We start from the raw sequence: 144,179 nt of genomic DNA, 5'->3' as shown, positions 1-144,179 counted from the left end.
CATTTCCACCGTTCTCGTTGTGATCAAACCTGTCGCCACAGGGGAATCTCTGGACGTCCAAAATCCACAGCCTTCTGGATCTGCGCAGGCAGTACTATAACAAGTGTCGGGTCACTGGGGAGCCGTGCCTAAAGTTCGTTCTCCCCATTCTTGGACCTCTGGGTTTTCCCGTGGGTGATAAATTGAGCAAACTATTTACGGGAAACAAAAATTCTTCTCTTACATCATGTCTACCTCCTGCCCTATTTGCGTCAAAAAAGTCTTTGATACCGAGGAAGGCGTCAGCTGCGATGGCCCCTGTCAACGATGGTGTCACAGGTCTTGCATTGCTATGAGCAAAACAGAGTACCAGCGGATTTCTGGAAATACCAACGCAAAATGGCACTGCACCAGAACAGATTGTGTGAACATTTCCAACCAACCACTCGCATTACTCACCTCCCAAATGTCCTCGGTACTGGGCAAACTTGATACTCTACTAGACAAAGTAAATAAAATTGATACCATTTCAAATGATGTAGCTGATATAAAGAACGAAGTTGCTACCATTCGTACTGGACTGTCAGCACTAGAACCTAGAGTGGATCAAATCGAGGTCAGGGTAGCCCTGCTTGAATCAAAAGACAAAAATGCACAATTCCCCTCCACAGATCTGGAAACTACCATAGCAGAGCTAAACGAGCGCACCTGCCGCGCTAAAAACTTAATGATCTACAATCTGGAAGAATCATCTGTGGGTGATGTTGATGCCAGGAAAAAACATGATCTGGAATTGGCCATTTCCTTTTTATCAACCCTCATTCCTAATTTCTCTAACAATGGGATCAAAACTTTCCGTGTTGGTGGTAAAAAACCTGACAAACCTCGGCCTCTTAAAGTTGTGCTTGGCAGCAATTCCGATGTGATCACTGCAATGAAGAATTTTGCCAGCTCTGGGACCATTTTGAATCCACGATTTTCTTCCTTCAAGCTATCCAGAGACAGAACTCCCCGTGAAGCCACCCACCTTCAAAACCTCAATGCCGAATTAAAGGAACGCACCACCCGTGGCGAAAAGGATCTCACCATAAGGTTCCTAAACAACATCCCCCAGATTGTAAAAAATTCAAAAAACTAATAATTCTCAACGGTTACAAACAAAGTTAGCGGAAGTTTTAAAAGTAGACGAGGAACACGTCTCTATCTTCAGTGTTCAGCAAGTTCTCGCGCACCCTCCTCTAACGGACGTCCGGTTCGCCGTTACTAACTTGAAGCGTGAAGTGGTAGACGGGCTGGTTATGCTGCATACAACTTGGTTAGTAGCTTATGCTCCCTCACATCCTCCTGATTTCACTGAAGGCATTTCTCTTGCTGAAAGTAGATGCAAAATTGGTTTTGTTGTTTAGAATTGGCCTAAACTTAGGAAGAACATTAATTACCTTTTTTACTTTGATATCTCAACTTCTGTAAAAGTACCGATGCGATTTTATTATAATCATAGTCAAAATTAAAGTGTAACAAAAACCTAATTTTTTCATATACAGTACTGTAATAGTAGAACACTAAGACAATATTATAATAATATACCAATGATGTTGTAATGAGGTCAGTACTAAAGCAAATTTAGATAATCCTATTGTTCTAAGTTTTTAAGAAATTACTTTCTGTTATAACTAAACAAAACAAAAAAAAATGTTTTGTTAAAACCTTTTTGCGGTAACAGTATTCATTTAACAAAAATTAACGTGAAATCCTTTTTTTCAATGCCGTCTTTTTACTCACATTTTGCATGAAAGTTATGATATAGCTTAGTCAAAACAAATAATTGTGTAGTAGTTAAACAAAATGACTGCAAACACGCTTTAATAAATTATACAAAATAACAAACGAAATTCAAGTGATTTCTCTAAAAAGTTTATGGCTCAAGCAAAACTGAAACCACGTAATTTATTTCATAAATAGCCTAAACAATATCTCTGTATCCTGCAGTTAATTAATATTATAATTACATTAAACTATAAAAGATAATTACGAGTGTTTTTTTGTGAAGATTGGAAATAAAAAGGTCAATTCTTTCACCCAACGTAAAATGGCGCTTGGCAATTAAACTATGCTTGGAAGAGTAGATTCAAGAGGGTTATAAATCCGCTCAGATGTAAACAAAGTGAGCAGAACTAGGTCAGAACGATTGCAGGTTGTAAATAAAACATCCACTCAGTCGCAAGCGGGAGCACCGCAGGGAAATTCTATTGTAAAGGTGAACAATTATGGAAATGTTCATTCTATACAAACCGATGTGACAATGGTGGAGGTTACAGAAATGAAAAGGAACATTCGAACAATCTTTTAAACGATCAATATTGTACTTATAACATTACAAGTTGTTATTTACCTACAATCTAAAACATTTTCATAATTTTTTTTTATTTTTCATGTTATTATTTCTTACCTTTTATTTTCCCATATCGGGAATAAGCCATTACCGTTTCTTATTAAGGCCTACGCCCGGCACCTATGATTCTTTTTTCATTTGGATTTCTTCAGAGACCAAAACACCAATATTTAATTTATATCTTTCCCCCTTTATTCTGTTCCTAAATGGAAAACCTTTAGCTGCACACAGTCTGAAAAGTAGTAACGTTTAGTATATAAAAACATTTAAGAGTAAGCTATATATCTATTATTGTAGTTTGGTAAATGGTGAATATTAAATCCCTAGGTACAGGGGTTTTTAAAAGCAACCTAAACTACAGATCTGATTTTCTCAGAATCGTACATATCAATAGTTGATTTATTAGGTACTGGAATCAAAACTGGATTATTAAATTCAATTCATTATTTTTTTGAAAAATTATTGATTTTATTTTAACCCATTTTTCATAGCTATCGAGCCTGGGGAGTCACCAAGTTGAGATTTACAATAACATTAATAAATAAATCACAATAACACTGAACCTCATAGATAACTATGCAGCTACGCATATCAAAGATCGGTATGAAAGAAAGAAAACAGGGATTATAACAAACTCATTATGGTTTTATCGTTGAAATTTGTCTCTCAGTATTATTAATTTAGGCTACTTTAAAAATCCCTGTATTAAGGCTTTTCGTTTATATTAAAGGTAAACTTTATTCAAGTTTAGAATACTGTATAAAATCTCTACTTTACATTACTTTCAAGGAGTTTACTCTAAACCAAGATTAGTTTTTTTATGGTTAATTTTACTAAATGAGAGGCAAAAAAACCGTTCAGCACATACGTGTGTTGTATAACGCTAAGAACTCACAAGAAAGTCATTTATTAATTAATGCAATGGAAAATGTAAATTTTTATAAAACAGTTTTTTTTTTATAAGATTCAATTAGAAGTATGTGTTATCTATGTAAGTATTCTAGTGGTGTCAGGACAGAATTCAGTTCAAACTATGTAACAAAACTCCTGGATAAATCTGTTAGTTTTAAGATATATGAAACATAAAACCTGTAGTATACTGTTGAGATATCACTGTGAATATAACTATTATACTGTAGCAAATGCATCAATTGCTTATCAACAGTTCATGGATAAAATACCCGGACAAAAGGATAATAACCAACAATAGAGTTGGACGCTAAATGCCAGGTTAGTTCTCGTAGCTTTTATACACTAATGATTCCCCCGTGGTCTTTTCATCGACTGTGCGCTGTTCTGTTTTCTTTTATACTGCAATACTAAGAGCTACGTTGTTTCTTTTCATTCAGTCTTCAAAACACATTAAATGTATCTGAGTTTTCAAAATTTATGTTCATGATGATCGATACAAACACGTTCAGTGGTAGAAAAAGAAGTAATATGTGCTATGGATTTTTCTTGCCGCCGTCAAGCTTCACAGGACTATAACTTCCACGTTAAAGTTTTTAGATTTTATTTATGTTTATTATATTATTAGGTTTTATGAACAACCTGAAATATAACTTTTAAAATAAAAAATTAAAGAAGCTAAGCTTGAACAGGTAACGCTGAGAACTTAGATTCATGAATATAATTTAATTCTATATACAAATTTACAAACTATAAGCCATTTAAAATATTTGATAGAAGATTTCAACAAAGGATTGTGTTCTAAATTAAATTAACTTTGAAAATAATTCATAGTTTAAAATTTTGGATAATAACATTCACTTGAGAGCAAGAAGTTTAATATTGTAGAATGGAATAATAAGATGACTTAAATATGAAGTAAGACGCATACTACGCATCACCGATACCGTTAGCAAACCACTAAACACATTAACTAACTGTGTTCTAATGGGCCATTCAAAGTTACAGAAATTACATTAGCGGTTAGGCAACGATCTCCTAGCTTCATACTGAATAGCGTGTAACTTCAGGTGATCTACATAGTTTTAGTTGTGTATACGACAAAGTGCTCACACCCGACGGTAAGTTTACATCGCTAGATGAGACTTTTTGTGATCGGCAAAATCCACTAAGACGTTAACAGTGGACGACAGTCCTGTGTATGTAAAAAAAACTACTGGGACAATCAGCATGAGCTGGGCTAGGACAGACTCACTCTCAGGCTGCGAACCTCTTCGCTACCATAATGTCTATGGTGCTGCTGTTTGGTAGGTCATAGTATGAACCATATATTAGGTATACACCAGACAACAATACTGCTGTGCGTATTCAGACAACTCCTGAGCAACCAGTGTGAGCTAGCCTAAGAAAGACACAGTCGCGGACTTTGAATAGAGGACTTCGCTATCGTACTAATTTATCTACTGGTGAAGCTGCTAGGTAGGTCAAACCAGGTAATTTATAGAACAAAAGACAGTAATACCACTGCGTGTGTTGAGACAATGACTGGTACGACTAGTGTGAGTTTGCATTGAACATACATGAAATTGTTGTCAAAGTTTCACTTTCAATTCGTGTGGTATACAACATACATGGAGTACGCGGTGAACGGTGGGAAATTGAGTGTGACGTCAGAGAACATAATAAAGTGCAATGACTAGGGCGGAGGAGCAGACGACAAGATGGCCATGACACTGACAATGTCTGTGGATGGTAACATGGCTTTTCATACTCTGGAGGAGGACCAGGCTAGCCTACGTAAATAATTGATGCAGTGTTGGATTTTCATGACGAACAGTGCAAATTCTGTTTCGAATAACCAATATTGATTTTAAAACACTGCTATAGTAATCCAAATACTTCTTTATAGATCTGTATTCAGGAAATATAATGGGATGTAAAATTTGTGTATTATAACTTGATGCTTGATGTTAATCAGAAGGATGAATGGTTTAGAAGTTGAAGGTCGATTCAATAGTTTCATTTCTGAATATCATTGATATAACGACTTGTTATTCACGTTCCTCTTCAATCTATCACAAATCCATTCGCACGTGAAACTTAAACTGGGCGTGGTTTTAAAATTACCAAGTCATCGATCGAGAGTTATTTGTTTGTTTTGCCTAAACCATAGAAGAATAGTTAATTCTCCTCACCTTCACATCTGAGGACGCTAGGTTCTAGTCCGGAACTATTTTACACATTACTTCAGGCTAGTACAGAGGGTTACGGTATTATCACATGGATAAAATCCATTAGTGATTTTCAGGTCATGAACCCGGGAGCTCAGACTCCGAAGCTTTACGCTGTACCACTAGACCAGTTCACTCCCCAAATCAAAGGATTGGAACTTTGTCAATATTTTAGTCATTGAATAAAAAGGATGTTTACAGGTTCAGTTATTAATATTGCCAGTTATAAAGTTTTACTTACTTTTCATATTTTCGGCTTTTCTTTGGATTTTTATACATTATAAGAAATCTTGGTACATTCAATTATTTTTAGTATTCACGATCCAGTTCACTACATTATTATAATTCATTAATACAAATTTAAAAATTTTAAGGTTTGTTACAGTTTAGGGTATTTTTTATTTGTTTGCAATTCATTTAGGTATTACTGTTAAAGCTGTTTTACATGTAGTGAAAAAAGTACAGAAGGTGAATATGTCTAAAACTGCATTATTCTATATCGAGCACCGTTTGAAGCCCCCCTAACCATTTGAGTTGTGACAAGTTATATTACAGGCCTAGTGAAAATTTAATAGTGAAAAAAACCAAGATGGCAGACTTAAAGTGTTACTTGTGATATGACTCCGCTTAACTTTTGATTTTCTTGTCACCTACCTTATTTTGGCTGCTCGGCTCCGCTGGAGTTTTGCACAACAAACTGCAGTGAGTTTAAATGTTGATGGGACTCGTCAAGTAATTAACAATCTGCCCTGCAATAACCATCTAAACATCAACCCTATCGTCAAACCTAGGCCCATCTTTCGTTCCATTTCCACCGTTCTCGTTGTGATCAAACCTGTCGCCACAGGGGAATCTCTGGACGTCCAAAATCCACAGCCTTCTGGATCTGCGCAGGCAGTACTATAACAAGTGTCGGGTCACTGGGGAGCCGTGCCTAAAGTTCGTTCTCCCCATTCTTGGACCTCAGGGTTTTCCCGTGGGTGATAAATTGAGCAAACTATTTACGGGAACAAAAATTCTTTTCTTACATCATGTCTACCTCCTGCCCTATTTGCGTCAAAAAAGTCTTTGATACCGAGGAAGGCGTCAGCTGCGATAACCCCTGTCAACGATGGTGTCACAGGTCTTGCATTGCTATGAGCAAAACAGAGTACCAGCGAATTTCTGGAAATACCAACGCAACATGGCACTGCACCAGAACAGATTGTGTGAACACTTCCAACCAACCACTCGCATTACTCACCTCCCAAATGTCCTCGGTACTGGGCAAACTTGATACTCTACTAGACAAAGTAAATAAAATTGATACCATTTCAAATGATGTAGCTGATATAAAGAACGAAGTTGCTACCATTCGTACTGGACTGTCAGCACTAGAACCTAGAGTGGATCAAATCGAGGTCAGGGTAGCCCTGCTTGAATCAAAAGACAAAAATGCATCCCCCTCCACAGATCTGGAAACTACCATAGCAGAGCTAAACGAGCGCACCCGCCGCGCTAAAAACTTAATGATCTACAATCTGGAAGAATCATCTGTGGGTGATGTTGATGCCAGGAAAAAACATGATCTGGAATTGGCCATTTCCTTTTTCTCAACCCTCATTCCTAATTTCTCTAACAATGGGATCAAAACTTTCCGTGTTGGTGGTAAAAAACCTGACAAACCTCGGCCTCTTAAAGTTGTGCTTGGCAGCAATTCCGATGTGATCACTGCAATGAAGAATTTTGCCAGCTCTGGGACCATTTTGAATCCACGATTTTCTTCCGTCAAGCTATCCAGAGACAGAACTCCCCGTGAACCCGCCCACCTTCAAAACCTCAATACCGAATTAAAGGAACGCACCACCCGTGGCGAAAAGGATCTCACCATAAGGTTCCTAAACAACATCCCCCAGATTGTAAAAAAATCAAAAAACGAATAATTCCCAACGGTTACAAACAAAGTTAGCGGAAGTTTTAAAAGTAGACGAGGAACACGTCTCTATCTTCAGTGTTCAGCAAGTTCTCGCACACCCCCCTCTAACGGACGTCCGGTTCGCCGTTACTAACTTGAAGCGTGAAGTGGTAGACGGGCTGGTTATGCTGCATACAAACTTGGTTAGTAACTTATGCTCCCTCACATCCTCCTGATTTCACAGAAGGCATTTCTCTTGCTGAAAGTAGATGCAAAATTGGTTTTGTTGTTTAGAATTGGCCTAAACTTAGGAAGAACATTAATTAAAAACAGTGTTAGGGATAAGATGCAATTAGTAGTATGTTTTATCTATGTAAGTATTCTAGTGATGTCGGGACAGAATTCAGTTTAAATTATGTTACAAAACTCCTGAGGAAATCTGTTCTGTTAGTTTTAAAATATGTGAAACACTATAACTGCAGTAAACTGTTGAGATACAACTGTGAATATAACATTTATACTGTACCAACTGCATCAATTGCTTATCAACAATTCAAGGATAAAAGTACCCGGACAAAAGGATAAAAACCAACAATTGAGTTAGACGCTAAATGCCAGGTTAGTTCTCGTAGCTTTTATACACTAATAATTCCCCCGTGGTCTTTTCATCGACTGTGCGCTGTTCTGTTTTCTTTTATACTGCAATACTAAGAGCTACGTTCTTTCTTTTCACCCAGTCTTCAAACCACATTCAATGTATCTGAGTTTCAAACTTTCTATTCATGATGATCGATACAAACACGTTCAGTGGTAGAAAAAGAAGTAATATGTGCTATGGATTTTTCTTGCCGCCGTCAAGCTTCACAGGACTATAACTTCCACGTTAAAGTTTTTAGATTTTATTTATATTTATTATATTATTAGGTTTTATGAACAACCTGAAATATAACTTTTAAAATAAAAAAATAAAGAAGCTAAGCTTGAACAGGTAACGCTGAGAACTTAGATTCATGAATATAATTTAATTCTATATACAAATTTACAAACTATAAGCCATTTAAAATATTTGATAGAAGATTTCAACAAAGGATTGTGTATCTAAATTAAATTAACTTTGAAAATAATTCATAGTTTAAAATTTTGGATAATAACATTCACTTGTGAGCAAGAAGTTTAATATTGTAGAATGGAATAATAAGATGACTTAAATATGAAGTAAGACGCATACTACGCATCACCGATACCGTTAGCAAACCACTAAACACATTAACTAACTGTGTTCTAATGGGCCATTCAAAGTTACAGAAATTACATTAGCGGTTAGGCAACGATCTCCTAGCTTCATACTGAATAGCGTGTAACTTCAGGTGACCTACATAGTCTCAGTTGTGGATACGACAAAGTGCTCACACCCGACGGTAAGTTTACATCGCTAGATGAGACTTTTTGTGATCGGCAAAATCCGCTAAGACGTTAACAGTGGACGACAGTCCTGTGTATGTAAAAAAAAACTACTGGGACAATCAGCATGAGCTGGGCTAGGACAGACTCACTCTCAGGCTGCGAACCTCTTCGCTTCCATAATTTCTATGGTGCTGCTGTTTGGTAGGTCATAGTATGAACCATATATTAGGTATACACCAGACAACAATACTGCTGTGCGTATTCAGACAACTCCTGAGCAACCAGTGTGAGCTAGCCTAAGAAAGACACAGTCGCGGACTTTGAATAGAGGACTTCGCTATCGTACTAATTTATCTACTGGTGAAGCTGCTAGGTAGGTCAAACCAGGTAATTTATAGAACAAAAGACAGTAATACCACTGCGTGTGTTGAGACAATGACTGGTACGACTAGTGTGAGTTTGCATTGAACATACATGAAATTGTTGTCAAAGTTTCACTTTCAATTCGTGTGGTATACAACATACATGGAGTACACGGTGAACGGTGGGAAATTGAGTGTGACGTCAGAGAACATTATAAAGTGCAATGACTAGGGCGGAGGAGCAGACGACAAGATGGCCATGACACTGACAATGTCTGTGGATGGTAACATGGCTTTTCATACTCTGGAGGAGGACCAGGCTAGCCTACGTAAATAATTGATGCAGTGTTGGATTTTCATGACGAACAGTGCAAATTCTGTTTCGAATAACCAATATTGATTTTAAAACACTGCTATAGTAATCCAAATACTTCTTTATAGATCTGTATTCAGGAAATATAATGGGATGTAAAATTTGTGTATTATAACTTGATGCTTGATGTTAATCAAAAGGATGAATGGTTTAGAAGTTGAAGGTCGATTCAATAGTTTCATTTCTGAATATCATTGATATAACGACTTGTTATTCACGTTCCTCTTCAATCTATCACAAATCCATTCGCACGTGAAACTTAAACTGGGCGTGGTTTTAAAATTACCAAGTCATCGATCGAGAGTTATTTGTTTGTTTTGACTAAACCACAGAATACTGTAGTTTGTTATTCCTCTTCTTCACTTCCTAGGACGCTAGGTTCTATTTCGGAATTATTTTACACATGCGGCATTATCACATGTATAAAATCCATTGGTGATTTTCAGGATATGAACTCGGGAACTCAGACTCCAAAGCCCCACGCTGTACTACCAGACCAGTGTACTTCTCAAATCACAGAATAGGAGCTTTGTCAATATTTTATTCATCGAATAAAAAGGATGTTCACAGGCTCAGTTATGAATATTACCAGTTATAAGGTTTTACTTACTTTTCATATTTTCAGCTTTTTTGTGGCATTTTTATACATTATAAGAAATATTGGTACATTCAATTAATTTTAGCATTTACGATGCAGTTTACTACACTATTGTAATTCATTACTAAAAATTTAAAAAAAATAAGGTTTGTTACGGTTTAGGGTAGTTTGTTATTTGTTTGCACTTCATTTAAGTATAACTGTTTAAGTTTATTTTTACATGTAGGGGGAAAAGTACAGAAGGTGACTATCTCTAACACAGTATTATTATAATTGAGTGCTGTTTGAAGGCCCCTATCGATATGAATAGTAACAAGTTATATAGGCCTGATCAAAAATATTTAAATATCATAAATACGGCATGATTATCATTTTTTTAATATTTGAATGAACAAATTTTGTATTAATGTATCTTTTAAAACCTTTGTATGCAGAACTGACCAAAACATATGTTTGAATAGTGAAAATAAAATAACCGCATTTTTTGGGTGTGATAATAGTTGAAAATAATATGATATTTAAATTAATCTGGTAAAATCATACACACTTTCCCGTAAATGTCATTCTAACGCAGGGTGGAAGGGTCACTTAGTAAAAATTAATATAGAGCATAAAACTGTTTAACAACTTTAGAGGCCAAAGGAAAAGTTAGCGATAGGCCTACGTCTTTTTTTCACAAAAAAACATTACTTTACTGTAGTACACATATGGATATAAACTTTTTTTATTCAGTAAACAAACATATTATATTGACTTACTTTGATATTTGTACAAACTTATCGTGTTTCCATTATAGCCATGGAAATCTGAAAACTATGCTCCTGCATTTCTTTTCAATCTATATATGCATCCTATTATTTACCACGTCCCATAAGTTAATTTCATGGAAAAATGCATCCGAACGTTTTGTGGCCATACGTTTACAATACACTATTGTTCTTTCATCAGACGTTGATTTAAATACAGTTCCTCCACAACCTACACGTAAAATGCTGAAACAACACAAAGGTCCAAACCACACAATACCCTTGTTTGGTGTTTTAATATATTCCATTGTAACTGGACCGTCGTAGATTAGTATTCCAAACACTACCTGTATTTGAACAATCAAAGTCTGGCTCCAGCGAGAGGAAAAAACACTACATTGTTTAAAGCATTATTTGGGGGTGGATTTAAAATAGGTTATTTTAGAGTTTTAGTTTTGTTTTAAAAACTATCCTCCAATAATAGTGAACATATACTGTTTTTTTATGTTTAAGTTTCCAGTATACAATTTAAAAATACTTTTTATAAAGGTACAAAAAAGATTTTAAATAACAAAAATGAAATAATCTTAGTTCAATGTAAACTTAAAGGGGACCGATGAAATTACTAGTTTATTTATTCTTTTTTTAAATAATGTTCACTCACTTTGGATTATTGAAACTTTATTACGCTTAGAGCTATAAGAATATAAAATACAATTCCTTAGATTTTATGTAAGTAGATTTAGAATTCACTTAGATTTCAAACAATCAATTATTAGTTTATAGTTACGTTTGCAATTAATTTATCCTATGAATTGGCAAAAGATGTGCAAAGAAATTGCACCGAGTCACCCATATAAATTAAAATGCCTTTATTATTGAGTGATTTACAGCAAAAAAAAAATTGTTCATAGTACTACTAGTTTCAAACAATAATTACTAAAACTAAATACAGTAAATATACAAAGCAACAATCGAAATACTAAACAAACTATGCAGTATGTTTGGTAGTCAGTGTCGAACATTAAAGTCAGTGACTGCATACATGGAAACTCAACGGTTTTTTTCAGTTTTTGCTAACAATCACGCAAAGTTCAACTGATAATTCGCATTTTTTACCCATAACGCAATACCAAATTTGTAACTTTGTTTATTTCTTGCAAGGGCTATACTGTTCAATTTTTGGCAGGAATAATAATTCACAATAGAAAGTCGTGCGTTATAGGATGGACAGTTGCTGCTGTTTCTTTGTAAGATACAACTTTGTCACGTCTTAAGGTCATTTGTCACATTTGAACATTGACAATTCCCAGCAACACACAGACATCACTACGGAAAAATGTAGTGATGCTTCATGACTTAAAGTAAGAAGTAGCTTTATTTGTTTTTGAATATATATGATTAGGTCTACCCAAGAAATTAGTTACAGTCAAATAGTTACAAACAAAATTAACACAATGGGAAAACGCATATAGCAACAAAAGGAGGTATATTTTAAGGGTTTTTTAGATGCAGAAGTTCTACTAATAAGCATATGAATTCACTTTCTTTTACCTTAATATTTTTTTAAATTTGTATTTTTAAATAATCTGGATGTTTTATTATCTAAGTTTGGTTACTTTCAAATAACAATGTATTCTGAATGCTTTAATTAATTGGGTATAAGCTTGATATTTCCTTGCCTAATTCATTTTTAAATAAACATTTGTTTCCGGAATAAAAACTTTCGGCACAAAGTACGTTCCTTACGTTACATTTAAAAGTTTGAGAGTGACTTTTGATTTATCTTTTGAAATATTTACGATCTTATAATTAGTTTTAGTTTAAGTTTAGCTGTTGGCAACCATACAAAACACTTCAAATTAAAACAGATCGTAAAATATGAATATGCAAATTGACATTTTAACATGTATTGTAGTATAAATATGGATATCTGCGGTAAAACACAATTCGAGTTCCACCAACGATAAGCTATTTTAATGTAAATAATTATTGACATAACCAAATGACTCACCTACTTGGCCACTGAAACCCAAGAAGGTTTTTGGCCACACCAACGTTTATTGTTGGAAAAAATCAAATAAACAACTTATATAAAAAAAATAAAAAATGTTAATAAACATCATACAGTAAATATGGGAATATAATTATTCATTGCATTTAACATTTGGGCATCCAATAGAGAAAAATATTCCCTATAATCTTCTTTGTATTCTCTTTCGCCGTCATTAAATAAATGGAAACAATCAATATTTTATTTATTTCTAGATCCTTAAAACAACGGTACAACTACATTTTCCTTCCGAGTAGTGAAATGGATTTGTATTGCCTATCCATCGCCTCTTTTTAAAGCATTAAATCTATTGTGAGTACAATGGTAGTCCTTTACCTTCGCTTTATTGCAAATGGGGAACTTCTTTCTCGCAGTTTTACAATCCGTAACTCAAAAAAAATTCACGATTATTAAATTAAACGATGAATAATATTAGTTATATACTATAAGATACACGGATACATAAAAATACTATAAAAACGTAAATAAGGCATGAGACTACTATGAAAACATTACATATTATAAAGCTGTTATTAAGTTTTCTATAACTTATAAAACAATAGTTGAGCTTCGTTAATTAAATTTAAAACACCACACAGTACTCTCATAGTTTGTTGTTTCACCTCAACACTTTCACCTAAAACAATGTATACATACAACCAACCTAAAAGTCATTTGCATCTAAGATCATTTTATTCAAAAACTATCCTACGCATTACACTCACAAATTATAACATGATTCACATTTTTAAAATCACATAACCTAACCTAAAATAATACAAAATAAAATACGTTATTTATAAATATGTATGATAAATGTATTTTATTCTAAAAAAGATCAGAAATGTCAAGAGTGCCTTGTTAAAAGTCCTGATTGAGCGAGATAAGTAGTGTTGGCGTAATCAATGTTGTTACTTCAACAAAAGAAGCGGAACGGTGGAAGCAAACTCTCTATGTTACAAACAAAGTTAGCGGAAGTTTTGAAAGTAGACGAGGAACACGTCTCTATCTTCAGTGTTCAGCAAGTTCTCGCACACCCTCCTCTAACGGAAGTCCGGTTCGCAGTTACTAACTTGAAGCGTGAAGTGGTAGACGGGGTGGTTATGCTGTATACAAACTTGGTTATACTCTCTCACAGCCTAATTTCAATGAAGGCATTTCTCTTGCAGTAGATACAAAAGTGATTTTGTTGTTTATAATTGGCCTAAACGTAGGGAGAACATAAATAGCTTTTTTTTCTTTGATATCTTCACTTATATTCCGTAAAAGTACGGATGCGATTTTATCATAATCAAAGTCAAAATTATAGTAGTTATTACATAACAAAAACCTTGTTAATATTTTATAAACAACAAAACTATTGTTCATATACTGTATAAGTAGAACGTTAAGACAATATTATATGAATAGTTCTATATGTATCCTCGGAACTGTAGCTTCATGTGTGTGCAATTTGAGCCCAATAGGTTCGGTAGTTTTTGAGATTAGCTCATACAAACACACACACACACACACACACAGACACCACCTCTTCTTTATAATAGTATAGATATACCAATGATGTTATAATAAGGTCAGTTCTAAAGACAATTTTGATAGAAACGATATTGTTCTGAGTTTGTAAGAAATTAAGTTACATTTTGTTATAATTGAACAAAACCAAAAAACTGTTTTGTAAAAGCTTTTTGCGGTAACAGTATTCATTTAACAAAAATTAAAGTGCAATCCCTTTTTTCAATGCCGTCTTTTTACTCACATTTTGCATGAAAGTTATGAGATGGCTTAGTCAAAACAAATAATTGTGTAGTAGTTAAACAAAATAACTGAAAATGCACTTTTATAAATGGGACAAAATAACAAACAAAATTCAAGTGATGTGACTAAAAAGTTTGTGGCTCAAGTAAAACTGAAACCACGTAATTTAGTTCATAAATGGCCTAAACAATGTCTCGGTAACCTGCAGTTCATTAGTATTATAATTGCATTAAACTGTAAAAGATAATTACGAGTGTTTTATGGAAAGATTGGAAATGAAAAGGTGGATTTTTTCACCTAACGTAAATTGCGCTTGGCAATTAAGTTATGCTTGGAAGAGTAGATTCAAGAGGGTTATAAATCTGCTCAGGTGTAAACAAAGTGAGCAGAACTAGGTCAGAACGATTGCAGGTTGTAAATAAAACATCCACTCAGTCGCAAGCGGGAGCACCGCAGGGGAAATTCTATTGTAAAGGTAAACAATTATGAAAATGCTCGTTCCATACAACTAGATGTGACAATGGTGAAGGTTACAGAAATGAAAAGGAAGATTGGAACAATCCTTTACTATGAATATTTTTTTTTTTATAAAATTACAAGTTGTTATTTACAGTGTAAAATATTTTCATCGGAATTTTTTGCTTTTTGAAATTTTTCCATTTTATTACCTTTTATTTAGCGATTTTCTCTTACAGGAAATAAGCCATTACTATTTGTTTCTTTTTAATGCCTACACCCGGCACCGATTTACTTTTTCATTTGGATTTCCCCAGGGTCCAAAACACCATTGTTTAATTTTTATCTTTTCCCCTTTATTCTGTACCTGAACAGCAAAACATTTAGCTGCCCACATCTTGAAAAGGGTGAGGTTCATTTGTCCGAGTTTTCAACTGTCCGAGTTTGTTAAAAATTACAAAATATTTGAAAAATCAGCCGTCCGAGTTTTCATTTGTCCGAGTTTTGATAAATAAATAATAATAATTAGATAAATCAACTGTCCGAGTTTCCATTTGTCCGAGTTTCCATTTGTCCGAGTTTCCATTTGTCCGAGTTTATTAAATTATTTAAAAAAATATCGAAATATCAAGTGTCCGAGTTTTCAACTGTTCGAGTATGGTTTAAATAATGATAATATTTGGTTGAATCAACTGTCCGAGTTTTCATTTGTCCGAGTTTTTAAATTATTAAAAAAATATCGAAATATCAACTGTCCGAGTTTTCAACTGTCCGAGTAGGGTCAATATCAAATGTGACCTTGCGCGCCGAGACTAGCATGTCTAAGGCGCCAGGTCAGAAGTCGATGTAAACCTCTTCTGCGAAGGAGTCAGGCATTGTGCGAGCCGCGAGAGCCCCTCTCACGTCGGCTTAAGAAAAAATATATATTTTTTATAAGACTAATTTAAAAATGTTTAATCATAAAATTAAACTGTCATCACCTAACACAACCAACCAAACTTACTGATAATATAAATAACCCCCGCCGCAGCAAACCTGCAGACGAAGTGAATTTAAACTTGGCTGATTACATATTTACTAAAATATTACCATAAATAAGCGAGTGCTAAGGTTTGCTGCTACGGGGAAGGTAAACAGTGTTAGGGATAAGATGCAATTAGTAGTATGTTTTATCTATGTAAGTATTCTAGTGATGTCGGGACAGAATTCAGTTTAAATTATGTTACAAAACTCCTGAGGAAATCTGTTCTGTTAGTTTTAAAATATGTGAAACACTATAACTGCAGTAAAATGTTGAGACACAACTGTGAATATAACTACTATACTGTACCAACTGCATCAATTGCTTATCAACAATTCAAGGATAAAAGTACCCGGACAAAAGGATAAAAACCAACAATAGAGTTAGACGCTAAATGCCAGGTTAGTTCCCGTAGCTTTTATACACTAATGATTCCCCCGTGGTCTTTTCATCGACTGTGCGCTGTTCTGTTTTCTTTTATACTCCAATACTAAGAGCTACGTTGTTTCTTTTCACCCAGTCTTCAAACCACATTCAATGTATCTGAGTTTCAAACTTTCTATTCATGATGATCGATACAAACACGTTCAGTAGTAGAAAAAGAAGTTATATGCTATATGCTATGGATTTTTATTGCCACCTTCAAGCCTCACGGGACTATAAGTTTCACGTGAAAGTTTTTAGATTTTGTTTATATTCATTATATTATTAGGTTTTATGATCAACCTGAAATATAACTTTTAAACTCAATAAAAGAAGCTAAGCTTGAACAGGTAACGCTGCAAACTAGAAGTTAATATTGTATAATGGAATAATAAGATGACTTAAATATGAAGTAAGACGCATACTACGCATCACCGATACCGTTAGCAAACCACTTAACACATTAGTTAACTGACTTCTAATGGGCCATTCAAAGTTACAGAAATTACATTAGCGGTTAGGCAACGATCTCCTAGCTTCATACTGAGTAGCGTGTAACTTCAGGTGATCTACATAGTGTCAGTTGTGGATACGACAAAGTTCGCACACACGACGATAAGTTTACATCGCTAGACGAGACCTTTGGTGATCGGCAAAATCCACTAAGCGGTTAACAGAGGACGATACCCGTGTTTCTAAACATACTGCAGTACCGGGTGATCAACATGAGCTGGCCTATTACAGACTCACTCACAAACTGCTAATGAGGATATTTGCTACCGTACTCTGGGTTGGTGCTGCTCTTAGGTAGGTCATAGTATGAACCATACAACTATACAGCAGAGAACAGTACTGCTGTGTGTATTCAGACAACTCCTGAGCAACCAGTGTAAGCTAGCCTAAGAGAGACACAGTCTCAGACTGGAAATGGGAAACTTTCCCTGGAGTACTAATTTTAATACTGGCGGTGATGATAGGTAGGTCAACCCGGGTAATTTGTAGACAAAAGACAGTAATACCGCTTGGTGTGTCGGGAAAACGACTGGTACGACTAGTGTGAGTTTGTACAAAACATGCATGACATTTTTGTCAAAGTTTCACTTTCAATGCGTGTGGTATACAACATACGTGGAGTACACAGATACCGGTAGGAAATTGAGTGTGACGTCAGAGAAAATATAAAGAAAACGACGAGGGTGGAGGAGCAAACGACATGACGGCCATGAAACTGACAATGTCTGCAGGTGGTGACGTGTTTTACCATACTCTGGTTGAGGACCGAGTTACCTAAGCAAATAATTGACGTAGTGTGGGATTTTTCATGACGAACAGTGCAAATTCTGTTTCGAATAACCAATATTGATTTTAAAACACTGCTATATTAATCCAAATACTTCTTTATAGAATTATTCAGGAAATATGATGAGATGTAAAATTTATGTATAATAACTTGATGTTAATCAGAAGGATGAATGATTAAGAAGTCGAAGGTTGATTCACTAATTTCATTTCTGAATATCATTGATATAACGACTTGTTATTCGCGTTACTCTTCAATCTATCACATATCCATTTGATCGTGAAACTTAAACTGGGCGTGGTTTTAAAATTACCAAGTCATCGATCGAGAGTTATTTGTTTGTTTTGCCTAAACCATAGAAGAATAGTTAATTCTCCTCACCTTCACATCTGAGGACGCTAGGTTCTAGTCCGGAACTATTTTACACATTACTTCAGGCTAGTACAGAGGGTTACGGTATTATCACATGGATAAAATCCATTAGTGATTTTCAGGTCATGAACCCGGGAACTCAGACTCCGAAGCTTTACGCTGTACTACCAGACCAGTGTACTCCTCAAATCAAAAGATTGGAACTTTGTCAATATTTTATTCATTGAATAAAAAGGATGTTCACAGGTTCAGTTATGAATATTGCCGGGAACGGGACGATTGGCACACATTTTTGGATCTTCTGGCCATGGCAGTATTGGCACACTCATTTGAGCGGAATAAGTAGGGTCAACTCGTCTGCTTGGAAAAGGCACGATTGGCACAACCGCTCGACCAGGTAGACGCCATCGAACGAGGGAAAACGGGAAGTTAAAAATTCCCCGTCAACTCTGCTACTACAGTCATTTGCCGGTAATATCGCGTATTTTCAAAGGTTAAGTTAGGTTAGTTAAGTTAGGTTAGGTTAGGTAAAGTTAGGTTAGGTTAGGTTAGTGTAGTTTTATTTGGATCCAGCTAGCGCAGTGACCGTAGCTGCAGATTTGTCGTGCAAACTTACACCTTCCTTACTCCAATAAGCACCACAGCGGGAAATTTGTGGAGACAAAACAATATTCGTTTTCCCGCATTCTGGCTACCTGACTGCTACTTCCTTACCGGTCTGTTGTGCCAATCGTGCCTTTCCGAACCTTACAGGTTGACCCTTCTTAATCCCCTTTAATGATTGTGCCAGTCGTGCTATTCCAAATCGGCTAAAAATGTGTGCCAATCGTTCTACGGCCATATTGCCAGTTATAAGGTTTTACTTACTTTTCATATTTTCAGCTTTTTTGTGGCATTTTTATACATTATAAGAAATATTGGTACATTCAATTAATTTTAGCATTTACGATGCAGTTTACTACACTATCGTAATTCATTACTAAAAATAAAAAAATAAAAAATAAGGTTTGTTACGGTTTAGGGTAGTTTGTTATTTGTTTGCACTTCATTTAAGTATAACTGTTTAAGTTTATTTTTACATGAAGGGGGAAAAGTACAGAAGGTGACTATCTCTAACACAGTATTATTATAATTGAGTGCTGTTTGAAGGCCCCTATCGATATGAATAGTAACAAGTTATATAGGCCTGATCAAAAATATTTAAATATCATAAATACGGCATGATTATCAATTTTTTAATATTTGAATGAACAAATTTTGTATTAATGTATCTTTTAAAACCTTTGTATGCAGAACTGACCAAAACATATGTTTGAATAGTGAAAATAAAATAACCGCATTTTTTGGGTGTGATAATAGTTGAAAATAATATGATATTTAAATTAATCTGGTAAAATCATACACACTTTCCCGTAAATGTCATTCTAACGCAGGGTGGAAGGGTCACTTAGTAAAAATTAATATAGAGCATAAAACTGTTTAACAACTTTAGAGGCCAAAGGAAAAGTTAGCGATAGGCCTACGTCTTTTTTTCACAAAAAAACATTACTTTACTGTAGTACACATATGGATATAAACTTTTTTTATTCAGTAAACACACATATTATATTGACTTACTTTGATATTTGTACAAACTTATCGTGTTTCCATTATAGCCATGGAAATCTGAAAACTATGCTCCTGCATTTCTTTTCAATCTATATATGCATCCTATTATTTACCACGTCCCAAAAGTTAATTTCATGGAAAAATGCATCCGAACGTTTTGTGGCCATACGTTTACAATACACTATTGTTCTTTCATCAGACGTTGATTTAAATACAGTTCCTCCACAACCTACACGTAAAATGCTGAAACAACAAAAAGGTCCAAACCACACAATACCCTTGTTTGGTGGTTTAATATATTCCATTGTAACTGGACCGTCGTGGATTAGTATTCCAAACACTACCTGTATGTGAACAATCAAAGTCTGGCTCCAGCGAGAGGAAAAAACACTACATTGTTTAAAGCATTATTTGGGGGTGGATTTAAAATAGGTTATTTTAGAGTTTTAGTTTTGTTTTAAAAACTATCCTCCAATAATAGTGAACATATACTGTTTTTTTTTATTTAAGTTTCCAGTATACAATTTAAAAATACTTTTTATAAAGGTACAACAAAGATTTTATATAACAAAAATGAAATAATCTTAGTTCAATGTAAACTTAAAGGGGACCGATGAAATTACTAGTTTATTTATTCTTTTTTTTAAATAATGTTCACTCAATTTGGATTATTGAAACTTTATTACGCTTAGAGCTATAAGAATATCAAATACAATTCCTTAGATTTTATGTAAGTAGATTTAGAATTCACTTAGATTTCAAACAATCAATTATTAGTTTATAGTTACGTTTGCAATTAATTTATCCTATGAATTGGCAAAAGATGTGTAAAGAAATTGCACCGAGTCACCCATATAAATTAATATGCCTTTATTATTGAGCGATTTACAGCACAAAAAAATTGTTCGTAGTACTACTAGTGTCAAACAATAATTACTAAAACTAAATACAGTAAATATACAAAGCAACAATCGAAATACTAAACAAACTATGCAGTATGTTTGGTAGTCAGTGTCGAACATTAAAGTCAGTGACTGCATACATGGAAACTCAACGGTTTTTTTCAGTTTTTTTTGACAATCATGCAAAGTTTAACTGATAATTCGCATTTTCTTTTACCCATAACGCAATACCAAATTCGTAACTGTGTTTATTTCTTGCAAGGGCTATACTGTTTAATTTTTGGCAGGAATAATATTTCACAATAGAAAATCGTTCGTTATCGGTTGGACAGTTGTTGCTGTTTCTTTGTTAGATACAACTTTGTCACGTCTTGAGGCCGTTTGTCACATTTGAACATTGATCGTTCTCAGCAACACACAGACATCACTACGGAAAAATTTTGTGACGCTTCATGACTCAACGTTAGAAGTAAGATTATTTTGTTTTGGAATATATATGATTAGGTCTACCCAAGAAATTAGTTACAGTCAAATAGTTACAAAAAAAAACACAATGGAAAAATGTATATAACATCTATAATAGGTATATTTAAAGGGTTTTAAAATAGCAGAAGCGGTTGAATTCACTTTCTTTTACCTTAATTGTTAAAATTTGTATTTTTTTTATAATCTGGATGCTGTATCTAAGTTTGGTTACATTCAAATAACACTGAATGCTGAATGCTTCATTTAATTGGGTATAAGCTAGATTTTTCAAGCCAATTTAATTTTCAAATAAACATATTTGTTTTCGGAATACAATTTTTTTGGTACAATGTATGTTTGTTATGTTACATTTAAGAGTTAAGTGACTTTTGATTTATCTTTTGGAATATTTACGATCTTATAATTAGTTTTAGTTTAAGTTTAGCTGTTTACAACCATGCACAACACTTCAAATTAAAACAGATCATAAAATATGAATATGCAAATTGACATTTTAACATGTATTGTAGTATAAATATGGATATCTGCGGTAAAACACAATTCGTGTTCCACCAACGATAAGATATTTGAATGTAAATAATTATTGACAAACCCGAATTACTCATCCTCCCAGGCCACTGAAGCCCAAGAAGGTTTTTGGCCACACCAAAGGAGCTATCTTGTTTATTATTGAAAAAAATCAAATAAACAACTTATATGAAAAAATAATAAATGTTAATAAACCTCATACAGAAAATATGGGAATATATGTATTCATTGCATTTAACATTTAGGTATTCAATAGACAAAAATATTCCCTATAATCTTCCTTTTATTCTCTTCCACCGTCATTATATAAAAGGAAACAATCAATTTATCATTTAACAATCCAACATAATTTATTTTTAGATGCTTAAAATAACGTTACAATTACATTTTCCTTCTGAGTAGTGTAATGGATTTGTATTGCCTATCCATCGTCTTTTTTAAGCATTAAATCTATTGTGAGTACAATGGTAGTCCTTTACCTTCGCTTTACTGAAAATGGGGAACTTGTTTCTCGCAGTTTTACAATCCGTAACTCAAAAAAATTTCACTATTATTGAATTAAACGATGAATAATATTAGTTATATACTATAAGATACACGGATAAAATAAAAATACTATAAAATGTAAGTAAGGCATGAGACTACTATGAAAATATTACATATTATAAAGCTGTTATTACATTTTCTATAACTTATAAAACAATAGTTGAGCTTCGTTAATTAAATTTAAAACACCATACAGTACTCTCATATTTTGTTGTTTCACCTTAACACTTTCACCTGAAACAATGTATATGTTACACTCAATCTCCGAATTCGGACAATGTCCGAAATTTCTACCCACTCCGCGATGTGGATAATGCAAAATACCCATGTCGCGGAGTGAGCATTTTATTTCGGACATTGGCCGAAACGAAATGCCCAGACCGCGTTGTGGGTAAACTGATTTACTCAAACGCCGAAGTCAAAACCTTCTTCGGCGATTGAGCAAATTCAAAATACCCACAACGCGATGTGAGCAAAAGTGATTGCCCACGTCGGGTTGTGGGTATTTCTAGTTTGCGCAAACGCCAACTAGTAGTTTATAAACTACCGTATACCCAAAACCTACATGAAATCCACAATCACTAGGTAAAATCAATAAAATTCATGTTTGTGGTTATAATTATTCAATGTATAAATATAATTTTAGAAAATAAAAGAAAACAGCAAATTACCGATTAGGAAAAAATATAAGTCTCATTGCTCTCTATATACGTATTCATTATGGATGTTCAGGCCACATTCAAAAAAGTTGCTTCCTTTGTCGCAATCATTGTCACATTGTGAAATTATTTCGATTGACGTAGATTCTTGTTCTCCATGTTTGTTTTTGTTTACAATCGTTGGTCAGACTTCTGGTGTAGTCATCCATAGGAGTTCCCTTTTCGTTCTCTACTTCAGTCAAACTGCATTCTAGCTTAGAGAGCTCATATTAAAGTTCTTCTTCGGTTGTTATTATCTTCACGACGTATGATGTCAAAGGAGAATCTATTAGTTCATTTCTCTGAGGTGCGCTGAACGGGTTTCTCTTAATAGCACTGTGTTAACTGTTGTTCTGAGTATTTTGTATGATCTTGAGGCCATTTGCCCAGCCAGAGGAGTTGTTGTCAGCAATTCAAGCAACAAGACTATCCCTTACGTCTTGATTAACTCGTTCAACAGACCAAAACAATATCTCACAAGAGGTAATCACTGAACATATTATATTAACTTGATCACGTGCGTATCACTACAGGATAGCAACAGTAAAGAAAACACAATACAGGTACAGGTCCGTCCATCCTAATCGCAGATAGTGGAAATGGTGGGGGTGACATGTCTAAACTTAAATTCGGCGTTTGCACAAACTAGAAATACCCACAACCCGACGTGGGCAATCCCTCTTGCTCACATCACGTTGTGGGTATTTTGGATTTGCTCAATCGCCGAACAACGTTATGACTTCGGCATTTGAGTAAATCAATTTACCCACAACGCGGTCTGGGCATTTCACTTCGGCCAATGTCCGAATAAAATGCTCACTCCGCGACGTGGGTATTACACGCCGTCCACATCGCGAAGTGGGTAGAAATTTCGGACATTGTCCGAATTCGGAGGTTGAGTGTAACATATACATACAACCAACCTAAAAGTCATTTGCATCTAAGATAATTTTATTCAAAAACTATCCTACGCATTACACTCACAAATTATAATATGATGCAAACTATGCACATTTTTACAATCACATATCCTAACCTAAAATAATACAAAATAAAATACTTTTTTTATAAATATGTATGATAAATGTATTTTATTCTAAAAAGTATCAGAAATGTCAAGAGTGCCTTGTTAAAAGTCCTGATTGAGCGAGATAAGTAGTGTTGGCGTAATCAATGTTGTTACTTCAACAGAAGAAGCGGAACGGTGGAAACACACTCTCTATGTTATAAACAAAGTTAGCGGAAGTTTTGAAAGTAGACGAGGAACACGTCTCTATCTTCAGTGTTCAGCAAGTTCTCGCACACCCTCCTCTAACGGACGTCCGGTTCGCCGTTACTAACTTGAAGCGTGAAGTGGTAGACGGGCTGGTTAAAAAAATTAACGTGATATCCTTTTTTTACACTGTCGTTTTTTTAACACATTTTGCATAACATTAATTAAATGGCTAATTGTTAAAACAAATAACTGTGTAGTAGTTAAAAATTAATGCAAACACACTTTAATAAATGGGACAAAATAACAAACGCAATTTAAGGGATATCTCTAAAAAGTTTGTGACTCAAGCAAAACTGAAGCCACACAGTTTATTTCGTAAATGACCGAAGCAATGTCTTAGTATCCTGCAGTTCATTAGTATTATAACTACTTGAAACCATAAAAGATAATTACGAGTGTTTTTGTGAAGATTGGAAATAAAAAGGTAAATTCTTTCACCCAACGTAAAATGGCGCTTGGCAATTAAATTATGCTTGGAAGAGTAGATTCAAGAGGTTTATAAATCTCTCAGGTGTAAACAAAGTGAGCAGAACTAGGTCAGAACGATTGCAGGTTGTAAATAAAACATCCACTCAGTCGCAAGCGGGAGCACCGCAGGGAAATTCTATTGTAAATGTAAACAATTATGTAAATGATCGTTCTATACAACTTGATGTGACGGTTGTGGTAGCTGGAATAAATACGACTGTTTAAACAACTTATAATCTAAATTTATTTATGCAGTTTAAATGTATACGAAAGCTTCAAAATATTCATCACTCTTTTTATCTTTTAGAAATTTCCTCTCAACTATTACATTTTGTTAGGGATATTAGTTTATGAAATAATACATTAGTGCATAAGTTTCTTTTTGGATCATTAGAAACGATTAAATTTAGAATCCAAGTTGAACAATTTTGCCAATTTGCTCAAGTGGCATCAGCTATCAAAACTACGGTCTAGGCACGAGTTTAACTTAGCTTACTAATTTTACTTTATATTGGTCAACAGTATTTTTCAAGTGGAAATAAATGGTAGCCGGAATTGTACTCCCCTGGCATTATACTTCTTACTGATCTTCGACGTCATTTTGACGTTACACTTAGAGGGGGTCGATTCCCCCCCCCTACACTTGGATTATTACGGAATCTAATTTATTTAATGTAAGCAAATGATCTGTGAACCGAATACTTAAAAAAGAAAAATTAAAGCTTTGTTTTTCTGGTTGCAGCTAAAATTGCAAACGTCAGATAGCTGATCAGTTTGCCTAAAATTATTGATTTTGTGTATTTCATAATTTCCTACTTCCTGAAAGCTATTGCCATTGAAAACCTATAAACAACAGGTATTAGTTTAATCCGGTAAAAAAATGCCTACTATAAAATTTTTTTATTTATTTATTTTTATTTTTTATTAGATACAATATTAAAAAAAAGACTACTATGTTATAGGTTGCCATCTACAATGGTTAAGACAAATTAACATCCTTTAGAAGTACTCATGAAAATGCAAATTAACAGATTATGGAAAGTGACATTTGCTGCAAAGTTATTTGCTGCATATACTTTGATAAGAAATAACTTCTGGAACACTTAAGAAGTTAGCTGAATAACAATAGTTCTTATAGCAGTTCTGTACAAAGTGTATTAAGTCCCTACATATAAGCACTCATTGATACGAAAACGTAAAGTTTTTTTTTTAATTATCTAACACTATCACATATAGCTTCAGTCTTGATGATACGAGAGATACATTTCATTTGATTTTAAGAAAGTTGAACATATACTTTTCGATATTGTAGTTTATAAACGTGTTCTTTACATTCAACGATTCAACACACTTTACGCTTCAAGTGTTTCTTACAGCGATGATTTAAATCCTTCTACTGAATAAATATCTAGATTATGGTTTTATAAGACAATTGTGAGATACATTAAATTAATTGTACAACAGTACTCCGGACTGAATTGCTGTACTGTTAAACACCTAAAACACAATGAGTTCCAACCTGCGTTATACGTCCATTCAATTGTTTATCAACAATTCAAAGATGGAATTCTCTAGCGAAAGGGGTCGAAACTAACAATAGAGTCACACATCAAATGTCAAGTTGGTCCCTGCAGCATTTATACACTAATGATTTCCCCGTGCTATTTTCATCTTCTCGGTACTATCTGTGTTTTCTTCTCTAAATAAACTACGATGTTCCTTTTCATCCAGACTCCAGAAATATATTAAATTCATCAGAGTTTTCAAACAGTCAATCAATAACAATATATATCAATATAAACATTATTTTATTCATCATCATGAAGACGTGTAGTAGTGGATCAAAAAATTGTATGCACTTTACTATATCAAATGTTTAGGGTCATATGTAAATATAAAGATGATTTGAAAACAAATACAACTAAGTAAGGATTAAAGTAAAGAGTAGTTGAAATAAATTTTGATCGTACATGTTGCCCTGCAAACTATTTTGTGAATAGATTTTTTTTCAATATCAAAATACATAAACTATGATAATTTGAATTAATTTACAGATATTGTAAAATTAGTGATAGTATATTACTAGTGAATTATATTTTGCATAACTTATGGTTCTAAAGCTCAGTGAAAATAAACAGTAGCTTGAATATTGTAAAAAGGAAGTATTTGAAGTCTTGGGTGTAGGCTGAGACACCAATTACGCATCGCCAATGCCATTAGAAAACCACTTAACACATTATCCAACTGTTATGTGTTCTAATGGACCATTAAAAGTTTGAAGAACTTTGAAGGATTTGTTTCAGCGTAAAAGGATGCAAAATTATTTGTTTTTAAGCAACATACTTTGGAAAACAAACAAATCGCGAAATTTGATCCTTGTAGGGTCAAAAATTGGAAACACTATGGTATACTTCATAAGTCCTCCCTCTAGAAACTTATTCCCATAGTCCGATCAAAAACTGGTTCAAAAATGCCTCAGAGATGACACAAAAAAGATATCGATAATTATTCCCGGTTCTAGGCATTACCATGAGACATACGGTAATAGCGTATTCCATATACTAACAGTATACAGTTGAACCTCGTTTGTACGAACCTTGATAAAACGAATTCCTCGATAAGAAGAATTTTTTTTAATCCCCTCGACACTTTCATATAGGTCAATGCTAAAAACACCTCTATACAACGTAGTAATTAAGTTGAAAACCTCCATAAGACGAATTTGTTTGTGACATGGGCTAGGACTGATTATCCTCTATACAAAGAATATTCTTAGCACAAAACCTCTACAAGACGAACGTGACCTCTATAAGACGAATTTATCATAATCTTAACCTCCATAGTACGTAGTTTTCAAAACAAACAGAAGCTTGTCTCAACATGAAACCCCCACCTATCCCTCCTTCTTCCTCAGTCATTGTTTGGAGAAACCTTGGAGCGAGGAGAAACCTCTATAAGAAGAATAACAGCAGCATTAAACCTCGATAAAACGACCCTCTTTATTAAGAATACCTCTATAGTACGAATTTTTCCCGTACCCCTTGAAATTCGTCTTATAGAGGTTCATCTGTATCACTAAAATCAACTCAACGGGGAACAACACAATACTCTTTTTTGGTGTTTTATTACTAAACCCAAGATACTGGACCATCGTAGATTAGTATTCCAAACACTACCTACATGTTAACAATGAAAGTCTTGCTCCAGAGAGGTAATACAACCAAAACTCTTTTTTTTGTGATCTTATTATTTAGTGATCTTTGAATGAAAATTCAAACCGTTTTGATACAAAAGATATAATTTTAATTGTAAGTTCTTTTTAACATTATATTCTTAAAGATTTGCTTGATAATGTAGGCTTGGTTTTAATTTAGTTTAGTCTGTGAAATAAAACATTTTACAGTAGCTTTTTAAATGATGATTAAAATTTGTTTTTTCAAAAGATCTCTATACTAAAACTAAGGGCTATAAATTTCAAATATAAAGTTAAAGGTGTGTTAAAAATACGGTTACTTTGTAATTTTAACATTACTAACACTGTCTTTTTTATCAAACTTGGATGATTTTTTTTTATTTTAATGGTTGTGCTGCAGTTTGAAAATAACCAAATGTACCTAATGAAACAGTCCTGTTTTTGGGGGTGTAACGTGTAAACAGGTTTCAATACATCTATTTTTAATCCTGTCCCATAATATATTTTGAAAATTATATTTTGGTAAATAGATTGACAATTATATCATAAGTAAATAACACGGGCTAAAGACATTGATGTATTATATCATGAAAAATTTTGTTTGAGGTTTTAAATTTTAAAAATATGTATAGTTTAAAACAAATTTTCCTAATGTTTTTGCTTAGTTAGTGATAGCTTTGTCTTAAAAAAAGAACTTAAAAGAAAAAAAACTCCTCCGTGTTCATGGTCCTGCAAATAAAAGCTATATGGGTATGAATTTCCCACCCAGAAAAGGTGTAAATATGAAGACTACAGGCACGACTAAAAAGATATCGGTATTAGTAAACAAGGTTGTTATAACTTACTAGTTTAAAACAGTGGTATTTTTAATCAGTTTGTAAAGTCTTAATTACTGTATGTGTTCCTAACAATTCAGATAAAAAACTGCCAACGAGAAAATATTGGAGAATGTTTATTTAAGTGAGTAATGAGAGTTTTACCCGTTTTTCTTGGTATTTTTCACTTAGTTAAGCTAGTGTTTAAGTTTCTCTCAACTTAGCTGATTCGATTTATCTTTACTTCTAAGAGAAAGGTTTTGTACTTTATAAATTCGAGCTTTTAAACTTATATACGCGTATATATACCTAAGTATTTGCCTAAAGCCACGTCATTAATATTAGTAATTAACAGAAAAAGATTAAAATACTTAGAATTATTTAAATCGTAACTATAGGTTTACTTAGATGCCATTAACATGCCATTACATTACATCTCAAATACAGGGGTTTAAGTTTGTCTGACTTCAAGTCTTCATTTTAAATTGTAGTGTCGTAAATATTATTTATGAAAAATTCTACTTCACTTTTTCAGATTAAATATACAGAAGTTCCATAGACTAAATGTGACTAGTACAAGGTTAAAAATAAAAGTTGTTACTAAATTTTCCGAAACAACTTCTTTCTGCTTATGACCCCTTGAATAATCATTATGAATTTACAGTATTTAAAAGAGTTGAAGCAAATACTTAAAAAAACCAGAAAATAAGCCCGACTTTACTTCCTTGACAAATATTTTACTCTCTTCTATATAATTCTAGATCATTTATTTAATTTTATAATTCCACAAAAAAATCCAAAAACTTTGTAACACTTTATTACGGTATCTGTAAATTACGTTTATCCATATTCATGATTTTTTTTATTAATTTTATTGTACATAAAAAATTATACAGGATCCAAGTAGGATAACCTAAAAAGCTGTTAATTTAAAAACAATTTAATGGAAATCATGTTTCATAAAGCTTATAAAATTTTCAAAAAAAAAATTCAAAATAATTAAAACCTTTTTACAGAAACTTTATGGCCCCTGAACACAGACATGTTTTTTTTAGCTACAGTACAATACAATTCGTTCTTTTATTTTTGACATTTGGTAATTTTTAAATCAGCACAGGTATTCAAAATCCATGTTAGTTTAATGAAATTTTTTTTTATTAGAAAAAATCTTTTGAAATTTTTTATCATCATTGTTAGCCCTTTGTGGGCTGTAATAGTATGTGTACGTATTAACTTCTGTTTGATAAGATTAGGTACGGAGTATGAGCTTTACCAATCTTGTAAACACTCGTATAGTACTAATACTGACCTAAACTTGATTAATACTGTGTGATATCTTGTCAGTAATGGAGCTGTATAGTTATTGGACTTGCAAAACGGATTTATTGGGCAGTGCGTCAAGTCTAATGTGTTCCATTAGATAGGGCAGACGTTTGGATGTGTCTTGTTTGATTAAATTTGGGATCGACAGTATGATACATGCAAGTAGGCGGAAATAGTATGTCTGTACCCAAACATTTCTATATACAAGAAAAAACATGTTTGAAAATCTGTTGTAGGTCAACTAACCACTTTATTTTAATAATAAACAGATTATTACTAAAGAAACACATATATTATTCTGCCTCAATTGACATGATTGGATAGTGCTAGTTTGTAGTAGACACTGCATAGTTCGAGACTGACAAATTGTACAAGTTAGAAACTTGCGATAGACCGATTACTGACTCACAACTATGCGGTTGTGATCCAAACTGTTTATGGCTTTAAACACGAACTACCATTCCATTGCTTCTTCTCACTTGAGTTGCTGTTTTAACAACTTATGAATACACCCCGTAGCTTTAACAGTTATAAATCCCGTGATGCTTTGTTAGCTTTTCTAACTAACTATAACAATGAAAACCTTTTGATCACTATCTTATAGCAGAATTATTTTTAAGCAGAGCTCAGCTAGTTATTCAAATAGAGTCGAATATATTTTACACAGATTTCCCCATGAGTACCCAGGCTAAGAGTTATTAACAAGTAAAATATTGTATGAGTAAATTTATATACTCTCATCTTACTCATGAAGGGTATGTTGTGTGCTGTAACTAGTTTTATCGTTATAGAGAGGTAAAGTAGCAACTCTTGAAAACCTTTAAAAATTAATTTGCTTCAGCTTAAGAAATACTTGTACATTACTAGTAACATGAGTTATTTTACCTTATAGTTTGTCGTGTAACAATTATGCGTGTATCTAATTCAATGGTGAGTTTTAAATTAAAATTAAGTTGTGATATAACAAATAAATAGTGCGTCATACGGGAACCAATAGATTTACCTGTTCCAAATGCAAACAGTTTAGTTGACTAGTAAACGTGAAGTTTGATACTCAATTAATAGCGTTTTAAAGGTAGTAGCCTTAGCACTATGACAATTTACTTAAGATTAGTGTGAAATTCAAAAGTTTGCTACGCTGTTATACAAAGTAATAATTCAAAGCAAAACCAACAGGCCAAACCAACATAACAGCTTTGTTCACGCATTTAATCCAATCCTTTGTCTCTATATTCCAGGGATTAGTATTCAAACCTTATCCATATGCAAATAAGGGGGTAAACTTTTAAACTATGAAACGATAATACCTAATATACATAATATAATATGCATTACTCTTAAGTGTTGTAGATACCTTATTGAACGGTAACATTTTGAGTTGTACGGAAGTCATAAGTTTTATTTTCAACCCTCATTACATCAATTACTTTACATAAACCCCATAATAGGGAGGGTGCTATACCACTACCATAGTATACGGATAAAGTATTGTTTTCTTCAAAATTTCGAGTTTGATTTTTGGGTACAAAGCTACAGACCACATATGTCGTCCGATTTTGATCAAATTTGGTATATAGGTAAATGCATAGTATCTCCAGGCATATTTTTATTCATAAATTTTGATTTTCAATGAGTTTTTCATAAAAACCCATAAACTAACCGAAAATCGGAATTTCTAAAAAAAAACCGACACGATTTCGCAGTATGTTATGGCCCCTTTACATATTTATCAACATTTTATAACTCACATTGCTCAAAAAATTACGGGTTAAAAATTATTGTCACTTATTCTATTTTCCCATAAAAAAATATCTGATAAATGCATTTGATAAATAACAACACGGTTTTGATAAAAGATTACTATGTTATAGTCCTTATAATTCTAAACAAAATACTGCAACTTTCCATTGCTGTAAAATATTACGGTTCATAAGTTATTGCAGCCTTTTTGATTTCCCTAATAAAATGACATAGTTAATCCCACCGTTTACCCATGATAAAGGTTATTGACGAGGTTGTGGGAGAAAGTATGTGTCCGATTTGTGGTACCGGTTTTTATTGATCTGTAGTGTGGGAAAACTGAGCATAAGGCTAAGGGTAACAAATTATTCCATTTTAAGATTAGAAATGCTAGACCCCTATCGACAGTTATAGTTTCATTTGTGTTATAATAAAAAAAGTCTTATCACATAAAAAATATTACAGTATTGAAATAATTGTACTACTCGTATTTAAAATACACGTTGTTTCCTAAGTAAACTAATACCCAATCTTGCAGTGACAAATGTGCAAAGTGGAATATGTTTATAGTTGGGTTTACTAGTGTTCATCTCAATTAAACTATTAAAATATTTTTTTATTGTAACAACTAAAGGAAAATTAAAACATATATGAACCAGAGTATAATACATACTCAAATATACAGACCTCTTCATATTCTGCAGTGTTTGAGTTGACTAACAACCTAGAACGACAGCATAAACAACCAAGACGTTAAGTTTGCTTAATCAACAGTCACTGATTGCTTGGGTAGATGTTGTGTAACACGGTATATTCTAGACAGTACAATAATGACAGCTGAAATTTTAATTTTTCCCTCTAAATCATTAATCTTTATTACGTCTTGTCAGTGCAGATGTATGTTTCAAGTATCAGTGTGTAGCTAGGAACTATCAATGTTAAAGTATTGAACAATAACCTTGGTGATGTAAGGTGACAGCTGTACAGCTTATTACGAGTTCTAGTGTAAAGTAAGATTGCAGCCAAAACATTGATTACAAATAAATTAATGAATATTAAGTATTTTTTTCATTGACCAATCCTTTATCAGTATAAAGAATCTATGGCTTACTACATATTTTGTTATGTAATGCACTTTGTATCAACACAATTCCATGTGAATTTTTTAACACATTACATTCCAATCTAAGAAAGTATACTCTAACAATTTTTTTTTAAGCCACAATAACCTACAACAAATAAAAGGATTTATGTTTTCTCATCCCTGTTCTTTAAATCTGATTATTACACTATTTATATTGAAAGAAAATTCATAATGCTATGTGAATTCCCATTCAAGATTTAGAGAATAATCGATAAAATCGTTGTAATTTCCAATAATTGTAAGAAAGTTATAAGGAACAAGGATTGTAAATCATTCACGTGAATTTAAACTTTAAATATTCTAAAACTATATTATTTAGATTAGGTAAACAATAATGACAGGAAGTAAAAAAAAGAAAATAAAGTTGAAAATATTATTTAAATTCTCATTGTTATTTTGCTCCTTGTGTCTTCTGAACTGTTTTAAAGTTTTTTGACTGCAGTTCATTATTTTAATTAGGTTAGAGATATTGCAGGAACTACTATGAAAAAATATGAGTATGCTTTCCTTGCTTTTCCAGGTTTTTGTGGGCCTTTGATATGCTCAATCAAAAACCACAGTAAAAGCTGGGGTGATTGAAAATGGGTACGAACAATACTATCTGTTAGGTGGAAAAACTGCCAAGGGAAACCAATGGCACCATCTCTTGGTTTCACAGTTCACCACACTGTCCAAACCACCGACTCCCTATTATGTAACATGTTAAATTTATTATTATTTTACGTCGTTTAAAAAAAAAATTAACATTACACTAAAGAAAACTTACTTTGCTTTGGTATTTAGTGCTACCGCATTACCTCTGTGTTCAAAAAACTTGTAAAATAAACCCCAAATAATGTTTTACACAATGTAGTGTTTTTTCCTCTCGCTGGAGCCAGACTTTGATTGTTCACATGCAGGTAGTGTTTGGAATACTAATCTACGACGGTCCAGTTACAATGGAATACAGTATATTACAACACCAAACAAGGGTATTGTGTGATTTGGACCTTTGTGTTGTTTCAGCATTTTACGTGCAGGTTGTGGAGGAACTGTATTTAAATTAACGTCTGATGAAAGAACAATAGTGTATTGTAAACGTCTGGCCACAAAACGTTTGGATGAATTTTTCCATGAAATAAACTTTTAGTATGTTGTAAATAATACGATGCATATATAAATTGATAACAAATGAAGGAGCATGTTTTTTTACTGTAATTCAGTCATAAAAGCAAACGTAATTTTAGCCTATTTATTTCCGGTTTGAGAAAGATTGAAAATGAAAAATAGCTAGTTTATTAAATTTAGAAGACAATAAGTATCATCAATTAATCATAACAAATTGGTGTTAAACGTAAACTTTGAGCCAGATCAGCAAATTTACACAATAATATTTTATCAATAATATAAATAGGAATATTTCCATGTTTGATATTTTCGAAGAAACCTTAACTAACTTAATTAACTGGGGTTCTAAGAAATGTCTTGTTGGGGCTTAAGAAAACAAGTACTGTATTTTCAATATACACAAAATATTCCCATTTAAGAAGCAGAAGCCGGAGCAAGATTTTCTTATCGTTCAAGATCACAATTTTAAGGTCGTGAAGCATATTTAATTTAGTAAACTATATTTTATACCCGTTTTATTTATTGTAAAAGATATTGATCAAGCCACAAAACGGGTAGTATGGGGAAACGTACCGATGATGCTGGTTGCCGATTAAATCGTAATTTTCAACGACACGCCCCCTTTAGATTCCACACAACCAAATGGATTTGAAATTTATTACAGATCCAATCACAGTGGTCATTCCATGAAGTCATTGCAGCAACGGTATTCGGAACGAAAATAATAGATTATTCAACTAAAAATTCTGTCCTTCAGCTTCATTTAGTATTCTTTTAGATGGATGTTACTTTATTATACATATTTTAATCGCTATTTTACATTCATACAGTGCAACTATCGGAGCACCGCTGTGAATCTACTTATGTAATAAAAACATATAGAAAAACATATAAAGATAAAAGCTTGATATTTAAAAGCTATATCATACAAAAACACTGATAGTAAATATTCAATAACAAACACTGATAGTTTTCCGTATATTTACTATTCAAATGATTATGTTTATATCAAAGTTTAACTAAATAAATATATATGTACTAAATGAACAGTTATTTTAATCAGCGGTAGAACCATTTAAAGAATAAGACATATATCATGCATATTTATGAGTTCTAAAGAGATTTTGTACGATTTGAACGAAATGGATTTTTTGTGGCAAAATGAATAGTTTTTAAGAATACAGGGTCATAAACTTTGTAATTTACACCCCCTTTAATTTTAATTATTCTTTAGGTACAAGGAGAATTTGAACGGTCTGAAGTTTCGTCAATATCTCACGCTTGAGTAGTCTCATAATCCGAAGGCAAACGCCAATTGGTTCAAGATAAACTGATTTAGCTTAGATTTCTGTCAAGGAATTAAGTGCTAAAACGTGCTACGTCTTTATAACAATATCTTTACGAAATTAATTTTAATTAAATTTATCTTTCCACATTTATGGCAGAGACCACAGAAATAACATTAATCAATAAAAGTATTGCAATTGAATTACGCAAATTAGGATTTTGGATGCATTTATTTTTACGTGTATTCTAAGATTAAACTAAATACTTGAATACATGTACTATAAAGGATTAAAAACCAGTAATGGCACAGCAGCTATTACTGGTATAGAAAAGTCCGACTTTTAATTCTATTGAAGTGGCTGTTAGGTAACTTATTTTTATTAAGGTATTATTTGATAGATTGACAATTAATATTCTTCCTTGATAGCTGTCATTGCTAAGCAAAATTTGTTGTTTCACGGTGTTCGAACAATTTGAGACAAACATTTTCTTAAAAGTAGCTCATTTGCAGATATATAATGAAAGAAATATTTTACAATTTTCGTATGCTAAAATAGTTTTATATTATCTATTCCTTAAAACCTTAGAGAAGTAAGTAGACATTTTAGTGAGCAAATGAATCCTGTTTCTTCTTGTATTCAGATTAGGCCTTATTAAGTATTTTATATTACAATAGTCAGGCAGAAAATTTGTGATCGTCCTCATGGAAACATTTTAAATCACTGTTTAAGTGCTCGAAAGTATCCTATAACACTACTAGAGGCTTAATAATTTATTGCAAATTGCATATTTGCCTTAAAACTTATATAAACAGTTTACAAGATTTTACTGTTTATATTGTCCATTATATATTTTAAATTTTGTAGCTGGTAGTACTATAAAAATTAAAAACAATGTATTTAAAAAGCAACTTAGTGCCTATTTACCAAAAATATTAATTTTTAACATTCATACCTTAACAACATGCACAGGTGCTATATGAGCTAAACCGAGTGTAAAGTCGAACCACGTACGACATCGGATACGCTGACATGAGTGAGACGCTAGTATATAGAGTAAATCTTACACACAACGTTCTATTTAGGTATAAACGTGTTTTGGTTTGTTTTGTTTGATTTGTTTATATTTGTATTAAATATAATATTTCATTTCTAAAAATGCGTAATAAACAACATTTTAACCCAAAGAGAGTATAATTAGGTATTCGGGTTTTTATATTAAAAGTTGACAATGCATGAAAACATAACCTGATCGTTTAGCATCCTCAGAGAACGAAACTGTGTTGTTACACAAGTAATACTAATCTCGTAAAGAAATGGCCAACTAAAAGCTTAAGATATATTCCCTAAATATTATATGTAATTCGAAAGACATAGAAAGATTCCGTTGATAGATCGATAAATTCACAGTTTATTTAAGTTCCGAACTGATATTACTGAAAAACAAGTTCTCATTACTATAGTTAATTTAAAGAAATATTTTACCAGGAAATTTGGTAAAAGAGCTTAAGCTGCTGCTAGCAGATTGCTAGATTAATTTGACGTACTTGAGAAATGAGAGTTGATTATGAATCTAAACCTGTGTTTAGAGGGAAACTAATCTGGGTTGATTTATCGTCTTTTATTAAATACTAAACGTTTTGCACTTTATGATTTTTTTTTACTTAAATAACAATCAATCAAATTTTTTTTTGCAGTATTATAAGGAATGGATAGTGTAGTGTTGGCATAATGACGGTTAGAAGCCAGTTAACTTGAAAGAATAGGAAAGTAGAATATAAAAATAAAGAGTGAATTTAAATTAAGCTCACACATTCTAATACAGTGAAATAAACCCTTTTTTGTTCGGTTGGTGAAGTAGAAGATTCTTTATACGTTTCGGCAGCCTTACTTTAGGAAAACAATATCAGGCTGTATTCGTGAGTCCATTTGTTACCCTCGATGTTTAATTATCGTCCATCAATACTTTTCCCTCTTTTCTTCTGTAATTTGTTGAATGTACATTAGCAATACAATGCCTTTGGGTATGATGAAAAAAGTGTTGTTTCCCAATAACTTTTGTTTGTAAATTCGTTTTCATTTTTGGTTCATAAACTCGTTGGATATCCAACTATGAAGTTAAAAGAAAAAGCGATTTTACCTTAAAGAAAAAATAATTATAGCTAAGATCAATTAAGAAAGTACGATCACAATGCTTTACCTCTTTAAAAATTGTATAAATACATTTCTTAAAACTATTTACTTATGGTTGATAGTTATCAACACGCTCACGCGGTAAATGACATACCCAGAAAAGTTAAAATGCATGATTAGAAATATGAAATTTTTATTATAGCCTTAAAATGTTATAAAATAATCTTTTTTCTTCGTAAATTTAATAAAAAACAAATTTTGGATTCAAGTATGCTATTTAACCTTAATGCCTAGAATGACTTTTGTTAGTTAAGCATTATGTAAGCTTTTTTCAGAGGTTTTATATTATTTTCATTCACCTATAAGTATTACCACTTAATTCACCTACACAATAAAACACTGGCAAAATACTGAATATCAATAATTTGACTATATTTAGTTATTGTTGGCAGCATTTTTACAACCTAAAAACTACATCCAAAGAGATAGTGTAATCCTATAATTCGTAGACAATGCACTTACCTAATACTACCCCCCCCCCCCCGCATCCAGTAACACCTTTACTCACATACGTCATGGTCTCTATTTGATTTTAGTGTTACATGATTCTTTTCCAGTCTACTTTTACATACACGGCCTGCTGAAAATACAGGGAGTTCCTTATTCAATTTGTGTTACGTGGGCCTCTACTTCATACTGAAATATTAAGGAATTTAAAATAAATTACTACATCATATTGTTTTGATGGTTTTTTATAGACACATGTCTATGACGTCAATCTAAAAGTTGCCTAAAACTCTTTTCGCAATTCTTAAAGATATTTTATAAATCGATTAAGATTTAGTAAGTTTTTCTCACGTTTAAATTTATGAAAATGAGGCTGCAAAATATCAAGCAATATTTGTAGCGGATAATGTTATTTATCATTGGTATATTCGTTTATTGTCCATTGTTAATGGTTTTCAAACATCAAATAATACATTAATAGTATTATGTTATGTATATTTTATAGTATTAGTATGTTTAAATAAAAAGACAAGCAATCGGCTGTAAGTTTCAATTGAGATTATTATATATAACACTATATTTTAGTCAATAACTAAAATTGCAAGTTACATCATGACCATACACTCTCAATACTCTTAAAAAATTCCATAATTCAAATTCTTAATTAAAAAATGTAATTTTAAGTGTAAAAGTAAACTACAGTATTGAGTGAGTTGTAAACATAAGTAAGTATAAATGTTCTTTTACGAAAAGAGGTTTTCTTAATGGTGATAAATAATACTGCTAAATACTACTCATATGTTGCAATGTTTGTTTCGTTTATTTATAAATAATATGTTATTTTCCTGTAAATTTAATTAAATTAATAAATGTATTGATTTATAATTAATAAAGAGGTTATGAATAGTTCTAAAATGAATGATAATAATTCTACATTGTACTAAATGTGTTTTAAGATTAGTTTGTCTACGCGATGTCAATAAATGAGTCATACCTCATGCAATATATTTTTCTAGCCACTCATGCGGACTTTATAAGCTTAACTCTTAATTAACGAAAAGTCTTCGGCTTTAATCCTAGGTACCTAAAAACTATATTGAATTCCATGGTCAATTTATTTAAAACAGTCACACTATTCTTTGTAAGAGTAAAACAAATTAATAAATGGTTATACTGGTATACAGCTAAATACCTTATCAAAAATCTGGGATAAGAATTATTTTTAACTACAGTATCAGGTTGCTAATGTCTCATTAGAATATTACGATAGGCTTGTTATGAAAAGTGATTAGTTCGTAATAGCCACGAGTTTATCCTTTTCAGAACAATTTAATGAGGTAAAAGATCCATTTCTATGAAACACTTTGTAAAACTGATAACACAATTTCGTAACATTTCATGTTTTAAAATATAATTTCTAACGTTTCATAGCTCAATTAAGTGTATGAAGATAATTGGAATCAAAAAAACTTAAGCATTTTAAAATTATCCAAGCGAATTCATAATTATTGGGAATTATAATTACTAACGTAAACATATTAAAAGTATCTGTATTTGTATCAGAAATTAAAAATGTGTGATATATAACATTTAACATATTAACCCAGGTTCTAATCTTTTAACGATATCATTTCCTATTGATATTCTATTTTATTTTAACTGACTAAGATTAAAGTTAGTAATTTTACAATAACTCTTACATAAAAAAAATTTCACTTTTTAAACTTTGCAAATGTAAGATTCATACGTGATTTGATTTCAATATATAAACATTTTTAAATATATATAGCTTATATAGGGTTAGTGAACACCTAACTTTTACGTAGAGGGTTTTTTTATTTTACCATAATACCTTTTTTCGTTTTTTGTTTATTAAACTAGGAGATGTTATATACTCATTGTGTGACGTAGTGTTTTCGTGGTAGTTGTTCACTGATTATAACGACAATTTTGTGTGGTATACCTCTTTGCTACGCAGTAATACAAACTAATAATTTAAAGCACGAAGGGCCAAACCAACATAATAGCTTTGTTCATACATTTGATCCCAACCATTGTCTCCTCATCCCAGGGATTAGCATTCAAATTCTATCCGTATGTATATAAAGGGGTAAATATTTTAAATGCGAAACTTAACATATGCGATATTTAAAACCTTATCAGACAATATATTGCAATATAATAGCGGTGTTTATATTTATTTGTATAATAGTAGCATACTTTATCAAAAATATACTGTACTATGATAACAATAGAGTAGTTAATGTGCATTTCAAATATACTATAGAATTATAGTATTATAGGGTATTGATACTGCTTTCTAAAATGTATCAAGCAAAACGATACTTGATTGTAGAACATAAACTGTAGCCTACTGACTACAGACTTCTGTACAATTCAACACCATAACAGTTTCAGTTTTTTAGGTATTTGGAAGTAATGGTATTGACTATTTGGTATACAGTTTAGTCAATGGTATTAGGGAACTATAATATCTTGTCTAGATTTTGCAGCTAGTGAAGCTACTTACTTGCCCTTAGTCCTATACTAATAAGTATACAGTTTTGAATTTAATGAAAATTTAATTTCAAAAAGTAAAATGTTCAAAAATATGTTTTTGTCTAATTAAATTTAAAAATCAGCTAACATCACATCTTTGTTGAAAAAGTTTTATTTTGTTCACTTAACTGACCCCAGATGATGTTTTATAAAAAAAGGTGTTTTGGTCGAACTCTCGCTGTAGCCAGAGTTTGATTGTTCACATGCAGGTAGTGTTTGGAATACTAATCTACGACGGTCCAGTTACAATGGAATATATTAAAACGCCAAACAAGGGTATTGAGTGGTTTGGACCTTTGTGTTATTTGAAAATCAACCATAGTGCATGGTTATATATGCATTCAAAAGAACGCCTGGTATAAAATATTTTATTTTAATTAGTGTTATGTCACAATTCTAAGATTAAGACGGCAGTTTACCAGCTGTGATAAGAATTAATTCAATTTTATCACTTGTTTTTTAAGGGAAAAATATTGGTCAAGCACCTTGGGTTTGGGAATAACAAACAAATAATTCTAGATTGACGATCAATCGTTATTTTCAAAGACCACGCCCAATTGAGGTTCCATGAGCAAATGGTTTTGACATTTATTACAGAACGAAAACATGAATTATGTTGTTGTAAGAACGATATTTGGACTACGATAATAGACTACGATAATAGACAGATTTTTTAACATTAAGATTTCATTCCTGTTAAATATACTTGGTATTTTGTATTTAATTTTTCCAGACATTTTATTTACATTTAATATCTAAAGTTTTGGCTCTAAAGTATTTATTTGCTATAATCAAAATTATAATGTAAGAGATAGCCAACTAAAGTGCTACTATGTTTTTTTCACTTAGTCAGTACATGTAATAGTGCTGTAAAGTCTGTTTGCAGATTTCGAACTGCAAAACTTTGGTAATTCCTTACGTTCTATCCGTCAAGTAGTATTACTGTATATATATTGCAATGTAAAATGTTTAAAATGGATCATGCCGTGTAATAAACACCTAAATAAAATGGTGAGCCGCCACATTACATGAATTGATCTGTACTGACAAAATGTAGGGGCAAAGACCAGAATCAAAACCCACGAAAAAAATCACTGCCATGGATCTTAAGCCCATCGTGCTACCAACTGAGCCACCAACCCACCAATTATTATACATTATTTTATATCATTTTCTCCGTATTATGTATCATTATACTTATGATGACTTATGGTTATGGTGTTTGAAATTTGTTTAGTAGCAGGACAAAAATGTTTAGGAATAAGTGTGTGTAATGTATAACATTGTTAACACATAATGTTTACACATGTGTGTTTAAGCAAACTTAGATAGCATTGCTGTAATTTTGCTAAGAGATAAACAAATAATAGAAGCAAAGTCGTATAATCTACTCAACGTTATCTTTTCTTTAGTATAATAATATTTTTTAACTTTTTTGACAGGAGTAGTGGTTTTTTTTTATACAGGTTCTACAAATTCATCATTCAAACCTCTTTTAATCTTAGGACGGAGTAATGAAGGGAAACTTGGACTAAAGTTTCATCAATATTTAATGCTCAATTAGTTTGATAATCTGGAGGCAAAAGCCTGCTATTCCGTATTTTAGTGAAGTTAGACTAATTTGGCATAGCTTTCTGTTCAGGAATTAGTACTAAAACGTGAAATGTTTAATAATATTGTATGGGTCTAATCTTAAGTAGGCCTAATTTTTAAACTAACGATTGGAATTGGAAATAGTAGGAGTGTACGCTACAAAATGGAACCTTTTTAATTTAATAAAAAGAGACGGAAATAGATTGTTTATTACATGTAACCTGTAGTATATATGTATATACACATACATTTACATGTAAGTATATATTTATAGTAAAGTACTAATAAGTGTGGGGGAGCGGTCAGAGTGCGGGACTTCGGTTCAAATCCTGCCAAATCACCAATGGATTTTATCTATGTGATAATGCCGCAACCCATAAGTCTAGCCTGAAGTAATGTGAAAAACAATAATCCTATTCTCTGTATACACTAACTTGGCGTCTGGGCCCTTGACTACCTGCGACCGGGCCGGGACCGTCCCTCGCTCGCTCACTTCTTGAGCAGCTGTTTCCATTATTAGTCACCTAGTCACACCCCCAATGCACTTATTAACTTTTTTGTGCGGGGCGGAATTTTACATTTTTATCTGTACGAGCAAAAAGTCCATGAATAAATAAGTAAAATGATACCAAACTTGACCATATTCTTATTACGTTTGTAGAACCTACAGGCATAAGTACAGTAGCTACTGAGGAATAGAAACTTTATTAGGGATAGAAATAAAACTGTAATATCGTTATGTATGAATTATTTTTAATTAAATCAGACGTGTACCGCGAATCTGCAAACACAAAAAAGGAATGGTGATGTATATATTTAAATTTCCTAATATTGTTAGGGGAATAAAGTTTAAGAAGTAAAACATGTAAAACGTGTTGAGGTGATGTAGTTTGTCACAACCTAATTCATATGTTTCTTTGAGTAGATCTGACCAATCACATTTAAGACTATTGTAAACGGGAAACACTTTTAAACCGTACGTTTAATTAAGTACGGTATACGTAATGTTATGTGTTAAAAGGTAAAAAAAATTAATCGTAAATGCGAGCCAAAGTAGCATTTGGCATGAAAAGTCATAATTTCGTCATTTTGTACGGGCCAAATGAAACTTAAAATAATCATACAATCATCATGTTTCTAATGATATGGCAGTTGTCGATAAAAAATTACAGAATTATGTGTATGTGTTGAGTAAATGTTTTTAAGCTAATTAAATTTCTGTATAAAGCGTAGGCCTACGACGGGCCTACCGTAGTTTTTTGGCAGATTATACATATTTCATCAATAGCATTTCAATACGCGATTAATCTAATGACGATACCCCAACGTCAGAATCGTCAGAGGTCTTAGGACGTGAATCACTCATTTCCCGGAAAACATGGGGGTTGGTTTAAAGATATAAATAGCGATATCAACGGTATGCATTATATGAATATTTTACCCCTCCCCCCACCCACTTGACATATTTTTAATATGAATATCATTGTTAGGTATTTTGGTAAATTAAATTTAAATACAATTATATCAACCATCAACCAGATAAAAATAATTTAAACGTAAGCTTAACTTAACGATATGGTCGAATATGGTCAAGTTTAGTATCATTTTTCTTAAAATTTTATGAACTTTTTGCTTGTGCAGAAAAAAAATTAAAATTCCGTCCCGCACAAAAAAGTTCATAATTGCAGTGGAGGTGCTACTAGGTGACTAATTATGGAAACAGCTGCTCAACAGTGGGCGAGAAAGGTTTCGGCCCCGGTCCGTCCGCAGGTAGACTAGGGTTCAGACGCCAAGTTAGTGTATACAGAGAATAGGCTCGTACCTAGCGTCCTAGGAAAAAAATTTCTAAGTGTATAATGATATAATAATAATGTACAAAAATTAGTCCTGAATAATTAAATACACTGAATAATTAAATACAAGAGGGTACTAAGGTAAAAACCCCCACCTAGAGGGGGTACTAAAGGGTAATAAGAGGGTAGTGGGGAGAGGTAGGGGGTAAGGGGGTAGGAGGGTAAGGGGTTCGGTGATAAAGGCTTTCCCAAATGTTTAATTATAGTCCAATTCTTTTTTTTATTGAAGTTTACTTTGCCTCTCATGAAAAAAGTATGTTTCCTTTAAATTTGTGTTTATTAAATTTATTTTACTCGTGATTTGCAGATATGGTATGTATTTATTTGAAACTTAAAACCTACATAAGTATCAAATACTTATTTTGTAATCCCCTTATTTATTCAATTAAGCCAAGCATTATCGAAGAAAACTCTGTATGCCGTGTGAAAACTAAATAATATTTTCATACGGGTTATTTTAGTATCCAACTCCTTCTGGGGAAAACACCTGACAAAAATAAGTGCTAATTTAAATTAGTTATATTTATTTCGATAGGAGAGAGTTTTTTACAAAAAAATATTTCTCTACCCCTTTGGATAATTGGCAACAATATAATTTACCTTTTCTACTCGTAGAGTATCCTTTTCGGTGTTGAATGTTTACAAGGCACTAAGAATAATGTCTTGCTCATTAGTAAAAATGAAAAAAATGTAAATAAGCTATGATTATGGTGATAATATATTATTTAGAAATTTACAATTAGCATGATTCAAAATTTACCTGCGGTCAAAACGTTTACCTTCAGTAAAAAGATACATCTATAGTGTATTTTTAAGCATTTACTCGAAGGCCTTTTTCGAAAAGCGAACGTGTATACTTAGAAATAGAATTATTACCTATTATCGAAGTATAATCAGAGTGCTAAATAATACCAAAGCACAGCACACTAGATATAGGGGTGAGACAACATACAACAGGAATATATTGTCCCAGTAGACTATAGAGGGCGACGCTATTCAGACACAACAATGAAGAGATATGCTTGGTTTGTTGGATTTTATGATTTTAAAGATGTTTCTTCATATTGTCAATAAAAATTAACTTAAACATACATAAATAATGTTCTAAACTCCCCATCATTCACTCTATTGCATTTATTTAAAGGAAACTACATTTGAGGTTGATTTACATAGTTCTAATACTATTTACCAAATAATATAAAATTTTAATGTACTATTATTATGCATATTTTTTACTAAAAAATTATGACGAACTCAAATTGAAACTTTAGGTACTGACTTTCAACCAAAAGCTTGATTTGTTATACAACTTATGGATTTAAATTAATGTTGCATAGTCATATTAAGAAAGCTTTGGTTAAGCAAATTGTTTTAAGCAATTATTTTGTAGATGGAATTTTTGAATCTTACTTAAGGGTGATAAAATATTTTAAATTACAGTATCAGGTAAAGTGTCTCATTATAATATTACGAAAGACTTGTTATGAAAAGCGATACGTTTGTAATAGCAACAATTTTACACTTTCAGAATTACGTAATGAGATCAGAGCTTTACTTCCATGAAATATTGTTCAGTACTACAAACTCAGCTTTTAACATTAATCAACGACATAAGGAAACTATACTTGAAATCTGTTATTCATTTCGGTTTTGTATTGAAAATGATCAATTCTAATTATTCTCATAGTTTAACTAAATGAATATGATTGCTATGGAAAAAGAGTAGATCTTAAAAAAATAATCAAAGTGAAGAATAATATAAGATTAATCAATAATTGTAACTATTTAAATAAAAACAAAACTAGACTTAAAATTATCTTAGCTATAATCGACAATTAAACATGTGAATGAGATAAACATTTCCAAATAACACCATTGTTTTTATCATCTTATGTTGCTTAAATTATTTTGCTTTCTTTAAATTTTTAAGTACAGCTGTTTGTTAGTACTCTTTAATTGTAAGCCTTTAAAAATTGATTTATATAATATAAAATGACATAAAAAATTGATCTACTATACTATTATGCAAATTCTTAATCACTTCTTAATCTTATTTCTTATTTATTAAAGTATTATGTGCAAACTATTATACTTCAATAAAACAATCTAACCTTTATTTATTATTTTATCCAAGTAACAACCCTGTAAAGACAGTCTATTAATTTACAATATTTACAATATTACAGTTCTATTTACAATATTTACAAAAAGTGCAAGATCAATAGACACGTCGTGGACATTCTTTTAGTTTAAAAAGCTTACAACGATATAGTTGTAAAGTAATTCGTTTAACAAAAAAAAAAACAGTTATACTTACAACAAAAGTCTGAAGAGGTCGAATAAATTTTGAATGCCACCAGCAGATGTTGGTTATGAAACTAGTACTAGCCAGTGGAATTATAAATTACGATTACTTTAAATTCCAGCTGAAGTGATTGTTCTGTTGCTGTAAAATGTTTAAGAATTTTACCAAACAGTCTCATAAATTAAGTATGAAAGTTAATCACGCACTATTATAAACTGTTCATGCAGTTAGGAAGAAGCCATATTAATACGTCATCGTGCTCTAAAGGGTTTTAAGCAAGCATAAAGGAGCTGCTCACCCGAAATGACCTCCTTTCACCTTCCCTCCTCTAACTTTGACTCAAATTAAGACGTAATAGGAGGTGATGACATCCTTTCAAGTTAAAACTAAATGGTTACAATTCATTATGCCTTTAACATGTATATAATATGTAAACAAGTCATAATAGTTAGCTTAAAACATAGTAAATTATGTGAAAATTGAAGACCAAATAATAAGAATAGTATTTCAGAGAACGTAAAGACGACCACCAAGTAACTTATGTTCCCTTAGACATTAAACTATTATTGTCTATTTTCTTTAAAGGATTGGTGTAATTACTCTAAATTTAATCACAATATTAATATTTGCTTCAGTCCAACTACTCAATATACATTTGAGTAGGTTACAAATAACTTTTTGTTAACCATTTGAACATTAAGGATTACTAAGTGCTCCTAAGGAAAGGATACAACTTGTTAATATTTGTATAGTATATTATAATTATATCTCAAGGCCAAAAATTAGGGGTTTACGGAAAAAGCGTGATACTGTAATCATGCTCTATTTCATGGTAAACTTTTTCAAGATTAAAGGAAAAACTTGAGAATGTACATCGACGGATTCAATTATATCTTTAATAATATCTAGTACCATTTAGCCAAGAATATATTCAGTTTTCCTCATCTTTATAATTAAGAACTTGTGAAGTATGATTTTATGTGTTGCATGCACTCTGCATCCAATTACTGTGAAACATATAGTTGCTCAGGATACTCCTAAAGTGTTCTGAAACATCAGAAGTTATTACTTTTCAAACTATGTGCTGCTAATAATTTTGCTTCAAGTGCTAGAATTAAAGATGCATGATCTTATATTAAAATTTTTACCTGCATGGATACAAGTATTTGGGTACTTACGTATTATACGGAGGCCACTTATTTTACAGCGCGCTGCGGTGGTTAGGCTAGGTTGGTCTATTATAAATATGTTTGTAGGACTTTTCTACTTTCGTTATGAATCGAACCAGACAAGTCATAACAGCTTCATGATGACCAAACCTAACCGCCGCAGCGCGTTGTATAAGGGTGGCCTCCGTATAATACGTAAGTACCAGTATTTGCTTTAAGATATACGGTGAATTAGGTATCCCTTACTGATTTCATAAAAAAAACTTTTGGTCCCACAACGATTAAATAATACCCCCGCCGCAGCAAACCTGCAGACTAAGCGAATTTCCATATGTCTGATTGGATTTACACTAAAATGTCTACTTAAAAATTTAACATTTATTTCCTATTTAAATAGAATTATTTTAACAGGTACTTAGGTTTGCTGCATCAGGGAGGGTAAAACTTTTTTTGTAAAATGTTAATAGTTAGTAAGAAATAAAAACATTTTCCAAATTTGATCAAAATATGTTCATAAACAAGCAAACTACAACAGTTTACTCATTCTCCATAAGAATAACATGGGAATTTAAAATTTACATTTTTTTGGAATTTTCTCCGTAACCATTAGGCGCATAGTAACACTTCAATATACTAAATTATTTGTTTTTTTTAAGCTCTACAAAATGGTTTGAAAAGATTTTGCGAAATTTTATTTTTTTTTGGGTAAAAAATGGGAAAAACCTATTTTTACCCCATAAAACCCCCCGTAAACCCCCGTTCCCATAGTCCGATCATGCTGGTTCGCGAACTCGTTTGAGTTTATCCCGCCTTACACCTTCAAACCAAATTTTATCAAAATCGGACAAAAATTACTCAAGTTATCGTGCGGATGGACACATATATATATATATATATATATATATATAAATTTGAACGAATGGTGTTTTTAGCCTCTGGGGACATCAAAATGAAAAAGTAAATCGGTCCCGGGCCTAGGTCTTACCATGAGACCTACGGTAATAGCTACTTCCCTATAGGGAAATTCGCTAAAAGCGTGTCACTCTTAACCAACCCCAAAGAATTACTTGAAAATATAAGTTTTTTTTTTTGTACAGAAACATCTTCAACCGTCACATCAAGCTGTATGGAACGAGCATTTCCATAATTGTTTACCTTTACAATAGAATTTCACCTGCGGTGCTCCCGCTTGCGACTGAGTGCATGTTTTATTTACAACCTCCAATCGTTCTGACCTACTAGTTCTGCTCACTTTGTTTACACCTAAGAGATTTATAAACCTCTTGCATTTACACTTCTAAGCGTAATTTAATTGCTGTGTTAGCTAGTTTTTTTTTTCGTGTTTCATTCAACCATGTCTTTTATCAATCGCATTTCTCTTATAAAATCTGTGATTAGGTTTTTTTTGTAAATCTAAAAAAAAATTAATTTGATAAAAACAATTTCAATAAAAAAAAACATCCAAAGACACCATTGATCCCTAAGAGATTTGTTTATGAATCATTTGCAGACAAACCCCTATTAAAGATAAGTAAACAGTACGAAAAAACAAGTCGCTTCAGATTATTTTGTTTAAAAGATTGAATAAGCTTCGTAAGCCGTTAGGCCTCATAGTTTAGAGATTAAACATTAAATATATTATCATCACATGTCCAATAAAATTTAATTGGATATTTAACCCTTTGTAATAGACTTCCATGATCGAACCCGGTGGTGGGCTTAGATCCTGGTCTTCGGTGATATCAGAATAGTTGCCAACATTTTGGACGCGACGCTGTAGTCAATTCCCAAGTTACCAACAGAAACACTAATTCGCCCAAGAGATAGTACCTTGGGATGGGCTGCTGCATGGTGTCCGAAACGATGGCAGCTATTTGACCAACTTTTCATCCACGTGCCCGTCACCTGAAACTTATGACCTTTACGTATAAATCTAATGAATAAATATGTATTTATAGCCAATGGTTATTTTTATTAAGACAAATCAAATTTATTTTCAAAAGTAATCTTTCTCGTGGAACCATAATCTAAGCACAAAATATTGTATCAAATTAAGTGTTGCGGTTGAATTTTGTTTCCAGAATCGGTGTTAGATGTGTGGTTGATTTGCAAAGCACGGGTACAGCAACTTGTATTTGCATAAGATTCCAAATCCGAAAATGACCTATTTGAAATATCACGATTTTACCCAATTAGTTAAAACTTTAAGTTTGAAGTTTTGGGTTACGGAAAGGTACTTTACTGCGAAAATAAGAAGTTTTAGTAATATTTTGAATTCCAATTCTTAGTGTTTGTTTATGATACATACGCGGCTCAAACTTCTTTGTAACACTCACTTTGTGGGAACCACATAACGTAAAGAAAAAAACCAATACACTAGCATCTTATTTCTTTTTCTTCTCGTCTTGCAGTTTAAATAAGCAAATACATTAAAGATTTACTTTTAATATATTTAGATCGTTCAAAGGTTTTGCTGCAACGATTCACATTTATAGTAGCCTAAGGTTTGGTAAAAATTATGTTACCTCTTTTTTCTGCTCCAGCGTTTTAGTTTATAAAGGTAAACCAAATGCTTTTAAAGGGGTAGCGATCCAAATTTTTCAAACGTTTAGGGACATACCGAGGATCCTACTTTCCAGCTCTTTTAAAGGTGTTATACACGAATCGTCTAGGAATAGTCTATAGTGTATTACTACTAACACTTTTGATTGGTATATTACTCATGTCATTAAAAACAAAATAATCTTCCCAGGCACTGTAATTGTAGTAGAACAATGAGGTAATGTTAAAGTTTAATACAGATTTTTTACAAATTAGACGTGTAACACCACCCCTACGTACACTTGAGACTTTAACTACTATTCTTATTTTTCTTGAAGTGCAACACTGAAGGAAACCTTGAAAGGCCCAAAGTTTCGTCAATATTTAACGCTCAATTAGTTTGAAAATCTGGAGGAAAAAGCCGAGTGGTTCGTATTTCTGTCAAGTTAAGCTGATTTGGCTCAGCTTTCTGTTGAGGAATTAAATGATAAAACGAACAGCTTTGTAAAGAGGCTATACATTGCTATACATATAATATACATATAATTGCTCTAACAAGTGGAGGACGGTGAAATTTTACACTTTATCATAAGCATATAGTTATTTAATGTAGTAACGGGGGCAAACTAGCTTTTTAAAGTAAATATATTTTGTTTTGCCTGTCAACTATTTATACATATTTTACTCGATGAAATGTAACATAAAGATCAAATCTAACTTAAACTACAAGATAAGCTCATTACTATATCAAGACAAACTATTTGTAACAAACACAAGATTAATGTTTTGCATACTGTTTAATTGGAAATATTGTTGACGCAATTTGTTGAATCCTTTGAGGCATTTTAGTTTTAAACTAACTTTTGAAAATATTCAAAGCATATTTATTTAATTATGGAAACATATATTTGATAAATGTGTGTTATAAAATGTTAAAAGATTACGTTATCCATTACAAAATAGGGAAAAATACCACAAACCATTGTACTAAAATGTAACTTTAATAACATTTTAATAAATACACTGTACATAACCATATTTGACCACCTATATTTAAGTTAAACTGTTTACAGAGACTAAAGTCAGCTGTTATAAAATCAGCTGACTACAATAATATTAATTACAATTAAATGACATCTGTAAACCATTTTATTGCTCAGTAACTAAAGAAATAAAATTTATAATAAAATACATTTTACAGTTTTACAAGTATCAGCAAATTTAAAATTATCATGTTTTTGGTATAGTTTATAATTACAGTCAGTTGTCTGTTAATAATTTATTATTGTTGTTTACACAACTACAATCAGCCTTAGTTCTTGGACCCCCATCACTTATCACCTAAAACAAACAACACAAAGCTAAAAAGGCATCAAGTGCTCTAGCAGGTAACAAATACATTTAAATAATTTGTTAAGTAAGAAAGGGTGTTAACAGGGCTTAAACTAATTAAAGTAACCTGATTAATATATGGTAAATGCGTTGTAAATGATTTGTAAATAACAAAATACTCCAAACAATATCGTAAGGCAATCCCCTAGGAAAATTTGAGAGTACTAAGAATTTGTATAACTAAGAATTTTAAGACTACTAAACAATTAAATCTTAAGTGTAGGGGCCATTGGAAACACTGAAAATATTCTTTGAAAAATATCTGTTATAACAACCTATTAGTCTTGAGTGGGGATAGCATGAAGACGGTATCTCATTTGAGGGATTCTTGTAATATTAGTTCCAAAACGTCAATTTATTGTTGCAATATTGACTTCTCCTAAAAATGGCTTATCAAAATCTTTATTAAATAAGAAAAGTTTATAATTTTGAGTCCTAATGATGTTGTTCTTATTTTATTACCTTTTAATATACATTTGATCAGTTAGGTGAATTATCTCAGGATCACCTGTTTATTCTTTTGACTATTTGAAGTTTTTAAGTCATCCTCACCTATTGACAATGAGGATAGTGAACTTTTGATACTTCCACCTCCCTCAAAAGTGTAAATGTGAACTTCGTCTTTGCAGGGGGAGAACATGGTTAACTCTTCTGTTCGATTTGGCCGACTTTTTCTCGTCAGATCTATAAACGAAGTCTCTGAAACTGGTAAATATTACATTTTTAATTTGGATAATTTATTACAGAGGTTTATAATGCATTTATGATGCTAAAACTGTGTTCTACACCGTCATATTACTATTCGTTGGATTGTATTCGTACGTGAACAATAATAGAAATTTATAAATATAATAAAAATAGTTGACAATGTCGAATTTGTTATGACAAGTATTGAATAGTTAATTCAACTATGCTATGTTGTATGATAGGTTTAAAACTAAACCCTATTTCTTAGTGATGTAAATAATGCTTTAGCTAAAATATCTGTAATGCTCTGACTTTGCCAGTTGTATTAAAATTGCAATGTTTACATGCTATTATTGTAACAGTATCCGTATAATTTATTATATTAGGATTTAATTTTTAATCATAGCATAAAATATTGGTATCAGCAAAATAATTCTCTGTCGTAAAAAAAACACACAGAAGTAATTTTAGATCGTCAAGTCACCCGTAATTTTGATACCACGCCCAATTTGAGTGCCTAGAGGAAATGGAACTGGCATTGATTGCGGAGCAAATAACATGAAAACAAGTCGTTTGAGCAAATGTATTCAGAACAGCAATAATATATTGATATTACCTTTTTAAGACCCCTCGTATGGGTTAGGATTTTTCCTTTTTTTAATCTTCTCGTCTTAAATACTTTTGTAAGTTCTTAAAATAAAACTATTGTTCAATATAAATTAACTTTTTTAAATCAGACGATACATGATTATTTACAGTTTGGTTGGTAGGTTACCTGTATCCTCCACCAGAGTATGACAGGACACGTCGCCACCTGCAGACATTGTCAGTGTCATGGCCGTCATGTCGTCTGCTCCTCCACCCTCATCGTTGTACTTTATAATGTTCTCTCTGACGTCACATTCAATGTCCTTCTTGTCTCCGTGTACTCTACGTCTGTTGTACACCACAAGCATCAGAAGGACGACTGTAACATAAGCACATGGTCCTTCAGTAATTCAAAAATAGAAGACGCGAAAATACGAGTTTCAAGCCAATAATTTATTCATAACTATGGCGTAAATTTAAAAGTTTGAACCTACGTTAGAGCAATAAACCAATTGTAGCTTTTGTGTACAAAAAATAACATTATGAGGTCAAAGTGCTACTTGAAATATCCCATGTCTTACAAGTGATCCTATTAGTTTCTTTTGATCTAAAACGTTTATGTATTAGACACATATATAGATGGACAGGTGTCTATATATAAATAATTCTAATATGGTTGGACATATATCAAAATTTATTGTATTGCCATTTATCAGACAAGAACAAACTCTATGGGTGGTTCAATTAAACTATTTGGATTTTAACTGAAAACTGGTTACAGATTTAACATAGGGATGGAACTTTTATTCCACCAATAGTCAATGACTAGACGTTACGCCATTGCTATTGGATGTAATCATCAGACCCTAAACGGTACTAAAGAAGCTCGCTAATCTGAAAAAATGGTTCTGGGCCAGCTTAATCTGATCGCTCCAGTTGTTTGTCTGGACACACACAGCGGTATTGTTGTCTGTTGTATACCTACTACATCGTTCACACTATGACCTACCTAACAGCAGCACCAGTATACAGCTCAGTACGGTGGCGAAGGCTCCTATTCCCAGCCTGAGAGTGTGTCTGTCCTGGGCCAGCTCACACTGGTCTCCCCAGTAGCTGTCTGGACACACACAATGGTACTGTTGTCCTATGTAACCTACTACATGGTTCACACTACGACTTACCTAACAGCAGCACCAGTATACAGCTCAGTACGGTAGCGAATGCTCCTATTCCCAGCCTGAGAGTGTGTCTGTCCTGGGCCAGCTCACACTGGTCTCCCCAGTAGCTGTCTGGACACACACAATGGTACTGTTGTCCTATGTAACCTACTACATGGTTCACACTACGACTTACCTAACAGCAGCACCAGTATACAGCTCAGTACGGTAGCGAATGCTCCTATTCCCAGTCTGAGAGTGTGTCTGTCCTGGGCCAGCTCACACTGGTCTCCCCAGTAGCTGTCTGGACACACACAATGGTACTGTTGTCCTATGTAACCTACTACATGGTTCACACTACGACTTACCTAACAGCAACACCAGTATACAGCTCAGTACGGTAGCGAATGCTCCTATTCCCAGCCTGAGAGTGTGTCTGTCCTGGGCCAGCTCACACTGGTCTCCCCAGTAGTTGTCTGGACACACACAGCGGTATTGTTGTCTGTTGTCTACCTCCTGGCAGACTCCACTGTTCAAACAGGGTTTCACCCAGCAGTCGTTGCTTGGGACGCAAAGTTTACCGTCGGGCGTGAGCACGTTGCCTTCTCCACAACTGAAACAGTAAATCACCTGAAGTTAAACTTTATTCATTTAAAAGTTATACTATGGGAATAAATTGCATATTTTAACACACTACTATTTCTGTTACTTTGGAAGGCCCATAAGAAGACAGTTGCATTGAGTAATTTGCTAATGGTGTCAGTGACCTGACATTAGATGACAGGGTGTGAAAGGTGAAATATTCTACTGAGAAAGTATTTTAAGGTCAACGATATAACTCTTGCATATTTATATTGGACAAAAACACCAAATAAATCCTGCATGAATATGAATAATAACTCACAAGCAGCGGTTGGTGTTCCAGGGGTCGTTGGGAGTGCAGTGGGCGGCCCCGCGGCACATCGCCGTGGAGCACAGCTTGTCCGTGGGACAGCCCAGGGCGGTGTTCTGGGCGACCAGGGCGGCGGCCCACACCGTGCTGTTAGACACGGGCGGCAGTGGGAGTGGGCGACCGTTCAGCCGCACATCGTCAATACAACCTGGAGTTAAACAACAAACAACACTCAATCAGTGTAACTATCTAGCTTGAAAGAACACATATACATATGCTGCTGCATAGTTAATGAAATTGGTCGTTTCCAAAATGATGGCGAACTATTAGCTGCCCTTTGTGTAGTGTAAGCTGAAAAAATCTTTTATAATCAATGAAATCTACTTACAAATTTTGAATACATTAGTTAATCAATCAATGAGTAGTTACGGTACAGAAGTGTGCTCCCTGAATATAGGCCTACGATTAGAATGCATTCGGCGTAAATTTCATTTATCTGAAAAAAGGCATCACATAAAATTTTTTACTATAATCTCAGCCACCAAAACCTTGTTGAACCCATCTCAAACTGCCATTATTGGGGTATTTTTTGGGGAGGTAGTGTTTTTTTTTATTTAATGAAGTTACCTCCATATTAAAAAATAAAACAAATAATGCATGGCTTACGAATAGTTTTGTATGATTAATATGTTTCTAAAAATTTGAACCATGGATACAGTTGAATAAATTGATTGTGTTTTATGAAGTGTGAATATAAAAAAATATACATGTTCTCAGTATTAATGTATGAGAGAAAAAAATCAATAAAAGGTGCACGGGGAATCATTAGAGTTTAAGTGCTACAGAAACCAACCCGGCATTTGGCAATTCAGTCTATTGTTGGTTTTGTTCTCTTTGTCCTCAGCAATGTATTTTTAAATTGTTTATAAACAATGGAGGAACGTATAGCGCATTAGAAAAAAGAACAGTGAAACCTTACTCTAAATCATCTAATTCAATCCTATCTCAAGAATATCATAACATATCCTAAAAGGTTATTTTTGGAATTCGTGAATATGTTTTTTAAAGATAAAAAACTGCATAGTGAATTTAGTTTCACACAATGATTATTATTCGTATCTATTGCTCAATACTAGACATGTGAAAAATAAGAATTCATGACTTTGTTCTGATATACACAATTCATTTTCAAAGACAACCACAATGATCCTTGGGGTATACACGGGTAATTTAATTTTAATGTTTCATCATTGCATTATTTCGATGTAAAACCCTCTGGGTATGCGTACTTTAAAATCACATTGTCCTAAATTATATCATACTTTTAGTAGTTGTATTAAAACTATGATAAGATTTGTATACACATTTACAAGAGGAACCAATATAAGCATTGCTTGAGCTTAAAAACTAAATAGTTTTTTTTTATTTCATAAATAATTAAACTGGTTTTTCACCATATTAGTTGACAAGTAGATACCTAAATATTAAATTTACCACTCAGGTTTCATCTATAGAGCAGAAGCAAGTCAGTTAACTTTTCCAAACAATATTTCCAGCATGAAAAAAAATAAGCCACAATAGTGTTTTCTGAGTTCACATTTCGTTATTGACACCCTTTATTAGAGATATTAACATACTGTATTATCAAACTGTATATTCCCATAAAACTGTTTGTAGCTTCTTAGTAGTTTGGGTGGCGAGCTGGTCTAATGGTAGAACTCGGGACTTCGGAGCCCGAGATCTCGGGTTCAAACCCCTCCAATCACCATTGCATTTTATCCATGTTATAATGCTACGACCCATTTTCCCTAGTCAGAAGTAATGTGTAAAACAGTTCCGGGCTGAACCCTAGCGTCTTAGGATGTGAAGGTGGGACATAAAAAATTATCTTTACTAAACTATTTACACTCGCTACTTGCCTTCCTGGTAGTCGTGCTCCACAGCGATGATCCCAATCTCCGTATACTCAGGTCTACCTCCAAGGTACACGCCCTCCTCAGTATCCACCACCAGCTGTAGTCGAGAGTCCCAGTCTGTCGTTCTGTTACCCCTCCTCCCTTCACCACCGTCTAGCTCCAAGCTGACTGATGCTCCCACTCGAATAACCTGGACCACACTTCACGCACTTTATTAATTGAATTTGTCTAGCTATATGTAGATAGAAATTAGTAATTAGCTTCTTATAGGCCAATCCAAACAATTCCGTAGAGCATGTTTAGTGCCTGGATTAACAAGGTTGTTTTACCTTTTATTTGGGGGTAGAGGTACATTTTTAAAGTTCTAAGTTACGATTTGTCTTGAGCTTTGAAATAACATAATTTTTGTTTTTGATCATCATATTGTAATTTTCTCAATGTTCTGATGCAATGTGACTTTAAGACTTGTATGTGTTAACTGTGTTTCCAATCCCATAAAAACACAATGTTGCTCATAAAACGTCCTAGTGTTCTGGGGTATCAGACTATTATTACCTTTTCAAACTATTTGCAGCTAATAATAGTTTTGCTTCGGTAGGACTTCAAAGAATAGCTTTTTATCTCGGTTTATTGTTTCTCTCTCCTTCTTGTTTGTTTTAGCGAATTTCCCATATAGGGAATAAGCTATTACCGTAGTACTCATGGTAAGACCTGGACGCGGGACCGATTTTTTTTTTTGTTTTGAGGTCCCTAGAGGCCAAAAACACCATCCGTTCAAATTCATATATATATATATATTTATATATTTATATATTTATATATATATATATATATGTGTCCGTCAGCACGATAACTCGAGCAAAAATGATCCGATTTTGATGAAATTTGGTACAAACGTGTAAACCTACGTTAATTCGAACGAGTTCGCGATCCAGCATGATCGGACCATGGGAACGGGGGTTTACGGGGGGTTTTATGGGGTAAAAATAGGTTTTTCCCATTTTTGACCCAAAAAACATAAAATTTAGCAATTTCTTTCCAAACCATTTTGTAGAGCTTAAAAAAACAAATAATTTAGTATACTGAAGCGTTATTATGCGCCTAATGGTTATGGAGAAAATTCCAAAAAATAGTAAATTTAAAATTCCCATGTTATTCTTATGGAGAATAAGTAAACTGTTGTAGTTTGCTTGTTTATGAACATATTTTGATCAAATTTGGAAAATGTTTTTATTTCTTACTAACTATTAAAATTTTACAAAAAAAAAAAAACAGTTTTACCCTCCCTGATGCAGCAAACCTAAGTACAAACCTAAGTACTTGTTAAAATAATTATATTTAAATAGGGAATAAATGTTATATTTTTAAGTAGACATTTCAGTGTAAATCCATCAGTCAAATGGAAATTCGCTTAGTCTGCAGGTTTGCTGCGGCGGAGGTATTTCTTTTGTTTCTCTGTGTTTTATTTGTAAATGCATTATAGGTAATGTATGTATTTGCACGAATACTTCTTAGGGCCCTAATGTGTGTTTGTGCTATTAAAATTAAGTTCTGCAATTTCATGGATATTATTCAAATTTCTAAGTTTAAAATAAAGTTTTTTGTTCATGCTTGGTTCCAAAATAGTTCTCAAAATGCAAAGCTCCAAAAAAATTTAGTGCTCTTTGTAAAGTTGGTAAAAAAATTAATTACTGTACATAAACAGTTTATTCTCTATATAGCAAGTAAACAAATGATAACTATATAATTAATTTCAATTTTTATATAATATTCTCTCGTATCTATACGAGTAGTATCTATAGCTAAGTAAACCTATTTACTTAACTAGTTTAATACAAAAAACCTTCATTCCTGTAAAAATAATATGAAAAACATTGAAATGGGATGGCTACCTTCACGTTATGCCATTGGCCGTCGTTTATCCTTAGAGCAGAGATCCGTAGATCAGCTTTAGAAGAGTCACTCAGCTTGTAGCGAAATTTTAGCCGGCTTTCGACGATCTAAAAGCAGAATAATAATTTTATAATCGATATATTCCTAGAAAAAAATATTATGCTAATGATAGTTTTAAATCAATTGTGTTCTATTTGAAATGCATACAAGTGAAAAAAATAATCACATACGTAAGGAAAGTATAGAATAAAACCCAGAAGAAAACCCACCTTCTGTTAAATGGTAGTAAACATGTTTGAAAATGTTTTAAGAAAAATACTGAACGCCATGCCCACCTCTAATACCGCATATTGGTCAGCTCGCTGGTCCCCCAGACGGAACAACTCTCCAGACTCCTCTCTGGTGCGGAACCTGAGCTGGACCTCCGTCACATGCAGGTCAGGTTCGTAGTTGAGGGAGTACTTGATGTAGCTGTGGGGCTCCAGAGTGACAGGCTGGGTGGGGGTGGTGCAGTGGGGGCCTTGGTAGCCGGGGGAGCAATTGCAGCGGGGCTCTCTCGCACTGCCCCCACAATCTCCGTGGACTTCACACTCGGGGGAACAGAGACCGGGACAGCCAGCCTCGCTACCCTGGGTCAGTCCGCTGCCCGCCAAGTCGTACAGCTGAAACCGAAAAACTAAAAATCATATATGTTGTCTTTATGAGAAATCAAGTGAAAAATAATACATTTATGTAAATAAAAGTAAGTATTTTTTATTTGTGCCGAATACTTGGTGTTTAACAATAACAGTGAAAAACTAAGCAGTTGGGTTATCTTGATTACCTTGGTTATCTTTGGTTACCTTGATTGAATCAGCTGTTAGCAATAAAAATGGAAATTTGTGAGATTGTTTTGATCTGTTGTTTCATCTCTATGTAATTGAGTTAGCTCGAACTAGAGTCACTGTAAATGTTTTTGGGTGTTTCCTCATCCAACGTATTACTTAAAACGAAAAAAAACTGAGGATATCCTTCTTGTCGTACCTGCAAACTTTGTGGAGGGAAGTCTTGCTAAACAGTCACAACTGCTCTAGTTTTAGTAGTATATGATACCCAGCACACCATTTTAAGTTGCTAATTAACAAATCCGTCATGGATAATCAAGTATCTAAGACTAAACATAACCGTATCGACAATGAACTTGTGAACATTACGTTACCCTTCTTCATTTGTGTTGTTCAAAAAATACAGACAATACACTAGTGTAGTTTTACCCTATTCTTTTTCAAACATCCTATATATACGTACATAGTTTTCTTCTTGAACAAATTTCAAATAGGGAAAGGTGTTTTACTTAGCTTCATCAATAGGTTTAGCTAAAAAAGTTGACAGCTTATATGGACTCAAAAAACGATAAAAATCAACTGACGGAAAGGTAAATAAGTCTTACCTTACTATTACACATGAGGTTTCTGATGCAGCCATCAAAAAATTTCCCATAAGGCACATGGTTCCAGCGGTACGACGAAGGTGTCAGTGCGTCAGCGATGTGGCGTCCTCCAAGCTGCAGAGGCGTCTGGAGGTTGAGCAACTCACTGAAGGGAGGCATCGCACCCTTTACACGACAACTGCTGGCCTCCCTTAGACCTGCTACCCCTAGACATCGGTCCACCACCAGCTCTACCGTCTACAAAAGATAGGGAACATTCAACATTAGCAGAACTCTTGCTTCAAAAGTAGTAAAAAAATCTTGGAAATTGTATCTGTAAGTGATAGACATTCTTATAGAATTTAAGTATCTTAGAAAAGGTTCCTTGCTTTTACTAAATGTTTTGGATTGCGCAAAGCTTTAGTTATTATTGAGGGCGAGATTAGATGGGTAGCCTTAGCTAGCTTTAGAAAGTTGTTAATGAGCACAATTTTAATTCAATAATAGAGGACTGTTATGGTTTCAATTCCATTATAAGCTTTAGGTCTCTTAGTTTTCATTGGCTATCTAGGCTATTAATTAATAGTCCTGTCTAAGGAACATGTCGGCCTTAGTCAGTAACAAGAGTACAAAATCGCGCCACTCTTCCTACACTCATTTCCATTCATACCTGGGTTAAACCTTTACAGAATAATTTCCCTTTATTTATCTTTTTTTATATGAAAATTAGACTATGACAAAACGTTACTGAAATAATATTTGAAAAACTATGACTTTAGTCTGTGCTTTAACTAAGACATAAATATAAAGAGAAGTTGATTGGATAGATATTTTTTCCCCGCCACCTCTTCCTTCACCGCACATTACATTGTGTAGAATGAGCATTACCATAATTGTTTACCTTTACAATAGAATTTCCCCTGCGGTGCTCCCGCTTGCGACTGAGTGCATGTTTTATTTACAACCTCCAATCGTTCTGACCCAATTTCGCTAACTTTGTTTCAATATGAGTGTATTTATAAACCTCTTGAATCATATAATTCAAGTGTAGTTTAATTGCTAAGTTAGCATAGTTGTTTCCCAATTCCATTTAGTTTTACTGTGTTTTTTATTTATAATTTTCTTTAAAAATGAAACTAAACAATAATCCAAAAATAACAATCATTAATAAAGAAACTGTTAAGCAATAAAACACAGTAAAGTCACTTTTAATAAATCGTAAGCTAAACGAAAAAAATTAGGTTTTATCAAAGTAAACCCTGCAATGTATCTGTATATTCTAAATTTGAATGATAAAACTTAAAAAACAATTAGGTATTGACCTATAACATTTTCTAAATAATATTCTATCTACATCGTGTGATCTCATATAAAATTATATGAAGCAATTTGATGTATCTTTGAAATAGGATTCTACAGTCAATTCCTATAGAAGCCGCGCATGAAGCAGGCGAGAAAATAGTGTTTAATGTGTTTGTGAGTCGGTGGCTCAGTCGGTAGCGTCGCGGACTTCGGGCCCAAGGCAGTAGTGTCGTGAGTTCGGATCCTGGTCACTCCCACTAACTTTTATCAGTACAGTTCACCTTTGTACTGTACCGGCTCACCCCTTGCTTTGCTGGATACGTTCCACGCACAGATTTGTAGTCTATGTGGACGGGCAAATGCAAGGTTAAATAAGGCCGCCAACCTCAAAAAAAAAAAAAATAAATAAATATGGAAGCGAAACTGCAGTCCACTCTCAAGGGACTATTACTGGAGTGTTGGTGTTAGGGCCTTAAAAATGAACTGCTGCATAGAGACCGGAAAATAGTCAAATATCACCACATCGTTTTATCTACGCGACCGTAACCCAAAGACCATGACTCACAGAACTAGAAACATATAAATTTTTAATAGAACTTTTTGAGTTTTATGATCTTTAAATATAAAACTAATGTGTAGGCCTATGTTAGTAGAATTATTTAGTTTCTTTAGAAGGAGTATTTTTTTTAATTTAAAACCCCTCTAAAACTATACAGTTTTAAATATCATTATCTGGTTGGACATTGACTCGAGAAAAATGCTCCATCATTTATGTTTCAATTTTTCAGGGTAAAGTATGAGTTTTGGTTGATTCTATCCATTTGATCATTATTATGATTCCTCATCTAATTCCTCTACCAACCTCTGACGTCCATCGAACGTCCAGTCGATGCCAGGTGGTGTCGTTCAGTCTTGTTTCTGTTGTCAGGTTGAGCTCTAGAGTCCCTGAACCGTAGTCCATCAGCAACCGCGGATACCCGTCTACCAACTCCACTGATAGGAAATCTGTAGAAAAAAACTACATGATAATTGTATGTATCAAGTGGGGACACTTCATAAAAAAAAAACAATGATCAAAGACGAATTTTTACAGACTATTACCATCAAAGAGGTTTTAAGGAATCGTAACATTGAACATACGACAACTTTATTTCAAATTTCTTATTTTGACCATGTTTAGTTACATAAAATAATTGACAAGATAAGTTTTTAAGCGTGATTATGCTGTTGACAATTACGATTAAGATGTAAATACCTTTAAAACTATTTTTTGCTATAACAAAAAATATATAAACTTTTAGCCCCCTGAAGTATTGTTTTATACATCCACCCCACAAAATATTTCCAGTAAAATTTAGGTATATTATGTATTCCCCTTGAACGATAATGTATTGATAAACCTTTGAGCATTAATGAGTTGAACAATAAGTAAAGAGACCTTTAGGAAATACTAATTTAGATTAGTTAAACCAAAATGTGAATCTAGGGATGATAAATATTAATATATAAAAACCACACATTACAAGAGTACCTGAGTTCGTAGCTCCTCCAGGCTTAGGAGGCCCTACTGGACCGTTGTAGATCAACTGACCATCTGCCTTTCTAGCCAAGAATTCAAAGGAGAGGTGGGAGTTTTCACAGACACTCAAGGGAGGATACCAAGCCCAGCCTGCACCGTGGAATGTGCGAGACGTCTTCTGACATCTGGGTCCTTTGAAACCGCTAGGACACGAACAACTGTAATAAAATAAAAAAAATTAGTATCAATATGTAAGTATATGATATTTGTAAAGAAATAATACATTCTTTGAATACTACATATTATATAGGAGGGATATAAATCCCTTAGGATCCTTTATTGGGTCTGCACAATTAAGGTATCTGGTGACTTCACTAAAATAGTTCGAATTCTTTCTCCTGCACTATCTAGTGCCTTTGGTATTCCACCGATATGAAAGCTCTTGTTCTCCTTCTATGCTTTATTGGAGGTTAAGGAACACTAGAAAATTTCTAATTTGTACCTGATTCCATATCGGCCTTCTATACAGCGACCACCGTTGAAACATGGACGAGATCTGCATGTCTCAGGGCGACTATAGTCCAATGCTCCACAGAGGCACTCGGCCACCGCTACAACTCTCACCCCAGCCAGCACTGTGGTGTTGGCGTTGACTAGAGATGATCCCCCCACCTCCAGTCGTGACGTGCAACTACCCTCGCAATGACGCCGCTCATCAACACACTCGTCCACTCCCACCATAGTGATGTTCAGCTTCACTGCTTCTTCTATCTGAATGGTGTTTATGAAATTAGACGGCTTTTATGGTTTTATAATGAAAATATTATTCAGTAGATAGCAATTATGTTTGATTCGTAGATTTGAGTGGGAAAAGAAGGAAAAACAACCCATCAGAAAAGGTTGGAATTCACTGCAGGACTAACTAGGGAGGAAAATGATAACTAGGATTATTCTTAAGGTTTATTAAAAGTTGGTAAACATAGTACTTTAGAAATACACAGATTCGCTGTGATGGATATTCTTAAGAACATAGCACTAATAATGGTTTTAACCATAATTATAACTCTACAAACCTGAAACTACACACATCCTAACAGTCCTAACATACACACATGTAAAAGAAATACCCCTGAGTATCAGTTATTTCAAACACATTAGGACAAAATGGCTGGATAAAAAGAAGGTTTACCTTTCAAATATGATTGCTAATTTTTAAGTTTTATGTTTTTTCCGCCATTTTGTTCGGATCAGTCAGAATTAATTGAGACTCGGGGCAACACCTTTACATGTGACTTAAAATTCCCGACTGTAGAATTTCAAGTCTGTAGCGCGCTCCATACGACTGTCATATCAACTTCAAAAATAGGGACCTCTTCATTGGATACCCGGTATATGCACACTATTTCAAAATATACAAAATTATTAAGAAAGTTTGGTAATTCTAATGAGTGATAGGAGCAAAAGTAATTTTATGTTACCGCTAATGTCAAACTGAGGTACAAGCTAAATAATTTCTTTCTTCTCACAAAGTATAAGAGAATCAAAGTTTGAAACTAACTCATGAAAGTTTTACCAAGTTAACGGCAAACATAACTAACTTTTACATTATATTTCAAAATAAAACTCCCGTTAGTCTAAAAGGGACGTGAGAGAGCATAAGTTACTAACCAAGTTTGTATGCAGCATAACCAGCCCGTCTACCACTTCACGCTTCAAGTTAGTAACGGCGAACCGGACGTCCGTTAGAGGAGGGTGTGCGAGAACTTGCTGAACACTGAAGATAGAGACGTGTCCCTCGTCTACTTTCAAAACTTCCGCTAACTTTGTTTGTAACATAGAGAGTTTGCTTCCACCGTTCCGCTTCTTCTGTTGAAGTAACAACATTGATTACGCCAACACTACTTATCTCGCTCAATCAGGACTTTTAACAAGGCACTCTTGACATTTATTACTTTGTTTAGGTTGTTATTCATGGTAGATCTTTTAAATGAATAATTATTTGTTTTCCTTTTTAATTCTCGTATTAATTGAGAGGAGACTGCATCAGTACCTTAAAGTCAAATTATAGTTTAAAGATAGTTAAAAGAAGTTAAAAGATACATAAAAAATATAATAACTCTACTGATATGATAAATCTTTAATGTAATTTAGAGTCTAACATAGCATTTAGTTTTTTTTTTACAAAAAATAAGTGTGACCAAGTAACATTACGCAAAGTAACTGTTATGTCCCACAAACCATAAAGTGATATCTAAAAACGAACTTAGCTGTTTATACTCTCTTTTTAATTCAAATTACAAGGTGTTTATGGTTATTTATGACTTTTTACACCAGTTTGATTCATTATAATAACTGTTTTCAAATTATTCAAATTATTTTAGGCCACGCAAAAAATTGTTTACTTCTACATTACTCTAACAAAATTGCATAATAACTGTTTAACCCACGTTTAAATAAAAAAGTTTCTTCAACTTACCACCAGATCCACAGCCGATATCCCACTCAATCTCAAAGACCCAGAGTTTGTGATTGAGTTATACGACAAGTCCCTAACTCTGACTCTGACATGGGCCTTTACGTTATTCTGGTTGTGTTTTCTGTCCTGAACTTTAAAGTGTAGGCTGTAAAGACCTCTGTGAGTCCCAGACCTCATTGTCAACTCTCCTGTTTCTTCGTTTAGCTTGAACCTGTGGCTTTCTTTCAAATCCCATCGAAACTTCTTATCAGGCAGATCCCAGTCGTCAAGATCTTCTACGAAGACTCTCCCAATTGGAATGTCCATGTTTTGTACCTATTGAATAGAGAAACATTAAGATTAGCTGCAAATTGCTAAATTAGGGTTTTAATTTCGATTCAATGTCTTATATGATTTTCAAAAGATATTGTTAAAAGAGTACTGACAATTATACTACAATTTTCTTTTACAACAAAGTGTTACTAGAGTAGCTTACCCTGTACACGTATGCCTGCACCTCCATGGAGCCTGGATACATCGGGTTATCGTTGATATCCCCCACTACCACAGTCAGAGTGTTGGTGCTGCTTTTTACAGGTTGTCCAGAGTCGCAAATCACAATCGGAACAAAATATTGCTTCTGCTTCTCTCTGTCAAATGTAACTAACGACACGACTTTGGCCATATCTTCATATCCTGTAGGTTAAATTTGTGATAAACACAAATGTATTTTAAACTTATGATAGGGTTTAAAATGAAGAAATACATTAACTATATGTCATCCAAAACAACTAATAATTGAATATTATGGAAAATATTGGTTTAGTAGAATTTTTTTATGTTTAATGAACTACTCAATATGAATTCCTCAATCACCTTGTTTGTATCCACTTTACAGGAAGGACTATAAACAGTAGGTAATATTAAATAAAAGGTAGCACAAAATACGATGATTAAAAAATAAATACCGTTGTTCACAGTTATATAACTTTACAGTTTTAAATTAAACACAAAAATATAAACTAGTGATAATACCAATGTTTAGTTTCTAGAAATGTGGAATTGTTTAATATCAATAATTATTAATCGGCTAAAAACTTTTGTGTAAACTGTTTCTCAAATAAAAAAAATAAGTTCCATTTTCAGTAAGTTTATTTTAGAAGACCATTGTTTGATTCAAATAAAGCCTTTGATTCTTTGTAGAAGATAGAAATTACCTTTCTCTTGTACCACTCTGAAGGAAGATTTGATCGTCTCGTTAGCTCGAGGATCCAGAAAGAAAGTGAACGGTGGACCGTTTCCTTTTATTGGATCATCTGGATCGATGGCGAACACCTTGAGTATCTCTCTCGGCTTGTCGTTCTCGGCTACCACGGGTCTGTACTCCTCCATGAATCTTGGAGCGTTGTCGTTGACATCCTCCACTAACACAGTGACTGTGACGGACCCTGTCTGTGGTGGGTAGCCATCGTCCACCGCGAGTACCTTTATCTAAATATAAACGTGTTGAATTAAATGTAAAATATTATTTTCTAGATACAACATTTAATTCATATTGCATGCATACTCTAAACATTGTAAATTTATTGGACGTACCTGGAACTTGCAACGTCTAGTCTACCAGGAAATGATTGATATAATATTTTTTAAACATGCACACTTCTATTGAAGGGATTTGAGATTCATTTATACCGTAGCCCTATAATGTTTTGCGTTTCTTGCAATAGTTTTTTGTACAAACAGAAATATATTAACTGGGAACAAGACACCACTTTTGGTTTCCTTAGGCTGGGAGTGTTCTTATGTACAGGAAGGGGTGTTTAATAATTGGTAGATTACTCCTTTCAAATGGTAGGTATGTTACTGAAATTTATGACTAACAGAAAAAGTTAGCTAAGTTATCTTACCCTAAACGTATTGTTGTTAACATAAAACAATTCTTCAATCATTAAGTTCACATAATTTAACTAACAAAGGTAGAATGTTTGATGATAGAAAGGCAGAGTTGAATAACTTGGCTTCTTATATGACGATACAATTTTCAATGTTTGAAATAAATCTTTGAATTGGTTACACGTTTCTCAGATATTTGTCAGGTACCTGATGAATGGAATTTGTCTCCCTGTCCAACGATCTATGCACGCTTAGCCTCCCATCCTGGCTAACGTGAAACTGCCTGTTCCGGTCGGAAGAACGGTCAATTACGAACCGGATGTTGCTTCTTCCACTGTGGTCCACATCCTTAGCCCTCAGCTGATCTAGGACAGTTCCTGTGGGGATATCCTCGTACACGGTCAATGTTGGGTGAGGGTTGTCGAACTGTGGTGCGTTGTCATTGACATCCACTAGCTTGACAACCACCCACGACAACGCTGTGTGGCTGGAACCTGGAGGCGAGTGGTCGTCCTGGAGAAAAAAGGAACGTTGTTATCCATAAAAAAAAATCCATTATCTGTAAGAGGTTTTTTTTTTAAGAGGTTGGCGGCCTCTTTCAACCTTGCATTTGCCCGTCCACATAGACTAAGCGCCCGTGCGTGGATCGTTTATTAGCATTTATTAGCGTTTATTAGTTATTAGCAATGGCTTATAGTTTAATTTTGTTATTCGTGGTTATATTTTTGTTTTGTTTTGTATATTTGTGTGGTTTAAAAATGAGTCTGTGTCGTTAAAAATATCAAATAAAGTCCTTAAATTGTTTATAATAATAGTATTTTACTGTTTCAATATTTTTTAAATTCATTTAATATTCAAATTTCATATTTATAATTTATTTAAAGATTTGACTTGCTATTGACGATAAGCCATGATCATTTTTTCATACTATACCCGAAAGTTCGATTCTCTTAGTTTAGGTTAACTTTGAATCTTGACTAATATATCGTCTCGGTTTTGTCTTAAAGCATTTTTGAAATTTAAATACGTTTGCAGAGTTGTTATCTGTTTGGACCTGTTACTTGTGGTCCTGAGACTAAAAAACATTTACAAAATATCAAAACCATAGCATTAAGCATAATAACTCGAAATATAATAAATAATATTATTAACACCAAAACATATAAGACATAGGTGATATACAAAGATGTTTTCTATTTACTCTATGATTTGGTGGCGCACACACATAAATAAATAAGTTATAGGAGGATAAAGAAGTTACACGATTAAAATGTTTTATACGATTCAAATTCTGAATATGAAGTAGTATACTGCAAATAAAAAGTGGCTAACCCGTTTAATACAAACAAAACATTAGACATTGACAAAGTTCTAAATATGGTAACTATAATCATGCTTCGAAAATGAAGTGAGATCATTAATATTATGATTCTAACCAAATAATTTAAACTCCAGACATTCAATTGGCGTACACGTTGTTAACAGGCCGCAAGAAGTTTTGGGTCTACAGGAAGGTAAATACTTCACTGCGAGTTCAAGAGTTTATACTAAAGTTTTGAATTCCAACTCTTGCTGTCTATGTTTAGTAGATAAGCACTTCAAACTTACCTAGAACTCCCAAATGGTAAATCATCATTATAGCATGGAAGCTAAATAAGAAGGCTGTGATTTGATTTAAACAAATTTTGATTGCTATTCTTTTTGCCTTGAGATTGCAACAAATACATGAAAGTTTCGCTTAGAATAGGTCTAAGTCCTTAAAGGCGTCCATATTTTCCCAATTTTCCCTAAAATCATGCTTTGGGAATACAAACTAAATTGCTATACCACTATTTAAAATTACACAATTTACGATAAAACTTTGGTTTTAAATTCAATCAAAGATTACCTCATCCACTACTTGTATCTGGAACCTGAAGCCATTCCGCTGCAGAGGGTCCTCATAGTCCAAAGGCTGCACAACTACGAGTGAGCCTGTACCGTCTACGTTTCCTATCATGGAGAACTTCTCCGCGCCGTACCCGCTCTTATCCACCACCTGTGAGTACAACATAGTACAAAGTATTTCCAGAACTTCTTAGTCCAAGTGTGCCATGAACCTTTTAGCACAGTACCCACTCTTCTCCACCACCTGTGAGTACAACATTGTACAAAGTATTTTCAGAACTTCTTAGTCCAAGGGTGCCATGAACATTTTAGCACAGTACCCACTCTTCTCCACCACCTGTGAGTACAACATTGTACAAAGTATTTTCAGAACTTCTTAGTCCAAGGGTGCCATGAACATTTTAGCGCCGTACCCGCTCTTCTCCACCACCTGTGGGTACACCATAGACCAAAGTATTTCCAGAACTTCTTAGTCCAAGGGAGCCACAAACATTTTAGCGCCGTACCCAGTCTTCTCCATCACCTGTACACCATAGTACAAAGTATTTCCAAAATTTCTTAGTCCACGGACTACTAAGCGCCGTACCCGCTCCTCTCCACCACCTGTACAACATAGTACAAAGTATTTCCAGAGCTTCTTACTCCATGTGCGCCACTTACTCTTCCTTGGCAAGTTTTATTGGCTCCGGACACTACTGTAAAGCTATACACTTATCAGAGGCACTAGTTACCTTGTATACAAAGCGGTTATTCTCGTCACCGTCACGCACGGCCACTGTTAACACTGGTGTGACGTTGTCTGGCTTAACGTCACCCACTGTCTCCTCTACCTCCGTCACCCACTCATCCTTGGTGAACACAGGCACTGAGTCGTTGATATCCAGTACTCTGATAGTAACGGTACCTGTTCCTGTAACATCATTTCGACTAGCTCAACGCTTATAATAACTTGACTACTGATTTTCGTTCCAAAGATTTCCCAGATATTTCTTTAAAAAACAAGATTTCGATTCAAATAGTGTATATAACACTAAAAAATGGTCACATAAGGGCTACCTAATAAATATTTTCTGTTAGATTTTTGCTGCGTCAGTTTTTTATTATTTTTTTAAGAGTCGAAATTCTTTTAAAGTGATAGCGATTCGAAAGTTTCAAATGTTTGTAGACATGCCAGGGGTCCTACTCTCTGCCCTATAATTGGAGTCCGCCTCTCTGCTAGTGCCGTTTAACAGTTTTATCCACGATTTTTCGGGGAAGAATGTATAGGCTTCAACTTTCAATTAGTACATGTAAGTGAATATGTAAATGAAACAGTGTATTACTATTGACACGTGTAATTGATATACTGTATTACTCCTTTTCAAATGGAAAAAAAAGTTTCCAGGCAATTTAATAACAATAGATCAATGTGGACATGTTTAAGTGTTTTAAAAAACTTTAAGACTGGGATACTTAATATTTAATATTTTAATTTTCCCTCGTGCGGAGTAATGAAGGAATCTTGAAAGGCCCAAAGTTCCGTCAATATTTAACGCTCAATTAGTTTGATAATCCGGAGGCAAAAGCCAAGTGGTTCGTATTTCAGTCAAGTTAAGCTGATTTGGCTCAGCTTTCTGTTCAGGAATTAGAAGATAAAACGTGCAGCTTTTTACGAGGTTATACATAATTAAGTTTAGGTAAATGTTCAACTGAATATTTACAAAAAAGTGAAGGACAGTGTAAGATTTCACTTAATCATAAGTATACAATTCATTATATGTATTAAAGGGTGCAAATTGGGAGTTAAAATCAATATATTTATTCTGTTAACTATTTATACATATTTTACACGAAAATATGTAACTTAAAGATAACATGTAACTGAATGCCTTAGTTACAAACCTTTCAAACCAGCCCCATCGGTTGCTATTACTTGTATTGAATAGTCAGACGTTTTCTCTCTATCGAGGCAGCAGATAAGTGTCTTTATTTCGCCAGTGTTCGGTTGGATTTCAAAGATTGGCAGCCCGGTTCCTTCTTCAATGGCGTTCTTTTCAATAGAATATTTTATCTTTGCGTTACCATTTTCGAATGGATCGTCGCTGTCTTCTGCATCGATTTTGATGACCAATACTCCTATAGATATAAATAAGATAAATATACATATTTGTACAAAAATGTAAGATTTATTTACTTCAAATGTCATACTATCTTGCTTGGTAGAACCACAAACATATTAAAACTTGTACCAATTGTGTCATTATAGCTGCAGACCATTAAGAATACAAGTATTTACATTTACAAACGAAGTTAAATATTAAGTATATATATTTTTAACATACACACAGTTTGGGAACTCTGTAGTCTTTGAAATATCTCAAAGTAAATATCTTCGTATATCATTAAAGAGAATCGTTACGTAATTTAGTAAGTTTTAATCCATTGGATATTAAATGCCTCATAATACATTACTTTTTTTAAATAGACAGTGATTTATTAGATATTCTTCTATTGTTATAGTAAATTAGTTGATTGGTATAAAACAAAATTTTATCAACAAAAATCATCAAAACTGCAAAGATATTTACCCTTAGGACTGTTCTCCGTGACGTTTCCAATGTACTCGGACTGTGAGAAATGAGGAGCGTTATCGTTGATATCCTGAAGATTGACCTGGACATCTGCGAACCCAACGAGTCCTTTGCCTTCTTCGTCCTGAGCAAACACTGTGAACCTCCACTGGGGCCGGCCTAGAGGAGGATCACGGTCTAGCGGCTAAAGGAAAACATATATTGTTTATAAAAAATTCACATGTCATTTCTACTCGGAATTACCATAACATTCCAAAGACCACAACAATGCATAGGGTCACAACGCATGACAATGAAAACTGTTTCACGCTCTAAAGCTTTCTAACTATTTTTTTTTTATAAACACGTTCAGTAGAAATAATAACGTACCTACCTTTAAGACGAATATCTCCCCACTACCCTTGTCAATGGCAAAGTTGCCGGTTGCAGGGTCGTCAGAGTCTATACCCTGGCCTGCCAGGAAATAGACAATGTTGGTCGGTTGAAACGTGTCACCATCCACCGCCTCTACCTGACATCAGTTATACATTACACGCTTAAACCAACTGAAACATACTTACTCAGTGTGAACTATTATTGCCTGTTAAGTGAGGCCAATTTTGTATATTTTGACAACAGAAAATCTGGCCTTCCCCTAACTAATTTTTACAATTGATCATCTTCGTTATCATTTCTTTCTCTTCTTCCAATCTTATTATTTCAAAAGCCCATTAAACTCTTACTATAATGACGTGCATTTTCATCTTCCAAAAAAGATTTCTGGAAATTATATTTTCTTTCAGAACATGGAGCAACTTAGTGTTTTTTTTTTATGTATATATATTTTTATTCTAATACAAGATTTTCTTAGTTGTTAAAAGTATTTTATGTATTTATACACATGAATACTAAAATGATGTGTTTCACATTTTCTTGAAATTATATTGTCTTTTAACACATGAAGTTACTCAGTGCCTTTTATGGATATTTTTTAGATTGTAAAACAATATTTTCTTTGTTGCAAACAGCGTTTCCTGTATTTTATGCACATAAATATGCAACGTACTCTATATTTTGAATATTTATAGAGAGTTTAAAATGCATGTCATAAATATATATAAAACAAACTAATAATCATCATCATATGAAAATAACAAATAATTGCGTAACTGCTCAAGTGCAGCACCAGGTTGAAAGAAACTCTCAATATTTTCGTTTTTGTTTTAGTTAAGTAGGCTAAATATAAATACAATATAATAATTGCTGAAAACTACATGTTACTTCATGCGATTTTTTTTATATTCCCTATTTACATTTTTATATATTTTCTGTCAGTACACGCCATAAATATATTTCAATAATTTGATATTCGAGTTCCTAGTTACTTATCGTGTTGGCACTCTGGAAGTAAATTCCTTCTTGAGAATTGAGCATGCCTTTTGAGATATCGAGACATATATTACAGAATGTAAAGTCGAACCACGTACGACATCGGATACGCTGACATGACTGAGACGACAGTATACGAAGTAAATCATACACACATTGTTGTATTTAGGTTCTTCACGTGTCCTGAATAAATCTGCTACATGGAAACTGAATATTTATTTTGACAATATAAATAACAATAATGAATGTTAACGAATTGAACATAAGTTTATAAAATAGTTATGTGATACTAAGAGTTAAAGGTAATATCATACCAATTATTTACAATTAAGGAAATTTTGTTTCGTGTGTTATAGAATCACCTCGATCATTCATGTTAATATAGCTTGTTATATTTTATCATCGTGATTATTTAAATTGGTTAAGCTTTATTGGGGTTTTTCAAAATTTTTTCATTGGTATTATCAATTATTAATAATTGAGATGGGGGACAACACCTAGATGCGTATTTTAACCCAAATATGAGTGAAGGATCAGTGTAGAATGGTGGGTGATGACCTGTGTAGCTTTGTTACCGACTAAGATCAGCTGTTTCATTAGTCAGGATCATTCATTTAAAGCCCAATGATCAGGAACAGCTGGGCCCAGTTTCGAATTATCAAAAAGCTACTGACTTTTCTCAGGATCGAACCGGCGACATAATATTATTTATTATGATATTTACTAACATTTTATGTTAATTTTATACATTTACGTTTGTAGCGACTGGTAAGCTTACCTGTAGTATTTTTCTGGGAAGGTTTCTCCCATCCTCTTCAGTGATATCCGCAGTATAAACGGATTTTTCGAAGACCGGAGGATTGTCGTTGACGTCTTTCACATAAATTATCACAGTTGTAAAACTCGTCGTCTGCTTTGCTGTTGCAGAATATATTAATTCGTACTGAAAACACAAGAAGATTTTTGACACCACAAACTTAAGGATAGGATTGAAATTGTTACATAAGATAAGTTCTTAAGAATTCATCATATTACATCCATATGTAGGGTTTTTCCTTGTCATATGGAAGGTAATGAAGAACAATTAATTTTATGTTTTAATAACTTTCTTTAAAATAAATAGCTTCTTATACTTGAATTTTCCTTGCCGAATAATGAACAAATATGACAGTAGATATTTGATGTATTAAAAAAAATAGGGGTGTCAATAATGAAAAGACTTTTAAATTTGTTTTTAAGTTACTGCTTACCTTTTGCCTTGTTTCATAGTCAAGAGCTTCTTCAACATATATATTGCCATTGTTGGATTCCACCCCAAACACGGATCCAATGTTCCCACTTGAAATCTCGTACTTGATGTCAGGAACTAGAATTGTAGTTTTGGTTATACCAGTTTCAAGGGTTAACTTTAATTATATTACTTTTTTTGTCTTGAGCAAGAAGATATTTTGACACCTACACACACTATTTATCAGCTTGTGTGGTAGCTTGAAGAATCTGCTTAAGCTATCGCATCACTTACATTATTGTCTACAACTATTTGAATACATCACAGCAAAGACTCCCATAAAATCAAGCATAATAAAACTTTATTTTCTATGTTTTTATATGAGTTGTGTGATTTTTTTTTGTGATTTAGAGCCAAATATAACATTAATGTAACCATTTTGTATTATTGGTAATGGTTTTAATAACTATATTTATTTAAATAAATCTAGTTAAACTGTTCAAGGTTAAAGGTGTAAAGTCCTCTAATAACAATCATAGGTAATTCAAATCAGCAGAAGAAAAAAATAGTGTACTCCTGAAATCAATGGCAAATTCTAATTCAGAAATAGAAGTCAAATTACCACAATTAACAATTAGTTGCGTTAGATAAATCATTTTACAATTAATTTAATAAATCTAAAACGGTTATAGCTTAGAGACAGTCAAATCCGTATAATGAATCCAAAGGAAATATTTTATCAGAAAATTAGGAACAATAAGAACTCGAGCTCCTACTGGCGGATTGCCAGAATAATTAGATTTACTTGAGAAATGAGAGTTGATTATAAATCTGCTCCGGTGCTTAGGGAGAAATTAATCTGGGACCCAGATCTTGCCTTTTATCGGTGAGTTGTATAAACCAAAGCGTTCTAAACTGTTTGCTTGGTTCACATGACGACTGATACACTTTTTATTTATTTATTATTAAGGTTTGGTCCAGTTTTGTTCAAGATACCGCCTATACCTTGAACCACATGCTATGCGCAATTGAAACGTTTTGTCGGAAGTGCAACATTAGTCATTAGTAACCATCATCCGTTACTAAAAGATTACATAAAATCAATTACTTATTACTTTTGCTTCTGAAGCATTGATTTGTCTACGTTATATAAATAAACACAGCATTTAAATAAAAATGAATAAAGTAACTAACGGATGCATGCACGAATATACGAATATAACAAAGTAATGTAAGTGAATATTTCTGATTAAATTACAAAGAAATATTCACTGTTGAAATTGCAGTGAAGTGGAAAAACTCTTGATATGTTTCACAAAGCAGCCCTTACTTTAAGGAAACAATAACAGGCCGTACGTCTGTGTCCATTTATTACTCGGATTCTTTAATTATCGTCCATCAGTTATTTTCTCTGCAGCTTGAAATTTAAATGCAAGGAAGAAAATACCTTTCAAAATTAACAGCTTCGGCACTGAAGGAAAGTAGCCTAGTCATTCTTATTTAATATTGTTTGTTGATTCTTTAAAATGGTTTATTTGTTAACCATAGCTTATTAATTTCAATTCGACAATGTCTAGAATTGTTATAATGGTTATTTGGTTCAACCACGAATTTTAAATGGCAGAGAGAAAACCTCTCATGGATAGTTAGGAATATACATTTGGTTGAACTCAAACTTTTAATTTAGGATAAAACCGTTAATATTTTGCGTTAATTTCATTATTTGGATTGTGTTACGAATAATGACACTAATTCTCTAACTGATTTTTTTTAAACTTTGGATTACCAAATAACGTACAATTAGACTACATAAGTAGGTAGGCTTAGTAGTAATTTTTGATTGAACTTTTAAGCCAACCAATTTTAAGTTTATCTATGTCTTAATGAAGTCTGATTAAAATATGCTTAGCAACTTAAATATTTGTTCTTACATAATGTAATATTACATATGTATGCTATTTACTACAAGATACATTCTTATCATAATAAAACAAGGAGCTTACATTTGAAAACATTTGATGTATTCAAACTAACAATAAAGCCAAATTAAGCCTCTACTTACAAGTATCATGGCTCTCTACTGTGATTCTGATCACTGTATAGTGAGGTTTGACGTTCTCTTCTACCTCAACCTCATACACGGCCTGCTGGAAATACAGGGAGTTCTCATCCTTGTTTGAGTTCTTCATGTACTTGCTCACTGAAAAGAAAAGAAAAATATTCATAAATTGTACATTTTACCTTATTTCAGTTGAATAAATCGCACCTCTAGCATCAAATAATCATCGTTCATAAAGGTCACACAATGCCTTTTAAATTATAACAAGTATACATCTTTTTTTGTACTAATTAAAATAAAGAAGCTTTTACAACTTTTTACTGTTAAAGATTACACGTAGATAAAAAGTAATGTGTGTATTTTTATGGTTGAAAAGGTGAGGTCTGGTCTATGGTCCTGTACAGAAAGTCAAAATTATTAGTTTAAATTTAAATAACATTACCAATGATTCATCTAAGTGTTTAATGTGAATAAAAAATCCATCCTTTGCTACAAATCCCAATATGTATTTCTATAAAAATTATATGTGAGTTTGAGTAACACACCTATAAGTAGGTACTTTTAAAATACAAATAATGTGTTGTAAATGTAACTCAACAGTATTAAGTGTCACTATGTACAATATAGGCGTTGCACAGTTAGTTTATTTTTATTACGTGACATGTAAGGCTGTTGCGTTTACTTATAAAGAATTAATAAAATAATATTTTATATGGAAGTTGGAACTATGAAGAATTTATTTCTTTTAAACACATTACATCTCAACAAATACCTTTCAATTGACCATTATCGCTAGAATAATACCTTATTACTGTTATTCTGATTTAAAATTACTACAAACTTAGTCTTAAAACGAATTATCAACTATAAACAGACTAAGAGTTCAACATATTAGCTTTACTGTGGTGATGTTAGAGTTAAATAATTGTAAAACAGACTAGACTGGAATTGGAATTGATCCAGTATGCAACAGGAATATATTGTCCCTGTAGACTTTGGAGGGCAACGCTGCCCAGACACGACAATGAAGAGATATGCTCGGTTGGATGAGCAACGGAAAATGGAAAAGATTACGGTTTGTATTTTATACATTCTGTAGTGAATTTGCATTAATAATCAAAAATAGTATTTTTATAATAATATTTAACTTCAATGGAATCCATTACGATGCAATATTCCGTAATATTGACACTCTATTGTATTTTATTTCAAATATGGTATTTTCTTTAACCTAACGAATAAATAGGATGTGTAAGAATCCGTTTATATTTTATTTTATATAGAGTGCCCTGTAAGTAAACCAGAGATAGTTTTGTGGGCGAAATTAAACTAAAATCATTGATGACTTTATTAAATCTTGTAGGCAAGATATCCAGTATTTGGTTACTTATTTTCAATTTAGATTTCATATTTAAAACTGATATCTATTAAACTTGCTATTTGATTTAATGTATAAATAAACTATTTCAGGAAAAAAAACACACAAGGTTACACAAGGTTATTGAATTGCAAGTAACTAACAAATCTTGATTTTTAGTTCTAAAATTAATCAAAGGCTAAGGCCTCATTGAAACCTTTTTCAAAAAAATCTCGATTTTTATGATCTGCTTTTTGCTGGATATATTTTAAATTAGTGTCGTTTGTAAGGAAATTTAAATGTTGAATGAAAGTGGTCTCTTGTAATTAAGTGAACAACTTTTCAAAATTTAAAGTCTTTTAGGGGAATAGTACTAGGACCAAGTAACCTTCCAGACAAGGGTTGATTTAGGTTAATTTGGATTTTATAAACCGTATATATAAAATAATCTTCTAGGTAACCAGCTCTTTTAGCCTTAGTTAAAATTATGGATTTAACATAAATGCAAATTACAGTTTCACGAAACTCTACTGCCTCATTATATTTTCACGAAAGACTTGTTATGAAAAGCGATGAGTTAATATAGCAACGAGTTTACACTTTCAAAATGATGTAATGAGAAATAACTTGCTTAGCATAACATTTTGTCTAATACTTTTGTGCTAGATATGTTTCCAATAACAAAATATCTGCTAGCAGTGTTTCAACTGCATAATGTATCTTTAAATGATTTCAAAGATTATAAAACATTACCAAGCATACAACAAAGCGTATCAAAAAGAATATTAGTCTTCTTTACGATGCCTATGAACAAATAATTGAAAATGTTCAATCCATACAAACAAGTTTACAATATAAATGATGTAGGCCTATAACTTTACTTATATTATTTAATTATAACTGTCTAACTTATATAACTATTATTATTATTATTATATTATTAAATACTGTAGTTCGTTCAATTTTACTTGGTTTACGACTTTCATCCTTATCTTTTACATTATTTTATAATAAAACCCCTTTTAAATAGGGTGGGTGTTAATTTCATAACCTAAATATAATATGAGTAAAGGTATACTTTTAACTTGGTTCTGAAAGTCGGCACGTTTTGTATACTAGTATTCTATAGAGTATCTGCTCACTAAGCTGTTTTTGGCATCCAAGGGGTCTCAAATTGAAAAAGTAAATAGGTCCTGGGTCCAGGTCTTACTATGAGACCAAGAGTAAAATAGCTAATTTTCTATATGGGAAATTCACTGAGACAAAAATATGAAATAAATTAGCTGAAATAAAAAATCGTGTCATCAATTGAAATTGAAGATATCGAGACAGTAATAATTAAACATACTTTAGACTAGTCGTTTGAACTTGGTTATTAGTTGTATTCAGATAACACAGTTTGTATTTTGCTCATGTCTTGTGACATGGTTGCGATAATCAGATTGAAGATTATATAAACTAGCAAAGAGTAAACTAGGCGAAAGTTAGATTTGTTTGTTAAAATCTGATAGTAACCAGCGTCAATGAATAACCAGAATCAAGAGGCAGACCTTTGTTTAATCTGTTAAACATGTAAGGAAATTATAAACATTGAAGTTGTCTTAAATGTTGTTTAACATGTAAGGTAGTGTTACTATTTGCAAAAGTTCAGTTAATCTGCAAATTTATAAGTTTGTTCAACCTAATTTCCATTTTTTTAATTATAAGTTCTTAAAAATTCTTAAGAATTTAATATAACAATATAATTTATGATAAAAAGGAATATCTAATAGTGTTTTACCACTTTTTCCAAGTTTCCTCAAGTCCCCCTCGTAACCTCTAATGTAGAGGTAGCTTTCGTTGAAAATCACCTGTCAGGAATACAGTTTTACCCATTATGTCACTGGAATATCTATGTCTCCGAAAAATGACAATGTGCTATAAATCACCTTTGTAAGCTAATATATCGAAAATCTTTCTTTAAAACGTAATAGAAAAAATAAAATACGGACTTCAAGAATAAAAATGGTATTATAGAATGATAAATAGACCTACTATAGGTCCAAGGATTTATATTATTCTGGATTTAAATTATTCATCTTTTAATAACAAAAACTGAAAAAAAGTAAATAAGAATAAAAACAGGTCACATATCGAAAGACAAAAACAGTGTTCCTGTAAGAGAAATTCAAATATAGTAGGCCTATTTATACTGCCTATTATGACGAATTTCCTTGAGCATCGCTCGGTCCCCAAGTACAAATAGTATATTCAAAGGTTAAATTTTAATATATGTTGATTTAGTTCGCGAATAATAAATACAATACAAATGATTGCCGATAAAGTAGTCTAAAGAGCCTGCATAAATAAAAAATATCGAAAGCAGATTTAAACCAAGACCTTTTAGTTTCCACCGGGACATAATATAAACATATCTTTCTCTGTAAACTAAGAAAAGTACAATTTTCAATCCACTGACTTATCCACACCTTTTATATACTGAAACAAGTTAGCGCTATAGGTTGTGTTGATTAAAGGGGAAAATTGGATAGTATTGAAAAAAATTAACTCTTCATGACCGCCCACCTAAAAATATATATATATATTAAACATATACTCGAAAGATCCAAATTTTCTTTAAAACCCAATATTTATTTTGTTGAGTGAAAAAGCGATCTGCGTTATACAAGATTTCATAAACTTCAACACAAGTTCAAAGAACCATATATATATACTACTATTTATACACAATATGTAAACATATCCAAATGGTTTGACAGCATTAGGAGTCTCAAGCAGCTAGGAAGAAGCCACGTTAATACGTCATCACGCTCCAAAGGACTGCAAGCAGGCGTAAAGGAGCTGTTCACCCAAAATGACCTTCTTTCACCTTCCCTCATCTAACTTTGTCTCAAATTATTTAACACGAATCACCCTGTGACGTTATAACGACATTAACGAGGTTTGAATTACATAACAGTGGAATTATTTTCTCAGAACCGTCTGTGGATAAAAGAGTGTTCTAAAGTTTTGAAACGTAAGTACGCTTAAATTATCATTGATCAATTATTGTTTTCAAATTTGAATTTATTAGGTTATATTAAGTCATATTTTGTTCACAGAGCAAATAAATTCAAATTAATTTGGTTGTTGTAGTTTTCAATTTTTTGAAAGTAGTTTATTTTATTTTCCCCAAATATTAGGTTCTACACTAGGGAGTAATCTCTTTAAGTACTTAACAAGGGATAGCTAATTGTATATTAAGAGTTTTGAATTAGTTGATTTCAAAATACTGTTTAGTGTCTGTAGGCCTACTGCCTGTAAGGAAAATTATTGAAATTGTAATACATTTAATATCAATCCATTGAACGAAACTGTGTTCGGTAAACATTGTTTTGACAAGTTTTATTTTCAGGATGTTTTGGTTTGATACAGTACTTTAAATAAAGAGTTGCTTTATTTTGTGTATACATTTTCATTATGTTTTACAAAGCAAAAAAAAAAAAATATTGAATTTAATGGATTATTTAATGGCTTGAATGTAGTCTACTAGTTAATTCGGTGCAAAAAATCCTTTCGAGCCAACTGTAGTTTGTTCCTTAAACGTATCATTTGCTATTATGGCTTTTTTTACAACTAAGAGGCAACTGAATAATATGTAAAGAGAATAATTTAGCAGGTGGGGAATACAAGGAGTTGGTATAACCAACTTTTATTCCCTAAGGTATGTAGCTTCAATTGCATTGCGGCTTTCTCTAAAAGATTTTCTTAACACTGTCAACGGTTTACATCTAACTTAATACTGTATTAATATTGTTTGTAGCTTAGCATTTCTCAATAAGGTAAGATGCAAAGCTTAATGTTTGTATTTAATAATTAATTAGTTAGAAATTATACTCAATATGGTCAGGTATCACTTAATATTTGTGCTCATTACTTAGGGCAAGTTTAGCTTTAGTATTATATGAAATAGAATTTACTACAAATAAGCATTGATCTTATTAAAATCCTGTTTAATTAACACCTGAAACATAACAATTAAAAACATAAGATTTTCCGTTTCTAGTCCAGATTTTCAATATACAGGGTGTTTGTTTTAACTGCTATCTTTATTTATGTAAAAACCGCAATAGATAGAAATATGCAGTTTGCGGGAATCACCTATTGACGTAGGGGGTGCATTTTTTTAAATTCAACGTTACATTCACATCCCCCCTTTCCCCCCTACCGCAAACTTAATTTTTGTTTATAGCAAGGTACCCTTTGTGACATATCTCACAAATTTATGAACCGATTTTAAATTTTTTTCATCAAACATTTTCTTTTTTCATGCTCTTTCATTTGATATGTCATAAGGGGTCCCTTGCTATTAAAACAATTATGTTGGGGGCAGGGGGTAAGGGGGGAAATGTGAATGTAAAGTTGAATTTAAAAAAAATTGGGCCCCCTACGTCAATAGATGATTCTCGCAAACTGTATATTTCTATCTATTGTGGGTTTTACATAAATAAGGATGCAAGTTTAAAAAAAAACACCCTGTATAGTTTGGCGTATAACAATGTGTACACTTTATAACAGTGAAGGTGATTAAATTTCTTTTCTTAAGTCTATGGGTTTTAGAGAATCAGTTGGAATTAATACCCCTAGATGGTAATTGATTAAGAATATACCCACAACTATGTTTGCCGAAAAAATATTTTCCAAATACAAATGTTTAAATTTTTTTACTTACGTAATCAACTAAAATTATTATAAATAAACTAATAAATGTATTGTTGTTATGAGTAATCTCATCGTAAGGTCCAAGGCGCTCAATCCCTTCCAAAAAATATTTTAGTGTTTATGGATAAAATTGTATGTGCTTTGTTAAATAATATATTATAGTAGAAAATCAAGATAACATTTATAACATGATAAAAAAGTATACAATTTTTCATGACAATACTCACTCGAAAAACATTGTTATCTAATTTCAAAAACGTTTGCGAGGACATAAAAATCTCAGACTCTATAACTTTTTAAAGTTAAGACTCTACAGTAATAAGGTCCTGTGATTTTGAAGTACGTTGTTTTCAAGTGACCCAAAAGGTAAAAAGTATTCTCGACAGTGAATAGCAACTCAATTTCAACTTGGCTTATTACGTAATAATCCTCCTTTGGCTTAGGAAAGCCCCGTCTTTTCGGTCGAGCTCTATTCAAAATTAAAACCTGGAAGATTCTAGTGTATTACAACTAAGCCGTCTTATTTTTCTCAAGACAGGTATTCCCCATCACAGTTAAGAGGTTTTTATTCTAATCATAGAAACTTTTGTAAGTGGACCCATAAAAACACAGAATTTTTAAGTCAAATTATAACCTACAACTTTGTTAAGATTACTTCAACAACCTATAGTGATTGAAAAAGGGCCAATCTTTTGAAATCGCAATACTCTATATTATATGAACTTTATGTCTACACATAAAAAATTTGGTATTTGTTTGAAGTATTTTTGAGAGTCTGACTAAAGAATATTAATAACGACCTACCTAATCCCACCTACGGTACCTAGATTATACCTAGAGTTAAAACAAACAGCTCCACCACATTGTGGGTCTATGCTATTGCTGTTTCATGAACAATATAATGTTGGAAAAGAGGATTTTTTATTTGATTTGAATAATGTTATATTTAGGATAAAATTGAAGAGAAAATGCCCCTGACAATTCTAATCACTTGTATGGTACGTGTATTACAAATTTGAGAAAATACAAATAACTGTACTATTAAAACTCGGATTTGCATTTATTTCAGGCATTTTTGGATTTTTTTTACTTATATGATATTGTCTAGGTATTGTTGCTGATATAGGTGGTTGCATATATTTGTTTTTATCACGTTCCTGTTGATTAAAAAAAGTAGTAATAAAAATATTGACTAAAACAGGTTTTGAATAAACAAACCTTATTAGCAGGCTTATATACATTTAAGTTTTAATACGTGCGTGTAATATTATAACGTACTGATGGTGGTTAGTGACTTAAACTACAATAGCAAAAAAAATACTGAAAATATGAGTTATAACTATGATATGCAAGCGATAACTCCCTTCCTTTCCTTCACGTTCTGTATAATACGAATAGTTGCTGAATAGTACTTGATATTCATACTGGGATCTTCTTAATATGAAATGCATATATCATATTTACTTCATTGTAATCGTTTACAAAATGTTAAATCGAAAGTGTATTACATGTTTTATCTTAAGGTATTATCTAGTATTTTAACATAAAACATGATATCAAAGGTTGTAAATAAGAATGTAATTCAAATAAACCCAAGAAAAGTCCCTAACATGTAGTTACGCAATAAAATAAACGTATAAAAAGTCAGCCAAGATATTACACCATGACAACTGCAATTCAACATTTCCTTTGAAAAACTGATTGAAATATATTCATTAAACTAATTTTCAACGTATTTTTTACGATACGCTTCTATACAATTTGAAAGCGTTCACATACTGAAATGTTTCAGTTTTGTTGTATATAGCATAGTAAAAGATATAATATTGTATTGAATATGTTTTTTTAAGCTATCAAACAGATTTACATAAAGGAATGGCATTTCTCATAAAATAGACCCGAACTTTTTGGCATTGAATTTGGTTTGAAAACGTTAAGAAGATTAGTGATACAGAACATTAAGAAGGTTCCCTACCCCCGCCTAAAAACGTTAGAAAACCGCTTCGCGCGGTATCATGTAGCGATTCTAGTTTTAATATTTAAATTGTGAACCAAACACCATTTTGTACATAAAGAGTGGTTCTACTAAGTTTGCTTTTTAAAAAATGTCTATGCTTATGCAATCAAGGGCAACGACTTGTCAAAGTTAGTGAACAAACAGTTTTATCAATCGTTGAAAAAAAAACCCATTTAACCCCACTTAAGTTCGAATAACTCATTCTAAACCCAGAATGAATAAACTTTAATGTTAACTCAATTGATTTTATATCTTATTTTATTTAAAATTATGTAACCATCTTATTTTTGGGGAATTTTATAATATTTTCTTTGTGAAAAAAGTAATTTCATATATAAAAAAAAATATTTTGTAGCCTATAGTAAATTTTTACTTTACCTGTAGCATATTTTATGCCGATTGTTCTTTACCAACATTAATATAAACGAAAAATATAACTGATTTATAGTATACTAATTGTATTATATGGCGTTTATGTTAAATATTACTTACCCAAATACGTACTATTTGTTAGCACCCACAAAACTTTTAAAGGATCCATGGCGTATATCTAATCAAACTAGTGTGTGCCTTAGTTTTAATTCATTTTACTTAGAAATACATCGATAGACAATCCAAGTAAAAATAAGACAAATATTCATGATAAAAATAACATTTAAACATTTCGAATTATAAAAAACTGAGCGTCCCCGAACAGTTGGCGAGTGACGGAGAGTTCCCGCGTAACTGACACAGAAATGGAGGGAACGGAGAGGGCAACCTCACACCCACAATACTGCCAACTTTATGGCGTGAGATAACCCTAGCAATTTTGACAGTGTGTTAGTGCTTACTCAGGGGTTTCACACTTTTAAAAAGAGATTTAGATACACATACACACACCTACTAATTTAGATATTGAAGAGTTAATGTGGAAAAATTGCTAATTAAGTTCATTTTAAATTATATCACGTCAATTTTTCATTGTATTAAATTATAAGAAAAAAAAAGTTTAGTTAAAATTTTTTTTTATATTTTATTGAATTCACTAAACAGAATTTCTTATTACTAATATTACAAATTGATTCTACTTTAGTTCTTGTCAAGTTTTCTTTGATATGGTACAAGTTGTAATTTACTGTTATAATCTTTAAACAGTTTATTTTATGTTAATATTTGACCAAGCTAAAACGATTTGGTAAAACTGCAATGTTACCTTAGTCACTTAAAATTATGCAAAACTACAATATAAATTAATAAAACTTTTTGTATTGAATAGCTTGTGTGTTACGCAATTTTTATAGAACCACCATTCTGCTCTGTAAAATAACAAAAATAAACAGTATTGTAATACTAATAAATTGCGTAACCAAATTGAGATAAGATCTGATAACTCGGTTGTTCGTCATCTAATTTAAAAAAAAGTCTCATTTGATTTGGATTTAAATTCTCTATCTTTCCAACACTGAATTTGGTTTTAATAAATACAGTTTTCATGAAACCATTATAGATTTTAAATGGCCATTTTTGATTCGGCTTGAGATATTGAAGTTTTTTAAGCTCTTTTTACCTTTTAAACTACACATTTATACAAATTTTGAGATTTCCATCTTGAAAAACGCCTGAGATATAAAATAATTCTTATAAATCACAAACAGACCTACAAACTGAAATCTAATAATTTTAGAGTTATACTTATACTGAATTTTATGTTAGTCTTAGCCCAAGGAACAAGTCCACAAAATATGTCCTGGCAATTTGGAAACTCCCTGTATATCTTAACGATCGTGGTGGACAATGATTGAAAAGGTCGAGCCTTCTTTTAGCTACTCGATTATTAACTAGATTCGAACCCACAGCGTTATTTTTAAATAAAATGTTCTTTTAATGAAAAAAAAACAAGATGTTTGAAATTTGTTATCTGTTATATTTTGATGAAAATTGCAATTATTATTAATGAAAGCTTACAAATAAAATAATTCTACTTCACTCGGGCATGTTTCACAGAAAAAAAACTAAGATATTTGAATTTACTTATTAAGATGGCTATAATTAAAATACAATAAACATATAACAATTGTACATGTACATCCTTTTTCCCCAGTCAAGTTATCAATCTGAAATTGAAATAATCGGAATGGCGTTTTAACGTATATGTAATTGGAAGTCGGATTCCTGAAATCACTCCAACCCAATTGATTCCACATGAAGTTAACTTTTAGTTTATTAATTTATTATATAGTTTTATCAGTCTTTCTTAAAAATCCAACCCTTCCCACGTAACCTTTGGATTAACTTTTTTAACACAAGAATCCTACACTGTCATATTTACAAACATTTAATTCTTCCAATCGTATTATTAAATTTTTATCTTTACTATTCCTTTTTTAGTCTTACGCTGATTTATTATCCTTATTTTATTTTAGGACGATAAATTTATATGTTTTACACCATATATTTATACAACAGACTGGTCTTACTTATCTGCATATTAAAAATTAGTATTGAATTAAAATTTTCCCTATATAAAGAAAGAACGATTTTTATCACTCATCCCATTAGACTTACGCAATGCATATAGTTGATCTTACCAAAACAGATATATCTTATTCGATCGTATACTTATTTGATTAGTTCCACCAAATACTTAAATCTTGTATGTCGTCTCCTATTAATCTCTTAGATAAACTTTGCATATGTGTTTAACTCGTAATATGAACTTCTAGCAATATAAACTAGAAGTAAGCATCGAAGTTAGACTATACACTTGTTACATCTTGTATGTGCAGTTATAATGAGAAAACTTTCAATATCGATAGTTTGACGAATGTATACATCAAGTTTTACTAAGTTTGTCTCTAAGTGATGACTTAAGTTTGATTATGCTGTGTGAAGCAATGCATTAAAATGAGGTTTAAATAAAAAAAAGTAAAGGATATGATTGTGTTAGAGAAATAGCTATATTTGTGGATGCTTGGGATTCTAGGGAAAAAATTATAATTGTTTATGGATACTAAATATATTCTAAACTTTATCCAGTATTCACGATCATACAATGATTCATTTAAAATGTGAAGAACAATTAAAAATACTGGATTTATATCTGTTTTATCATAGTATTACAAACTCTTTAAATTATTGTTTTGCGAAAAAGTATTACAAACGATCTTCAAAATTAAAACATTTCTGAAAAGTAGTTTTATAACAGGTTTTTTAATGTTCATAGCAAGCAAGAAAATAACTGACTATAGTTTATACACAACAGTTAATTTGCAACGACCTAGATTCAGAGTTATTAGTTGTTGTACATGCATTGTCATCATTAAAAAAAACTAGATTTATTTTACTTCGATGAAATGTAATTAAACCTTAAACTATCCGAAGTAATTCATATTTAAAATGTATGACTAATAAAAGTCAAAAAAAAAATTTTATCAATAAATATAGCTGTGTGTTTTTATGATACACACCTATAAAAACATGGTGTAGAGTTAACGTTTAATAAGTCTGTTGTTATCTCTCACATACACGAGGCAGTTTTCAGCAGAGCATTCCATTAGGTGTGAATTTATCGTTGACTTTACCTTAGAAGCTATATGCTTCAAATAGTGTTATAAGTATCGTCTGGGATAAATCACTGTAGACAAGAGGCTGTAGGTAGAACGAAACTACGATTATAAGGTTTTGAATAATTAGGGGGGATTTGCTTAACGATCAAGCACGTTTAAATTTCACCTATACAAAGGAACGATATTTATTTTTTTTAATTTTTTTTTAATAGGATCTACATTATAAATAATCTTTTTTTCATAGGATCTACCTATCCACATGTAAAATCAATTAAAACACGCTTTATTCCACAAAATAGATACACACGAAAATTTCAAACATCAAACTTAAACATAATATTTCCCTGAATGAACTGTAAGCCTGCGCTTGTAGAAAGAGAGATAAACAGAACAAAACACATATGTATTATGCGACTATTGGTTGAACACCTGAACACAGATTATCAGTATTTTATTAGTTATGGACATTTATATATCAGGAACTGACATAAATCTTAGAATCTTAGAAAATTATTTGTATTCAACTGAAGTCGTTTCTACGATGAACGATCGTGTTCAATGATGTTACAGATTTAACCCATCGTTACTCTCATGCTTGTACAAAGCTAAGCCAAAGCTAAGCCAGTAACAAACCATGTTACTCATACATTTTAACTGAATGCATTTAAGTTTGACCCCGTGTGACATGGTTGCCTCAGTCTGAGGCAACGTCTCCTAGAAGTGGTATTAAATTAAAATTCGAGTCCTTCACTGTAGGTGGTGTTCTCAAGCTCTAAAATATTAAGCTAAATGGTTTGTGGTACCTGGCTTTGTCAAGTGATCCTCCTCATTCCATCATCAGGTAAAACAAAAACATCGATGAAGTAATCTAACCGATCTGGTTAGCTTCGTCGCTAACACTGAGAACAAGAAAAAAACACGGAAAACAAACTATACTGTAAAACTGTCCAATATAAAAAGATTCAGTTCTAAAAGATAGCAGTGCAAAAGAAGAATTTGGGCTTAAACCAAATCAATCATCACCAATAAAAACATGTACGTTATTTAATTTCTTAGTGTAACTGATAACAGTCACTAAAACGACAAATAACACACACCAGTAATAAATATATGATATCTACTTACTACATAAATTACATTCTAAAGGATGTATCTTAACATGTGCAGTTATCTTTCATGTACAAAATATGAATTTTTTTCGTAGTTTAGGTCTTAGACGACTTCCCTTAGTGCCCTTAGCACTAACTCAATATTAAATACCAGCCTTATACTGTATTGAAATAGCTTACTTTGATCGGGTCAGCTTTTGTATCCTATCAAACAAAAGCTGATTTGAAATTATGAAAACTACAAACTCGTTACTCCAATTCGTTACATTTTCAAGTTTTCAAACATACTTAAAAAAAAAACATATCAGGCAAGCTAACGTATTTATAAGCATCATGGAAAATATACTGTAGTTATAAACGCATTATTTGATTAAACGATTTTATTTATTCTAAAATTTGTTAATTTTGTTTTCTATGATGCAAAATTCTAAATACATCCTTAAAATTAGCATACAGATTTAACTTAAATATTCCGGAATTGTTCACAAACAATCTAAATGAACAGTTGCACTTCTCTTAAAGGCAAGGAATATAGGGAGTAAAATAAGTGAAGTGTTATTTTAAAATAATAGAAAAAAACGTTTTTGCAAACAGAGTAAAGGACACATGAAAATGCCATCCAGTAAGGCAGATTACAAGACCGGCATCAGCGAAAATACTGGTTGGGAGACTGAGCCAAATTACCGTCTGAGTCTTAGAGCTTCAAGCCATTAAAATAATGTTTACTTATCCACATGCATTCCGTAAATATTTTCTCACTACTTAGTGTTTTAAAACTTATTAAATGTATTTCAGAAGCTAGTGCAAGAAATCCGTAAATTTAAGAACAGCTAAGAATATTTAAAAAATGTACATTCCATTAGTTTTATAGTTTAGTAGTAATAATATCTTTTAGTTGTTCATATCTAAGGCGCAAAGTGTCTCTTTTTGACACGAGGTCATGCTAAATGACCGAGTCAAAGCCAAGGTGAGAAAAATATTAACTTCCTGTGTAATTAACTATATTTTTGGTCATATTGGAATGTAATTTAAGTAAACCAAGCTTGAAAATAAAAATAAATACTTTCGGAGGAAAAAGTTCCCGTAATTATTTTTATATTGTTTTCTAATTTGCTGACATAAACCAATTTTAGGTTTTTACCACATTTAGTGAGGAATGAAATAATTTTGTCTATTACAATACCCCATACTATATGGCTGCTATAGTGTTTTGGAACCACTATATGGCAAAAAGTCTTTACAATAGTCAATATTTTTCTAGCATTTTATGGGATTATAGTGTAATTTATGTTTTTTCGTGTTACCAACCTTCTTAGATACAACGTAAAAATTGAATCTCATTTATAACGGAAATGAACCACAATTTTTAAAACCGTCTGTACAACCGATACTTTTGATAATATCGATTGCTAACAATTATTTAAAGTTAGCAAGTAAGCAAAATGTACCACTGATGTCATCGAATTCAGTTTATTCTTGTTTCTACGGAGGAAAAAGGGTACTTTAGACCTTCAACCCATTTTTTAAACAGCTGATTTTGCTGCAGTGTGACGAAATCCATTATATTTGACATTATTACAAGCAAACTACATACTAATTGAACATCCTACTCGATTTTCAAGCTATACAACAATGGTTTTCTTTATACTGTAAACATTCCTTTAATGTATAATTATACTTCAATACCATTTTCTAAAGGGAAAGCAGTATAAAGATATGCTTAAATGTTATAGAGGTTGTAATATCAACAAAGTGTAGCAAAGGCTTTCAAATCAACAAGAGATATAGTAACTTAAAGATGTTAAAAATTATGCTACATATAATGTGGGGGAGTCATATCAGTTGGCTTAATAATACCTTCCCCATCGGCCGACCATGTTATTAAATAACTTAATGTTAAATAATTCAACTATGAGACAAAGCAAACTCAAAGAAAATATGCCTGGAGATGCCATAGATAATTGCTAACACGCGCAATTTAATCGAGATTGCAGTCTTTAGCTCTATACATACCTACATACGCACGGATAATCACTTAACCACTTTTCTATGTTCAGGGACACCCAAAACGTAATCTCGAAAATCTTGACGAAAACATTGATTTTCCTAAATACTATGTAAAAAAGAGGATTGTAATGCAATTTAATATTTGAAAATTACATGTTAAAAGTATTCGAAATAATGGATGGTAAAATTAGAGGTTATAATTGGTCATAACGAATACAAATAGTAGTACGAATAGTATCCGTTTTATGTGCTATGTTTATATTTTTAAAGGTTCTTCTAATGAAACGAATCCATCTGGTCTCTAGCCCCAAGGAATATCCAATTCCTATTCAAAGAAAACTGATGTGAGGAAAATTTCGTATTAATGTTAAAAGCTGTATTTATTTATGTCAAATGTTTATCTGTAGCATACATGTGAAGATAAAATATTTTATAAACTCTTGACACAAACTACTAAAGCCATTTTCGTTTTGTTTCAGATGTATTTTAAGAAATTGAAAAGGTAATAGAATGTAAACATAAAAGCAGAATTGAATTCTACATCTGCACACTAGGTCGTCTCAAAGCAATATGTCATTACGGTTTTGATGTTTGGCAACTCTCGAATAAAAACATTTCAACTGTTCGCTGGAAGCATTTGAAGTAAATAATAGGTTATAGAAATGCCCTGTTGGAAATTAAACCTTTTTATTTTCCTTGCATTAGTTTTTATGGTTCAAAAACAATAATCTTTATTAATTTTATTCAATTGGAGGCTTTCGTGAGCTGTTATCTAATTATAATTGGTAAATATGTTATATTCAAAAGAAATAATTTGAAATTGCAATCCTACAACATTTTTGTACATAAGCCATAGCCATTTGAATACACATAAAAATTACAGGAAAGACTTTACAGTTAAAGTAACTTAAATCTAGGCACATGAAGAGCCTGGATTATACTCATTCAATGTTTGATGGAGAGTACAATATAAAATGTATGAATCTCTAGAAAATTGTTTTTTATTAAGCTAAATGTGTATATTTATCAACCAATAAAGCGCATTTATCTGCTAAACTACAACAGTCTAATATCGTTTTTTACGTTCATTGTTTACCTCAAGATCGTGTAATCATTTAATTTTTTGTTTTCATGTATATTGTTTTAAAATTATTACTTTCATTTTAGTATGTTTGCATAGTGGTTTTTAATCACTCACAAAAATGTAAATTATTGGACAAGTGGACCTAACCTCATAAATCGCTATTGAGTATATGTGTTGGTTAATTTACTACATATTGGGCTTTTTAAAGCGTCTAAAAAGATAAATCAATATTATCTTTTACAATGACAAACCTTAATCACTACATATTAGTTTTATCTCAATACATTAATTACAATTTGTTGGCCTATATTTGTCTAGGCTGAACCGAAGAAGAGCTACCTCAAACTCTAGAGGGTGTGCGCAAGGTTTAACTTATACTTTACTAAGATTAAGGACCAATTTAGGGTTATAGCTTTTTTAGTCATAGATGACTAATGATTGACAGAAACAAATAAACTGGAAACAAGGTTATATGCATTGTAAGTGTGGGTTTATTTTTATTTGATTAAAAGGATGTTTTGGAATTTCCAAGGGGCTTAACAGTTAGCCTACATGTTGTTAAAACTAGACTAGATGTAGACAGAAATAAACTGAACAGATAATTATTTAATACGTTATCTATCTTTTCGGGTTTTCAATTTGTTTGTACTTATAAACATTTGGGAGGTTCTATCATCAAGCTGTTGCACGATGATCTTTTATAAAATACTAGCTGTTGTACCCGTGCTTTGCAAACGGGAAGAGGACACAAAATAGAAACATTTTAATCTTTACATATGTTGCGTATAATAATTACACATCCACCAAAGCTTTTAGAAAAAAAAATTAAACTTTTATGGCCTTAATAGAAAGGTTTAAGTTATGATTGTTAAATCTCGTAAGTAGTGGATACCACCATTTTGGTTTTGATTAATTTTAAATCTTGTGTAGGCTGATATGAGAAAAACTGACCAAATTTTCGAATTTAACTTTCACATACGATTTACCTTCATCTCCCTTAATTACATATCTTTTTATTTATAATTAGCATTATAAATTTCAATTTTGAAGCTGCATAAATACTTATTATTAAATTTAAATGGGTATTTTTTTAAATTTCACTCTTCATATTAAATAACAAATCCTTCAATCTTCAGTTTCTTCACTCACTATAAATCATCAGCCAAACTAAGTCAGCTGTTATAAACTTTAGAAATATTCTTGTGCCTTATCAATACAGTCTTTTGACATATTAAAGAAACTATATCTATACTATAAAAAATGTTAAACAAATAATTTAGCACTAAAGACAGCAGACAAAACTAATATGATTATCAAAGCGTCGAGGACTAAAAATGTAATAGCAAATACAGTATATGTTTCATTGCATTTCTGATTCTACTCTACAAAAATATCAACAAACAACTTACAAACCAGTTAATCAGTTCCATCATCCATTGCCTTTAAATTTTCACACTTACCATTAAGTAAACGTAGTAACAGATATTTTATTGATTTTATAAACAAAAGAACACTGTGTACTGCTTAGTTTTATGATATTTTCCTTGGTTTAATTTAATCAGTGGTGTGGCAAAACACAAATAATAAATTTATCAAATAAAGTAAATGTAAACTGAAAGCTATGTTAAGATAAATAAGAGTATTTTGTATTACCATTTGATAATTTAATATAGTTACACATATACAACAGATTTTAGAACACAAAATCAATGACGTACAATTTTGTTATTGATGATATTATTTAGTTTAGAATTTTTTTCTATAATCATTGACAGTTTTAGAATAAATAATCCATGATAAAAGGTTAGATTAAAATAAACCTACCTCATAGTTATGGAAAATATTATATTTAACTTCTTTGTATCAGCTGTCTGAAATTGTGAAATATGCAATTTAGCAGTTCTTCTTGTTTACATTGAATTGAAGCAAATGTAAACAAACATTGTTAGTGTTCTGATCACAGTCATGGAGACCAATCAATATTTAGGCCTACTTTTAAAATCCTCACCTCAGAACTGTAAAAGCCAAAGGGGCAAAGCCTACGGTCAGTATCGAAATGTGAATAGTCCTATAATGGTCCTTGGTATGTTAGCTATATTTTTGTAAAATTTAAGCTTAGTTGGTTCAGTAGTTTTTGCACCTATTAGTAATACACATACAGACAGACACCATTAGATTTTTATATAATAGTATAGATTTTAGCTATTTTATTGTTTCATAATCGTTGTGATATTTATTTTTTAATTCTGAGGCTTCGATGACCATCAGCTTCAGTAGAAAAAATGGAAACTTACGCTAGTTTTATAGCACTCCTTTAAAATTTTAATAGAGATATTTGGATCGAATTCACTACTAGAACCGTATTGATACTGTATTTAACTAAATTCGTAGATTGGTATTGACAATTATAAATACATGCTGAAATCACTAATAACACTATCTATGTTATATGTATTTAGTTAAAACGACTGGGTAATCGGTGCTTATATAACACATTAAAGGATACTTAAGTATAGAACACTAATGTACAGAACGACTAGCAAACTTTAAGTTTTGCGTTTTAAATTAAATTATTTAATACATTCATTAAATCAAGTAAGAATGACTGCTTCAGAGTAAAATCCAAAACTATATGATAAACTACAACATTTTGTATTGTCTTAAAATAGGATATATACCAGTAAGAAATTGAGTGTATCTATACTATTGCACGCTTCATTCCATTCCTTATCATTCCCCTATTATATACCAGCGTGTAGCTCATGTTAATATAGAGCAAGCTTACAACTCATTGTCATCATCGGAACTTTCTGGTAGCCCGGTGGATCTCATTGAATAGAAATGAGGTCCGGGGCGTTGAGATATGCTTCCTCTTCATGCTTCCCTATTACGAATCAGTGGAATCAGCATGCTATGCGTAAGAATATTTTATCAAAAATATTCTGTTATGCATTTCAGCGGGTTATTGGGGAATACGTAATGTGAATGGCCATGTGCAATGTGTTACGTCATATTCACAAAAGAAATTAACATAAATAAATAAGGCTGTCCTTTTATACCTTAAAAGCTTTAGGAATCACCAATGTTGGTATGTTTTACATTTGTTGGTAAACATTTAGTTTGTTGTGCCGCAAACGTAAAATTATGTACGCATTCAAAGATAAATTAACTAAAATGGAATATTAGGTTTACAAAGAATTAATAGACTATTTTTATTTGAAACATAAAATAAATTATTGTATTTTCTTCATATATCAATCAAATAATTTTTTTTTTCAAAACCTAACCGTATACAGGGTGTCCCGTAAGTAAACAGCCAAACTCCGGGAAATGGTTCTATGGGTCAAAATAAAGAGAAAATCAAGAATAACATTTTTTCCAAAATCGCTTCGTTAACCAGATATCCGCCATTTTGTCTTTTTTACATAGGCTAAACATTTTTATTTGTGAATTTTTTTCTACAAATTTGTAGTTAAAATGTAAAATGTGTAGCCTGTAAACCTGACTAGGCTTTTTCTACCCCATTTTAGAACAAACAATTTTTATATTTCAGGTATTTATTAATTTAATCTTTTTGCACTTCGTATCATTTGAAAGGTAATTACAAATGCTAAATAAAAATGTTCTTGATTTTTTTTTCATGAAATTAGCCGTTTTTGAGTAATTTAAGTTAAAAATAAAATAAAATGGCCGCCATTTTGAAATTTTAAGTTGAATCATGATGAATTCTTTTCTAAAATTGATCTTTTCTACCTTTCCTATCTTAACCTACATACCAATATTTATAAAGTTCGGACTGTAACAGCTTCTTCCCAATAGGGGAAACTCGTTTAGAGTAGGATAATGAAATATTTATTTTCTAAGCTCTATAAATTATAATTTACAACAGATAAAATATTCTGAGATCATTATTATCTTTTATTTAGGTTGTTATAGTGTTTAAGTCAATTTCTATCTTATAACTATATTGTTTCTTCCGCTTTATTCCCGAGCTATTTTATTAGGATATCATGCTATTCATATCTTAGTATTATCATGAGTCCAAAAGGTTTCGTCCTTTCCGTGCCTAAGCCTATTTTCGGCTTAGCTTGACATACGTTGGCAGAATGACAAATCTCACTCAAAGGTAAAATAATAATGTATTACAGTGTTGTTGTATATTTCTGAGATATTCAATCATCAACTGGCTCTAAAAAAAATAATATGGAGTTATATTTTGACGTTTTTATAGTCATAGAGTTTTTCTAAGTTCACTGAAACTAGCAGGAAAGATATAACTACTTCCTGAAGAATTTCCCTTACCTAAAGTATCTTTTTATTTTAAATTACAAGCATGACGATGGTTTCACAAATACAATAGTTCTTCTTTCTGCGATAATTATTACTTATCATGAAACTGTATTTACGTGTTAAGATTATAGGATGATATTTTATAATTGAATATGGGATTTAAAAAAATAATTAAAACATAATTTCAACAATATTGTCCCATCATGTAAAATTCTTCCATGTTTGAAAGCTACAAATATTATTAACCTTCACATCAAAACTATAACCTAGTCTCATTTCTGTCTTAAAAGTCTCAGAACCAAAACAAATGATTTCTCCTAGATAACATTGTTTATATTCTCGCTTGACGAGAATGTTGACGTTTGTTTAGGAGATCAGACTGTCTCCGCATAACACACGTCTTTATTTGGTTAGGACCAATGTATTTTCCATTGTCAAGATAGAATAGGAATAAAAACATATGACTTGTGCTGCTTGTTTGATAAGAAATGTTTTGAATATTTTAAGGTTTTTTGCACGGATCGTTGTGTGTTAGAACTCTTATTCGGTCCCGGGTTCAGGTCTTACCATAGGACCTGCGGTAATATTTTAGTATATAGTAACCCTATATAGTAGCTTCAGTTGAAGTCCAAACATTTTTTGCTTTATAGTCTTGCATTCATTGCTTTGTTATTTATATGTTTTTTTTTTTAGAAATAACCTGTGTGTGACGTTAAGTGTTCGAAATATAACAGGACATACTACAGACATTGATTTCTACACAGATTCAACCTCAGACCTTTGAATTAAATATTGTAAAATTTAAAGCCTTTAAACTAGTTTGTATTCATCGAAAAGGTACATTTAACAATTTAATGAGTTGAAAAATATCATTATAAAAATTATTTAAATTAGATTTGATTTTGATGACGATGTTATAAGCTCCATCAAAATCAGCAACAACATTACAAAATTATCACTCCTAAAAGACAATCTAAAGTGTTAGGATAAGATTCTGTAAAAGAAAAAACTCCTATACAATGTGGGTAATCTAATGTGTCAACACTACAGTTCAATAAAAATGATATCAGATATTTATAATGTCGGCATCAGCTGAACATATTACATATTTTTACTCGTACAAAGATAACTACCATAATACAGTTCTGATATTTTAAAGTATAAAAGAAAAAAATTTCGTGAACAGGGTTTAGCGTAAGAATAATTTCTAATCACTTTCTCTAATTGGGATGTAACTCCTAATTGAACATATCGAAACATATTGAACATATCGGAACATATTGAAACTATTTTACTTATCAGATGCATTACTTTCATTCACGAATCTCTTAAAGGTAAGTTTAGAACAACAGTAACTATTATATCCCCACTAAAATCTAAAATATAGTGTTTCATTTTGAAAGGATCGATTGGGTTTACGTAAAAACTTGCAAATACGGTCATCAAAAAACTTTATTAATATCAGAATCATTTACTTTAACGTTTTTTTGTGTCCTATTTGTTAAAATTAAAGGGGAAAATATTTATAAATTTCATTCTCTATCATGAAAAAAACCAATGCCTAAAATTATTATTAATGGTGAAATAAAGAAGTGCACGAATACAAATTATTTGAAACCTAAAAAATTGTAATTGGTAATAACATTCCCTAATACAATAATTGATTTTAGATTCATCATTTCATCAAACCTTAAAGCTGACACGAAGCGTTTGACGAAAGTAAACTGATTGACAAACAGGAACACACGTCATTCAATCGCAGAAGCTTTGAACATAAATTGACAACTTCCACCTACTGAATTGTTGGTTATGAAATTTCCAACCAACAAATTGTTTGTTTTTAAGCTGACAAATATCATAATTGTGTTACAACATTTTTTAGAAGATACATAAATAATGGCTTGTGTAGCGCCAGTTTAATTTTATTTTAAGTAGAGTAAATTAATTATTTCTCTTGTTAATAATCTTAAGAAACAAAAATAATCTTATTTTTTGTCTATCAAATAGACCTACAAAAGTTAAAATGGTTAGTTATAGTTAAAGTAAAAAGGTAAATTATCATTAAAACTGTTAATTTAAGGTTCTTTTAACATAGTATTTACCAGAAACTACCCTATTTATAATCGTAAAATTAAAAAAAAAAACATCTAGCCACTTTCATCTTTTAAGTTATTATTTTATATTTATTTTCGTTCCCTATTATCACTAATCATTAATGGCTAAGCAATGCAGAGAAGTAAAAATATGTTTTTTTTTAATCACGGTTGTTCCTATTATAAGGGCCAATAGTAGAGTTTGTTTTTAAGTAAATAACCACAAGGAAACGATAACATAAGTACATAATCATAACTATAAAGAAACTGACTGATATGGATATATAAATCCCATTTCTTATAATATAATTTACCATTTACTTTAACGTATGCTCTACATATTTAAATCACCGTGTAAAATAGGACTCATTTTACTGAATTGTATACTCGAGGTGATAAAGGTAACTGGATATAAAAAATTATTACAAATACACTATCTCTATGTAAACTGCAACATTTGCTATATTTACAAACATTAACTAAACAAACTGTTAATTAACTAGTAAGAGTTTTATTCTAACTTTTCATGAAACAGATGTTGTATTGTCATTAACAGTAGCGATACTCAGCCATGTTGTGTAGGTGATAAAGACTCCCCACTTTAGGTACATGGGGATCCTCCCCTACATGGAATATATGTGCTTCGTAAAGGCTTTGTTTTAAACACACAACATTTCTATTTGTAAGGAGTAGTTTGTTTTAAGAGCTTTTTAGAGTGTTTCCGTAATCTCTAAAAATGTTTGTGTCCTTTTTTATAGATGGAAAACAAACTCAACTGTTAAATTTTATGAGAATATTGTCTTAAGTTCTTAAATTATCTTCTTTAAAAATGTTTGTAAGCTATTTACATTTGTAAGTTTACATTTCAAAGGACGTTTTAAAAATTTAAACTTGAAATCGTTGAATCGAAAGAAGAATATGCTCCCCATACTAAAATTTACTATTTTGTATAATCCAAAGTTTTTTTGTATTTAAAAGACTATTTTTGTATTTTTAAACTACTGCAAGTAAAAATTGTCAATACATGTGCTTCATAAATACCTACCAATTTTATTCTGTAGTCACTGACAAGATGCATATTAGATTCTTTCTTTTTTTTTACAAATATTTTATACCATCTTATCTTACCATTCTTTTTTATCGTATATCAAACATCCATAGCATCAGTACATTTGTCTATTTATTCGACTGTGAACGAATATATTCTCATTTAGAGAAGAGTAAAGACAGTTAAACCAAAGTGTTAGTTAAGTATGCATGGCAGGTGTTGCGTAGAGTATGCAAACACTTATCAAATATAAGATTAGGAGTTTCCACGGAATGATAAGCAAACGTGAAGTTGGAGAGAATATTTGACTTTAATAAATGCCACATTTTCGTTATTCATGATATTACAAACTAAAACAAAGATTTGTACCTTTGTGTCTTTCTTAATTTTAAGGTTTGTCTTTAGTTTTTTTGAAAACTCACATAAATTGTTATAGAAATTAATAAAAATGCATGTACTTTTTTTGGTAAATGTGTACGCTTGTATGCCTTGATAAAAAAATATTCAAGATCACATAACAGCTTTTAATAGATTACGTTCGAAATTTGTCATGCCAATGAAATTTGAAACTCATTAAATAGCTACAAATTAATTAAATCTGATTTAAATTTGGTTTGAAGATGCAATATGAACGTGGTAATACGTGATTGAGCACATCCTAATTGAAATTACGCTTACTACAGTGCTTTAATATTTGTGTTTAAAGTTAAAATATATAAGTTAGTGTAGGAGATATTAATTAATTTTCACAACTCAATTACAAGTTTCTAAGTCATCAAGTATGTAAACATTTTACCAAAAATTTTGTATTTTACATCATTTTAAGATAATTACAGTTTTACCAGATAATTAACTTATACCTTTTTTGCTGATTGTGCCTACACCATCTAATTTTGTTTGGAGTGTAATATAACAACTTCATCATATCATATGTTGTTTATTTCCTCATATTATTTGCAGTACTGTATCTTTAACTGTACTAAGCCACTACTGCATCTCTTTGTAAAGCGATTTGTAAAGTTAATAAATTGGAAACGTGATCCTCTCTACCTTACGTTTCTGTTTGAACCACACGTTTGAACGATTTAGGAAACATATGCTTCACCATAATATAATCTTATATTACGTTTACAGATTCGTAAAAAGATTAATTTGATCAATTAAGTCATCAAAATATTTAGTTTTGAATCAATAATTTACAAAAAAAAAAATCAAAATACAGTACACTTTATACCCTTATAAATTTTATCATAGTAATGTACATGATGGAATAATCTTTGTATATTTTTAATAATATTATCCATTATTCGCCTTATTGTCCTAATAAACACAAAACCAAGGCATAACTACTCCTCCTATTATATTATATTTGAGGAAATTTACACAATTATTTTTAATAATGGATGAGCAGTTTATTATTTATCGATTATAGTTATCTAATTGGTTATAAATGTTATAACAAGAGCTAAGGTTAACATTCTGCATAATTATAAGCAACCAATGTCACCCATTTTAAGCTAAAGCACAATATTCTAAATGCATTGTAACTGTAACCATCCATAGTTTCAATATATCTTACTTTTAATTACTAATTTGACAATTTTTTAACACTACTTTGAAGTAAAATACCTAAAAACTATACATGTATATTTATTATTAAAGTTATTAATTTCAAAATACCGTACCGTTAAATACAAGACTTTAGATCCATTTAAACTTTTAAGGCACTGGCGTCATAAAACCAATAGTTATCCTTGGATTTCATTCTGAAGACTGTTTAGCTATGAATTTTATAAGGTTGTAACATTAGCTATAAGAGACGTATAGATGTAAGTGATTTTTTTCTAGATATATAGTTTTAGTATATTAGAATACGTGAAGGGTGTTTAACAATGCAGGGTAAGGGCAAGTGTCTATCAGGGTTGCCGGAGGCGTTAAGGGGATGTAAGGGGTGGTAAGAGCCCTTTAAATATAGTAGTGTGCATGTCATTGAAATTAGGAAATTAAATGCAAGCAGGTCTGCACTTACCAGGTTTTCGACGGTTGAAAAGATGCTATTGACATTATTTGAAGGGTAAATACTTGTCTTTGTGATAAACATGTATCTTTAATATGTTATTAATTGGTAAGATCTATTATTTTAGTCCCATGGCTATAGAAGAATAATTCCTATACTTATTTTAACAAACGTTGCATGATAAGTTATATCCACATCAGATATTACTAAAAATATTAAAAGTAAAATATTTCACTCTTTATTAGCCAAAAGATTAATAATTACCACATGATTGATTCAGAGTTAATGAAAGTCAAAAGCATATTTTATGACTAAGCCTATGTTTAAATTTATGAACAACTCACGTTTTCTTAAGGGAAAGAACTGGACTTAGCAGCTGTCCTGTCAATATTTATAACAAAGAAATAGAAAAGCAGGACTCATGCTAAATTTCATTGATTTCTCAACGTTTATTAACCTGTGAATTACATTACTGTGAATTACTCAACGTTTATCGTATACAACAGATTGTGGTGATGATATTTTGTAACTTTTACTATTACCAAACTTAACACGCAGTTGTAATGATTGGGTGATCAAAAATATATTTATAATCTAAAATTGAGGGGATCAATCTCAAATGTAATTCAAAACAGCTCTTGGTTCCGTCTTGTGCAAGGGCACCTCCAACTATATAACACAAGAGATGTTCCACAAATCACCATTATTTCACATTGTTTTACACATTGTCGTCAAAGTAAATTGTTAAAATATGCAGACTTGTAGGGAAACACAAGGCAATTTTAAAACAATACATTCAATTTCATTGTGTAGTTAATATTCCTATTACAGTTTAGTAATGTGTCTGTCCAAAAAATATCACCATAAACTACGAATTATTTGTCGGATAAAATGTTAATGCTGACTTGAGTAGTGATTTAGCGTTGGTAATCAATTGGCGCTAATCCATCAAATTTCCAATTACGTTTGTAAATTGATCGTCTTTCTACTGTCAGCCAAATTAATAATTAAGCTCTCTATATTTTATTTAAAATGCATATGAATCACTATTGAAATGGTGGTATTACCAATTTTCCGACTTAATATAATTTATAGTGTGATTAGGCAGACAAGTATTAAATCTATTCCCCATAAAACTCACATTGGCTTTGTTTCAAACAAAGTTAATTTTAACGACATTGCAAATATGTAAAGTTCTAAACCCTTAGCCTTACCAATCGATCACTACAACTGCTTAAAATATAGTGAAATTTATAAAAAATAAAATCGTTCAAGGATAAATATTTGTGACATATATTTTCTTTACAATAAAAATAAGAGACTCAGTCAGGCTAGGCTGTAACTTAGGCTTACTGTAGCCCCAAAGCTGGCAGGACAAAAACAAGTAAGATTTTGGATAACATTGTTTGCGTTCGACCCTGTGGGACTTTTGACATCTATGTCAGACTGGCACTTTTTCCTTCCTCTTTTAGCTCCTGTGCAAACTATTTGTTTTTGTGAAAACTGTTATTCGGAATAATGGTTCAAATTAGCAAAACAATATATAGAAATTAGGTAATACCTAATGTATTTTAAATAATATTTTATGAAAATTATACATTAAGAGGGATCAATATAATAATTAAGATACAGTGGTACAGTCAAAGATGTGATTCACAATTTAGTGCATTACACCAAGATTTTCTTCATCAACTACAAATCCGGATAAATCAAATCCAACTGGTGAATTAAAAGATGTTAAAATAGTGCATTACACCAAGATTTTCTTCATCAACTACAAATCCGGATAAATCAAATCCAACTGGTGAATTAAAAGATGTTAAAAACAGCCTTAAGTTTTGTTAGTTGTATAATGTATTAAAACAGAATAAGGCCCGAGTTTTGACTTATTAAAAAACTTGTATAAAAAATAAAACCATACAATAATAAATTATAACTAAACCTTAGTTATCTTTTGTTGTTAAACAGATAGCGAACAAAAAAGCTCAGAATAAAAATAAACCTAAGGAATATGAAAGCAATAATTGCATTGATAATTATTATCAAGTAACTTAAACTACCACATAGGATAAACAGCTTGGATTTAGTATTCAATGAAATCTCCTGTTAAAATACTAATTTGAACATATTTATTAAATCCAATTAATATGTCTTCGGTTATTTATCACAAAACTTTACATGAATCATAATGTTCTTACACATTCCTTTATTTGTACTAAAAATACTACTTTTCTGTTCTTTATGTGTTCAATCGATGATTATGATTTCACCGATATATAGTTGTATTGATTTGTTTTATAAACACAATTATGCTACTCATATAAGTGATACTGTAACTATTTCAACATTACAATCCAGAATATCAAATTAAAACTTTATCGATCATCTCGTGGTTTCAAATATTGTCTTAAATAATCCAAATAAATTACTAGATCCATAACAATAAATGATTAGTGAATAAAATAAGTGCGTGTAACAAGGAAATGTAATCAATGACATCCAAGCTACTACTGATAGGCTTAATAATTGAAATCCTAGTTAATCAAATGTGTTGCTTGTATATTGAAGCCCCCCACAGGCGATGGTAATTTGTGTCAAAGTGTTTGTCGAAGTGCAAACATATTTACTACAGAGAACCTATATAGACCTTTGTTTGAGGAGCTCTATCAGGATATTTAGTAGTTTCATTTAATTGACACATTCGTATATTATTTTGTAAGCTCTGAAGTGTCAATCGAAACAAATTTAATTTAAAATAAAATATGCTGCATATAAAAATCACTCACTTAAGTGGGAACAGTTTGTAATATGTTATTTCATTTAATTGTAATAATTTACATTAATATGTGTTAGTTGTTGAGTCATAGCTGTCTACTAAACTAAAATAATTTAAGCTGGATTTAATTTTGATAATGTAGTTTATATCTTTGTTGTAATATAGTATTTACAATGTGTTAATGGGTTTTAATGCTGTTTTAATTATCTTACACGTGTACTTAATTATGTAAGGCTGAATAAAAGTATTTAAAATACATTGTTTTTTGTCCATACGATCGTTATTACGAATATATATATAAAGTATTTATTGTCCCCTTTTATACCCTCGTCTGCATGTACAAAAGAATATTTATATGTTTAATAACCCATAAAACGTTTGATTTTTAGTAGATTTTCACTAGTTTATTGATATTTAGTGTTAAGTTAAAAACCTCTATTGTTGTAAAAAACACATATTATTGGTGTATTGAACTTGTAGTAATACTTCATATCATAATAAATATTTAATTATTTTCAGAAGAATATTGATTTGAAATGGCAAAACATAATATACTTTTCCTATAACTATGTAGAAAATATGAAAAAAGGACATATGGATCCAGGGTATTATAAGCACTAATCACTGATCTTTTAACAAAATTGTTTCTTATAGCTACTTATATATAAAGATAACATAATCAAGATGGTTTGTAGAACAATGTGCAACTTCCCTTTTTTAAATGCTTGTTAATTATGAAGGAAGAAGAATGGGAGTGGAGTAGGTGTACCAATAGTGGTCAAACACTACGATATCAGTGGGACCAGGAACATGGGTGCTTGAAGACAGGTCTTTAGATACTTCACATGTCAAGTATGGTGAGTCTTGTGTTTCAGCAAAAAATGCCAGTCATAATCTATCGAGTGGATGATGATACTAAAATATCCACTATAGTATGACCATAGTTGATGTAACTGTGCATTTAAGGTTAAGGTATTTAATACGAAGCGAATTAAAAACAAGTGATATAAAAACTTGAAAATTTGTAATTTGTTCAAACTCTTTAAACCTTACTTGATTAGAAAACATGGCTGTTTGGGATTCAATTTTCACTAATCTTGAAAAAGGTTGGATATATAAATATAAGATTTAACAAATATTAGCTAAGGCACTATTGAATAATATTTAGATAACTATTACATCAGTTTAAGTGTTTATTATTTAAATTACATTGTTAACAATTGTTGCTGGTGAAACCACTATCATTTAGGTTGATAAGCATTTTAATTTTTTTTTCTTTTATAAGTAATATACAATTAGACAAGAATATTTTGTAGAATTGTACTATTTGCCAGGGTAGTTTCTATTCAGGCTCCATCACACTAGCACAGAGAGGACCAAGCCAATCATCCCTTTGAACAAAGCATCGCATGTTGAATTGTATACAAAATATATTACCCGTCTCTTATCCTTCTGATGTTACCAATGCAGGGATAAGAGATGGTATCGACGTTTGAAAGTACATTTTCAAATCTCTTTACGATTTTGTTTTCAATTATGTAGTTGTGTTAAAATAATGTTATCAATATTAGCTGTAACATTATTTTACTTGCAATGCACGAAGAGGGATTCCTACGTCTATTTCAGTCCGTTTCTGTATATCTGTTTTAAATTTAATAATTATTTTAAATTTAAAATTATGACCTACTAAAACTGAGCTATACCAGCCTCCATTGCAGTACAATGAAAATAAATTCAAGTTTTTATTGCTTGAGGAAAAATTTAATAAATCGTTGTCTTAATATTTTCTCCTGAATATAATAAGTTGAAATACTAAATTATCTGTTACTTTAATATAAAATTCATAAATATATTTTCTATGTCCTGTTAATCTTGACCTAAAATTCATTCATATAATAGAAGTTAAATTATATAATTATGAAAACTGTTATCTTCCTCGTGGCAGCAAACCTAAGCACCTTTTATATCCAATGTTATTTAAAAGAAAGAATAGATATGTCTTGAAGGGGAAATGTTTTAGTAAAAATACAATTCATATTAAAATGTGCATAATCACAAATTTGCTGCTGTGGGTGTATTTTTGTGGTATTTTTAATCACTATAAATAATTAACTGCACAGTGGATATTAATGTATATTATATTTTACTTTACATACCGGTTTATATTTTTCTGTTAACATAAATTGTCTAATACAAGTTTGTATTTTATCATGGCGTTGACTTATAGAGTGAGTGACAAATACTTAACATAATTTTCACTAGGACCACCATACATCGTGTAGTCCTATTCCGCCCGAGTTTTATTTCGCCCGGAGCCTAATTACTCCCAATTCGCCCGCGGTCCCAGATTAACCCCTATAATCCTCCGCTCTACCTGCGTCAGGAGTCCTATTCCATCCACTGTGGCGAAGCCCCGCCTCCTAGGACCCCACCCACCCCCAACTATGTAAAAGCCCTCCCCTACCCATCATCCCGTTATCCACCTCCGACTACACGGTTATTTAAGCTTAAAATATTTATTTGACAAACCAGACAAACCAAGCGAATTTCCTTTATATTAATGTAAAGTTTAAACACGAAGTTTTAAGCATTAAAATATAAAGGGGCATGTGCCCTTATTGATGTAGCCGTTGTAAAGATATGTTAAATCTTTATAATCTGGAACTTTCCTTTGCGTTGAAACGCTTCAACAGTGATATTGATACATGTTTACGACATAACAGATTAATAAAATTTGCTACCTATGTGCTGTTAGTTACTGTATGTTTGTCTCCCTATCCAAAATGTGCAAATAAGCAATTTAATTATTTTAAATATTGCGTTTAACGGCAAACAGAAACATATGATAACACTGCTGCAATCCAAGACATGGCCAAACAAAGTCCATTAGTTAGCGGCTTCTAGTGTTAAATACCCAACTGCACACCTTTGAGTTTTCTTTATTATGCAATGTAAAAAATTCACCTATTGGGTTTGATGATGATTGGAGTGTCGAATCGAAATCGATCACCATTTGCTATCTTTTATGTAAATTTATCGTCTGATGAGATAACAGTATGAGAGCGCAAAAGTTTTAAGTGTTATTAGACAATTTTTTTTTACTTTTCGTATACAATGTAATGTAGTAGTTTATGCAAGGAATGCGTCAAGATAGTGTCGTTTACTCTTTTTACGCGAGTTGCGTACACTAAGACTAGTAACATTGTTGGTTAACCTAGAAGTAATTGTAATATAATTTCTATAAATGGATTCTTATGTAAAAATGGCTGAAAAAAAACTATGGTGAAAAGTCTACCACTCTACAGAGGTGCGTTGGCCTTGTATGAAAGGTTTTTCAAAATGGCTACCGGAAATATTTATGTTTTTAGCCAATAAGTCCTAAACTATTACAGGTAACTTAAATAAGTAAATGAGTAAATTTTAAAGAATTAAATTGCGCAACTTTTGGTATATAATAAGTTAAGTTAAGGTAAGTACTTACATTCTTACAAGAAAATAATGTTGTCAAACAATTTTAATAACTTATTGTAATTAAGGGAAATTTTGAGCTATGGGTTTCAACTTGGTAACAATGATTGTTTTGTTCCAGCTGAGAGTTCTAATTGTTGTTGTTAATATTTTAACATGTTTTTAGTTTACTTTCATTAGTTTCATGTTAATCCCCCATAGTATGACGATTATAAAATAGAAAAATGAATATCGAAACCTGTTTTATTTATTTGTGAACAAATTATACACGACAGATTGTGAGGTGTCATATCTCACTGAAAAAGGAATTGAAGCAATACAACGACCTGTAAGGCAAGGAAAATAACTGAATTCCATGTAATTGTTTGTCAAAAAGTTCATAGTTCATAGTTCATAGTGTCAAAGTTGCGCAATTTAATTCTTTAAAATTTACTCATTTACTTATTTAAGCTACCTGTAATAGTTTAGGACTTATTGGCTAAAAACATAAATATTTCCGGTAGCCATTTTGAAAAACCTTTCATACAAGGCCAACGCACCTCCGTAGAGTAGTAGACTTTTCACCATAGTTTTTTTAAGCCATTTTTACATAAGAATCCATTGATAGAAATTATATTACAATTACTTCTAGGTTAACCAACAATGTTACTAGTCTTAGTGTACGCAACTCGCGTAAACAGAGTAAACGACACTATCTTGACGCATTCCTTGCATAAACTACTACATTACATTGTATACGAAAAGTAAAAAAAATTGTCTAATAACACTTAAAACTTTTGCGCTCTCATACTGTTATCTCATCAGACGATAAATTTACATAAAAGATAGCAAATGGTGATCGAGTTCGATTCGACACTCCAATCATCATCAAACCCAATAGGTGAATTTTTTACATTGCATAATAAAGAAAACTCAAAGGTGTGCAGTTGGGTATTTAACACTAGAAGCCGCTAACTAGTGGACTTTGTTTGGCCATGTCTTGGATTGCAGCAGTGTTATCATATGTTTCTGTTTGCCGTTAAACGCAATATAAAATATAATTAAATTGCTTATTTGCACATTTTGGATAGGGAGACAAACATACAGTAACTAACAGCACATAGGTAGCAAATTTTATTAATCTGTTATGTCGTAAACATGTATCAATATCACTGTTGAAGCGTTTCAACGCAAAGGAAAGTTCCAGATTATAAAGATTTAACATATCTTTACAACGGCTACATCAATAAGGGCACATGCCCCTTTATATTTTAATGCTTAAAACTTCGTGTTTAAACTTTACATTATTCGCTTGGTTTGGCTGGGTTGTCAAATAAATATTTTAAGCTTAAATAACCGTGTAGTCGGAGGTGGATAACGGGGTGATGGGTAGGGGAGGGCTTTTACATAGTTGGGGGTGGGTGGGGTCCTAGGAGGCGGGGCTTCGCCACCGTGGATGGAATAGGACTCCTGACGCAGGTAGAGCGGAGGATTATAGGGGTTAATCTGGGACCGCGGGCGAATTGGGAGTAATTAGTCTCCGGGCGAAATAAAACTCGGGCGGAATAGGACATAACCCCATACATCACTCTTGCTGGTTGACAAAACACCAATGTTCAGCATTCTTGTAAACATTGTTGGTGTTGCGAAAATACATGAATAAATGCCTTGTCACTCAGGATGACATAGATGTGAAACTATTGTAAACACTGACTGAACTTATAACTTTTTGTTTTCATACTTGTAAATATACCTATTATAATGATTATCATTGATCATATTTTACTATAGTAAGACTATAATGTAGCAATTAAACTTAAATTTATTGTCTTACAAACTGCTTAGAGTTACTCTCTTAGGTTGTTAATTTCTTTTAACAATTATTACAGTATATCTTTTCTTATTCGCCACAGAGTCTTTATTATTTGTTCAAAAAATAATTTTTCTTCTTATGCTATGGTTGAATATGGTTTTTATACTTAAAACACTATTTTGTAATTTACGTAATTGGTATGGTAAGGGACTACAGTTGAGTATGATAATTGTTATTTTCAATAAGCTCCAAACATCCTTATTATCAATTGTCTTTAAGGGTGGTGAGTTTAGCCAATGTACCAAAAACACATAATTATTATGAGCTAATAATAATGAAATTTCCATAACTTTAATCATTCCTCGGCATCTCATCCACTCCCAGAGTACAGTGCTGTGCTAGAGACATGTTCATGGCTTGTTTATTATTGGACCTAACGAATACAAATTCAATAAAGATCAAATCAAATCAAATCAAATCATTTATTCAGCCAGAATTAACAATATACAAGTTGTATTGGCTAAGTCAAAATGAAATAAAAGTTGGATTCATATACTTAAGAACTATTTACAAATATACAATCTTATACAATATACAATGGTGCAGATTTATATATAAGTATTTGCATCACTATTAATGGAACTGAGTTTAGATGTAAATTCTTGGACGCTATAACAGGTAAACTTAATCAACAAAGATTTTAATTGTCTTTTAAATTTTAACAGGTTTGGTTCAAGTTTAAGAAAAAGTGGAAGTGAATTAAAAAGTGTTATGACATTGTACAGTAAGTGTTTCTTGAAGAAGGTTGTTGAATGTTTAGGAATAGTTAATGTGTGTGAATTGCGCAATGTGTATTGGTTTTTTACAGAAAAATCAAATTTAGAAAATTCCTGTTTCACAAATGTTAAAGATTCAAGAATGTAAATGGATGGGAAAGTCAAAATCTTTGAACTGAAAAAATATTGTCGGCAGGATTTGCGCTTTTTTAGAGAGAAAATAGTTCTCACAGCCATTTTTTGGAGTTTAAACAACATTTTAGTTTGCTGGCACTCACATCCCCATATAGGAACGGCGTATGCTAAGTGGGGATAAATGAGCACATAGTATGCCGTCAACATTATCTCCAGATTCTCATTGTTCCTGAGGTTACGTAAAACGAAGATACCAGAACTGAGTTTTTTTGAAATGTATTTAATATGGTCATGAAATTTAAGATTCTCGTCTAAGATCAATCCAAGAAAGATGTTTCTTAGACCTAAATATGGAATATGTGTTGCAATTTTTCATATTATGGCTTATATGTTTATGTATGTCTATAAACTAGCATTTTATAGCCTTGATAAAAACCAAGCAGATATTGTAGTATATATTTTAAATAGTAAAATTAAAATAAATCTATAATGTATATGAAAAATTTAGTATCCGTTTTATCTGATATGTTTATATTTTTTAGGTTCTTCTAATGAAACGAATCAGTCTGGTCTCTAGCCCCAAGGAATATTCCATTCCTACTCAAAGATAACTGATGTGATGCAACTTTTGTATTTATTTTATCCAACGCTGTATTTATTTATGTCAAATGTTTATCTGTAGCATACATGTCAAAATAAAATAATTTATAAGCTTTTGACACGACCTACTAAAACCAAATTTGTTTTGTTTCTGATGTATTTTTTTGAAATGGAAAAGGTAATAGAATGTAAACATAAAAGCAAAATTGAATTCTACATCTGCACACTAGGTCGTCTCAAAGCAATATGTCATTACGGTTTTGATGTTTGGAAACTCTTGAATAAAAACATTTCAACTGTTCGCTGCAAGCGTTTCAAGGAAATAGGTTGTCGAAATGACCTGGTAAAAAGGTATACTTTAAATTTATCTTGCATTTTTTTATGGTTCAAATAAAATCTTGATTATTTTATTCAATTGAGGCTTTCATGAGCCGTTATGAAACTGTTATGAAACTGTATAGAGCTGTTCATTAGCTGATATTTGGTAAATATGTTATAGTAAAAGAATACAATTTTAATTTGCAATCATACAACATTTTTGTACATAAGCTTAAGCCATTTGAATGCACATAAAAAAAAATCAGGAGAAAACTTTACAGTTAAAATAGCTTAATTCTAGGCACATGAAGTGCTTGGATTATACTCATACAAAACTGTTTGATAAGAAGTACAATATGAAATTGAATATTCATTAGAAAATTGTTTTTTATTAAGGTAAAAATGTATAGTACTCAACCAAGAAGGGCGTAAATTTTCTGTAGTAAAACAGTCTAATATTTTTTTTTTACGTTCATATAAGTATGTTTGCATATGGGTTTTTATTCACTCATAATTATGTAAATTATAGGACAAGTCGACCTAGCCCTTATAAATCCTTGTAAATAGAGTATATGTGTTTGTTAATTCATTACTTATTGGGCTATTTATTAAGCCTTGGGGATTGAAAGTTAAACTTCCTTCTGTTTAAATTATTAATTAATTAATTAATTATTATTGTAACAATTATTACAGGTTTGAAGTTTTGTCTATTAGTGACTCTGTTGATGTTGATACAAACAACACTTTGTTTGGTGATTTACAACCAGATACAAATACTAGTTCTAATCATGAGACCAGAGTAAACACTAAATCTACCTTTGAGAAAGACAGTTCACGAGTTAATTATGTTAATGTTAAGGGTGCCTCAGGTGTTCGTGCCAGAAAAAATCTAAAAGTAAGTAAACAATCTGAGCAGAGTAAGTGTTCAACACCTACCAACCCAAAGTTGACAAATCTTGTTGAAACTAGTGATGAATTTTGTTTTAGAAATGTTTTGATTGTAGGTGACTCTATGATACGACATGCTTGTTCTGATTTTGTTAAGAAAGGGGCCATTGTGGAATGTCACCCAGGTGCTCGGATCCATCACCTAAAAAATGTGTTGTTGAAATATGTAAATAGTGATCTAGATATAATACATATTCATGTCGGCACGAACAACCTGAGGGTGGGTTACAGGGGAGGTCCTGGCTACAACGGAGGTCACGGCAAGCGGGAGGCTCTCCACGACATGGCTGATTTGCTGTTTACTGTAAAAACAAATTTTCCAAATTCTAAAGTTTATGTAAACAGCGTAATAATTCGGTCTGATATCACATACAAAGCTCTTTATGATTTTAATACGCAACTTGACCTTATGTGCAACAATTTTAATGTCATGTACGTGGAGGCTAACTGTTGGGTTGCGCGGAGACACCTCGCTCGTGATGGGAGACACCTTAACAGGGGTGGTGTGTCGCGTCTGGTCTCCTTATTTAAAGCGGTGATTCCTGCGTCTCTCCGCATGATTGGAGGCTCGGCAGCACATGCTACCCACAAATCAGTTGATCCGGCACTGGCGTCGGGCCTGAGCATGGAGTCTCCCCTGCCTCACAGTGAGAAGCCAACTTCTCACTGTAGGGTTGGGGAGGGTCTAGGCTCTTCAAGTTCGGCCCCTCCCCAGTTGTCGGGAAACGAAATAATAGAAACCTGTGTATCGCTCATTTAAATATGCGCTCTCTAAACACAGGTTTCTATGAGATGACTGCACTGGCAATTGACTTTGATTTTGATGTGTTTGGTATTTCTGAAGCTTGGCTTAAGCCGGGTTCACCTTCTGATCACTATGAGATACCTGGATACGTACTCCTCAGGGCTGACAGAGCTGGAAAAGGAGGTGGAGGTGTTGCCCTGTACATTAAGCAAGGCTTGATCTTCCAAAGAAGGGAGTTAACAGGAGTCGATCCAGGCATAGAATTTATCTCGGTGGTCCTTCAAACAAAAGGTGCTAAACTCGCCGTAGCCATTGTGTACAGACCACCGCAAATTAGCTATACTTGTCTTGGTTCCTTGTTTCGGGCATTATTTGTAGACATTGCAGCTGAAATTGACTCCGTCATATGTTTAGGTGATACAAACATTGATTTGCTATCAACTTCCTGTTATGAAGCGAAACATTTCCGTCGTCTGCTGAAAATATATGACACTGTCCAACACATAACTGAACCCACAAGAGTCACTGCCAAGTCAGCCACACTAATTGATCATATTATCACTAATAAATCAACTCAACTGGATATGTGTGGCGTAATTGATGCGTCAAGTATTTTAGATTACAGGAAAAAGAAAATCACTGACCATAAGTTAATTTACTGTATGTTAAAATGCAAACAAGAAAAAAGCTCAGCGAAATTAATTACTTATAGAGATTTTAAACATTTTGACGTTACTGATTCGATTACCAGACTGGCAAGTGTAGAGTGGGAAAAAGTAAAATACATGACTGGAGTAGATTGTATAAATGAATTTATTACGAGCAATGTGAAAGACATTTATGACACATTAGCACCTCTAGTAACAAAACGAGTTACGAGGAGAAAATCACCTTGGAGAAATGTAGAAGTGATCATGTTAACAAAATTAAAAAATAAACTTAGAACTAAGTATAGGAAAACTAGACAAGATAAGGATTGGACGGAGTATAAGATAATTAGAAATAGACTAAATGGTGTAATATGGAAGGCAAAAAAGAAATATTTTACTGATAACCTTACAGACTGTAAAGATTCGAGAAAATTTTGGAAATGTTTAAAACAGAGTGATGTAATTGGGAAAACCCGTAATACACAACTCCCAAATACTTTTAAAGTTGACGACATGAATGATTACTTTGTTAAAATGGGATGTTTTTTTGATGCAGACACAGACTTAATTAGTTCTTATAACAAAGAAAGGAAGAAAGGGATAACTAATTTATTTACCTTTAAAAAGGTCTCAGAGAAGGATGTTAAAATGGCGATAAATGAAATAACCTCTAGAGCAGTTGGAGTTGACGACTTGAGTATTTTAATGATTAAAGCAGTTTGTCCTTACGCAATTGGTGCCTTGACTCACTTGATGAATGAATCATTAGTATCAGGCAAATTTCCTCAGACATGGAAAACTAGTATAGTCCATCCATTGCCAAAAAAATCTAATCCTTCTGACTTCAGTGAGCTTAGACCTATATCTGTCTTGCCAGCGATATCAAAAGTATTGGAAAAATTAGCAATAAAACAAATCCTAGAACATTTAGAAAAAGAACAAATACTTCCAAAATTACAGTCAGGGTTTAGAAGAAACCACAGTACCTGCACTGCATTAGTGAATATGTTTGCAGACTTGTTTGAGGCAAGGGATCGGGGCAGGTGTAGCTCTGTTGTCATGCTTGACTATTCACAGGTGTTTGACTCTATAAGCCACAGTTTACTTCTCGCTAAATTGATACATCTTGGTTTTATGGATAATGCAGTTGCTTGGATGCAGTCGTACTTGGAAAAAAGAGAACAGGTGACTAGAGTGGGAGCTGATGTTTCACTTCCCCTTGTCAAAGTCAGGGGAGTGCCGCAGGGAAGCTGTCTGGGTCCCATTTTATTCACCTTGTACACTGCAGACATATCCAATTGCGTGCACTTCTGCAACGTGCACGCCTATGCAGACGATTGTCAGATGCATTTATCCTATGATGTCAATTCAATTGACCAAGCTGTTGCGAGGATGAACTTGGATTTGGCGAATGTCAGTGAGTGGTCCATGAAGCATGGTCTCAAGTTAAACCGAGAAAAATGCACTGTTCTTCATATTGCTCCGCCCAACTATGTTCAATTGATCATTGATGGAGACGTGCAGGTAAAACTTGATGACGTGGAGTTGAAGGTGAGCCACACTGCCAGGACTTTGGGCGTAGTACTGGACAGTGGTCTTACTTTTTCTGATCATATCACCCATGTTTCCCAGCTGGCGTTGGGTAGATTGCGGGGTCTGTACAAATGCCGAACCATCCTACCTGAGTCAGCCAAAATTCAGCTGGTCCAATCAATTGTCTTGTCAGTGCTCTACTACTGTTTTCCATATGGCAACAGCATCACAAATGAGGGCATGGAAAGGATTCAAAAACTTCAGAACACCGCAGTAAGATTTATATATGGTCTGCGGAAACGCGATCATATATCTGAATTTGAAAAAAACTGCCGGTCTTTTGCCCTCAGCAGCCGTATGCAGGATCCAAACCTGCACTCTGGTTCATCGGGTGCTGGCCAAAAAAGAACCAGCATACCTGATGGAAAGACTGGTCTCCCGCGATCGGGTGTCTCGGTGCAATACTCGGCAGAACAAGCAGTTTCACTTCCCGAGAGTTAGGCTGGAGATTGGCAGGAGAGGTTTTTCTTACTTTGGGCCCAAGTTGTATAACGACCTCCCCTGTGATCTTAAGTTGCTGGGTGTTCCAGCGTTCAGAAATAAAATAAAAGAAATGTATACAGCTGTGAATGAAGTACCTCAAATTTTGTAAATAGATTGAAATAGAAATGTAAATAGAATTTTTTGCTTTTATACTTTCTGATTAGATTATATTTTCTGTTAGTTTTATATAGTATTAGTTAATTGACAAGAGTTATCCTGTAAAGCAGTTTATACTGAGGAACGCTTGCTAAATAAAGGCATTTTTGATTTGATTTGATTTGATTTGATTTAAAGAATCTAACAAGGTAATTTATCTTTTACAACGACAAACCTTAATCACTACATATAATTTTTATCTCAATACGTGACGATGAAATTTGTAGGCTTATATTTAACTGTTTCATAATTTTTATGTTGATTTTATACAAATAAGATTGAATAAGAAATTGACTGGATAAATTCGTTGCGGTATTTATTTTTTATTCTGAGGCTTAAGGTTACCATTAACTCCAGTAAAAATTAAACATGCACTAGTTTTTTTGCACTCGTTTAAGCACTCGTAAAAGCACAAACGATATGAAACTACAACATTTTGTATTGTCCTAAAATAGGATGTATACCAATTAGAAATTGAGTGTATCAATACTATTGCACGCTTCATTCCATTCCTTATCATTCCCCTATTATATACCAGCGTGTAGCTCATTTTTATAAATTAATTAATATTAATTAATTATAAATTAATTATGTTTATAACTCATGTAATATAGAGCAAGCTTACAACTCATTGTCATAATCGGAACTTCCTGGTGCCTGGTGATTAATAAGATTAATAAGAATAAAATAAATAAAGATTCCTGTCTTTATATACCTTGAAAGCTTTGGGGATCACCAATGCTGGAATGTTTTAAATTTGTTAAAAATCAAGATAAAGAGAAAATCTAGAATAACATTTTTTCCCAAAATCACTTCGTTAACCAGATATCCGCTATTTTGTATTTTTTCCATAAACATTTTTATTTTTGAATTTTTTCAACCCATTTTTAGTTGTAAAATGGGGCAAACCTGACTAGCCTTATTCTACCCCATTTTAGAACAAAAAATTTAAATTTTTCAGGTATTTATTATTTCAATCTTTTTGCACTTCGTATCATTTGATAGGTAATTACAAATGCTAAATAAAAATGTTCTTGAATTTTTTCATAAAAGTAGCGGTTTTTGAGTGATTTATGTTAAAAAAATTAAAATGGCTGGACTGTAACAGCTTCTTCCCAATAGGGGAAACTCTTTTAAAGTAGGATAATGAAATATTTATTTTCTAAGCTCCATAAATTATAATTTACAACAGATAAAATATTCTCAGATCATTATTATTTTTTATTTAGGTTGTTATAGAGTTTAAGTCAATTTATATATTATAACTATATTGTTTCTTTCGATTTATTCCCGAGCTATTTTGTTAGGATATCATGCTATTCATATCTGTGTATTATCCTAAGTCCAAAAGGTTTCGTCCTTTATGTGCATAAGCCTATTTTCGGCTTAGCTTGACGTACGATGGCAGAATGACAAATCTCCCTCAAAGGTAAAATAATAATGTATATTTCTGAGATATTCAATCATCAGCCAGCTCTAAAAAAAATCAATATGGAGTTATATTTTGACGTTTTTATAGTCATAGAGTTTTTCTAAGTTCACTGAAACTAGTAGGAAAGATATAACTACTTCCTGAAGAATTTCCCTTACCTAAAGTATCTTTTTATTTTAAATTACAAGCATGACGATGGTTTCACAAATACAATAGTTCTTCTTTCTGCGAGAATTATTACTTTTCATGAAACTGTATTTACGTGTTAAGATTATGGGATGATAATTTGTAATTGAAAATGGAGTTGCAACAATTATTAAAACATAATTTCAACAATGTTGTCCCATCATGTAATATTCTTCCATGTTTGAAAGGTACAAATATTTTTAACCTTCACATCAAAACTATAACCTAGTCACATTTCTGTTTTAAAGGTCTCAGAAACAAAACAAATGATTTCTCCTAGATAACATTGTTTACATTCTCTCTTAAGGAGAACCTTGACGTTTATTCAGGGGATCAGACCGTCTCCGCATAACCCACATCTTTATTTGGTTAGGACCAATGTATTTTCCATTGTCAAGATAGAATAGGAATGAAAACATATGACTTATGCTGTTTGATTGATAAGAACATTTTTGAATATTTTAAGCGTTTTTGTGTGTTAGTTGTGTGTTAGAACGGATAGTTGTGTGTTAGAACTCTAAATCGGTCCCGGTTTCAGGTCTTACCATAGGACCTGCGGTAATATTTTAGTATATAGTAACCCTATATAGTAGCTTCAGTTGAAGTCCAAACATTTTTTGCTTTATAGTCTTGCATTCATTGGTTTGTTATTTATATGGTTTTTTTTTTATAAATAACCTGTTTGTGACGTTTAGTGTTCGACGAGCTATAATATAATTTAGCAATTGAATTTAACTTTATTTTTTTACAAACTTATAAGAGTTACTTTCTTAGGTTATTTTTTTTCATTATTATTAGCCTACAGTATATTTTGCCACAGAGTATTTATTATTATTTCAAAAATTTTTCTTCTTCTCCTCATTCTATTATTAAATATAATTGTTATACTTGAAATACTATTTAGAAATTTACGTAATAGGTATGATAAGACACTTGAGTTGAATATGGTAATATGTATATTTCGTAATTTTCTATAAGTTCCAAAAGGTTCAGACCTTTCAGTCCTCATGCAATTTTCGGCTTAGTATGATGTGTGTTAATGTAATAATAACAAATCTATAAGGCTTAATGTAAATAATGAATATCTAATACAGGTGCGATATCCACCCCATTACTCTCTGCCACCCAGTAGGCATCTGCATGACGGAACCCTCTAGCGCCTCTAATGTCCGGAGGCTATCGTCGACTCGAGACTTTGTGTCTACGACATCACCAACCTACGGGTGATCCTTCATTATGCCAACTGTCGTCAGTGAAAAGTCCAACCCATTGACCATCATGTTCGGGGGAAAGGAAGCGGACATGATAAAAAAAGACTGGCTCAGTGGTTCACGCTTTGACTACAGGTGAGGTTGAATGAGATGTACCAGACCCGAGTCTGGTTTTGTAGTATAAAGTTTTTTTTTATTGTCGGTATGGGATATCTAGGGTAAGTAGATATTCCTGGTTTAAATCCATGAGAATGATTAAAGCTTGAGCTGGTTTTATAATGATATCTGAATTCTAAACCGGAGCAGCTATAGGGATAGAGTTTGGTCAGATGAAAAAATTCACATCCATCATCCACTATATGTTATACATCTTATCTAGTAATTACATTTACTATTTAAATTATATGTTTGCTGCAATACCATGAAACAACCTGTTTTTTATCACCTGTGAACATTGTTCACTACAAAAAAATTATGTTTATTACTCAAAATAATGTTTACTATATTTTTTGGATTTTGCCAACGTAAAAAACAAAAAACAAAAAATTCTTGTTGCTTTGTCGACTGTTTTTAATAACCCGACAATTTAAAGTATATTTAAGGCATGTATGTTGGCTGTTTTAATTAAGAAAATAATTAGTCTTTGTATAGCGTAAAGTTACGTTCAAAAACGCGAGTGAAAATGGATCTATGCACATTCATGACAATTTAAAGTGATCGACAAATCTCAATAAATAAATAAAAAATATGGTCTAAAATATGTAATGATACACTTCCTACTATTCTTATGAAATATACTATTACTACTCAGGAATGAGTACTTCGTAACTCACGCAATACTTAAAAACGTAGTAAGCTGAAATTACAAAAGAATTATTTCTATTAATTCATATTAAAAATTGTCATAAAGTATTGTGAGTTTACCCAATGTACCGAAAGCACATACGTATTATGAGCTAATAATAATGACATGTCCATATTTTTAACCATTCCTCGGCATCTCATCCACCCCAAGAGTAGAGTGCAGACTAGAGACATGTTTTATATCTCGTCTATATACAGTATACTCAAATATAGAAACAATCTGGGTAAAATACACTCATAACGAGCTTTCAATATACTTTAGTGAATACTCGACTTATAATTCATCATAAATTTAATAGCTTTTACAGTTAATAATTGGTAAAGTCAAAACATATTTTGTGCCTTTCAGTTATGGTCCAATATTTAATATTTGCATGTCACAGATATTTTACCAATCAGATCTTAGACTAAAATACAATTTCAGCCTTGTTTCAACTTCAAGAATATCAGAACCAAATCAATATTCCAGATCCTAGATAAAATTGTTTACTTTCTCCCTCGTCGTAACATTTGACGTTTATATTGGGATCAGACCGTCTCTACACTCTCTTCGATTTTATGATGCTGTATACATGGTTCTTCTTTTTTTCTTTTCCTTTGCTATTTTTTGACCGAAATTAGGCTTCCATTCGTGAAGTAAATGACGACAACTTAATGTGTTGACAGAAATTAGGCTCTAAAACTATCGACAGCTTATTATGTTTATATATAGATCAGACTATTTATTATATCTTACCTAAATCTAAAAGTCAGTTTTTAAACTAAATTCTTCGTATCATAAATGCACATTATGTCGTATTTTCACCAAGCCACCGGTGAGCATTCAAGCTGCAGCCACTGGCCACAGGTTTTAACAATCTTGATGTCATTAAACAGATGTTTTTTCGTAAATCTTCATCCAAGGAAATAAATTTTAATCTTAAGGGGTTTTCAGAATTTATATTCGACTAAATAATTCTGATTTGACATTTAACCAGTAAAGGCTATCAAAGAGTCGTCATTGATTTTGTAATTCAAAGTCGTAACCCTCCACATCGATTTGAAAGTTCGTTAATTAAAATATATATTTAATGTACTAAAGTACGCCCACCTAACGTATTGCGAATAATCCAAAAAAAAGGTACTCGTAATTAATTACTTATTATTATGCGTTACTTCTTATACGCTTTACTTTTGATCCTAAATAACATTTTTGTGGTTACTAACCTCTTGGTTTCAGTAGAAGCCTTAGTAGATATATTTCTCTGGCAAGATACTCTGAATGGGCTGAGGGTAAAAGATGACTTGCCACAAACATTCATTACCTTAAAGTACTACCTACACACATTCGCATAGTAAAAGGGTATATACATCTAAATTAAATCAAACCATATGAAAATTGGCTTGCTTAAAGTAGCCGGTCTTTAAATCGTATTTCAATTATTTGAAATTTGATTCTTTAAAAGTAGCCTTTATAAATAAATATAGTATAATCTTTGTTTATAATTTGATTGAGTAGGAAAAGTTCATTTATTTGATATTCTTGCTGATTAATGTAATGTGAACTCATTATTGAGTTCGAAGTTATGTTCATCAAAACATTCAATCGCACTGTGAAATTATTACTGTGTTTGAGGAGAAATAAAAGGAATGATCACTGGTCGTTGAGAAAAGGAATCTACTAAAGATTAGATGGTAACTAGATCAGGGTTATAACCGTTACCTTTCAACACGTAAACATGTCATTGACGTAGAAACAATTAAAAACGTATAATTAAATAAAGGGTATAATCAAAATTTTACAAGGTCACAGATGCTTAGGAAGGTGTCACTCAGTAATCTTTAAATAGTGACAAATTATTCTGAACTAAGAGTTTCATATTGACCATTACAATGTCATATTACTAGACGTTGAAATGAAAGTACAATTGACTTATATTTGAAAGTATAATTTAAATAAGCTTTCCAATACTTTCATATACTTTAACAATTGGTGGGGAGATTCTTTCCAACATAATATGTTACCAATAATATATCTCAGTTATATTTTATAAATGAGAATAAACCCATAATGCATAAATGTCATAATTCTGGTTTAATTTTAGGTTGTATATCTTAAGTTAGGCCATGAAAAATTACAGTAGGTTTAAGTTATTCCTTTCGAATTAAAATCCCTACAACTAGTGTGAAGCAGTGAAACCATTATACAAAAGAACAAACACTAATCATTAGTTTGGACAACGTATGAATTACCTGTATTTAAAATTGCTAACAACCCATTTGAGTATTCTATGTCAATTCGGTAATAAACACATTTTTCAAAATTGTCTTAATTCTTGTAATTATTGGCAAATCGTTGAAAAGTAAAATCTACTATTTATAAATGCATGGCAAATTGTAGGCTATAATGTGTTCAAATGAATTGCATGTATAATATTTCCCTTTGTAAACATGATTTTTAAATATATAGCCCATTCTTAAAATGAGAAATATCTCTTCTTGTAGCTTAGGTAGTGCTCGAAGCAGAATGTATACATGAGGAAAATTAATTAGCGAAAACACCTAATAACTTCACGGTATGTGACATTGCAACACAATCTTGTATTAAATCTTTGGATAAAATTACAAAACTGTTTAAAATTTTATTTCTGCCAAATCGTATTATTAAAATGAAACACTAAATGTTTTTAAGTTGGAAAAACTATAGATAATTAAATTTAAGACTCAAGGAACTTTATGAAAAATAAATGTATCCAAGGCTATAGATGAATCATATGCATCACCCACTCAAATGTTATGATCACATTACAAGCTTAAATATTATGGGTTTCTAATGTAAATCCTTCATTTTATTCCTAAATTGATAAGTTGATAAAATTTTCAACAATATTAAGATACATCTTTACATCATCTGAGCAATTTTAATATAATATTTTGTACTACAGTGAGGTTTATTTTACTTAAAACTAGCTGGCCCGACAGACGACGTCCTGTTTTAATGTGGTTTTATGTCAAATGCTCGTTCATTTTCAGTATGAGCTCGTTCGCATGGCTCAATCACATCCTAGTTAGAATAATTAATTAGAATAACTCAAGTTATTCTAAATAAGCTTACGAGAATACATTCTTGATAGATGTTTGGTGAAAACCATAGGCAAATTACAATCTTAACATGTTTCAATTTATTTTTAACATTTTTGTACACGAATTTAAATTTCTTAACACGTAATTGGATTAGGCCTTAGAACATGTTTTAGAACATAACGGTACATACTTACGCTTTTTAGAAAACTAAGGTCTACACTATTTGATTCTTATACAATTTCGTAATGATCATTCAGATACTACCACAAATTCCAAGGTGAAGCTGTTTCTTGTATCATTGTCTTTGGTAATAACAAGTAGTCATCACAACCTAAAAGAAAAAGTTGCCGCTATTTTATATACGTTCACGTGCTTACGATTGATTGGCCCTGTATTGTTTTTGCTTTTACATTTTTAATTAGCTTGATACTTTGGTTTTTTAAAAGGATACAAACTTATTGCATGCTTAAAAATGAAATTATTTATAAAATATTAATACATTTATGGTGTTTGGAGACATGTATCAGGGACATTTTTATTTATAAAATATTTTAATAATTTATGATAGCCTACCTTAACAATGAGACAGAGGATTTTGTAAAATTATGCGTTATAGTTAAATTGAATTTTTAAAACCACAATAGTGGGTGTGACTATTTAATATAATAGATTTAACTCCGGTTATAACGGAACGTTTGTAGCAAATAATAATTAAATTGCGTATATAATTAGGCTACGATGTTAAAACACCCGCGGTTTAAAACCTTAAAAGAGTAAATATATATTATCGTTTCTAATTTTATATTTGATTTACACTTTATAATTTAATTAAACTTCAAAGTTAGGAGTTGACACGTGTACGTTTGACGAATGTAAACTGATTGGCTTCGTAAACACATTTTATTCACTTTCAGCAGCTTTGAATGTAAATTGTAAGCTTGCAAACATTAAACTAATAGTTTTGACAACTTACTTTGCCGACACTGAGAGTTTGGAAATTGATATTAGTAATCTCAACTGTAAAAATTCTAAATAGGTCAATTAAATAAATGCTTTTCACTACACGAAATGTAATAACTCACAGTTACTTAAAAGATAAATTTATTTGTAAAAATTTGGGAATTATTGGTAAAAAACCCGTTTTTTTTTTTTTTAAATAAAGTAAAAAAATATAATAACCCAAATATTAGTTGAAAAATAATAGTAGTTGAATGTAATCGTAAGATAATATGTACTAAGTTGTAACATTCGACCTAAACACAGCGAGAAAATAATCCTACTAATGATTCCTCCAAAATTACCCCTGAACTAATACCCCAATTTAAGCAAAAGCTAAAAACCCTATATTTTTAATTTTGAGACAATAAACCAATTGAGAGGATATTTTCGTTGCGATGTAACATTAGTGAACTATTACTGTACATACATTCTGGGTTTAAATGTATCGCTCTGTTACACAAATAGTAATTCTTTGCATACCTTTGGCGATTTGCATTTTGTTTGGACCTAAATGTGCTTCATGTGTCTGTGTGTGGAAGAAAAAATTTTAAATTCAATTTGATAAGGTGTTAGCCTAAAAGAAATACAGTACACACATATATAAGTTCTTAAATTTATTAACAACTCGAAACATTTACTTACGCCAATATATTTCTACTGGGACTTTAAACACTATATGTGACAGTATCTAATGCAGCTAAGTAAGTTTTTTTAACCTACTTGGCTTACGAAGATAGCCCGATTCTGACGGCTTCATTTTCAACACGTGTTTGGTACTGTATAGTTATATCGGTTTTTGTCCTAGAGCGCTAGGCACGAGCCCGGAATTGTTTTTCACATTACTTCAGGCTAGACCTAGGGGTTACGGCAATATCACTTAGATAAAAGCCATTGTTGATTTGGCGGGGTTTCAACCCAGGACCCAAGGAACCGGAGTCCCACGCGCTAACCCCTAGACCAGCTCGCTCCCCTATATAACTATATCGGTTGTGATGGTATAGTTTTAAACTGTTTTTGTAGATCATGAGTTATAAGGAGGGTATATTCATTTAGGGCTGTATACCAGGCATCATAGCATATATTAGTCAAAGCCAAGTAGTAAAAGGATTGGTATAGCATCTGCATGGTTATTCATATTAAGTTTTATCCATAAAAGATTATTAACAGCAGAGTGAATTTCTAATTTATATTATCTCTTATTCATTAGTATTCACAGAAAAGTAAAGACAGTAAAACTGAATTCATAGTTTGGTATGCAAGGCAAGAATTGCGTAGAATATGCAAACACTTATCAAACATAAGATTAGAAGATGCCGCGGAATGATAAGCAAACGGAAACGTGCGGAGAATATTTAGCTTTAACAAAATATGCTTTCGTTCTACGTTAAAATTATGACTTGTTCCAAAATCATTTAAACAATAAAACTTTACGTTCACTAACAGGCAAAGTTTAAGTAAAACATTAGATTAAATTGATTCGTTACTTTTTCAAGAATAATATTTATATTTATACACATGTTTTCATGCAACATGAGTATATACGTCTAAAAATAATTAAAAATTACCTCATTTACAAAAGCATACAACATTTTTACTCGTTTGAGTAATTTAATATTTGAAAGGGTTTTAATATTGAAATTACAGCAAAGTTACTAAATTGTGTTTTATTTCTTTTATTTAAGACAATAATGGTTGTTACCAAGCTGTTTTGTGTTGCCAAATTCTGAACTCTATTATGACGAACCATACTTAATGTAATTTTAAAACATATTGCAGTAAATTGTTTCATATATCATGTGTATCCCTCCTACATCAAACATAACTAACTATATTATTTGTAATGTGTGGTTACAATAATTTTCCGGTTGAAGTACATTTATCCTTCGTTTATTGAACTGTACTTATCCTCTTGTTGTTGTATGATGTATTGTTTTAAAGTACTAAACCAAACTTTAAACATAATGTGACACAAAGGGGTCAACTATGCAACTATCTACCTAAAACATTAGATCTTAAACATTTTATAAGTTAGGTTTTGAAAATCGTTATGAAACTTTTGGCCTCCTTACGTATATAGTTTCAAGAAGGTGGTAAATGTGCACCTATTTGCTTTCTTTCAAATTACTGTCTTATTTTATTTCCCGAATTGTTTACTCTGATGCAGTTTGGACTCTTATTGTTGAACATCTGTTTAACTGAAGACTATTAATGAGCCGTTAGAAATTATGCCTAACCACTTCAAGTGAAATTTACTGAATTGTAAGTTCAAATGACTTAATTTTGAATGAAAAGTGAAGTGGTATGCTTGGGATATTGATGTTATCGAAGCAGTTAGATACAATGATTTTTTTTAACTACCAACTTCAAACAAAAAGGGTTTCCACTAAAGCGTTCTTAAAAGCGATATCCCAAGGATACAATTTTTATGTTTATTTTAGTTTAAAATGTTTCTTCACTACCCTATTAAACGTATTTCCTACACCTTAAGTTAAATAAAACTTCACTTTGGAAGGTTAGGTTTAATGGCTCAAGCAAAACTCTACAATCGAACCATCGTTCAACGTTAAAGTTCACAACTGCAATACAAAAAGAAAATCAGTAAATTGCATCAGAAAGAAACTTCTTTTTACTAATTAGTAAAACTTTTTATTTGACATAGTTTTGTTTCCAGTAATGTTAGAATGATGTAAAACTACAAACCATTTGACGCATAAATGGGTAAGGAATATGAAGTCAATGTCTAACAGCTTTCATGACATATATTGTACATATATAAATAAGTTATTTATGAAAAAGTGAAATCTTTAAAATCCTGATAAGGCAGGCGTATGACACATGTTACATGTAAAGTCACGGAGAATAGGTTCACAGTGACGGTGACTTATAATGCAGTGACAAACACTAAACATAATTTCACCAGGAACATTAACTGTAACTCAAGCCGTTGCAAAAACACTCTTATTTGACATTCTTGAACACTTTGTTGATTTTAGCTGTTAATTTATTTATATTACAAAGGCATATATCCACGTTAGGAAAAGAAAATGTATTTGTTGTTTTAATAATCTATCTATATATTAATAGGCAAGCATGTTTCTTTAAAACCTTTTTTCTCAGCTCGTGTGCATCGTAGGGAAAATCTACGCATACCGTTGGAAAGCTATTTTCCTGTAGGTGTGCAGAATCCCTTTATAAATTTAAATAGGCTCAAAGATAAGCACAAAAAATGAGTTTAAAAATTTGAAAAAATTAACATGGATCTTATGCGTTGCTATGCTGGTTACGAAATAACAACGAAATATAAACAGAAAATCAAAACAAATGGAGGAAACTCCAATCACATGTTTTATTTACAGTGTGGGGTGAAAATAGATAAGTGAGTACATTACATATTTTTGGTCGAGTTTCGACCACTGGACGACCTCTCGTAAATTGTTAATGTATGCAGTCCGAAATGCTGACCTATACAAATACTTTCGTTAAATACTTACTTTAATGAGTCGGTGGCTCAGTCGGTAGCGTCGCGGACTTCGGGCCCAAGGCAGCGATGTCGTGGGTTCGGATCCTGGTCACTGCCGATAACATTTTATCAGTACAGTTCACCTTTGTACTGTACCGGCTCACTCCTTGCTTTGCTGTAAACGATCCACGCACGGGCGCTTAGTCTATGTGGACGGGCAAATGCAAGGTTAAAAGAGGCCGCCAACCTCTTTTTAATAAAAAAAAAAATAATAATAATAATAACATGTGCTAATCATACAGGACAAGTACTATAAACTTGTAAGTTTGACGTCTGCAGTTATCGTAAACTTTCTACACATTAAGGATACAACTTTCTTGTTTGGATTAATATATCTTATGCAAACGCAAAGTATATACAGTATACGTTTTTAACAATATGGAAATAAATTATAGTAATTTTATTGCTTGTAAAAAAAGACCGTGTCGTCATTATTACTTTTGTTTGGATTGTTTCTGTTTTTTTTACACGTTAGTGTACGTTTAGTTATTAAATTAAAAATATCAATAATCATTACCCAATCAGATAATTTAATTGGTTTTATTAACTATTAAGATTTATTACCTACTTGGCCAGTAATTAGGTGTTGATATTTAATCAATTATAAAAGTATTAGTTGCAATTTATATAAATAAACATTAAACAATTATCATGATCCGAGCTGTAGAAAATCATGAATTACACAGATTTCTCGCTGGATTGTTTCTTTTTAGAATTCCAATCACACTGTTTATTTAGTTAATGAGCCAGCTTATATGTGACTTAACAGAATCGGTTATCATGAGCTGTAACTTAAGCTTGCTGTAACCTCAAGGCTTTCTGAAGCATAACAAGTATGGTTTTTAATAATAGGCTCCTATTTACATTTTTTTCCTTTTGGGACACAAGTAATTTGTTAAGGACCAAAATCTGTATTTGAGTGTATTTTTAGTATGTTCTGGCTTTTGTTAAATATTGAAACCGTGAGAAATTAAATTTATATTTTTAGCTAGATGAGTCCAGTAAAGCAGAATATTCTTAAATATCAGAATTGTCATTTGGTATTTATAGATTCAATGAAAATCTGCCTAAATATTTTAGTTAAGCACGGCGAAAATTAAACTCAAAGACAGTCAAAAACTAAGCATTAGAATATATATGCATATAACCTAAGATAGGTATGTTGTTTGTAAAGGCTGCCATTCTTTCTTAAAAAATCCAACTAAAGTGTAGTTAAGACTGATGAATCATCAACGTAGAGTAGGATTTGCATACCAAGCATTGTAATTAAACTCTGTTATGTATTCAAACATTGTGTCGACAGTATAATTTCGTGAAAAACGTAAATTCAATTGATCTAAAAATAAATAGATCTTAACCCTCGCACAATCACAATCAATTGGGTTTTAACAAACTAAAAGTCGTATTGAGTATAAATTGGTTGATTAAGTCTTTACTAGGATCAATTACTTCAAAATTGCGAGCCAAAATACCTGAAAGTCATTAATGAATTGAATCCCCCGTTTAGATTAAGTAAAGTATTCTCGGAATGCCATCAAATCCTTCCTTGAATATTGGAAGTGATATTTTTAAAAACTATGATGTTTCCACAGAGAAGTAATTACTTCTCTGTGATGTTTCTCAATATTTACAATTTTTTAACTAACTGTAGGCTACTATTTGTTATTTCTCTCATATAAATAATTGTAGCTTAATATGAATGAATAAAAAGAATTTGTTACATTATCTTTGGAATTACTTAACTAATGTCGGACCACGTAAGTTTGCAGTTGAGAAAGGAGCCTATTTACCATGGTTTTAATCGAACCAATGAGAACCGTGCGGTATTGCCAAATCTGTTAATACCAGCTGATTTTAATATATTGCTTAGTATATTTTTATTAGTGTTGTCAACGGGCGATGTGGCAACGTCGCACTAGCCTTGTCTTGTGATTGGCTGCCACCAACTGCAAACTTTAATCCGTGGTCCCGACTCTAATACAATGTCTAGTAACCTTTTAACAGCGTGTCGTTTACATTTATAAGTATATTCTAAAAATGTTATATTATAAGATTTAACAAAAAAATATCCACTAGTGAACCAGTTGAAGAAGACCAATATTCATTAAAATGTACGTGTTAAAGAGAAACATATGCATGACACATACCATACAAAATGACACGAATATTAAAAAATCAATTGTTGCTCAAGCAAACCTTCTTCAACCTTCTTCATGGTAATACATCACAAAGTCATCGACGAAATACAGAGTTGCATTAGTTTAGAGTGCTGCCTCTGTATTCCTTTGTGTGTTGGGGCTAAATCACTATTGCCTATTAAATTTACTGTATTTTACCTACACATTTCCTGGAGCCTATTATTTTGTAATAGTTATTAATCATCGTTTGCATTTACAAGATTGAGTTTAGAATTGGATTTCTCGTAAGTTTGACGTTTTGCAATGGCAAGCGTTTAATTAACATTGACGGGAATGGTAGATAATTTACAATCTTCGTCAATTTCAATGATTTATTTACATTTCCATGAGGCCTGTTTGTAATAATAACGACATTTCTAACGATGATAGCTAAATTAACAAACGCAGCTTATTGTGCTTTAAAATCAATATAAAAAGTAAATGTAGGAATCCAGATTATTTAGGTGATTAAATTATGGAAACTTTAACAGCCTAAATTGTTCAATAATACTTGTTTTGTCTTCCTTGGCTAGGAAATGGGTTCTACATGACAATTTTAACCCATGCGTTTACAAGTTTTAATATAAATCAATTAATGTTCATTACATTAAAACACGCGGCATTAATTAACTAAACCAGTGGTGTTTGCCGATTATATTACCATATTTTAAATTTTAAAATTCTACAGAAGCTTTTTGTACTGAATAATGTTTCTGTTAAAGTGGCTGATTTAGCGGCACTGTGCATTTAGGAAATATTTTTTTTTTATCGGGTAAGGTAAATAGAGTTTTTACAACATACAGAAATGATGAACACTAACTAAAATTCCTAGCATTTTCTCGTGATATACAGCTGGCGGTCCCAATGAAAATGATGCGGAGTGTTTGTCACACGACTTGATATAAATAAATTTGCTTCACAGTAAAAAAATCATCTCTGTGCCTGAAGCGTTGACAAGTGTAACATTCTTGTACATATGGAATAGTGGTGAAAGTATGAGAGTAAAAAAACAGTTTTTCGGTTTTCTTGCATAAGTTACGTAATCACATATATTGTTATTTTAATGGTATTTTTGGTACTGCTGTACTCCACATTATTGCAGACTTATGACATTAAAAGTAATTTGCAATATCCATTCGATATAAAATACTAATTAGAATTAAAAATTTAACATTTAGCTCGGAAAATATCCAAAACGTATTTTTTATCCATAGGGTGATGAATTGTTATATTTTTATATCTAAAATAGGTCTACAGTATAATTTATTACATCTGAGACTAAATCTAGTTTAATTTGTGTATTGTCACGATAATACGATTGTATTTTCTCTATTCAAATTCAATATCCCAATTGCTGTACACAGATTATGTGTACATATACTATAAGTTAAGAAATTCAAGTATCAATTAATTATTCACGATCGGAACACCACCTAGGTTCGTATTCTGACCCAAACATGTCTGAAGGATGAGTGTAGAATGGTGTTTGATGCCTTGTGTAGCTAGTTTCGAAACATCAAAAAGCAACTGACTTTTCTCAGAACAGAACCAGTGACATTTTGATTGTTAAACGAGCTCTTTACCACTCAGCTACCCACCCAGTCTCCTACAAACAAACGTGCATAAACGCTTTAAAAATAAAATACAACCAACATAAAAACATACCTATCAAGCAAAGCCTAAATGTTATAATATGATAAGGAAACCACTAAACCCCCTGCATTGACTAAGCAGACCTATAAATAAATCCAACCACTCCTAAAGAACACTTTATCTTTCAAATATTGAAGATACATAGTGAAGATTTATACGATAAAAGCCTACTCATATTTCCTATTTATACAGGGTGTCCCAGAACTCTCTACCAATATTTTAGGGTATTGCTCCTGGGTAAGAAACATACCTAAATATCATATTTAAATTGTCCGGAAATCCTTAGTTACTCACACAGCCGCCATTTTGTTTTTTTCAGTTATTAATTTTTTTCTAACGAATGGTTAAACATACGAAATGGAAACTTTGCACAAACATTAATGACAACTAGACAAAGCTCCAAAAAAATTATGACGATTTTTCAAATTCATAAAACAAAATGGCGGCCATTTAAAATTTTTATAAAATCAACGGTTTTTGAGCTATTTAAGAAACGACATTTTAAATGGTCGCCATTTTGTTTAATGAATTTGAAAAATCTTCATAATTTTTTTGTAGCTTTGTCTAGTTGTCATTAATGTTTGTGCAAAGTTTCCATTTCGTATGTTTAACCATTCGTTAGAAAAGAATTAATAACTGAAAAAAACAAAATGGCGGCTGTGTGAGTAACTAAGGACTTCCGGACAATTTAAATATGATATTTAGGTATGTTTCTTACCCAGGAGCAATGCCCTAAAATATTGGTAGAGAGTCCTGGGACACCCTGTATAATACACACAATTAACTAAACACTAGTAACGGCAGATATTTTGTATCATGTATAAATTTTTTAATCATGTCAATCAGCTAAAAGAGCATAGTATAGATTGGAAAATGAAGTGTAGGTCATCCCTAAAATTTGGACAAACTTAAATAATGGTCAAGAAGCTAATAGACAGTAAATGTGTGATGCTATTTGTGTCGCAAAGCCGTTGAAGATATCAACAAACATCATAGCCGAATGTGTTCATAAAAAATAACGCAGCCGTAACGGAACCGAATCATGGTCCTGACATTTTGACACAGGGTAGGAAGCACCTCTGTCTCTGCAGAAAAACTGCTAATATTATGAATAAGAGTTGAAAGATAAATATGGCAATAAAAATAGTGGTGTCGTATATTTCGGTAAGATTTATTGAACCATTAGAGTCTGATTATGACAATGAAATTTTTTATAGTCACCTTAACTATTTTTGTAAGATTCACATAACAATCAACAAAATACAGTCCACTGCTATTTATTATTAATAGAGACATGTTTGTATACAAATAATGAACCTTTTTCCCTATTGAAAAATTGCTAGATAATTTAACAAAGCGTTTTACAGCATATTAAAATCATCTGGAATTGCAAAAAATTTTGTTTCTTTAGTATTATATTTCACTGTGTTTGTGGTTTACTCGTATTGACGTGGTATTCATGTTAGTGTGTACTCTCAATTAAATATTTGTACACTTATATAGGCCTACTGATTTTGTATTGTATACATTTTGTATTGGCGTAACGCAAGTAGTAATTTGAAAGTTATAATTTTAACTGCTCACTTTAAGAGCAAATTTAAAAATAAGCCACCAAATGGTAATTTGCTTGAATAAAGTTAACTTACTGTGGAAAATGGGCTAGTAAAACTTGGAAATAACATGACAACTTTTTAAAACTGCTTTTTAGTTTTAATAAATAAATGACCCGTCTTGCATTTAATGTTCTTTCTCTCTGAATAGAGAAACTCGATTGAGGAATTTCATGAAGACGTGTTTAAGACTTGCCTTGAATTATTTTTAGTTTTAGATAATTATTATAATATGCCAAAATTTTAGGATATTATATACATTTTTATGTTAGATTTTTCAATAATTACTTTACAGTAAAAGTTATTAATTTGGTTTATAGAGTTTTCAACAAGAACTTCACACACTTGTAAAAATGTATGGGATAAACGTTAACGTGTATTCTTTTAGTTTTTTATCTCCAGTCGGATCATGCATTTTAATTACTTCGCTTAGAATGTTTGATTGCAGAGCAATCCCTTGCCCACTTGTTTGGCTGATGCTACGTGCCAATTTGTATTCAAACAAGCTTAACGAATTCATTTTTGCTAGACGTTTCACAGTAGTGATCAGTTATGATTTTAGTTTCTATTGATATTGTGAACATTGAATCATCACGCTTTGAATCGTAATATTATAATCATAACTATGGAAACTATTTTTCGTTTTCTGAATAGGTATAAATAATGTGATGGCAAATTGAGATTTTGGTGGTCTGTGAATGTTAGGGATAAGCTCTTGAAGTAACGAACACATTGCATACGTTTACTAAAGACGGTACCAATACAGCTGCTAACAACCCAAAGTCACATATTCACATATTTGATAAAATATTGAGTAGGGTTTTCAAAGTATATTAAGTTGGATTAAAAAAACTAAAATGTTATAAGATAACATGGCCAATGACTGAAAGGCACAGGCTAGTCCCAGGTAGACGAATGGTTCCAACAGTAGAAGACAGGTTCCATCATACAGACTACACAGCTATAGCTATTACAATTTGTGATGGAAAGACCCTAGAAAACCCGATTATGTGCAGTATTCGTTATCATGGTTTATTATGCTTTTTAAATGTGTAAAAGCATATTTAATGATCGGTTATGAAGAGAGCTTTCTAGTAAAAATATGCAAAGATATTAATTTTCAAATTTCTTCGTTTGGTGAATAATATGTTTTAAAAACTGTTATGGAACTGAAGATAATCTTTTAATATCTATAATAGCCTGAAAGGAATGCTTAGGTTATTTAATCAGCCAACTCCGAGTAAATTGTTCTCAAACAACAGAGCTCAGTTAAACTTTAGATAATAACTTACTAAGCTCTTCTTGCGTGGAAACTTTGAGATTATTAAGCAGAGTTTAAGAAAAAACTACATAAGTAGCTGAAAAAAATAATCTTTTACAATTGCAATGTATTCATTTCTTCTTTTAATATTTTGCTACAAGTCTACAAGTTACCATTTCTGAAGGAAAGATTTATATGACTTAAATTGGTGTATGATTCGTTGTTAACTAACTTTTGTTGTGAGGGGTTTTGTTTATGTATTAGACAATGAGGCAATAAAACTGTAAGGGTGATGCATTAGGATTAATTAATGTGGTTGATCAATTAATGCATAAAGTATTAAGTTAAGGGGAAGTTCTCCCACCATTTTTTTCTTTGTAGTGTATGTTGCAGCTGATTAACGTTTTAACAAATCTCAACTGTTGAGCAATTATTATTAGTAAGATCAAGATATATATGGATCAGATTTCTTCCCCTAAAACCATATTTTTTTTTGAACGGAGAATAATCAGATACAAATATTTTAAACCTCGGTGAAGCACCTCATACGTTGACCCTTGGATACATTTAAACATGCATTAAAAAATCCTCTTGTTAAATCATAATTACGTTTCATATTGGTCTTAAATTAAATGTAATCCATACAGGCTAATAAGTTAAATTTTGGAAATATTAATAAGTAGTATTATATTTATTGCAATCTAATAGATTGATTTGTTGGTATAAAAAGTACACAAAAATCAATTACTTTTTATAATAAGAACTTGAATGTTTATAACTCCAATCTGTGTTAAATATATTTATTGAATTAGTTTACTTTGGTATAAAAAGGTCTTGTTATGCCAATAATATGGAACTGTTATGTCCAGAGGCCCTTACCATATGGCTGAAAAGGTCCCCTTGTGTAAATTGATATAATTATAGCTGGACCTTCCCGTCTGGAGGACTAACCATTTTCATTATGGATTTGTAATACAACAAATTACGGTGTGCAGCTTAAAATACACAAATTAAATTCCCATCGTAAGATTTGCTGGGTATTTGCTCCTGCATGAGTTTAATAAAGGGCAGTGAATAAGCACAATGCAGTGAATGTTGCACCCTCCGTTTCAAAGTTTATACTCTATAGGTATTTCGTGCTAGGGTTTTGCGGCTTGAATACCACTTTGTCAGTAGTAAGTTCATGCGTTGGTCTACACTTTAAAGTTTCCTAGAAGGGAACAGCTGATGATCCCTTAAAGTAATTATCTTGATACCTGTTTTAGTGTACAATAATAAAAACATCAACCAGGACTTGTGACTCTACATTGTTTTTATTGTTTTTGGTAGTTTAAAGCATGTGTTTTTAATTTACAAAGGTGTAAACTATTCCAGAATTATGTTTTCGGGTTTTGTTAACTAAATGAAAAACGAAAAATATTTAATATATATATTTTTATAATGAACATCATTTAACTAATTTTAAGGTGAATTTCTACATAAAGAAAGATTAACTCATGTTTCACCTTTAAAATAAAGTCAACAGAGGAACTAGAGAGCTTGTCCAGCAATCTTGTTTGTAAAAACTAATTGGCGTAGTGATTTTGTCGCTTCAACAAGTGGACAGTTAATAATAACCCTGAAGTTTATCCCCAATGTTCTCTTATAGCTTTATTGGTAGTATATAAAGCTTTAAAATCTGTTAAAATGTATAAAATAAATAAATTAGTCACATTTTATTTTTACTCGTATGTATGCAATTCTTTCCAAAGATTAAAGAATACTTTAGTGGTACAGTATTTTGAACACAAGATTAAATTGTGTGACATTATTAAAAAAATAAAATTTTCAAATGAAAAATCGCTGTTTCCAAGGTTAAGAATGATCATTGTACTAGCGTTGCGCTGTGTTTTGGAACCCAAGCCAAATTACTAAGTATATATGTGGAAGGACCAAAACTCAAGGCTATACTTATCTTGTCTTGCAAAATAAAAGTCGGTTTTTGTTTGGTTGATTAGTTTGAAAATTTAGTAAATATATCAATAAATCTTTTTCTTAATTAAAATGAAAACAGAAGATGAATTCACTTAATTCTTTTAGGCTTTTAACATTCACTAAGTCAATTATACAATATCATTATATTGAAAAAGTCATACAAAAACTAGTTTTATAGTGAAACGTCATAATCGGGGACGTTTAAGAGGCAGTTTGTAATGTTTATATGTGCTGTTAAATCAATTATATATTGTATGTATTTTGATCCAAAATAAATAACTCACTGGCTAGTTTAGAATCCGTAATTAATAGGTCCTGAACAAATTGCGAATATTCATAGAACTACAATAAATACAGAATATACTCATTAATGAATAACTTTAATAAATGATATTAATTTTAAAAACCACACAAAATGAATAAAAAGATGGAAGTTCAAAAGATACTTTGTTTATCAAATCTTATACACCTGCAATTAAAAAGTTAACCTTAATTATTTACTTAGAGGCTAGGACTTGTAAGAGCTGTCTGACCCTAAATGACCAGGTGCAGACCATTACCAAACTACCTTACTTTGAATAAGTTAGGGTCTCTAATTAATGTAACCAGGAAGTTTGGTCGGTATCGAAAGGCTTTGGTTACGCAATTAGGATTACGTCTTAAACACAACGTTAGGAAGATTTCAATCAATCTTTATTACTACTGTTATAATACCATAACTAAGATATAAAAACAAAATATTAATGAAGGACATTATTACATGTTATGCTCTTGGTTGGTTGTGTTGTAACAAGTTCAACCTATGTTTGCCATTTTTATAGCGGTGTTTTAGTAATAAATTTTAAACTTTTTATCAATGTGGATAAAAATGGTTGTCAATTATAATTACCGATGATCCATTGTAATACTACAGCTTTGAAAGAGTAGCAGCTATGATTTTAATAAATAGTTATTATCGTGTTATCTGTAATAATGTTTATACTGTAAAATGTATGCTTATTAGATGGTTCCTATATTTAGATACAGGGTCCAATGATAAATACATTAATTTTGAACAGAAATTTTGATAAATGTTAGTATACAAAGGAATGTTACTACAAAACCATTTAAGTGTAACAAAACATGTAAAAATTAAAGTTGAAATAACAAAGTATTAACAGTATTTAATTTGTGAAAAGATATGTTGTGTAAAATTGTTTTATGAAAAATGAGTGTGGCATTGCTTGAACGTAACTTTCTCCCTTGCCAACCAGTTTTATAATTTTGTGCTTTTTATTTCAACCCAATTACTACCAACATATTTTAGTAATGTAAAATTATACATTTTTGGAGGCATGGGTTACACAACAATTCAGAAAGGTCTAGAAGTATATTAAATGGAAATGCGTTTAATTCGTTTTACTGTACACATCCATTACGATCAATACTCAATTGAAGATCAAATAGTTTAAAAGTACCAAAATAAATTGCCTAATATAAGAGTAAGATTATACTGTTAAATTTATTTTTCTCATAAAATAAATTTGGGTTTCGATCTTGAACCTAATGGTGTGTAAGTGTGAGAAAAATAAATTAGACAGTGTGAATAATTTTTTATAATAATATTTTACAATGATGCTAATATTATTAAGTGGCAGCACACTAACTTATTTTAACTTTGTTGATATTGGAATCTACGTTCTAAAGATAATACATTTATTAAGTTATCATTTATAAGTCATTCTGATATATTTTATTTTGCTCAGTGATTAAACTGTAATTTTTTTCATTTTTCTCAAATTATGGTTTTATAAACAATGAAGTTTGAGTCAAGGTTAACACTGTTAAAATTCAACAAAAATAAAACCATAAATCTGAGGCACATTAAGTCTACGAAAGTCTCAAGACAGATTCGTCAACCGTTCATAAGTTTACTTAGTAACTAAGTGGATGTTTTACATGTACAGCCTGGATAAGATATGATAAGAAGAAGCATCATCTATACTATCTATTTTGCAGACCCTCATAATTCATTCTCTGTAAGCTGCTGCCCTCAAGTTTTGGATAGGGACCAATTTGAATCACAGACCCACTAAAGAGTAATGGCCTCTTTTGTGACAGTTATCTTATGCCACCAATTTTGTTGCTGTAAATATCTTACTATACAACTATATTCTTGTCCGGTGTTGTTTGCAAATAATGTTATTCTTTCAACTTCATGAGACTCCTTTACAGCCAAAAAAGTGGGTTTTAAAAGGCATTATCATAACATCTGATCTTAATATCTAAGCCCACAAACAGTCCTTTAAAGAGACGTTGAAACATACATTCCAAAAATTATAAAAACATAGTGATTATATTTAGAATAATCCAATGACGTAAATCATGATCTTAAGTGTGGATGGTAGCCACTTCCTTTACAAGGACACATTACTTTCATATGTCGTCCAATTTAGAAACGAAATTGAACCTCATGCAAGAAAATATCTGGCGATAATAATGAATGTTCTATTTAACAGGAATGTACTGTGAAATATTTTTCACTAACTAATAAACAAATTCATATTATCGTTGAAGACTAGACACATAATAATGTTTGTAATTTTTTTCTCTTTTATGTGTTTATCCAAAATGTGTAATATGCTGTAAAATTATAACACGTTAATACATCAAACATTTAGCAATCAGTTTAGATAAGAGGAGAGTTACCGAGCATAACGATCATAACAGAGCAACATAACACCATCCTGTATCATCTTTAGAGCCAATCTATGCTTTAACATACTTTAACCTACTTCCACATTAAAAGTTATGGTTGAAAAATATGGATCTGTTAATTCTGTTACTAACCAACAAATTATGACTGTTTTAATAATAAATCATTAATTTGTTCAATTCGTTCGTTTTAATTTGCTTCTAGATATTATAAACATATAATCTGCTTCCATGTTAATTAACTAATGTCATTTGATTTCCTTGTCATGGAAATCTAAAAAGATGACATGGAAGAAAAAAATAATGATGGGACTTAATTTTAATTATAAGAATACAAGCTATGCGTAAAAACATACACTTAAATCATTTACTGTAAACAAACAAATATTGAGCATGATATTTTCTTTTTGAGATTCCCATAGTTCTACGGACAATAATGCGACTAAGGCTAAGTTATTCTCAGCGAGAAAGTGAAAGTGTTTATGACTTTGGAATATTCACAACACGCTTTGCTTTGTTTATCATTTGCATGAATATCTTAAAACCTTTATTTGGATTTTTGCATATTCAGTACATTTGCCTGGCTGGCAAACATAAATGTGCGAATAGCAAAAAAGTTAGGTTTACTAAATCACATGATCATGTTGTATTATAATTAGTTGTAATTTTATCTGACAAAAATACACTCAAATACCAACGGAAGTATCAAACAAATAAGGTTTTTAGCTAACTGAAAACAAATACTGTACAAATTTATATTCAGGATGAACCGCGTAAGGTGTATAGGCCCCTACAATTTATTTCAGATAAACCGTTGATCTTAAAAGGGTAAATTGAATATTATTCCCCCTAAACCAACCCAAGGAATGTCCAAAGATATGTTAAATGCGTTTTTAACAGAGTGTACCAAAACCAGAGGTGTACTTATTTCAACTTTCGCAATTGTTAGAAAAAATATGTCATATTATACAGGGTGTCCCGGAACTCTCTACCAATATTTTAGGGCATGGCTCCTGGGTAAGAAACATACCTAAATATCATATTTAAATTGTCCGGAAGTCCTTAGTTACGAACACAGCCGCCAATTTGTTTTTTCAGTTATTAATTTTTTTTTTTTTTTAGAATAATTAAACATACGAAATGGAAACTTTGCACAAACATTTATGACAACTAGACAAAGCTACCAAAAATTATGAAGATTTTTCAAATTTATAAAACAAAATGGCAGCCGTTTAAAATTTTGTTTCTTAAATAACTCGAAAACCATTGATTAAAAAAAAAAATTAAACGGCCGCCATTTTGTTTTATGAATTTGAAAAATCTTCATAAATTTTTGGTAGCTTTGTCTTGTTGTCATAAATGTTTGTGCAAAGTTTCCATTTCGTATGTTTAATCATTCATTAAAAAAAATTAATAACTGAAAAAAAACAAAATGGTGGTTGTGTGAGTAACTAAGGACTTCCGGACAATTTAAATATGATATTTAGGTATGTTTCTTACCCAGAAGCAATGCCCTAAAATATTGGTAGAGAGTTCCGGGACACCCTGTATATGTACCTGGAGGGGTAGAACACGTTCTTTATATCATGATTCAAGGAGAATCACGCGGTGCGACTAGTGACTGCAGTCCTCCGCACTTTGCACTCCCTGAACAACCTCCTAGATGGCATTACGAAAACCATGCTACTGCGAGGGAAAATCCCCCCTTATTGAACTTTGTTTGTAACTCTTTTAAATCAAGAGTTTTCAACTGAAATTATATTAACATAATATAAACCGCGTGTTTATTCTTTGCAGTGTCGCTCGTTTAGACGGTGTAACACAATATTTACAACAATTAAATTTTTTTTCATAGGAAAGATGTTTCCCCTCGATATGTTTATGTTGTTTAAAACCATAAGATCAATATAATGTTGGTCTAATTCAAAGGTAAATTATTCTATAAAATCTAATTTTTCGGAAATATAAAACGATATGTATGTATTTGATTGACTTATTAAAATATTTATACAGTATTTGAAATCATTTTTTGGCAGCCAGTTAATTTTCAGCAACTAGTGTAATGCCCACATATTTGTTTTGTTCGTAACTAGAGCTAACAACTCGTGTTATATTGTTATGGTTATTGTTGTCAGAATGAATATTACATAGTTACATTTTTCATGGCTTTGTAGGCTAACGACTACAGCAGTTTAGCTATAGCACCTTGTTGGTTAAACTAGGAGGAAACATTTGTTTTGTATGTGGTACTATATACATTAAATTATACATTTGTAATAAATCAGCTTTATAGGTTCATCTATATATATAAAATCCAATATACGTTCTTTTGTATGTCTGTTTGTTTGTTTGTTTGTTTGTCCTTTATGGACTCCGAAACCGCTCGACAGATTGTAATGAAACTTTCAGGCATTATTAAGCATTATTCAAGGATGATTTTGTGAAGTTTGGTGTAGATCCTTCAAAAGAGCTCCACCCCAGTGGCTCTGGAGTTTCCCATTTTATGACAACAGCTAATTTGCAACCAAAATGTGAGTGAGCGTAGCGAACGAACTTCAACCTGGAGGCGAGTTAGCGTAGCGAACGAGCTAACCTGAAGGCAAGTGAGCGCAGCGAACTAACTCCAACCTAAAGGTAAATGAGCGTATCGAACGAACTTCAACCAGGACGTGATTGAGATAAGCGAACAAGCTCATCTTGAAAATGAACGAGCATTTGACATAAAACCACATTAGGACAGGACGGAGTCTGTCGGGCCAGCTAGTTTTAAATAAAGATACGTATAACTACCTTATTTGTTGGATGAATTTGTTTTTCATATGACACGTTGGTAAAAAGGACCGGTTCTAAGCAAACTTTTATTTGTTTTCTCATTTATTCATAATTTGTAAAGAAGTATTTTTTTTATAGTCTAAAGCACATTTTAATACTATAGTGCCTTATGCTCAGACTACACAAAACTACCATCGTATACACTTTATACTTTAAAACGAGTGTATTCACTGAGCAAACGTTAAATTTAGTAAATTGACTATTGTGACAAACATTGGAAAAAGCTGTTATGCGGCTATTATGGCTACATCTTGAACATCGTGTACAAGGTAGAATGGTTGTATATTAAGAATATTTCAATAATATACCGTGCTTTTTGTAAACCACTATATCCAGGGATGGGTAACACACATTAAACATTTACGGAGTTAATCAATGTTAATTGAGCAGTTAAACTTTTATGCACTTTCAGGAGCGTTGTTAAGCCGATTATTACACTAACAACAGCTCTGACATTTAAATCCTCTTTCACACGTAACTTTTGACAATTTACTGCATCTGCGACTAACTAGTCATGTAAAAATATATTAAGCTTAGCTGATCACATTTGACCACGTCAACGTAAATATAAACACCTTTATTTGGATTTTTGCATATTCAGTACATTTGCCTGGCTGGCAAACATAAATGTGCGAATAACAAAAAAGTTAGGTTTACTAAATCACATGATCATGTTGTATTATAATTAGTTGTAATTTTATCTGACAAAAATACTCTCAAATACCAATGGAAGTATCAAACAAATAAGGTTTTTAGCTAACTGAAAACAAATACTGTACAAATTTATATTCAGGATGAACCGCGTAAGGTGTATAGGCCCCTACAATTAATTCAGATAAACCGTTGATCTTAAAAGGGTAAATTGAATATTATTCCCCCTAAACCAACCCAAGGAATGTCCAAAGATATGTTAAATGCGTTTTTAACAGAGTGTACCAAAACCAGAGGTGTACTATTTCAACTTTCGCAATTGTTAGAAAAAATATGTCATATTATACAGGGTGTCCCGGAACTCTCTACCAATATTTTAGGGCATGGCTCCTGGGTAAGAAACATACCTAAATATCATATTTAAATTGTCCGGAAGTCCTTAGTTACGAACACAGCCGCCAATTTGTTTTTTTTTCAGTTATTATTTTTTTTAGAATAATTAAACATACGAAATGGAAACTTTGCACAAACATTTATGACAACTAGACAAAGCTACCAAAAAATTATGAAGATTTTTCAAATTAAAAACATTTATAAAACATGTTTACTGTTTGCCGTGTAATATAACATTATTACGATTAATTGCTTATGTTAAATGGAATAGCTTTCGACTCAAGAACTTTACGACTAGAATTATTTCCACACTTTTTGAGGATATCTTATTGAATAAATTTTTGAAATTTAAATTACTGTACGTGGTGAACCTTTAATAAATTGCCATTGAAGGAAGAAAATGTATGAATAAAATTGGGAAAGTTTTGATTTAACATTGGATACAACGAGTTCTATCCTACTTACATTTGATATCGTTATAATAAAATGATAATTATTTATCTTCTAATACTTTATTAAATCAGAGTTGTGTATTTTTTCCAGCGAACACAGAATAAAAATATTTTCATTCTATGTTCGCTGATTTTTTCCTCAATTTACGTGCATAATAATGCAATACAGTATAATAGTTAACACTGACTACTTAACACCCTGATTATGTGATTTTTATTTGAACGGATGGTGGTTTTAGTCTCTAGGGATATAAAAAGAAAAACCTAAATCCGTCCCGGATTACGATATGAGAACTATGGTAATATATCATTCCTTGTATTATGGAAAATTGTCTACAACTTGAACTAAAATTTTCCCGAATCAAAATATTAAAGAAACTAGACTGACACGTCTTATAACTTTGCCATGCTTATTCTCCGATAAACCAAAATATCGCTTCCTAGGGAATGAGCACAATATCCAAAATAATGCCAAACATCATGTAATAAACTGTTTATGGTCCTGGTGTAAATTATGTTTAGGGGTTGTGTCACTCACTGTGAAGTTAACATTACAGTGAAATATACTCTTGACAGCTTGACATTAACTTACGCCCTACACTTGCACATGAGAGGGATAGAGGCTTCTTTTTATCTTCCAAGGGTGGTATAAATAAGTCATAGAATGTAAATATTTATATGAGGTGAATAGATTTAGCTCATTTCTTTATCTGTATAATATTTTGTAAATGTAAAGTTTTTTTTTATTTTTTCATTTAAACGATATATCTATGATTTTCAACGACAAGAAGGGACGTAATTGAACAATTAACCTTCTTCAATTCATAAACTAATATTATATTTAAATAAGTGCTTACCAGAATAAATAAATCTTAGACTATATATAATTATATGAAAGAAATTGGCTCCATCTATTATATTTATTATATTTTGCAAATGGAAAGTTCATTTTTTTTTCATTTAGACGATCTATCCAAGATTTTCAAAGACATGAAGAAACATAATTGGACAATAAACCTTTTTCACTTCAAAAAAAAAATTATATTTAACTAAGTGTGTAACTAAGCTTGTAAATAGACGCATGAAAATATTTTTTGTTATTGTTTAGATAGTTTTCAAATAGTTTTAGTAATAACATTTTTACACTCGTAAACAGAGGATACACAAAAACAGTTTTCTATAGTGATAACAGGATGTTTATTGGTTTTGTAATATACTAAAACAAATAACTAAT

General features: G+C 31.9%; 1 protein-coding gene across 1 annotated transcript; it reads right to left on the bottom strand.

The window, feature by feature from the left end:
• Positions 1-51,378: 51,378 nt before the first annotated feature.
• On the bottom strand, positions 51,379-110,687 carry LOC129000598 (neural-cadherin-like). The gene is made up of 29 exons (XM_054427559.1): positions 110,624-110,687; positions 76,266-76,403; positions 74,226-74,341; positions 73,754-73,918; positions 71,981-72,118; positions 71,605-71,791; positions 70,919-71,152; positions 69,769-69,947; positions 69,039-69,188; positions 67,358-67,663; positions 66,475-66,748; positions 65,754-65,953; positions 65,279-65,593; positions 64,471-64,668; positions 63,305-63,573; positions 62,815-63,020; positions 62,146-62,288; positions 60,003-60,239; positions 58,909-59,235; positions 58,573-58,680; positions 56,684-56,870; positions 54,777-54,972; positions 54,241-54,485; positions 54,069-54,176; positions 53,897-54,004; positions 53,725-53,859; positions 52,903-53,094; positions 51,993-52,145; positions 51,379-51,389 (listed from the first exon to the last, which is right to left on the bottom strand). The coding sequence occupies exons 1-29, from the start codon at positions 110,685-110,687 to the stop codon at positions 51,379-51,381; spliced, it is 5,289 nt and encodes a 1,762-aa protein (XP_054283534.1).
• Positions 110,688-144,179: the final 33,492 nt, after the last annotated feature.

The sequence above is a fragment of the Macrosteles quadrilineatus genome, unplaced genomic scaffold (assembly GCF_028750875.1).
Source record: "Macrosteles quadrilineatus isolate MER2022 unplaced genomic scaffold, UCM_ALF_1.0 Scaffold_8__2_contigs__length_117827958, whole genome shotgun sequence".
Taxonomy (NCBI): Eukaryota; Metazoa; Arthropoda; class Insecta; order Hemiptera; family Cicadellidae; genus Macrosteles; species Macrosteles quadrilineatus.
Note: the sequence above shows the minus strand (reverse complement) of the source record. Positions and strands in the feature narration are given on the sequence as shown.

Excerpts from the sequence above, each read along its gene's own strand:
- LOC129000598 (XM_054427559.1), bottom strand. The coding sequence starts at position 110,687 with ATGTTGACGGCATACTATGTGCTCATTTATCCCCACTTAGCATACGCC. Across the intron at positions 74,342-76,265 it reads AGTAGAGAGCCATGATACTT|TTCCTGACATCAAGTACGAG; the intron begins GTAAGTAGAGGC and ends CTACAATTCTAG. Across the intron at positions 62,289-62,814 it reads TGGAGGAGCTACGAACTCAG|ATTTCCTATCAGTGGAGTTG; the intron begins GTACTCTTGTAA and ends TTTTTTCTACAG.